The sequence below is a fragment of the Strongylocentrotus purpuratus genome, unplaced genomic scaffold (genome assembly GCF_000002235.5).
Source record: "Strongylocentrotus purpuratus isolate Spur 01 unplaced genomic scaffold, Spur_5.0 spur5_scaffold_6, whole genome shotgun sequence".
NCBI classification, from domain to species: domain Eukaryota; kingdom Metazoa; phylum Echinodermata; class Echinoidea; order Camarodonta; family Strongylocentrotidae; genus Strongylocentrotus; species Strongylocentrotus purpuratus.
The window spans coordinates 57,366,013-57,510,191 of record NW_022145612.1 but is presented as its reverse complement, the minus strand read 5'-3'; the positions used below and the strand labels follow the sequence as shown (position 1 = coordinate 57,510,191).

At 36.0% G+C, this 144,179-nt stretch overlaps 3 protein-coding genes across 3 annotated transcripts; 1 reads left to right on the top strand and 2 right to left on the bottom strand.

Annotated features, from left to right (window-relative positions):
* The first annotated feature begins 35,095 nt into the window (after window positions 1-35,095).
* Window positions 35,096-52,154, top strand: LOC575611 (synapsin-3). The gene is made up of 6 exons (XM_031000085.1): window positions 35,096-36,516; window positions 38,335-38,615; window positions 41,375-41,432; window positions 49,957-50,048; window positions 51,126-51,282; window positions 52,026-52,154. Exons 2-6 carry the CDS (start codon window positions 38,374-38,376, stop codon window positions 52,152-52,154), a joined length of 678 nt encoding a protein of 225 aa, XP_030855945.1. The 5' UTR covers window positions 35,096-36,516; window positions 38,335-38,373.
* A 4,898-nt stretch (window positions 52,155-57,052) lies between these two features.
* On the bottom strand, window positions 57,053-74,048 carry LOC115919162 (metalloproteinase inhibitor 3-like). The gene is made up of 4 exons (XM_030972206.1): window positions 73,557-74,048; window positions 62,188-62,445; window positions 61,531-61,652; window positions 57,053-59,544 (listed from the first exon to the last, which is right to left on the bottom strand). The coding sequence occupies exons 1-4, from the start codon at window positions 73,711-73,713 to the stop codon at window positions 59,362-59,364; spliced, it is 720 nt and encodes a 239-aa protein (XP_030828066.1). The 5' UTR covers window positions 73,714-74,048; the 3' UTR covers window positions 57,053-59,361.
* Window positions 74,049-76,879: 2,831 nt separating this feature from the next.
* LOC753842 lies at window positions 76,880-123,125 on the bottom strand. The gene is made up of 5 exons (XM_001177881.4): window positions 122,517-123,125; window positions 88,746-88,945; window positions 88,062-88,266; window positions 81,379-81,503; window positions 76,880-79,590 (listed from the first exon to the last, which is right to left on the bottom strand). The coding sequence occupies exons 1-5, from the start codon at window positions 122,635-122,637 to the stop codon at window positions 79,372-79,374; spliced, it is 870 nt and encodes a 289-aa protein (XP_001177881.4). The 5' UTR covers window positions 122,638-123,125; the 3' UTR covers window positions 76,880-79,371.
* Between the last annotated feature and the right edge of the window lie 21,054 nt (window positions 123,126-144,179).

The following is a 144,179-nucleotide window of genomic DNA, read 5'->3' as shown; positions in this document are numbered from 1 at the left end:
GTAATTTGCTTCTTTGTTGTGGTCATGGCTATGCTCTCTCATGTCTCATATGTTGTCACTTCAGAGCCAGAAGGGCATTAACTCTATATAATGAAGGATATGACTAACGACCTTCTAGCTCTCAGCAGACAATCAATCTTTATCACTATGATGATATCAAACCATAATGAGATTGCCAGCCTGAGGTGAAGGCAAGAATAATCGTCTTTTGTTGTCATCCCTGTGTTTCTTATGCACCAATGCTAACTGTCAGACTTTTTCTAAGAAATGAGAATGTGGAATTCATCTCGTATCTTCAAAGACATTATGAAGTTTCAATCGTAGGCTCAATTCTAAGCTGCTGTATGACCTTTTTTCTCACAAAGTGAAATTTAAAGCGAATGTGACAGACATATGTATGATTTTCTTTTTTTTGTAAGCCATATATCTTTACATTGTTCCAAATTGCATAAATTGCAAAATCTGCATATTTGGAGATTTTGAAAGATAACTCTGAACAAAATGTTGTACTTCGTTACTATCATGACTCTTTTTATTACTGTATATTGGATTTGATTGCTTAATGACTTAATATGTTGAAGATATTTTGTCTCATATATCCAGTTTGTAAAAGATAATATGGAGACATTGTGAATAACTATTGTGCACCCCTATCTATATACAGGGAACAATCATCTTCACAATCCTCACATCATAAACCTCATATTCAAGAAAATAATTGTAACTCCTTGAGATGGCATTCCTGTATAAGCTGGAAATTTCTAACTTCTAATTTCTAATTTCTATCCTATATTAATTGTAAGAGATTTCTTCTGAAAATGACAGAAGGAAAAAACCTCCCATAATCAGCTGATTCACTGCATGAGAATGTTTCTCAAACCTGCAGAAGTCTTGTCCAAATTAGGTTAACAAATTGTGGGCAAACAATGGCTGAATTTTAAGTTACCATGCTGCATATCTAAGGTACTGAAATGGAATTTATGCTCTGTGGTAGCATGTCAGGCAAGATTGGCTAAGCATATATGAAGCATCATGCCTGGATTAACGACTGTTGAAAAGGCACAAGCAATCAATGGATGTTGGTATGTTCAAAACTTATGCACTGAAAAGTACAAAAAACTGTAAATTAACTTTTGCTATAAGCCAAAGACATGATATACACGTGTCTACCTATTATCGTGAACACAGCTAATTATCTGTTGACCAGATCAAGACAATTCTGAAGTCCCATTTATTTTACGAGAGAACACTCGATTGTATTGGCTCATCTAGTCTTTTTTAGTGATATTGTTGTTGAATTGGCTCAAACATGTGGACGATATGTGCAGTGGATTGTAACTGCAAGGAAAAGGCACTATATCATATACCGTTTCCATTAGATTAAGGGGATTGGATTGGATACTATATATTTTTCATTAAGTAGCCTGCATAACGATGATATCCATTAATATTGATTGCTGTCGGATTAATATTTCATGATTGCTGGATTTAACAGTGATAATGGGATAATTCATACGTAGGACAATGAACTAGCAGTGTGATACATTTCAGCTTGTGCTCACATAAAATATTTGATGCATTCAAAAGATTTATCCTAAAGGCAACATGCCACAAATGGAACTATTCTCTATGATACAGACAAAATGGTGGAAGCTTTGGTAGTCTGCAGTCACAGGCCTTTTACGGTCACAGACCTTTTACAATTGACATGCTTGTCAGTGTTTGAACTGTGAGACTACTGCTTGTAGACTGCTGATCTTCTGCACTGCATAGGCCCTGTACTATCGCTGCACATGACACAGCGAGAGACTGACCAACTCGGGAGTTAGGCTAAGCTCTAAGCTATATAGGTTTTTTTTAGATGTAAAACAGAGTCTTTGCCAGCAGCCTAGAGGTTTAGGGGCTTGGATATCAGATGATACCTTATTGCATGCCTCCTCTGCTGTAGATTTAGGAGAAGGAATGTAATATCATTAGTATCGTTGTGTATCAATATTCATGTCTGTGCTTCCAATAATGGTATATTGATTATATTCTCTAACTAGACCATGAAGTCATATTACACACTGTAATGCTTGTAATGTTTTCCCTTCTCTTACTGACACAATTCCTGACACAATTCCTGATACAGTTCCTGATACAATTTCTGACACAGTTCCTGAAACATATATTTGTGCCTCAAACGAGACACTTAGCATTTTGACATTTTCTTGATATTACTGGTTCTTTATACAAGTTGGGGGGCATGCATTACTTCTTCTTGTTTTATGATGGGCCGTCTAAATAACAGTTTTAAAAGTTCTGTGTATTTTTGCATGATCTCATATTTTTCATTGCAAGAATCCATAAATACCACAAGTAGTTGCCATGGTAGCTCACTGTTGGCAATTAAGATGCATAACGTAGGATGGAAAGTAGGATGGCTATTGGGCCCCAAAGACCAATAGACACATGAGTGATCTCTTCTTGTAAAAATTAGGAAGGTATAGGATTCTTAGTATAGAAATGTCTTCTTGGAGTGATGTAGTATCTGACAGTAAAATTGAATACAATTCTGCTTCATCTCTTTAGGGTCATTAGAAGATATCTGAGATGTAGTTAAAAAGTTTAAGAGGTTACACCTTGAAAATTTCATAGTATCAAAATGGTTATCTAATACTTAGCTCTTTCACTCCCTGTGTCTGTCATGACCGAGGGAGGAGGGGGACTTTTAGAGTACTAGTACCAGTACCAAACTAATTTGTATATCATATATTGGATGTTATAGTTTAAAGTTAGCATGATGTATATTGCCTTATTGCATGAGGATTTATTACAATATTCATGTAATCATCGCCAATCATAATGTTTTAGGCCCCCAGTTAGTGAAGATATGAATGATACAGTATTCTTAAAAGCAGATTGCTTTTTTGGATTCAGCCAGAAATGGTGGAAGAAAGAGGGATAATGAAAGTAAACAGAAGATTGGGAGCTGAAAGTGATGCTTGGGGCGGGGGAGTTTGGTGTTGATTGCTTTAAATGTAAACTTTCATGAGGCAGAATCAACAGGTTGTTACAGATTCTCTAAATTAGCCTATGAGGAGGAAAGTATACAGACAATCTTCCCAGTCAAACATAGATCTAAAAACTAATAAGCTTGAGGATTCTAGAACATTCTCCTCACACTTGAATACATAGCTAGATTAACACTAATCTGCAATCAGGTCTTGATGCAAACCTGATGCATCCAGAGCCCATATTTACCCAGTAATCTATACATGCTCTTTTCAGTAGCACCGATTCCTCATTGAGATATAACCACTGCTTCATTGTGCCGTCAGTTGATAAGAGCAAGACAATTATCTGCAGGAAGTCGGCCAGGAAATTGGATTGCAACGGAGTGAAAATCAGATATGATTTCAAGCCAGAAGCCTACTAGAATGGTATATACCATGAAATATTCAAGAAGGTTGTGTGGCCTGTATATCGCCCCCTGAGAGGTAGAAAGGTGTTATCTCCAATCCCTCAATAGACAGTTATGTCCTTTTAGCTTTTAACATGTGATATGAAGTTTGCACAAATTGTAACTGGTGTATGAGATCGTGCCAGTAATATAAGCTATATCCGTATCAATATAAAGGTTTCCTTGTGGAAAATTGACAGTTGTACATAGGTGGCCATGCAGTGAGCTGTTTTGAGTGTATGCTTTTCAAGAAGGTACCGTCTCTAGAAATGAAGAAGGATCATGAAGATGATAATAATTTAACATGGAATTCATACATTAGACAACTTTCCAAATTACTTACATAACCTTTTTTTTTTACAAATTTTGAATGTTTCTTTGTTTAATACTCTTTGTTAAAGATAAAGATCGGTAGTGGTAAAATTGCGGTTCAAGGGTTTGGGGTGCAAAATATCTGTTCGATTTTGTTTAAATATTGCCTTCAGAGGTTTAGATGGCAATACTTCAACCTAAATTTGCAAAAAAGCAGAAATATATGCCCAAATGTTCAACGTTGAAGTGCATTTGCGATATCTATCCAGGCCGGATTGATATGATAATTTACCAAATATATTAATTTGTAGGCGGTTTCCCGGCAAAATTTGCATCATCACATATTAGTCAAATCATATTCTTTCACATGATTGTAATAAAAGCTTCCATTTCATTTTTTGAGAGGGGGGCGTTTCCAAAATTGGTCTATACCTTTCAACTAACATTCTTCCATGTAGAGATTATCTTACGGTATCTCAATTTGGAGAAATTGCATTGGTGTCCGAGCAATATCACCAGGGCCCTGTTGCACAAAAATTACCATTGATGGTAACTTTGCCCTCAATGATAACTACCATGGAAACCTTGATTTTGATTGGCTGTTGAGCCCTGTTACCATGGTAGTTACAAAGGGATGGCAAGGTTACTATCAATGGTAAGTTTTATGCAACAGGGAGTAGATTATAAAAATGAGCTACATGCTATGTTACTGGTAACTTTGAATTTGAGGGGAGGGGGAGGGGGAGGGGGAGGATGTTGTTAATGATGGTGGGGATGATGTAGTTGTTATGTGATGCAGGAAATCCATTATAATGAATGTCATTTTAACCTTATAATATTTCTGTGTAGGAAGATTACAAATAACGAAATTATCAAATTCAGAATGGATATATTACTTTGGTTTGTGTGTTCCTTTCCCTATGAACAACTTTGTTATCCTGAGTGTTCAGACATGTATAATTTAATCATTATAGTTGGCCTACCAGAGTCCAAAGTGGCACATAATTCAATACAGAAAGTCCAGCTATTGCATTTTGCATGTAACAAGGGGAGCTAATGTACTAGAAATACTCATTTGATCATTTTCTGCCTGGCTTGTGAATGGATGCAACTTTTTCCTGCATGGAGAGGTATTCGATATCAATCCATTAAAACCGCAGTCGGAGAGGTGGATCGGTTAAGTGGAGGGGAGGAGAAATAGAGGGGAGGATACATAAGGGGTTGGTTAAAATGGGGGAGGGGGGGGGGTGGAGTGGGGTTGGTAGGGTAGAAGGGGGCATGTAGAGGTATTTAATATCAATCAATTAAAATAGCAGTTAGTGAGATGGAGGCCAGGAGAAGTGAAGGGGGTGGGTTGAAATGTTGATGGGGTAGGGGATTGAGCAGACTTCAGGGTTTATGGAGAGGTATTCAGTATCACTTTATTACAACAACAAAAAACAGAGAGAGAGAGAGAGAGAGAGAGAGAGAGAGAGATTGCTAGAAAGGTGCTGATTCAAACTCCAAATTGAATTATAGTATACCAATTATAATTCAGTCAAAATGACAATAATCAGAAATAAGAAGAATTACGTACTTACCTATGCTTTTTGGGGAATAATACAGAGATGAAAATAAATTACATTTCTTGTAATACAAGAAATGGTTTGGTTTTGAACAGGGTGTTAAATGAATTAGAAAGGGGGTATGGAGAGAGAATGGAGTCCTTCTTCAGTATTTTGCAGTACAGTTTATATATTGAGTTGTGGAGGTAGATAGGGCATGGAGAGGTATTCAATACCAATCAATTAAGAAAGCAGTAAGAAAGGCTAGTGGATCGACAGGAGAGGTGGAAGGGGTTGGGCTGAAGTGGATGGGGTGGGGGATTGTAGAAGGGGGTATGGCGAATCAATATTAATCCATTAAAATAGCAGTCAGAGAGCTGGGGGTACAGGAGAGAAGAAGGTGATTTGTGTGAAGTGCATGGATGGAGTGGGTTGGGGGATGATAGAAAGGGGTTTGGAGAGGAACCAGTTAAAGAGCAGCCAAAGAGATGGAGATCTAGAGAAGTGGAGGGGGAGGAGTTGAAGTGGGTGGGGTGTTGGGGGTATGGAGTGTTTTATTTCAACATCAATCAAAATCGTTCAATATACTCTAGCTCTACATATACACCAGGTATAAACAGAGTGAAGCTAGGAGAGATGGAAGGGGTTGGGTCGAAGTGGGTGGGAGATATAGGGGATCTAAGAAGGTTTAGAAGGTTTGAGGGGGTAAGGAGAGGTACTTAATATCAATCAATGTAAAAAGTAGTCAGAGAGTTGGTGGAGGGGAGGGGTAGGAGAAGTGGAGGGTTTGGGTTGAAGTGTTTGGGATGGGGGGCAATCGCATGGGTAGGGGTTCTTTGAAGGGGGGGGGGGGGGTATGTAGAGGTATTTAGCATCAATTCATGCAAATTGCAGTGTCTGGAAGGGAATATCCCATGATAATAGGAGAGATGGTTGGGTTGAATTGGTTGGGCTGCAGGAGGGAGGGGGATTGTGAGATTAGAGGATCGCAGGGAGGTATTCAATATCAGTCAATTAAACAGGAATCACAGAGATGGATGGAGAGAAGTTGGGAGAGTTGGAGGGGGTAGGTTGTATTAGATGTGGAGGGGAGGGGTATTGAGGAGGTTATAGAGTGAATGGAGAGGTATCAATAAAGAAAGCAGAATAACTAGAGGACAGGGTATGAGGGACCAATGAGATGGAGGGGATGTAACTGATTGGGATACCAGCGGATTGACAGGTTGGGGGGGGGGGGGGGGGGGGCAGCGGCTAGGAAGGAAAGACATATGATACAGACACATGTACGAAAGCTCTCTGCTGCCTCAATTTAGCGTGGATGTGCTCCAATGGGAGATGAGACAGCCAGACAGTATTCAATCAATGTTGAGATGGATTGAGGCTGTCTGAAAATGTGTTTAACAGATGAATACACTGGATGTGGAGATTTCTGCGTTGAATACATCCAATAATTATCTTTGTGAATGGGTCACAGTCTCATATGAATGATTTTATTCAGGCTGACAATGAAAAATCACAACTGGTATGCAACAATAGCCCAAATTCACAAAAGAAATTAATCTTAAGCCATCATTCAAATCACAGTTTAAATATACGTAACTGTATGTTCTCATGTCTAACGTGAAATAATACTCTTTGTCTATATGCTTTTTGTCCCCACTGGAGGTTCATACAATAAATTAGATCTTTGGTTAAATTACTCCTCCTTGACTTCTGTACTTTGAGTGTGTTTATCTCTTTGGATAGCAAAATTTATTGCATGTTGCATAATATTCATATTGTCAAATACATTTGAATTAGAGAATTTATATCAGAATGTATGTTAACAATCGTCTAACATAATTATGCTCTGGTCTCTATTGGCCTGCGGTCATTTCATAACACTTTCCATTCTTCTAGCTTACACCAAGGGCCTAACACTATAATTTATCTAAACCTAAACTTAACCCAAAAAGAGAATCATAACGTTAATCTTAATCCTTATCCTGTAATTTGGACCCCCCCCCCCCCCCCCCCCCCCCCGAGTGGATCCTGAATTAACGGGTTAAGATGCAATAAAGCAGGAGAGATTATGTGTTAGAATGATATCTCAAGTATAAAGCTTGGGAGACCTGTCTCATTATTCTCTGCAGTATTCAAGAATTTTCTCTCGTGTCACTCGTCAACCACCTTTCTTCTGCACTGCACTGCTCTGATGAAATATGATATAAGGAACCTCTAATGATATATCTTCTGTTCCGTTGATAGAAGTCTTGCAGAACGTATTTCATATGAAATGTATTGTCTGTTTAAAGTCAGAAGGAGGTTAAATCTGTAAAAGAATATAAGTTATTGCCCTTCTGACTCTACACAGATGGTATGATGATCATATTACATTTCATTTCAGTCTTTGTCTGGATGAGGCAGCAAGTCATACTTATTCTGAGTGCTTGGAGAAAGAGCAATCATTCAATGATATATACAATCATTAGAATAGGGAATGGCTATATGACGAATGGCTTTATATAGAAAATCATGAACAGAATATCCTCTTTATATACATGTATTGTCTGCTGAGAGCTAGATGAGCATTAACTCAGTGTAAAGATGTACATGGGTTAATGCCTTTTAGGCTCTTAACAGACGATATATCTCTTTCCTTTTATCTATACATGCTTCTCTTTGTGGCATTTTATGGAAAATATGATATGAAACTTATTGTTTGTATGAGTTTTCAACAATAAAGTCAGAGGCGCTTTGGTTGAAAAAAAAAGGTTGTCTTACAGAATTGCTGCATCATGCAAGGCACACTGCAGTTATAAATGAAGGGAGGTGAGTTATGAATGTAAATATAGAGAAAACAGAGAGTTATGTTAAGATATATATATATATATATATATATATAAAGAGAGATAGAGCGGAAGAGAGAGGGAGAATAAGAGAGAAAGAGAGAGAGAGAGAGAGAGAGAGAGAGAGAGAGGGGGAGAGTAAGAAAGTTCTGAAGGTGCAGTGGAAATTCAATGAAAGAACATACAAAGTCTCTGATGAAAGATCCTTTGCACATTAATACAGCCTATAATACAATTAAGAGCCAATTATTTCTTATAATGTTGAATTTTTTGCTTCTTACATGTTCATAATTACATATGTTTTATAATTGGGGAATATGTAGGATTCTAAAAGAAAGCAAGTACATTAGATAAGAAAGTGTAATGATCATAATGAACCATCTCCAGTAAGTTAGTTTTATATGTCAAAGTTGCTGGCATCTTCCCTCATATCATACTCCATTAGTATACATCTTCTACAATACTTAATTTTTAATTTTGACATGGCCAGCTCTATTATGAATGCCTTAACCTTGAGTGCTTTAATTACAATTCGGAAATTAGAATGATATTTCATCTATCCATCCGTGTATCTGATGAAAATTGCCTGATTAATAATGGTTTGAAGTGTATTGCTCGTTACACTGCCATACTATTCACTTATTGCCAACATTGCCATCTTTACTGATTACATTTTTTATCTGTACACTTCTTGTAGGGATATATCCCCAAATATAGACAATCCTTAAAACTGAAGGCCAACAAGATTGGTGGACCATGAGACCATGTGCTGTCAGTGTCTCGACTGCAACCATAATTTGTACTTTACATGTTTGCATTTATTAAGATTACACTCCTTTTTTGTACACTGTTGCACATTGAGTTGAAATAATCCTGACATAATGATTTATTCTTAATAGAAAAGTTTATATCTTTTCAGAAATTTATTGATCAATCTTTATAGATCATTAAAGTTCACAGGAGATATAAACTTTATATATCAAGAAAATCTTATAGTCACAATCATTTCATGAAAAGAGGTGAGGAAAATTAATTACAATATAATGGGCATTAGTGTATTTGTCAGTGGGAACACCATTTATTTCTTTGTTATATTGATGTCCTTGGTAGGTATTAATTATTTCAAATTGAATGAAAGTGAATATGTTGGAATCAAACTTCATATTCCTTAATGCAACAAGCATTTGATAGACAGGCACACAGCTTTTAATTATCATTACGCTAATGCTTTCTGATTTAAGAAGGCCCTAATCTAATGAGTGGGGGAGGGGTGGAGATCGAGTTATGATCGATGCTCATAACCTACTAATGACTCCCTGAAGTAATCTCTCCCCTGCTAATTTAGGTCATCATGATGATATTGGAATAGTCCATTAAGCACTCTAGATTCATTTTGGAATCACTCAATTATGGCAATCTTTATAATGAAAGCTTATGCCTGGATTACATTTGGCCTGCGATTAGTCTACGGAGCCCGTATCCTGCTCGTATCCCCTTTTCCGTGCGGCCTCTGTGCGGAGGCAGGAGGCGGCCGTGAGATTTTCGTATGGATTCATGGGCTCCGCAGCCTTTACGATTTTGTTTCGCGAGAAGTTAAACAAATTTGAAAAATCGTAAGCCCGTAGCCCGTATTCATGTCGTAGGTGGCATTGCACAATCCCTGCACGGGCATCGCCGGGAGGCCTCGCACTGATTGTGCAGCAAACGTACAATTTTTCGGTGAAAATGGGGGCAAAAAAAATCATACGGAGATTGTAGACTCATGGGGCATTCGCACTGCAATTGCACAGCTATCGCAAGGTTGCTGTATGGTCACCGGGCCTTCTCCGCGCAACCTTTGCACGGAAGCTGCACGGGCTCCGTACGATTTCCGTGCGGAGACTGCACGGCTACTGCATGCAAATTGCACGATTTCTGTACAATCTCCGAGCAGCCTCTGTATGGATTTGCCCCGGCCTGCCCCCGTGGGCCAATTAATAAATTGCACGATGCTCGTAGATAATGTAAACACAAACACCGTAGCACGTAGCCTTCTACGATGTCTACGAAAAATCGTAGATTAATTTATCGTACGGCGCCTGGGGCAAATGTAATCCAGGCATAAATAAATGAAATGACATTTCTAAATAGACCATCAATATCACAGATAATAACCAGCTTTATTGAATAGTAGACTAGTTCTATGCTGTAAAATTATTTCAAAAATACATTCATATAATAAAAGTAATAGTTTTCTTTTAAATGGATTTTACCCTTGCACACATGATTCAATGCTATCAATGGTACAGTTGTGGGGAGCAAGACCGGCGTACCAGTCGAGTTGAACTGGTTGCAGTTGACAGTTCCTTGTAGTAACATTTTGATGTGTTTTAAAGACCCCAAGGAATTTTTGTGTCTGGAAAACCCAAGAAAGCTATTGGTATCTGGACCTACCTAATTACCAATTCACTCATCAGCCTCAGGTTGTAAATTTGTAATTTAGGCTTTACAAGTCTTGTGAAGTGGAGCAAGACCGGCATACTAGACAAGTAAAACTGGTTTCGGTTGACCAACCAAGGCCTCAGCTGGAAAAACATCTTCTTATTAAGGTGCAGTCTTGTCATGTTTATCATGGAAGATACACGTAGCTTGAATCAGCAATGACTCTGACACAGGAGTTTTAGGAGTGGGCTGTAAATGTTGACATATTTTATGTTTTGTTCCTTACTAGGAATCCATGGACTGACCAAATTAGGGCTGAAATAATAATGTAAGTGCTTCTTTTCATGTCAAGAGGAATTAGGCTTGTCCCAGAGGTCATTCCAGAAATAGCAATTTGGCAGTTATGAAAAGGTCAAGTTTTTTCTGACTCACACTGTACTGCGACGTGATTATGCGTCCACAATATTGTAGGGGCATGGAGGTAGTGGCTATTTCATTTCATTTGTATTTGAATTTTTTTTTTATTTGTATGTTGCAGAAGAAATAAATTCAATTCTATTCAATTTGTTTCCTACAGGGAGATTAACATCATAGTGAAGTGTTGCATGCATGGGTGATCATCCTGTTCTCTTTTTTTAGGATGCTTTTAATTTGATGTTCATTCATTTAAGAAAGGGTCTAGCATGTTGATACAGTCAAACCTATAATGCCCCAGGGAGACACCAATACTTCTAGACCTTTTTCTTGAATCTTATTATACAGTGGATGAGGTACAATTGTGTTATTTTATAGTTCCAAATTCCAAATATCATTATTAATTATTTTCAAATTTCAATGGAAAGTAAATGTTGATACATCTGAATGGTTCCTTCCTAAAATTCTTCAAAAGGCACAGCATCAACGTCTGAAGATAACACCAAGCTTAACACACCTCTTGCTCTCCGGTAGGTCACTGGTAAACATTTATCCACACCATCACAGGATAATGTATATTACACATGGAGTTCAAATTGACCAATACCTCTTTATATCACCTTTGAAATTAGCTAGCTCACACAGATAAGTCCAAATTTGCCAATGAATTGCAACATTTCCAGTAAGAGAGAGAGAGATGGAAAAGGTACTCAGGGACCAGATAGTAGAGACTGTTTATATATGTGCACTAAAATGTTCCAAAATTAACTGCTTATTTCATACACACTTTCTTATTGACAGGCATAGAGTAATCATTATTGGTACAAGTACAACCCCTCCCTATTTCCCATTATCTCTTTCCAGAGATTTAAGTTGACCCTGTTTCTTAACAAAAATTAAGCACATAAAATCCAGCCTAACCCCCGATTAACCCACTGGTACTCGGTAACGCAAAATGTTATAAACCTTCACTGTATTAATATTGATTTCACGATCATTGTTCATTTCAAAATTTGATTGATGGTATGGATATTAATAATAAATCTGGTTCACCTATTTCATTTAATCAAAAAGTGCAATACCTAATATTTGATTGAGGGAGAGCAAGAGAAAGATAGAGAGAGAGAGAGAGAGAGAGAGAGAGAGAGAGAGAGAGAGAGAGAGAGAGAGTGGGAGGGGAGAAGCCAATTGTAACAATTGGCATATTGTCATGTTTCCTGTTTTTTGTCAGAATGCCATAATATCAGGGCATCTTTAAGTTTTTTAATCACAGTGAGCCTATTTTACACAATAACCTTGGCCATGTTTTCAAATGTCCGTTACTCAAACTAACTATGCCAGTCAGCAATATAAATCAAGCCCTCATTTTTTTCATTATTCAAGCACAGCATTCTACAACTATAAAATCCATATTTGAGCCCTCTTAATTAGTATGCATTAAAGGCTACGGGTAAAGAGTGCCCTAGCTATTCTAATTGAGCAGAAATTATCAAGCAAATACTGGCGGCTCATGTCTGCCAATCTGTACCAATTAAGCAGCTTGAACATGCAGGATTTGGGAAGACTAATCAAAAGTCTGCTACTAGGTTAAATCCAGGATTGGTGGATGCAAATTTTAAAGTAGGATATTTTTTTTATTTTTTTTAATTTACTAATCAACTATAATATGTTGGCTCTTGTAAGCTTTGTATTGGATTCAGAGATTATACATAGCAATGGCAGATCTAAGATTCTTTGGTCAGGTTGGGGGAGGGGGAGGGGGTACAAACATGAGAAATCTCTGACCAGCAAAGCAGTTATTGCATGATCAGGTGCCTTTGTTTGAAAATGAGACGTTGGAACAATGTGACTTGCTATGTTCATATCTAATGTAGATGTATATAATTGAGTCATGAAATCTGCAGTTGCATTTTGGCTATTCTTTAAGAAATGATACAGTTTTCTAGCTATGTGTGCTTGCATGAGGTTCACTAGGCCTATCTACATGATTAAAGACTTAGAAAAAAAGAGCAAAAATAAAACTGATGGATGCCAATTTAAAGAAAGGAAGCTCATACCTGCCAAACCTTACAAATAATCCGGAATATTCTGTTTTTCTGGATTTTTAGGACCCCAAAATCCAGAATATTCTGTATTTTTTAGAGTTTCAATTTTTTTGTTTTTGTTTTGTTGTTGTTGCTTAAGCCAAATTAAGCTTGTTTTATCATGTGCCATGATGTGAGAGTTTATGTATTGCGTGCGTTGAAGGGCTACATGATTGAGCAGCAAATTTGTATTTGCATTTTTTTGTACAGATTTATCGCGTATTGCCAGTTACACTGCCGCTGCATGTGCGAAAGGCTGTTAAGGGTACAAATTGCTTCTTTTCGAAGGCATACCGTGCTAAAGATTCCTAATCCTCATTTTCAAATGTTGGCAGTAACTCATGGCCTCCTAGATTCTAATATATGATTGGATGTTTGAATGCTGTGACTCAGTACATTCAGATCTAATGTAGATGTTGAAATGAGTTGTGATACCAGCAGGTGCTCTGAAGCTACTCTGTGTGAGGAATGATAGGGTTCACCACACATGTGCACTTTCATGAGATTCAATGGATATATGCATAGTCGAATAGCATCAACCCGCTAACTGCTAGGTTCTCATGCTTCTATCTTGAAACTGACTCTCACAAAGTGTTGGAGCATGGACTATCGCCACTAAACTTAGTGAGATGTCATACATTTATATGAGTCATATGAGTTAAGCAGGTGTTTTTTGGCTACTTTCATGCAGTGAATTGAGTTAGCCACCCATGTGTTTTTATGAGGTTCAATAGATATGTATAGCTATCAGATTAAACCATTGATTGCTAGCTTTTCTCATACGTTTAGTGTGATTCTCATAAGGAACAGAAATTTAATCACCAGAGATTCTATACAACATTTGATTTATTTTACCCCCCCCCCCCGATAGTATACCGCATCTTCTGCCATCTTGGCTTAAGACATACATAGTAAACCTGCCCTCTAAGGGTTCAGATGTGTTTATTAGGCAAAGTAGTTTGTGGTTTTGAATTCATTTGACCATTGACTAATGTGATAATGCAGGAATTGACTGGAGGCTTCTTTCTATTTAAACACATTTATCTGAAGATGCACCAACTGTGTAGTAAGTGAGAATGCATCTCTCTGTCTTCATCCCACCCGTTTTTGTGATGTTTTGATCGTAAGCAGCTGCAAACACACCGTTTTATTTCCTTCTCACCCTGTGGCAGTGGTTTAAAAGAATATAGAATGCTTAGCCTTGGGGATCTCCAGGTCTGTAGATGTCTTCTTGGAAGCTTTGTTCACACATGATGATATCAACTGGTCAAAACACTGGTTGATGGGCACGTGATTCGGCGGCAAGTGCTCCGCAGTGATTTCCTACACTATTACCAAATTCAGAACTGCAACCGTTGAACAAACATGAAACCTAACTCTTATCCTAATCATAAACTAATTCTCAAATGTTTACACTGTCCTTCTACTTTTGACAAAACAAACCCTGGAGTAATAGACCAGTTCACGGTTAGCACATTACTGCAATGACCCTGAATATCCACAGATCTTCAAAACATGAAGAGGTCCCACTTTGTACATTGTGAAATAATCATTCCTACAGCGATGAAGGTGCTATATAACATAGCCTTTGTTTTCCCCTTTGAAAGAATACTTCCACCTGTGTATCATGGATTGCACTGAATGTGCAAGAATGAATAACGATTACATAACTTTCATGAGCACGTATCCAGTATTTCGTCTCCGTGTATTTCACAATTTGTTCTGCAATGACCTTGATCTGCTCATGCTCAGACTGCAACCGTGAACTCGCTTATTGGTGCTGGAGAATGTGTCAGATCATCAAAACACCACCATGGTTAAAGGAGGGGGCAGGGGGGAGTCATGTAACTAAAAAGCAAATGGATATGAAGAAAGTATCAAAGTAGAACAAGAGCCCCAACTCTTACTGACATATTTGCATGCTTTAAGATAACAAAATATGAATGCTACTTCACCGACATGTAAACTTATTTTACTTAAGTTACTGTAGTATTTTGAGAGCTTTGAGAGGTTTATTTCTGTTGTATGTGAACATGGATTTAGCTTGTTGAACATGATGATGGTCTAGTAATCAGTGTAACTGGGGCAGCTCTAATGTGAATGGAAACAAGTGAATAGTCGAGGGATTAAGGTGTTGGGAGAGCATACGTTGAGGATGGGGGAGGGGAAAGGGATGAGGGCATTGGAAGAGTTTATGGTGTGGACGGGAGAGGGATGAGGGATTAGTAGGAGAGTTTTTTGTGGGATACTGGGGAGGGATGAGGGTATTGGGAGAGCTTATTGTGGGGTTAGTGAGAGGCTTAGATGTTTGATGGCTCAAGATGAGAATAGTTAAACCTTTACTCATGAAAATCTAGGTGGTTCCTGTGTTAAGCCTATGTTCTTAGGAAAGTTTGGTAGTCAACAGGTTTATATGAATTAAGATTACTTTACAATGGCATTAAATATTGATTTTGGGGTAGTAATAACCCAGGTGTAATTTAAAATGGGAATAGAAGATGGCAGGTGAAAGTGAGGGCAGAAGATTATAAATTAAAACAGAATATGATAGGATATACAGAGAAAGCCTGGGGCTGAAGAGGAGGGAAGGACTGACGCTTAGAATTATTTTTATTGATAGAAAAATAGTTATTTCTAATTAATATGGAGTAAGATATTGTTGTACATTTATATTGAGCAGCCGTTGATATTCCCATCCACTGTAAATTTAAATTTTAGGTGAAAGTATTTCAACATGAAGATAATGTGTGATCTACCCTTGGAAAAACACATGCCCAACTTATTAAAATATGATTATGATTTGGTAAACCATCATTCAAATTGGGTATAAAATTGTTTTAAAGTTGGTCAGACAAACACTATACTCTCATTTTCTGCATTTTTATACCCAACACTTTTTCCCCCGACAATCCAGTCATTAAGGAAACACTATATACGAACATAGTTGACTAGTATGTAATGAATGAGGCTGGATGGCACTCCATCACAGAATGGTGCGAGACAAGAGGGAGGCGATGTCTTTCACCCTTTCAGTTCAAGCTCCAAGGGCTGTCTAGGGAGGGATACGGGCCATATAAAGTGAGTGAGGCACGTTGCATACTCACACTGCTCCATCCTGGGCGCCAGCTATCGCCTCAGGCTTAGATCATGACCTGACATATCAAAACCTTGCCTCGGAATGTGAGTAGCATTGATTCAGATTCGTAGAAAAAAAAGTCAAAGTTGAACATGTCTTGTAGCATGAAGATTGTGTATTGTTTGCTGAGAGCCAGAAGGGTGTTAGCTCTTATCATTGATGCAGCATTAATGCCCTTCTTGCTCTAAACAAAGTTGTCTTCTGAGAACCAGATAGGCATATACTCATATATCCTAACATAGAGTTTATGCCCTTCTGGCTCTCAACAGATGATGATCTGCCTGAAGCTACAAGGTATTAACTCTTATCCTTTAAAGTAGACATTCTATGAAAATCACAAATATGGCCAATAATGTATCACTAGAAACCAGGAAAGCTTACAGATGAAAATTGTAAAAAACTTAACACAAATGAAAGCAACCCTCAGTATCTGGATTTCTCAATAATAAGAATGAGATTGATTTTAAACATGAACATATTTTTCTAAACATGAACATATTTTACACTGATCTAAAAGGGAAGTGATGCTGATATTTATAATCCTTTCTGGCTCTGAACTGATGATCTGCTGGAAGTCAAAGTAGTGTTAGCTTATATCACCTTTAACACAGAGCTAACACCCCCTTCTGGTGCTCATCAGGTGAATTCTTCTCACAATGTCAGGTTGATACCTTTTCACACCAACAGGACCGACACCAGACCGACAACACACAAAATAAAAATATTACATAACGTCTATGGCCAATAATCGGTCGGTTTGGAGTTGGTGTGAAGTCGGTGTGACTGAGATATTGGTGATTCATTACATGTAGGGATAAATGTAGAGAGTGACTACATAACTCTTTCCTTTTGGGAATGTAAAAGCATGTTCCTAGATTTCTATCTTTGTCCTTATACAATGCATTTGAAATGTAGCTTTTTCAAATGATTTTGATACCTTTCCTTCTTTTAAAGCTGCCAACAAATTGGATCAAGAACAATAAAAATTCTGTGTTGATTTATTCATGAAATGCAGCAGACCCCCTCTGATATGTGTTCATAGTGATTGTACTATTTTTTTAAACTAGGAAATAGATCCATTTGGGGATTAGAATTTAAGTCTCCATTTATTCATTTATTCCATAGGGTGTTTTTCAAAGCAAGCATCAATTTCAAATTGTAAGGTTACAGAAACGCTATAATATTGCTGCCTTGAGCATGCCATTTGTATGCGGATTCTATACCAGTAGTGCCAATGGCAAGGAATTTAAGAAGTATGCATAACGAGAGAGGTAGAGCAAGATATAAGTTAGAGAATCCTAGATTTGTAAAGAGTGGCAGTGTGCATGCGTAGATGTGTTTTATTGTTCGTGTATTAGAATCAAAATGAACTGTCTGTAAAACGTAAACGAGAAGACAGAGAGAGAAAGAAGTAGAGAAGATAGAGAGAAAGAAGGAGAGAAGACAGAGAGAGAAAGAAGTAGAGAAGACAGAGAAAGAAGGAGAGAAGACAGAGAGAGAAAGAAGTAGAGAAGACAGAGAGAAAGAAGGAGAGAAGACAGAGAGAGAAAGAAGTAGAGAAGACAGAGAAAGAAGGAGAGAAGACAGAGAAAGAAGGAGAGAAGACAGAGAGAGAAAGAAGGAGAGATAGAAGAAGAAAGAATAGAGAAGAAAGATATACTCACACTCACACCCACCCACTCACATACACTCACACCATGCACAGAGAGAGATAGAGAGAGGAGGAATTGAGATAGAAAAAGAGAAGTATTTTCATTTTAGAGTTGAGAATAGCAAGATGAGAGGGGGAAAGCAAAATAATTGGAAAGAGAGAAAGTGAACGTGGAGATGAAGAAGAGAACGAGGAGACGGATCAGGAGGGACTGGGAGGGAAAGAGAGGATTAAGGCACCGGAGAGGACGATCAAGGAAATGCCCCCTTTTAGAAAAGCAGAGGCCTTTTCCATTGTGTGTTCTGCATGCTGATGATGTTTTGCAGGTGGGTCGATACCATGTGCCCTTGTTTTTATTCTCTAACGGTGCGTCCGCTCCTGGGTGTTTGGTAAGTAAATGCCTCTCTGGACCGACGATAAGTAGGAAATCAATGCTGATTATCATGTCAGTCACCCTACCAAAGGCTTGCCACGAGATAACCACGCCATCCGAGATACTGCCCTAGCTAGCTTCCAATTTGCAGCTTTTCTCTTCTTCTTTTTCCTCAAACAATCAAATCATGCGAGGTAAAAGAAGAAGAGAAAAGCTGCAAGGATCTATTTACAATGTATACTGCCTAATGCATCATTTTAGTATACTCCACCATGCAAAATTGGGCTTAAATTCAGTTTCAATAGTGATAATTTCTCTGCAATTCACTCAAGAGCAAGTTAACCATCTCATGTGGAATTGGCATTTGTTTTAACTTGAAGAAGTTGTTACAAGGTAATGTGTGGGTTGAGAGATTATTAACTTGTACTTACAGTTGTTTTGTTCTACTGCTTCAATTGATATAATTTGGCCTTGCAATGGAAACATTTCAACAGCGATAATTGCATTTTGATTCGCTGGACAGTTTAACCTTTTCATGTAGAATTGGCTTATGTTATAACATTAAGAACTTGATTTGAGGTAAATGATTGAGTTTATAAAGTATCAATATCTATCTACATTGAGATGCTTTGTTCTACTTCATCGACTGATTGAAATCTACCATGTGATATCAACATTTCATCAAAAATAACTGCATTGCAATTCACTTATGAGACCATTTGCCTGTATCATGTAGAATCGTTGATAACTTGAAGGACTTATTTATTGGTAAAATGTAGGTGAAGAAAGTATTGATTTCTATGAAAATAGCATTTTTTTGGACTCTTGCACCAACTTATTGAATTTTCCAAGCAATGTCTACACTTAAATAGCAGTAACTACACAGTAATTCACTCAAGATACCATTAGCGTGCATCGTGTAGAATCGTTGATACCATCAAGGACATCACATGCAAACAATCTTTTTGTTTTGTACTCTTGTATCAATTTATTGAATTCTCCAAGCAATATATACACTTAAACAACCCTGATTCCATTTGATTGCATTCATGAAACTATTTACCTGTATCATGCGGAATCGTTTCACATTAAGGACTTATTTTGAGATAAAATGTAAGGTTAGAAAGTGTCAATTCCTACTAAGATTGTGACGTTTTGTTCTTATTGCATCAATCTTTTGAATTTGGACATGCAATCTTTTGAACTTGGTGATGCAGTTCTGGGGGATCCACAAACTACAAGCACTGCTTTTTAGTGGATACCCCCCCCCCCCAATTTCCTCAGAAATCAATATTTCTTGTAATAATTTTATTATGTGTAAAGCGTATTTGTATACTTGTCAAGATGAAAAATAAATACGTACATACATTTTTTTCATACTTTCTGTAATAATATCTGTAATACCTTGGTTTATCTTTCTGTTGGAAAGGAAATAAATATGTATTGAATTGAACTGGATACCACCATTTCAACAGCTATACTTGCATTTAAGTTCACTTACGAGATATTTACCCATATCATGGAAAATTGACTCGTGCTATAATGTTAAGAACTTGTTGGAGATAAAAGGAAAGGTTTACAAAGTTTCATTTTTAATGAGGTATGGTTGAATTCAGCCATGACATACCTTTCCATTACATTTATTTGCATCTTGAGCCATTTTTACTCAAGAAAAAGTTTAAACTTATGCATAATTAGTTTATGTTATAGATAGATAGATCTATCAAATATCATATCCAGAAATATGAATTGCGATGATTTTACAATGATAGAGTGCATACCAACAAGGTTTATCAGCATTGACAGAAAATAACATATAAATTATGACAATATTTGGTATTACATGTCAACTTGTTTTGTCTAAACTAATATGAATTTTTATTCGCTTTTCTATATGATAATGTAAAAAATGAAATAAGGATTTATTTTGGGTTAAAATATAGGTTGTTAAAATGTCTATTTCTACCCATGGTCATTTTATTCTGCTACTATCTATTGTAGACATGTGTATTTGTCATCGCTATTCATGATGTCATGTTCTGCTTTCAAAAGATTTTTATACTATCGATGGAGAAAATAGTTGTGATACATCAAATATGGGACTTTCTCCTCGCTGCATAGCTCACCATTGTGTTTGGCCTTGCTATTGATGTTTTCACCTTGCTGCTTTTGAGGTTTGCGAAATCAAGATGGGACAAGGCAAGCTTTATAACGTCTGTTTGGAGCAGAAAGGGCTTTAACTCATATACTTCAACACAGAGCGAATGCCCTTCTCGCTCTAAACAGATGACGAATACAACCAGTGTTCATTAAGGACACCTTATGTATGTATATTCCTGAGTGCCTGTAACATCAATACCTGCTCAAGGTAATTTAATTTCCAGTCTTGTCATTTGATATTTAATCCCTTTCCTTTGGGAAGGTTATAGATCTTGTACTGTACCAAGGTAAATTAGAGACATAGGTTGTCAAAGGGTTAAGGGTAGTGCCACTGATTTGAGATCCATGCACAAAGCTAGCACTAGCATGCTACGAATGTTGAGAGTGTAGCAAGGTTACGGATACATATTCCAATTCCTCAAGATATTTGTATTATTGAACCTCGTTCAGATAAACAGCGGCAATCTGCTACATTAAACAAAAGAATTATGATCATGTGAAGTGTAATATGCTTCATAATTCCTGTCTTATAACACAGAGCATAGTGAATACACATATGACCATCTTTGATTTTGTTTTTTGTTGGTACATATTTGATTATTCCTTTAAGCTAGATTTTGAGGATTACTTGCTGAGAACAATTTTACTTTTTTATGATGATTTAAACATGTTATGCCATTTTCAACTTTCAAAGTTTGTTTTTAAGAAACAGAAAATCCAGACAAAGAATTTTGATATATCTGATATGCGCAATATACTTAAATCTGTTGAAAAATCTGTTGAAAAATCTGTTGAAATCGCTATCTTTAATAACAATAATTTCTGTTTCAATCTATTCACATTGGTGCCTAGGAAATATTTGTTGGGGTGGGGTCTATAAAAGTGTGTGCAATATACAATTAAATTCTCATTTGGAGGTCTAAAATGATGAAGCCAGACAGCTTTCCAGCTTTTTGAAATGTGGTATTTTCAGTGTGATGGCTCTCGCTATATAGCTGACCATGGAGCTCCATTACGTTGACTACTAAACAACCAGATTAACCTAAACGAGTTTGTCCACATGCTAATGAAATAGGAATTAATGGAAGTGTATTAGGCATTTGACAGGTAGCTGTGAAAAAAGGGATAGGATTGTTGTCTGGCAATTGTGACGTCTGTAATTCTAAGATGCATGCTCCAGGGACAATTGCTTTTGGGTCAATAATGGCCCGGTCCCACTGGCCGACGGACACAAAATGTATGCATAAAGAACACAGCGGACGAGCAAAATTTCGGGGGTGGCTCCATCTGTTTTCATTTGCTCCAGAAATGGACAAAAATTGCGAAAACAGAACGAAAAATAACGGACGTGGGTAGTATGTAGCGGGGATGTTAAACGGATGTTCATCGGAAGCCTAGCGGATGGGAGTGGATGACAGCTTTGAATACTTTATATACGAGATGCATACGCTTACATCCTTTCTATGTCCGTGCTACTAACGATGTATAGACGTTCCATGTACCTTATCTTTCCTCCCTCTTTCCGTTTTCAGCTGCAGCGGATGTGAGTTTCGATGGTGCCCAGAGGATGCAGAGAGGATACAGCGGACGTTTAACGGATGATAACGGACATAGAACGTTTGTTGCTCGTATTTGTCGCGGATTTACGTCGTACACGTTCTAAAAGTTTTTATGCAGCTCAAAACTTTTTGCGCGGATGAAATCACAGTGGACGGATGCTCGATGGATAGAGCGTATGAAACACGTATGCAATGAGTACACAACGGATGGCAAGATTTTTTTACGTTTTACATCCTCTTTGCATCCGTACGTGCAGTGGGACCGGGCCTTAACTTACACTAAATGAATTCTTAACTTCAACCATGGGCAAACTAATCACTAACCTCGCCATAAAGCCAAACCTTACCTATAATGCAGTGGCAAACATTACCCCTATACCTTGTCAAAAATAAAGTAAAGTCTAGATTTTACTAGAGCACATGATGGGTCTCCGGCATAGGTATGTCATTGATTTAGGCCATTTTTACATGACCCCCCCCCCAATAAAAATTGAAACATTGAATCTCCTTTAAAGTATTTGATTTTTCAAATTTGATGTAACATATATGTGCTAACCACTGTCACTACATGAGAGAATTTCCCTTTCAGAATTAGCAGCTAGAGTAGACATATTTTCACCATGCCCAGATGTGGTATTTGCGTATGAAGGCCGGCTCTAGCTAGCATGTGGTTGTCCATGAAGCTCCATCATGTATTGACCGAGTAAACTAGGGTATCCTATATGAGGCCGCCTACAAGCTACATGCTAATGAGATTATGATTATTGGAAGCCCATGTCCCATTCATCACAGAGCTGTGAGAGGAGAGATAGAACAGTCTGATGATAGTGGCACTATTAGGTTATTCATGAAGGCCAATTCCCCCCCCCCCACCCCACCCCACCCATAAAAAAAAAAGGACTTTGAAATGTTTTTGAATCGATCTCTATGAAACTCTTAAGTCTTTTAATACCGTAGTTCTTTTACAGTCAATGATGATACCTTCAAAGATTTCCGTAATAGAGATATACCAAATTTGTTCTTCTTCAATGTGGTATATTACCGTATAAAAGGCCTTAGGGTGTGGTAGAACATGGAGTTTAATGGGTTGAATTTGCAAACCAGGGAATCCTAAATGTGGCTGCTTTATACATACTATAAATTGTGATTATTGAAGGCATGTAAAGCTTTCACCATTTAGTTGTGAGAAGAGAGATAGGGTAGTCTTTTTTTAATGGCGACCTAATTAGGACATTAATGAGGGCATGTTCCATTTAGGACAAATCCCCCCCCCCCCCTCCCCCAGAAAAAAAAATTGAATTGAATATCTATGACATTTTTTGGTATTAGTTTTTAAGCTCTAATCTAGGCAATGACCCTACATTGGAGCATTTCCCTTTAAAAGATCAAATAAATATGTTTTCACAATGTTGATAATGTGGTAATACTCTATAGGAAGGCTCTAGCTTGTGGCTTACCATGCATGGAGCTACTTGTATTGATTTATCAAACTAGGGTAACCTAAATGAGGCCAGCCATATGTTAATGTGCTTATTTACCATGTTGATATAGCTGTGAGAGGAGGGATGGGATGGTTTGGTCACTGTGACATAATGAAGCCATTGATGAAGATGCCACTCATATCAGGCTTTTGTTAGTTAAAACTGTAAACTCATTACATTTGAGCTTAGATAAATTTCTGCTGAAAACTCTTAAATATCATCTTCTCCAACCTGTGCATAATTTCAAACCCTTATGTATTTGAATTCCATAATTGTAAAGAAATGATAAGCTACTAAGATTATTAGAATCTGCAATGGTTATAGTACTGAAACTAAAAGATTGTACTACGAGTAACAAATTTTTTAATTTTCCAAATTTCATTTTTTCCCCCTCTTACATAACTCCTACATAAAAAAAATCAATGTACATTCTATCAAGAACATTTTACACATCCCCCCTCATTAAATACTAGAAATTACATATCATGTCTGTTAAGCATAGGTTTGCCTACGACATTTACCCATTGGAGATGATATGCTCCTTGGGCTTAGTATTCAATCAGATAAGCATTCAAAGTGGTGATCTGTGTTCCTCATTTTTTGTTCATAAATCCATTTTATTTCCAAGGACACTTTACAATATCAATCAGACTTTTACATGGCACTTTACAAATCCCAGACGTCCCATTGCTCTGCCTGCAAACTGACCACACGAACCTGCATGCTCGGCAATCTCGACAAAAGGCCAGAGCGTTTTGTAGATATGAGAGTGAAGTGCGTTCAAGATCTGAATCAATATTTGCTTATCCCCAAATGAGGGAGCCATATCTTTAATGTGGCCAAGCCGACACATGGGAGACATTCTTTCAGTGCTGTTTATGAGGTTGTCAAATAGCAGATTTGACTGAAGAGGAATCTGTATTTTAGATCATGAGAAGCGCACTTTTATACTACAGCTATTGCGTTCCCTAGGTATTTTATTCAGTGTTTTCTTTTTTGCCTGTTTTCTTAGTTTTAGTTGATGAAGAGTTGACATGTATGGAACATCTTTTCCCACTGCAATCAGTACACTTAATCAAGGATTAATGCTGTCTATTTGGAGCCAGAAGGGCATTGACTCATATATTCACAGAGTTAACACCCTTAAGACTCTAAACCAATGATAAGCATACATGAAGATTAAAAGTAAACAAACTAGTATGGTGGATTAGGTTAAAGAACTTCTTTTTCACACATTTAGGTAACAGTGAAAAGATTTTTTAACCCTTACTGTACTGGGGGGGGGGCCTGGGAGGCCCCCCCCCCTCGACATTTTCGGAGTTTGCGCCGCAACCGCTTGGAATTTTGAATTGTCGTTTCATGACTTTTTTCCCTCAAGACTCACGCACATTTTGATACCATTTTCGTCGAAATCGGATATACCTGTAAGGCGTAACATAACAATTAGTATGCGCATGTCATCAAAAAAAAAAAAAAAAAAAAAAATTTGCATCAAAATTTGCATAAATTATCATTATTAATTACATTAAATTAACTTTTTTGAGTTAAAAAAGAAGTTTCATATGAATAATGAGTTTCAACATTCAAAAAGTGGAGTTTGAAACGTTTTCTGTAAAATGCATAAAATTAGCATTTTTGCATAATTAATTAGGCTAACGACAAAAATTTGCATATTCGGAAAAAACTAATTATACCATCTTGTTCCTTACGTAAATATCTACAAACGTGCAAATTTTCGTGTTCATCGGACAATCGACGGCCGAGATCTTAGGGGGGGCCTCCCAGGCCCCCCCCAGTCAGTGGGTGCTCAAAATAGCCCAGTACAGTAAGGGTTAACTCATTTTAGACAATGTATACTGCAGAAATACATAATCTGAAAGATGTTCCTAGTTTGTGGCTTTAGATTGTGAACCGTATCTGGTTTGAGTTTTTGTTTCTTGTGCTTAGGGATCCTGTTACTAATTGCCTCTGATGTCTAACAGTTGATTGCATTTTTTCAAGTTAAGTCAGTTTTATGAAGTATTAGCCACTTTTCTGTCTTCTTAAATCCTCCAAATAAGCTATTTAATTTGATTGAATCATACACACACATATATATATATATATATATATATATATATATATATATCATGTCCATGGTAAGTGAAAATATACGTGTGTCTATTCTGATATTCACACAACCCCCCTTCCAGTTTGCAATGGAGGTATGTCCATATCTTACATAGATAGAATGAGGTAACCTGCACATATTATATGTTAACTTTAGTTTTGTAATATCTCTAATGTTTTGTTAATCAAAGCTTCACATTCCCCTTTGTTCCATTCTAAATCCCAGCTTGATATTACACCCAATATTTCCCTCTAGTTTTTGAAGTATTTTCAAAGTATGTTAACATCTCATATAGAAAGCATTCACATAGTATGTGAACTTCAATATTGTGAGATGATTAATGCTTGGGATTATCAGAAAGCTGACATAACCCTTTTAAAAGGCTGCAATGCATTGATTCTTAATTTATTTACTATTCATCAAGGACTGGGTACATAGTTCTAGTAGATCTATTTTTATCTAAATGCAGTTTTTGGTTGAGAGAAATGTATAATTTAGATTCAGGTATGCATTTTTCCTTGTTTTTTTGCAAATACATTCATTTCCATTTAGCTTAATCTTAATACAAAATCTCTGAGCAATGAAAAACAAAATTCACTAACCCGCTAAATACTAATTTAGTGATAACTTACAGTAAGAGTACATGATTAAAGTACATGATGAAACTCATTTCCGTTAACTCAATATCACTTTTTCTTTTTGTAGAAAACTAAGCCTTGAAAGATCCTTCAAAGAAACAGTTTGATTTCAATGTAATTTGTATATGATGTATACATCAATAAACTTGTAGGTAAAAGAGCTAAGGATTTCTCATTTGAACTTTGGAAAAATGAATGTTATGAAAGGGCAATATATGTCTCTAAGGTTGAGTTTTGTGACCACCTGCGTGAAGTTATTGATTGAGAATCTCCGCTCAAGGCTCATTTCATTCTGCTAGACTAGAGTGGTGTTTTTGTTTCATGCTGATGTTCTATGTTCAGGTTTCTCATGTCCTTGTGTTGATGTACCTGTCCAAGCTGTGTTATAGTAATATTTATGTGTGTGTCAAATAAAGTGACATTTACTTTGTGAGTTCACTGTATGTAGGGGAAAATTGAACATTGTTTGAATTTCAGTTGGAACTGCCTGTAGAAATTTATTGATTTCAAGGTTAAGCGTATGGGTTTGGCAACATATACTCTTCAACAATTGCTCTGTGTTCAGTGACCTTCATCCATTGAATTCCTAACGCCAACTCTGAACCAAACACTATACCTTACTCTAACCCTAAACCTACACATAATGAACCTAATCACAGCTCTAAACCTTTATCTATGATGATACAAAGCAGAGGGTAGTTCTTGCCAATTCAAATGTCAGACACCAGCATTCTTCCACTGTCTGGACAAGCTTTTCTATTTCAAAATTCTAAGGTAGCCCACCAAAATGTAGCGGCACACAAAAAACACATCAGAAACACAAAAAGGGACAGATGCTCCCCTTTTTTATATTCTGAATTTGTAATCATTGTGTAGGTACCCACATCATGCTTGCTTTTAACAAACAAGGCGGTAAATGATCAATCACAATAATGCTGAAACAATGATAGATTTCACCCTTAATAGAAATGGTTTTGTTTTGATAGACGACTGTTTCTGATTGTTCTACTGGTATCAGCTGAGTCCTATCTGTCACACTCTATCCTGTCATATCATCCACACAGCAAGCAGGATGTACACCTCTTATATAGTCGTCTACAATGAGTTTCTCAAGTTTAGGTAGATTCACACTTGTTTAGGATGTGTCATTTTAGATTTTTTTTTTAAAGAGTGAATTGATGAGAATTTATCAAGCACCTACAATATCGTCCAAATATACACATGTATACACTCTATATATTTAATCTTGTCCAATGTGCAAAGCAGTTATTAATACATTTTTATTGTTCTAAAGAACCACTTTACTAGATCTTGGCTGTGTTTAAGTGTGATGTGAATTTTCTAACAAAGTAACCTTAAATATGATAGATGATATAATAGATTGCTTTGCTAGTATCCGGATGAAGTAGTTGCCCAGCCCTTACGGAAATCTGAAGTGTCATCTTCTCTTGGTATTTGTCTAAGGGCTCCTGATGTGCCTACTACAATATAATTCAAGTATATACATCTTGGATAACAGTGTATACGTTATGTGAAATATGCATAACAGTTACTGATAATTGTAGTGCTTTTGGTTGTGTTGGGATGTTGTGTGAGTTGTCAAACAGAAAAGCCATGTATTTGACAGATATAAACACAGTATTCAGATGAGAAGACTAGTTGTCGAGCCTGTTTGAAATTTGAAACATCATATCCCCCTGGTATTTGCCTTAGGTGCTCCTGATGTGACTACAACATCATCCAAATATATAAATCATGGATAAAACTGTGTACATTATGTGTTATATAGCATATAATGATAACTTTGTATAGTTCTCTAGCCATGAATTCAGTATATAGATTATATGAATGGTATTTGGATGAGTAGATTAGTTGCTCCGCCTGCATGGACATCTGAAATGTCATCTACTATTGGTATTAGCCCAAGGTGTTTTTATTAAAGGGCACAGGAGGTGAGCTGGGTGAGCTTAGCTCAACCAATCGGCTCATATTGATCACCTGGTCAACCACAGTGCATCGTATATAACCTCTTCAGAGCTAAACATAACATCATTTTTAAAGTCCATGTTGCTTTCAACAGACAATCAGAAATCTTGATGAGATATCTTTCCAATGAAGACCTTTCCCCTGTCCCCCGGCCACTTCTTATGACGGTGCAGAAAAGTTGTATGTGGGATGATCATTTTGTATGTCTTAGACCTAATATTCTTTACAGTCTTTGTATAAATGATAACAATGAGAGCAACAATATTAAAGATAATGTCAGTTAACTATAAACTATCTTGATAATGGTCATAATGATAATGATTATTATGATGATAATGATTATGATGGTATCTTATTTACCCATAGAAGCCTCTTCCTTAGGGCCCTGCAATCACTTAAACTGGTCAAAACAGTAAACCTCTGAAGAATAGCACTAATAGGGTTAAGTTGAAAGATAGATGCACAGTGATTGATAGATAGCTCAGGACAGAAAAGACCAACTCACTTAGATACCTGGGTATGACAGGCCTGGCACTGTGGCAGTGTTTCACTTTCAACTAAGTAATCCTAGCGACTCTAATGCCTTGTCCTCAAACCATGAGATGGATGGCCATCTTTGTGTTCTGTTCTTAGAAACCAGCTCAAGGTTCTTCTTGATATAGCTTCTCCAATGAACCCACTGTTGACTTTGACGCATACGATCATACTTTCAATGGTTTTTCCGACTTCATTTGTATATATGTGTTGCTGTATATTGAGCTTGCAAGAGGGTAATTCTGGATTATTAGTGAGGAATGTATATATATGTCAATAATGAGATGATTTTCAGATTTGAATCTATTTTTCTATTTTGTTATATCGACACTTTCAATGAAACTGTCGATAGAGTCACAGTTCATTGATGATAAAGAAAAAACCTGTATATAAAGACTGCTCAAGGTAGACAAGAAAACTGATCTTTATAGGCAATATTATATATTTCAATATGTAGAGGTTTTTATGGGAAACTAGTGTGTAAGGGAGATTAATGCGATCTTGTGGTCTGTCTGTACTGATGGTCACTAAAACAGTTTTGACTGAATGTTATTTTAAATGGCCAAACTTGCTTTATACTTCTTTAAATCTTGAATGATTTAATTACCTTAATGATGGCATTTACGTGGTTAAACAGAAAGGCTAGATCTACCATGATGGATAGCTGTGGACGAAAAAACAAAGATGGTTAGAGTAGTGGGTACGAAAGGTAGTTTACGTCCATCTCTTAGATCGGCCGGATGCCCTCCTCCTCAACTCTGTGATGAATGACCATCTTCCTGTCCTGTTCTTAAAGATCATCTCTAGAGTCTCTCTTAAAATGCTTTTAGCTAGGTCCTGTGCAGAGCTAATTTCATTTGTCTTGCTTTATTTGCCCAACAATGCAGAGGCTGGTTCTGATTTTTAGAGTGAGATTCACTCTCGAAAGTAGAAGGCAGCCTGACTAACATAAATTTCTTTGCTGGATATGATTTTGCCACTACAGTTTAAAAAGAAAAGGACAAAAGTTACTAAGTGCAATTCTCATTATCAATATAGGCAAACACTTAGATTACACGACCCCCTTCAGCCCCAGCCCCAGCCCCTCAAAAAATAGGTGGAAATGCATGAATGGCTATGGGGTGATTGCTTTGTATGTTAAATTGCTCTCCTGAGTTTTAGGAAAATGGTAGATTTTTTCAAAAAACAACTGAAAACTTACCTGTACCACTCTTCTTAAATTGTTGACAGTCTAAAAGACAGCGCCTTGTATCCTTTGGAAAAGACGCCATATAAATCCAATTATTATTATTATAAATACTATATTTGATATAAAATTAAATAAATTTGATTCAAAACCACTTACATTTTATTAGTCACCCATTATTGTATTGTTGTATATAAAGGGGGATGTATGTCATCAGGGTAACCAGGATTCCTACTTGTGAGAGCCGTAATGTTTGTCCACACACTTTATCTTGCATTATGGATGCAGAGGTAATGTGGTCTTGCGTAAAATCATTCTGATTAGATTTCTTTTTTTATGTCTTCTTACATGGAATTATCTTGAAGCATGATTCAAATTCTGAGAGCTACCCTACTAAGTATACTTTAAGGCATTAGGAGATTCTAAGTAATGTATCTTAAATATTAAGGAATCCTTCCAACAATCCTTGACACATTTCTTACAGGTTCATGCAAGCTGAATACTAATGCATCAGAATTAAAAGAGGTGCACTAGAAAATTTCTTATAGATTATTCACACAAGAACGCCCAAAGGGACCTAATTGCTCGGTCAAGTTTGTGGTCTCAATATAGCACCCCAGACCCTGTTAGGATACAAATTGTATCCAGTGATTGATGCATAGACAAACGTTGACAGAACCTACTATACCTATGTATAGTATGTCAGTCTTTGTTTAACCTATGTATACCTTGTATACCAAAAACAGAGATGATTATGGTGATCATAGATTGGGTTAGGCTTGCATTTTAAGGACTTGTCCAGAAAATGAGGTGCTCTAATAAGACATTTTATATGTGTACATGTATAAGTTACGACAGGCTAGGAATTACTTTTTTTTATGGGGGCGACTTTTCAAAAAACCAAGGGGCTACTTTAAGAAATGTGGGGGCTACTCTTGACAAAAAGGGGGCTACTTTCTTAAAGCCATATTGTAAGCTGTAACAAATTTTACAATAAGTTGTGTTTTTCCTTAGCCATCATACCACTATAGCGACTAAATTGGTACTTAATATGTTATTTAGTATTTTTTCTGTTCCAAATTTTAATCAAGAACAATGCAATCCCATCAAAAAGAAATATCTAATTCTGTTTAAAATTGTGTAATTTACAACTTAAAACCATTAAATGTGAGTGATTATTTTTTACTGTTGTCTCACATACCAATTATATTTGTTATAACAAACAATAAAATTGAAGAACAATAATAGAAATAGAAATATATATATTTTTTTTGTTAATTGAAGAAGAGATTTTAAGTCATTAACCACCTCCATGTGAATTTTTAGAGGAGCTAGTGGGGATTGGACAAACACTTTGATCCCCCCTTATACATTTTTCATATGTTGAAAGTCAGAAGAGCTTTGACTCTTAGACTTAAACAAAAATTAAAAGCATATCATGCTCACAGCTGACATTTCATGAACTTAGTGGCGCCATAGGGTCATACACAGACTAGCCTCAGACAGAATCAACACTATTTATCTTCTTGAACATGGGAGAAAACTTTTATTGATCCCCCTAAATAGATGCAGAAACCAATAAATATTTAGAGGCATATAATTGGAAGACGCAAAGAGAAAGTTTAACAAGCCCCTGTCCATTGATGTAGCAGAGCACCCAAAGGGGCGCCCTATCTACATGATGCATTGCCGGTTGAAGCATTGATTAAAAATTGACAGAAGGGCATGGACTGAGATAGACAGATTGCGTCTACTTCGTCAGACGGTAATGAGATGATGGCTTTTCGGATGAAACTCATTTGCGATCAGTCTTAATAAAAACCGGTGTGGAATCCCAGAAGAGTGTAGCTTCACACCATACATGAGTACATTTGATGAGGTACTTTTTGAAATGTCTCGACAGTTTACTTGCGTAATGTCTGAAGCAAGCCTCACTTTCGTTATGTCCTGCTGTTGTATTTTATCTTTTTAATAAATCTTTTAATTTCAAATTTCTTACTTTAATCATTTAGAGCATATTGCATTAGGTAGCTTGGTAAGAACCAGTCATGAGTTAGGAAGTTAACAACATTTGTATTGTTTTTTACGTAAAGAAAACAACAAGTGTGCAGTGGTTTGATCGCTCAACTACTCATGCACAATTTCTGAAATTTGATAGTTTTTTCATATGATGTCAGACAACTATATAATCAAAGATTTGAAGGACATCAAAAATTATATCAAGTCATAAGGCACGTTTCAATTATTATAACGTATCGCAAGACAGACTGTCTCGGGATATGTTATGGTAATTGAAATGTGTCTTATAAAGTGTTGATGCGAAGTATAAGCTGAGAAAGAAATTCTCAGCAAATACAAATCATGAGTTTCTTGGTGAAAGTTATGGAGTATATGGTTTAATTAGTATACTTAAGAGGGGAATAATGAATCATATGCCTTCAATCGTCAATCATTCTTTGATCACCATTTTCTCTGTGAAATTTTACAAGGTATGCGAAGGTATCGGTCTTTGTTAGTGAGCAATGCTGGATCATATGACTTTCTTGGTGAAATTCATGAGGTGTGGGGATCCATACATATACATGTTTTTTATTGAGAGGAACATATAAATAATTGGCCTTCAATCATTCCTTAATCATGTTTCGTGTGTGAATTTGAGCTATTAGGGGTCGATTTATCCAATTCAGAGAGATATGATAGATCGTTCACCTTCAATCATTCATGCCTTCATCAACATAGTGTTTATCTTCTCAACATTCCTGTGAACAAACATTGTTGATTAAAAGCACACTTGAACAACTTCACCAGGGAAGTCACCGTGAAGAAGAAAACGGCCAGCTGAGAAAACCTGCAATAATCACACCTCTTTTTATTTGACAGTCTCCAGAGGGAGCCGGTCTTTGGGATCCCGCTGGCTCTTGAATTATAAAATGTGGTTGCTGGAGTTGTGTCATAGAGGTGTTGGATGAATATTTCTCCTTGATTTTCATTTTTTTCTTCTTTCTGTTACTGTGCTTTACTTGTGATGAAGCTGATATTGTTTTAAAACAGGACTGTACAACTTTTGCAGCTTAAAACCGTCATAAATTGTTAAATGTCAGCTATGGCAAGGAACTGCCTAAACTTTCAAAAGTTCTGTGTGAATAAAGATTTATGGTTTAGCAGTTGTCTCATTGATTTGCAGATTTGTTGTTGTTGTTGCACTTGGGATTTAGGACATGGAAATTTAACTTGTTTGACTACATAAGATGAAAATGTTGATAACTATATGGAACTTAGATAGCTGTCTGTTAAAAGCCAGAAGGTCCTCACCTTGTTTACCTCAACACAGAGTTAAAGTCTTTCCAGCTCTGAAGATGTAATATATTCATTTGAAAATTGCATAAATGTCAATTTGTATAAAGGCAGAGAAAAGTCTTTGGTGGAAGAGGTTAACATCTCAGTTAGATAACACCAATGTATGTATGGTTCACCTGGTGCAGACTGTCATGTCTCTACAGTCCATTGCTTCATCTTAATGCCCATTCACACCTGACACTGTAAACTCACTTTGGCTAATCCTGCAGCAGAATAAAATGATGTAAGCATCGTTGGTTATTCATGTCGTGAAGTTGTTGTCACATGGTATCTCCTGACTATGGATCACAAGGCACTGGGTTGAAGCGAGGCACTGACATCCTTTGGCGAGACATTATCTACATTTGCCTGTTTTCACCAAGGTGATGTAAATGGGTACCCCCTAGGAAGAAATTCCTTGAATGCCAGAGGATTATATCTTGATAGCGTTGTTGGTATATACAGCTAGGGGTAGTAGCAGTAGTACTAGACTTAGAAACATTAGAATTAATCGCTATATAAATTTTACTATTGTAATTGGTGTCAAAAAAATGTATATTGAAGCACACCACATACATATCACAAAATAGGTGTAGGTGCCTTTATTGTGTAAATCTATGTTCTTTTAATATCCACTTACCATTCATTTACATATAAAGTGGTTTTCAATTTCTTGCGCAAAGTTTTTCCATTGGTTTCCTGCACCAAGTCTGAATAGGGCCATAGTGCTGGTAATTGTGAGGAACCCATAGGTGACAAATTACCGCATGCCTTATTGGTTGGAGAGACAAAAACCAATGGTCCATGGCAAGTTACGTGTCATATAAACATTCCAAGGCTGTAATGCGCTGGTATATGGACACTATCACACTATGTCAGCTCGTTACTTTGTACAACAAAACATGAACCGTGAGGTGAAAGAGTGAGGAGTCCTGAAGAAGAGCATGTTCTCTCTCGCCATTAAGATGTACACTGTGTATTGTTAAAAACATTGGAAGGGGGACTTGCTTTAAGACTCTTGATGACTGCATATTGGGCCTTTAATATATATATTTTTAAAATAAATTTTGGTACTTCCTAGATATATTCCAAAGAAAACAAAAATGTAGCAAATATGGAAGGTATAAAAAGAATTTAGAATCTATTTGTATAGATGTAATTTGCAATGTGATTTGCTATAGAATTTAGTTTAAGTACATGTGAGGAGACAGTGAGCTTAAGACTTAGAGAAAAGACACAAGGCGAGGATAAGTAAAAACTTGTGTAATCCATCTCCTTTTTAAAAGGAGAAAATGGGCTAAAGGCAATTTGTTGTGGATGCATTGCGCAATTATTGTGTCATTTGAGAGGCTGTAGAGAAGGAGAGTGTATTGGTCAAGTGGGAAAGTGAGATGCATGCTACATGGTTTTGTATTTTACAAACCAAACTCACAAGGTAATCTGTGAGGATTTGATTATATTCTTGGTTTGTGGTTATGCCATAAAAAGGTAAAAGGCAAAAGGTAAAAGAGAGTACTGAATCATCTACCTCATCACCTGACCAGTTCTTATATGTCTTCAGAGAAGTGTGCTTATTTAATTCACTCTCTTTAAGCCAAATCAAGATTCTGTCTTGTGAGATTCACATGACTGTATAGTCTGTACAAAATCATAAAATGGTATTAGGAGGGTTTACAACTAATGGTTTCTTATATTGAACTCTTTTTGTTCAAAATTCTTTCATTACATTTCATAATAAAATGTCTTATCATTGTAAAAGGTAATTACAGTTTAACCCATCATGCTTGTAGTGATAATCTATGTATATTTTGTGCCTTCTCAATATCAATATTCAATATTTGAAAATTCATAGCACCTGAAGAAACACATATGTATTATATTCATTTCTATACCATTTCATTCTTTTACCTACAGGTATCTTAGCACCTTTAGGAAGGACAACATCAATGTGATACTTCCCCAGGGTAATAATCACCAGACAACACTAAATTGGCAACACGTCTGACTTATGTTTCTACTAGAGCTCATCTAGGAGACACATTCTATGGCATAACATAGCTAGGCGATGAACTGGCGATGACACACCTGTATACAACCTAAATGCAGCGATATTGAATGATCCAGCACCTCTCAAACAGAACTCTACTGTGCAGGTTGGGTCTTAATTTGATCTGAATACACCCAGATTTGTGGATTTATTGATGAGCGTTTCATCTTACAAAGAATCCAGATATTTGATTTTACCGTCTGATGAATCAGTGTTGATTTCTTGCTCAGTGAAATCGCTCTAGCCTCACTGCAAGTCAATAGTACACTCACATCTGAGATGAGAGGAGGACAAGGAACATATTCCTCTTGAATTGAGCTGAAAACCTTGAGAGAGTCTGACTGCAAGCTGTCTCCAGGGACCAAAACGTCACAGACAGACAGACAGAGAGAGATCATTGTATGTCTACCAAGTACTTTGGATGGGAATACTTACTGTGCAGTAAAGCACTTCAGTCAGTACGTCCCAAAGAGAATTCTCTATTTTAGCTGAAAAACCTTGACATGTACTCGAGGGGGCCTACTTCATGTTTGTTTCTGTTTTAACAGCAACAATAGGATCACATGTTTGAAATCGATACTTCTTTGTTACATGCCACATTTTAAATGGATTAGTTACGTAAAGAGCCAAACCTTAATACGTTTGCAAAATTCATGAAAACATCTCAGTGATACAATCAGATAATTTTACGTCGGAGACAAAGCTAATTGCCACTGTCTTGCTTTACAATGAAAACAGTCTGCGCAACAACGAATTGTATGTTGAGCCATTAGCATCTTTAAGATTCAAGTGTCTCTCCGATTGATTGGAAATAAACCCGTTCGTCTCGTCGCTCTCCCACGCCTTACCCATTCCCCAAAGGATCTTTTGGATTTACCAGGATCTATAATTTGGATATATCACAAATTTTACACCACAGCTGCGAGACAATCAATACCTGTTTTCTTTTGAGGTGCAGACAGTGATAAGTTATCACTTATATCAAGTTAGAGGAGAAAAAGCGTTATCTTACTGTTCGTGACCAACAATCGCATTTGAAAACCTTCTGATTGATGTTTTCGTTGCTGGAAGGTGATTAGGAATAAACGTAGGTGAGCTTGGATTTAGTTGTCTATTTGATTGATTCAAAGAGAACTCTTTACGTCGTAGGGTTCTGATCATTGTATACATCAGACCCCTGGCATCAGTTGTAAGGAAGCCTCCGACAACGATCCCGAGCAGTGCATTGTGGGATCAAGTTTCTTGATTGACATCTTGCAGTTTAAATCACAGAGGTGAGTTTTGGCCATTGCTTTTTTGCTTTTGTAGGTAATGAGTCATTGTCTAGAGGATCGGAATATTAAGTGCTCCTCAGAATATTTCTCTAGATAAATGGCACACAAAACATGCTGTTTATTTAAGTATTTAATGACAATAAATATTGAACTATTTTAATGCATTTTTCCATTTGAGTTGGATTTTACAAATATTAATGGAAGGTACATTCTTGTGATATATATGTTTATGACTAAATGTCAAGCAGAAGAGAGAGAGGGAGGGAGAGAGAGAGAGAGAGAGAGAGAGAGAGAGAGAGAGAGAGAGAGAGATAGAGAGAGAGTGACGAAGGGAGAGAGAGAGAGAGAGAGAGTACGGAGGGAGAGATAGGGAGAAAGAGAGAGGAAGAGAGATAGAGAGAGAGAGAGAGAGAGAGAGAGAGATGGGAGGGAGAGTAGATGACAGAGGAAATAAAAGATATAACAGAAAATTATAGAAAGAAGAGGTGGAATCAAAAGTGAGGAATAGATACAGCTTTAAGAAGAAATAAGAAAATTGATTGTAGAAACTCGAGAAAAATGAAAAAAGGGGAAGAGAGATTATTGGAGACCTAAGATTATGGTGAAAAGAGGGAGAAAGGGAGGTATGTAGAAATATACTAGAAAAATAATGTAGAGAATGATAATAGCATGTGCTTAAAGGGTACTGGAGAACATTGACACTTTTTCACATTCTAAAAGGTGGGAGTGAGCCAGAAATGCATCATGAGATATGTGTTTATTGATCAAGCACTAGATTTTGGACAAAAATAGAACCCCTCCCTTGAGGCATTTATCCAGTAAGTTCACATCTTCCCCTGAAGTACAGTGTACTATATGTGTTTTTCAGATCACCGTCCATTAAACATGTCATTGCTTAGTTGATAGCTTTACATGTTCATATTTTATTGAACGGTTTAGCTCTGACTTTTTATAGAAATTTGAAATTGTTTGAAGGTGTTGGAATTATTAGCTCAGTGGCATAAGTGTGTTTGGCTTCTATTGAATGACTACAATTTTATTTCTGAATTGAATCAATTTGCTTCACGATAAATGTGATGATATTCTTTCATCATAAAATTTGGATCAATGATTTTAGCGGGGTTCTTTTAAAGAAAAGAAATATGTATAAATATTCCTATATTGCCGGTTATGATTATATGTTTAGATAACAATTAGATCACATTTTGGATTGACATATAGCATGCATGAACAACAAATTCTGATTGTTTAAACATATTTGTTGTTGGAGATGAGAAAGGTGCTTGCTTTGGTACATGGCCTGTGATAAGCTTTGATAACAGGCTATAAGCTAGATTAACACCAGCATCCTATGTTACTAAATACTTCTGTCTGTACAGATTGGAATCTGTGATCTGTGCATATGTAGCTTTACCATTAGTAGGTAGAATATAGGAAGTTTGTTAAATGCCGAGGACCTAATACCATGATGTGCAGTATTGTTTTGAGCATGCACAGTTTAGTTTGATTTTTTGTTAATTTCAAGTGACTGCAGTATATTTTCCTTCACACTTCTTTTTGCATTTTGTAGTTTTAATAAATACCTCTCTTAATTGTCAATGTAAGATAAAGGAAAACTTCATTAAGTCTTTGTATATTTTTCAATTCTTCTATGCTTGCCATAGATATACATACAACTTGAGGTATTTTAAAGAACTTGTTGAACGAATCCTTCTTTGATACTTTATGATAGGATGTGAACATTTCTAATCATGCTCAAGACAAACATTAGGCTCTCTATAATATGCTTCACTTCAACTCTGACCTTACACTTTACAGACCCCATTTTGAGACAAGCCTAGTAACAGCCAGACAACAATGATGAATTACCTTCGCCGAAGATTCTCTGATCCCAACGCGATGACCGGCCTGCCCGACGGCTACTTCCAGAACATTGGCCAGGAGGAGGTTGTTGAGAAGCGGACAGCCATCAGCACCTCCAACAGCCCCACCATGCCAAGGAGAGACAACAGCATGGGGTTCCTGAGCTCCTTGGCTCCACGTCAAGAGAAGGGCAACCAGAAGACATTGTTGGTTATCGATGACCTCCACACAGACTGGTGAGTAACCTGATCTTAGGTGCAGTGCAGCCTTGAGAATGTGCAGTTTTAGCAGTGAAGAAGTCACTTCATTCTTTGTATATTAAAAAAAGAAGAAATTGAGCAATAAGATCAGATAAACCACCCAGCCCCCAGAAAACAAGAATGTCTTTTATAAACAGTATGATTAGAAGTAGCTGAGACTGTTACCTTTCAAAATATCATTCCAGTCCTCTCTTCCAAAAACAGAGACTGATAAAAAAAAAAGTATTATATACTTGCATTGTTCAAAATCAAATGTTAGATTCCAATAAATTCAGCAAATTGACCCTCCCCAACCCCCCCCCCCAAAAAAAAACAAAAAAACAAAACAAAACAAAAACAACAACAACAACAGAGGGATATGTTGAGAAAATGCAAGGAATAAGAGTGTAATTTTAATTCTAGAAAAGACTTGCTAATTAGTGTTGTATTATTGGGTACTTTAATTGCAATCTATCTATGTGTATTGTCACTCAAAAATGCCCGAGCTAGGTTGCATGTTTCTAACCTAAGATTTTCACCTAGAATTTCATAGTGATAATGCTTGTTCATGTGTAGGCAGACTAGTGTTTTGAAAAGAGGTGTTTCCAAAAGCATTCAATATTTTCTTTTGTGATATACATTTTAAGGTTTTGTAAAAGTGTTAAGTGATTTCTTATAAAGACATTAACTTTTAGGTAAAAGTGACATGAATTAAGAACACATATTTTTGTACAACACACTATATATTAGATGACTTCCATTTGTCAGTGTAGCTTGCAACAGGTAACAAAATCCAACAACAAAAAAAGAAGAAGAAAGAACAATGCTTAAAATCTTTGTAATCGTCTTTAGGGAGATTACACAGAAACTCTGCAGAATCATCAAATTGATCAAATTGCTCTAAACCACCGTAAGCACTTTAGTTTCTCCTGAATGTATTAAAGATCATCCCCCAAAATACACATCATGAGCTATTCTTGTGATGAAAAGCTGAAGATTAAATCCTTGGGCAGTGTTTTTGAAAATTCTGTTCACATATGCCGTAGAAACAATGTTGTTTTTGTAGGATTTCTGTGTACTAAATGGATGGCAAGTGAGGATGAAAACGGAGCTCTGTCGCTACATACCGTAGGTTCTATGCGTACTCACTCATCTGTAGGTTACACAATATAAAAATGTGAAGCGCTGTACAAGGTGTAGGCTTTAAAAATTCATGGTAAACCACAGAATATGTGAACAAGCCTTAAGGTGGTCTCAATTTCTTGTTTTCCAAAGCCTACAGCATGTTCTATTTTAAAAACGTATTATGAGAATATTGATGATAGAAGGATCATATGTCTGTTTTCGTAATATAAATAGCCATGAGCTGGTTAATTCCATTGCATGTCAACCATCTTTTACGCAATCATTATGGCCAACTGATTGCTTTGTACAGCTAAAAGGGAATGACAATCATTTTTGAGTGGAGTAATATGTTGGTGTTTTTTGTTTTGTTAAACAATTGTATTAGTCCTTCTCCACATGTATTGTGACCTGTCACATATATATATATATAACAAGAATGAAAACTTGTATAAAATTGTGACATATTACTCATTTCATAATCATACTGAATAATAGTTGCCAAAGAAAGTATATATGACTTGAGGGCTATTCCATATATCCTTGAAAACGAAATAAAAATGCTGCAAGCTTTGCTTTATTAGATGTTTGACTATTTTAATGGGGACATCGCTTTTTATATCAGTGCTGCACAATTATTTTAAAACTAGATATTGAACTAATAATAGATACAAAGTTTTGTGATAAATAAAATAAAAAGTGGACCATTTTCTCATTTTGAAAATGATGTTCCCTAAAGTAGGTAAGCATTTCACTGAATAAACCTAAATAATGAAATGTGCCGACCAAATCAGATTTAAACAATGTTTTAGGTCTAGTTTGTGCAGATTAGGGTCACATGATCCGCAAATCCCTTTACATAAGACATTTGGGGTTCCATCACAAGTTGTGTTTTATGCATTGGATCGTGTAACACGATCGACTACGCTTGTTTTCCTTCCCAAAAGCCCACTCCGTAATGTGATTTAGGCCAGAAAGTAGGGTAAAGGGTAAACAAGAATGGAAAGGAGAGAAGCAGCAAAAAGAAGAGAATCTACAGGAACAGAAAGTGATTTAGTTTGGAAAATTTCAAAAAGAGTGCACCAAAACTAGAAGCTTTAAGCGTATGTGTCAAAAATTGCAGACAAGTGCCATTTTAATTGAAATAAAGACACCTTATCTAATTTTGTTTCAGGGGCACACAAACATATTTTAAATCTACTGTGTATTTTACAGGTAAAGCAACCCCCCCTCCTATTCTGCCAATACAGCTCCCAACTATAAGAAGGTAAACATTACTTTCTGAAGGGAAAGAAAAACTACTTGATGCCAAAATAAAGTTCTACCTCAAGAAGCAGAAACAAAATCTTCTTGTGTAATAAGTAATTCTTCTAGATATTTGAGCCAAGATTCCATGATATCACAATGCAGACATTCCACATAAGATAAGCTAAGAAATGTTCAATACTTTGAACAAACAAAATGTAGATATTTCTGTCCAAATATCTTCAGGTTACACTTTTTTCTTCCTATTTTTGTGATAAGATGGTATAGGCTTGAGGGAAGATATCTGAGAATGATATTGAATTTCCTAACATTGCTTGAACCTGATTTCCAATGTAACTTCTTCATATTGACTTTTCTCTTTGCTACAGGGCCAAATATTTCAGGGGGAAACTAATCCATGGAGAATATGAGATAAGAGTTGAACAGGTAAGAAGATTTTGATTTCATCTGCAGGTCAAAGGTCAGAGGGATGGTAACCCTTTGCCTATGGGTACTGGGTGGATTCTCTATTGAATATATAGGAATGAGAGAATTCACTATTCAGTGGCTTAAATATCAAAACAAAAATTGTACTAGTCCTGTGATTGCATTGTGAAAGGAGTTGTCTATAAGTTTCTTGGGAAAGGGTGATTATGTAGTGCATGAACATGATTGTATATTTGGTTTTAGTATGATCAAAATTACAAATTGAGCTGATCTTGCTGAAAATTGCATGCAGTGAAAAGCACTGCACACGTAATGTGGGATCTTATAGGACATCAAGCATATTCAGCATCAAAATCAGGTCCAAATTATAAAAAATCAATTATTATTAGTTTTATGTGAAATATATTTGGGATATTAAAACCTGTTAAGAGCATTCTCTGCTACTATGATGTTCATCTATTCAGGAATCACAAGAATTAGTAAACCCACAACTCATTTCCCAGCTCCACCAGAACTCAACTTATGTAATTTATCAGAGTGAACCACCCTTCTGCCTGCTATTAGGCAATTTCTTGGTATTTTAAATATATTCTAATTATTGATGCACTCTTTCAGTTTTTGCCCTTGACCCAAGTCTTGCCGTCCATTGGGGCTCAATCCTTAACTAGGTGAATCGGCTCTTTGTGAAGCAAAGGTCATGTCTTTAAAGAGTTGCGATTGATGTGGATTGATCACAAGTTCTCTAATCAATCACAAACATTCAAACTCCTGTCTCTTTAGTACAGAATTGTGATTGATATTGAGTTGTGATCAATTTAAGATGGGGCCCACAATATGTCACACTCGATGAATATGGCATCTAATCTAAAGAGCTTTTAGATAAACAGGTTGTCAGCATTGGAAAGCTTTGCATCAGTTTCCTTTTGAAGTATGGTGCTAAAAAATTGTCCTTATTTGATGCTTTAAGCTCACACCTGCAATAAGCCAGCATTGTCTGCTTATGCAAGTGCAATACATTTTCCAGTTCATCTTTCCCCTTACTGGAGCCTCTGTATCGATGAGTATTGATCACTAGTCTTGATGCAATGGATGAATTGCCTTGGTGGATCTGTGCAAAAACTTATGAATCATAGATTACTTGGGACTAAATATAGAAGATCATATTACTCTGTATGTTAATTCACTAGTTCTTGTTCCATATATCTATAAACACATTTTGTTTTATTGTACATTTTATAAGAAACCAAATTTAGAAAATCCTCTATTAATAATGATGACAATGATTTTGGTGATGATGATTGTAATTTTGATGAAGGTGATGATGCTGATGATATTGATGATGATGATACCGATGATGACAGCGCGGATGATGATGATGATGATGGTAATTGTGATGATGGCGTTATGATGATAATGATGATGATGATGATAATGATGATGATGATGATGATGCTGATGGTAATGTTGATGATGATAAAGATGATTAAGATAATCCATTCCGGTATACCACATGGAACATTAACAATTCCTAATCATTTCCCAAGAGCTTTTAAATTTTTACCCCAGTTGTAGCTCCTGTAACCATTATCAGTGCACAGTGCATTTAAAGGAATAATCCTACCAGGTGCCCACTTGCCTCACCTGCACGGCTCAACTATAGCAAATGTAGATTAATGTCTTGTCAAAGACAGAGATCTTTTTATATCTATAGGGTTGGACAGAAGAAAGATACTCTGTTAGTATTACTGTTCTTACTTAGATTGATGTTGTTGACGGTTACCACACAGTCTTTGTACACCATGGATCTTGGAATTAGAAGTGACTGGTTGACATTTATTTTAGATGACAATAAGATTTCTGTGCTGGGATGTTGTGACAAATTGTCAGAACAACATGCTAATAAAAATTATAAATGAGGTAAACAGATTTTATTCAATGTTCTGAACACTCAGAAAGATATTTATTATTCATCATGAATCTATCATTTTGATTTAATTCCAATACTTCTGTGATTGGAAGAATATTTTAGTCACCCATTCCGTATTCTTCTATTTGAAAAAAGAAGGGGAGAAAAGCAGACATGGTATTGAAAAAATAAAAATTTGTAATAGTTTACAGGCTTGAATGAAGCCTTTAAGTACATGTAAAATGGAGAAAAGTTCTGAGCTTTTTAAATCATAAGATTAATTGATTCTAGACAACATGAGGTGTCACTCTCTAAAAGCAGATGATATATCTTTTCAGCAGATATGTAATTTTTCTCTTTTTCAAATAGCTATTTTGAGCGATTATTTCCTCCAAAAAAATGAAGAAAAAAATATAATAAAATCAATGAAATTTCATGCCATTTTAAGATGGATTTCTGATCTATCAGTTTCTGATAAAAACAGGTGATGAAAAGATTCAGTCAGTTGAATGATTCTACACCTTTGAAAGTCCCTGTCTATCTTTCAATGAAAGTGATTTGTAAAGGCCCCAAGGATCATTGCACTAAATGCATCTGTGCCCCCATCTGGGTTATAGAAGCATTCTCATTGGAAGAACCTGTATGAGAAATGGTACATTGACCATTCCAAGAAAATATCTATCTTCACACATTTCTAACTTCTATTTCAAGTGAAGCACTCTGACTTGTCAGTGGGTATAGAGATAAAAGTACAGTACCTGTGAGTGTGAACATTTCTTCGTATGTCATATTTGGTGGAATTGGTGTGTGACTGATTTAACCTAGCTCTTACCTATTGATTTCTTTTTGATAATATTAAATAATTCAGAATGAAACCGTACCTGGTTCGTTAATCCTCATTAGCATAATTGAAAATCAGTGCTAAGTGTTGGGAATCAGCAGAACGGGCCTTAGCAGATCAGGTGCTGTTTTGATGACATTCTGGAGATTGGTGCAGGGACACGTAAATCACCTCCTCATTTGTTTATTCAGGGACATTCAAGATGAGGAACCGTTGGATGGGACAGCCTAATGAAAATTCAACACAAGCTTAACCGGATCATGTTTAGGATAATTTACCAACTTATCAGCAAGCATGTTATTCTCTGTTTACTGTCTTGATGGGACAGTAGTAGAGGTGTCAGAAGATAGGAGTCAGCAAGGGGGGGGGGGGGGGGGGGGACTTGGGGAACGACAGGTAGATTGGTAGAGTAGACACTGATTGCATCTATTTGACAAAGTAATGTACTTTATCCACTTCTGGATTTAGGTAAGAGCCTCATGGCCAGTGTAGTGGTTTGTTCACTTGATTCTCAGTCAGGAGATTAAGGGTTCAAATCTCTGCCTGCTTCATATTTCTTTGGTCAATGAATTTTAACTGCAATTGACTGTCTTCACCCAGATATGAATCGAGTACCTGACAGTTTTATTTCTTGAAAGTGGCTGCTGGTGCGAAATCTAGTGTAAGAGTAATAAATTCCCCCTAGAAATTCCTAGGAATTCCTAGGAAATCATGTCATTATGTGATATTCAATGTACAAAACATTTTTGATCATCATCGTGTTATCTTAGGGAGAAGAAGAGATGGTAGATAAGAGCAAATCAAAGTTTGAGTTAATAGCGCCCCTTTTGACTCTCAACGGATGATCTTGTATAAGTTATATGAGACAGATAGAAGGCAAGATGATTGGAATAGGAGAACTGGGATTCCTTTTAGGATTATGCTTCAGATGATTTAATGGCTTATTGGAGAATATCATGTACTCATTATCCAGGGTACTATGCTAGCAGAAATGGTAGGATATAGGAGAGAGAGGAGGATAGAGACTGGAAGAAGTAGGCAAGGTTGAAGAGTATTAGTGACTACTTGTCTGCATTTCCCTTCAGATAATCTACCTATTTAATGGAACAAGTTGGTGAACTTCATTTGGAGACCTGATTGGGTTTTAATAGAGACAGAAGAAAAGGAGAGTATTATGTTTAATAAGAACAACAGAAGAAGTCAAGGTAGAACAGATACAAGAGTGAAAGTGATAGTCTTTTGGATTTTATTTGGATATCATCTTGTTCAAGATTTATTACAGTGTCTCGGTAAGTGTGGAGTGGAATAAGAGAAAGTAGAGCAGATATTCAACTTTGTCTTGTCCATGCCCCCCCCCCCCCTCCTCATATAATGGCTTGTTCAATTATGACTAGAACCAGAAGTGTCAAGCAAATGGCACATGAATGAACAAACAATTAGCTAATACATGTGCAATATTGGTCCTACATATGCTCACTGTCTGTGTATGTGTTTAAGATACTGAAATAAAATAAAAAGCGTGTTGTATTATCATATCGTTAAAATATGATGCTGTTTACCGTGTTGTATATAAACAAATCTTGATAGTTAGAAGGAAGAGAGAGAGACGGGGGAGGAGCAGAGAGGGAGAGAGAAAATACATGCTGTAGACAGAGACAAATACAGGAAGAAACTAAGGCAAACATGCAGACAAAAAGCAAGAAAGAGGAAATTATGAGTGATAAGTGGTCAACCAATAAATTGATCATGATTAATAACCTGAAAGCTTTTTTTGATGAAAGCTTTCCCATGATAGCAATTCCTTGATACTTCCTGCCATTCCGTTTTCTCTTTTCCCAACGAAACGTGGGTGCCTCTCTCCTTTATAAGTTCTGCCATATACTATCACGATGACTTGTGGCATGTCGCACAGTTTTATCTGGCAAAGTGATTCATATGATATTGATTGAAGAGTAATTAAGTCTTCTTATTGAGAACTTTCAGAATTTAAGGCTGGTAATCATATTTTTGTATATTAAAGTATCAGTGGATTAATGTTGTCATATTTTTTTAAAATTGAATATAAAAAATGGTTTTGATTGCTACAGATGGAACTATTCTTTGTTTGTGGATCAAATAACCTACCGGTAAATTCATTTCTCCATATATAGGAGAAGAAAAAAAAAATCAAGATTTACAGGTATGATTGTTTTTTAAAGAAGACACGAAAATGTTAAAGCAAGTGCAGATTTTATATATAGATTGGAATGAAAATGATATTTAAACTTACCAAGACCTCTTACTGAGGGAAGTAGAATCAATAGGGTGGACTTTCAATTAACACAGGCAAGCCAGGTCAGGTCAATTTTTTCAGCTCTCGATCAGGTCGACATCTTTTAACCAGTGCAACACGGCAAAATGCTAGCCACTGTCACTGATTGAAATGACCAAAGTGGTCTGAACTGTGTAAATTCACTAAATGAGATTGATTGTTCTGATATCTGCGCACAATTTTTATATCAAATTTGGATGTCAAACCCACCCATCAATTGATTTTGTCTGCAAATATGGCTGTCTAATTTTGGACAAAATCAATAGAAATTGTCATTTTGGGGCCAAAAAGTGGTCATAAAGTGGCCAAAATAACCAAAACATCATAACTAGGGTCAATCAGGATTCAGCACAAAAAAGTGGGTGAAACATGATATCAACTAAACCCTGGTGTTGCTTTATGGCACTGGATTGTGAATCTGCCATTACAAATCTGTTTGAACAACATGCTAGTGAGCTAACACAGTGATGAGGTAGGTCTCCTTTCTTCCCAGGAGCTTGTGCTAAATCATATTAATATCTCATATTTCATGTTTTCTGAATCTGCCAGCACTCCCTATATCTTACCTACTGTCATATTAAGACTCTCCTCTTGGTTGGTATAAAAAGGTCTAGAGTTAAAAAACCAAGACCCCAAGCTGTCGCGAGTAGATATCACTTTGTGAAAAGTAATCCCCAGATCGTGCTATATAGCTGTGCTTGAGAATACTCTCTGTTCATAATGGATGTTAATTCAATGTGATTTAATCCTTTGGAAATGGCTGAGCTGACATCAAGCCCATTCTCTTGATGCATGATGGAAAGATATCTGGTTGTGCATCAATCATGTTAAGGATATTTTAAGAATGATTGCAATGAGTCTTTGTCTGGTTTCGTAAAATGAGAATCATTCTGAACAGGATCATAAAGACTTTCTAAAGGGACATTAAAATATAATTACATTAGCCTCGTGTATCATATTTTGATATGTAAGAACATTAGAATGACATTTGATGACAAACCCAAGCAGGATCTCTGTTGGCATTACAAAAGCATATTGAGATTGCCCTTCTGCTAATTTCTTGAAAGCATTGTTGTTCATGTTTCCAGTTTAGTAATCTTTAAAATATTTAGTTTGCACAAGATTTTGTTTTTTATGCCTCCGCCACCGAAGGTGGTGCCGGAGGCATCATGTTTTCGGGTTGTCCGTCCGTACGTCCGTACGTCCGTCCGTCCGTCCCGTTTGACCGTTATCACAATATCTCAAGAACCATTTAAGATTTAAACTTAAGACTCGGGAATAGTATTTATCACCATAGGAAGACGATCTGATTAGATTTTGGAGTACGTAGGTCAAAGGTCACAGGTCACAGAGGTCAACTTATGAAATTCCTTGTATTGAGTTTGTTAGCGCGATATCTCAAGAACCATTTGAGATTTAAACTTAAAACTTAAGGATAGTATGTATCACCATAGGAAGACGATCTGATTAGATTTTGGAGCACGTATGTCAAAGGTCAAGGGTCACAGAGGTCAACTTATGAAATTCCATACATTGAGATTGTTATCATGATATCTCAAGAACCACTGGAGATTTAAACTTCAAACTTAGTGATAGTGTGTATCACTATAGGAAAACAATCTGATTACATTTTGGAGCACGTAGGTCAAAGGTCAAAGGTCACAGGGCTCATTATGTATGCAAAAACAGCTTGTGATCGCGTTATCTGAACAACCGATTGATGGATTCCTGCCAAACTTTGGTCATGTATGTATCTTGCAGAGCTGATGAACTGATTAGATTTTGGGGTCACGAGGTCAAAGGTCAAAGGTCACAGGGCTCATTATGTATGCAAAAACAGCTTGTGATCGCGTTATCTGAAGAACCGATTGATGGATTCCTGCCAAACTTTGGTCATGTATGTATCTTGCAAAGCCAATGAACTGATTAGATTTTGGGGTCACGAGGTCAAAGGTCACAGCGCACATTATGTATGCAAAAATAGCTTGTGATCGTATTATCATTAGAACAGATTGATGGATTCCTGCCAAACTTTGGTCATGTATGTTACTTGCAGAGCTGATGAACTGATTAGATTTTGGGGTCATGAGGTAAAGGTCAAGGTCATGCGGCTCATTATGTATGCAAAAATAGCTTGTGATCGTATTATCATTAGAACAGATTGATGGATTCCTGCCAAACTTAGATCATTTATGTATCTTGCAGAGCCAATGAATGGTTCATAAGATCAAAGGTCATGGGCTCATTATGTATGCAAAAATAGCTTGTGGACGCATTCTCATTAGAACTGACAGATGGATTACTATTTAACTCAGGAAATCTTGCAGAGCCAATGAACTGAGTAGATTTTAGGGTCATGAGGTCAAAGATCAAAGGGTCATATATGTTTATGAGAAATTGCTTGTAATCACGATATTCTGAGAACATGTTGGATTACAATAATGGATTACAATTGAACTTGAATTTGAAAAATTTCTTCCGTTTCGGTTTGTAAAATTGCTCTATGACGGAGGCATCATTTTCGACTGCGCGCAGTCGAATTCCATCTAGTTTCTGATTTAACACTCTTATAAAACATTAAAAAAAAGATTTAGCTAAAAATTGCTGTACGTGTCATATTAAAAAAAACAGTTATCATGTGTTATGTTGTAGTCTGATAAAAATGATTGAGCTTCTTTTTATATCTTTATGAAATTGAAAATGTAGATGTGAATTGTAGTGAATTATCTCTTGGAGTATACTTACTTTACTATAGGTGATTGGAAATTTGGGGAAAACTGATTGAAAATTCTGGATAAGTGATTGAGGGTTTGGAACAGTACTAAAAACAATGATCTCATCAAATCTTTTTCAATTTATGTTTGATTACCAATTGGTGTTCAATGTGTTTGTCATCAATGAGAAGTTATATAATATTGGATGGCTTTGAGTGTGATACAAGAATATATTGCTCGAGCTATATAACAATATTGAACGAGTCAGAGACGAGTCCAATATATTCTTGTATCACACAAAACAAAGCCACACAATATTAATAATATTATTATCTATATCATGTTGAAAAGCAAAATTACAAAATTTGAATTACCTTGGCAAATATGGCTTTGTTTTCGTGTGATATCGATAGTTAAAGTTTCCGGATATGACTGAGCAATGCGAAAACAATATTGGTCCGTCATCTGGGTACTGTGCTAAAAATACACTGATTTATTGTACTACTTGTAAGCCTTGTATAGATAATAATTGACTATATTCTGCCGAGGTCCATACTAGTGCTAATACATATCCTTTAACATAGAATTATTTTCCTTATGGCTCTGAACATCTGAACATAATTTGTTGTGATCCTTTTATCGGCTGTCAGATGTATCCCTATTGAATCAAATTTAAAATATGGGAATGGGAAATGTATACCTTTGCTTAATTGTCACTCATTTCTTCCCCTCTCCTTTACATTTCTATACAGTGTGAGTTTTCTGAGTTGAACCTTGCCTCCTACAGCGATGCTGGGGTGACCGTAGACATGCGTGGCATCAGACAAGGACAAAGAGTTGTCAGGTAACCATAGCAACCAATTCAATTATAATCACGACTTCTGAGTTCAACAACCTCATAAAAATGAAAGAATCTTGCAATCACTGCCTTTAACATGTCAGCAGTAAATTAAGGTGAAAAGGAGATTTGAGTAAGAGGAAAACACTTCTTTCGCTTGATTAATTGACAATCAAAAATCTGCCGTCTAGGTTCATAATCAAGTCCTAGATTACGTCCATCTTGTATTTGCATGCCAGGTAAATGTGCCAATGTTTTGAAATGGCACGTACTCTCTCTGCCCAAGGCCAGAGGTATTTCTGAAGAAAGCGATTAATCTTCAAATGCCATTATGCATTCACCAGTCTGCAGGGGAGAAAACAATTATGGGAGAATTCCCACTTGTTTATTTCTATAAATACAGGAGGACTTCAGAAAGTATGCTGAAGCATTAAGGAGAAATGGATTGTGGTTGGCAAGAGAGGGCAGTATATTACCATTGAGGGTGTCAATCATTGAATGTACTCTAATACTATATAGCTTCTGTTTTTGTACATTTATGGAGGTTGCAGCCAAAATGTGCATGTCTTCATTAGAAATTCAGTAATTCATATTCTATATTTTAAAATATTTAGATGACATATTTGGGATTATGTTACTCAATATTGGTTAAGTTTTCTCTCTCTGTTTCTCTATCTCATGCTCTTTTTCTATCTATTTTTCCCTGTCTGTGTATATATCGAACTGTCAATCAATCTATCATTCTTTCAGTCTATCTCTCTCTCCCTCTTTCTCTGTTGTTAACATTCTTATTTTGTTCTATTCTTTTTACTGAAAAGTGTGGCAGTATCAATAATTCTTAAATAACTTCACTTTTTGATAATTAAAATGATTTTGCTTTTCCCACATTCATTTCATTTCATTTCTTATATTGGAATTCAGGAATTTCACAGTATATCAACTCATTTCCAGTATTTTGACATTATTTTGGAATGATTACATACCATCATAAGGTGGTTCATTAAAAGGTTAAACATTTGTATGTAAGAGCAAAACAAAATCAAAGCGCAGGCAAAAACCATATTTATTTTTTTGCTCTTTCAGAACATTCAAGCCTGATTACGTGTTGGTACGCCAGCATGCACGCAGTATGGAGGTACAGGAGGATTGGCGTAACCTTGTCATAGGGTTCCAGTACGGTAATGTACCGAGCTTGAACTCCTGGCAAGTAGTCTACAACTTCATGGACAAACCATGGGTGGTAAGTTTTATGGATACAGAGAGAAGATTGTAGCCAACTTATGATTTTTTTAAATTTTGTAATTGAATAAAAAGGGATTACATTCTGCCTTCTAAAGTCTTGGATAATTGTGTAAAAATTATGGCAAGTAATTGTTTTCTTTTCCTTCATTTTTTAGTAAAACTTAAAATTGTTTTAGCTACCATCTGGATAAAAAAAACATATCAATTTCACCCTTGATAAGTTTTCATTGCAATGTATCATGAAGGAATGGGTATATAAGGGAAACCTGCTTATCAAGACCACTTTTCTTGTCTCCATTGACTAGCCGTTATAGACAGGTCTCACTTTATTCTCTAAAGGCCTTTTTTTTTGGTTCTTACTATTTCAGCAGAGGATTGCGTAAACTGATAGTGGTCTATAATTTCCTTTTTTTTTCTGATACTTTATATAAAATAATTTGGATATAAAGACTACCTGCCTGAAAAAGGTTGCTTTTCTTGTCTCCCTTGAGTGGTCTTTATAGACAGGCTTCACTCTCTTATCAAAACTCTTTCCTTTTGTTGTACAGTGTTCTTATGCATTTGCATTTGTCAAATCGAAGTACTCGTCCGAAAGGAGAATGGCAAGGAGAAATTTCCTCTCATTTACCAAATCTGTATATTAAGATAACCTGACTGTAGAGACAGAATTTCTTGTCCCTCTTGAGTGGTCTTCGTTAAAAAAAAATACACTTAAAACCCTTCCTTTTCTTTCTTGCACAGTTTTCACAGCTGACTACTCGCCAGGAGAAGTTGGGCAAGGAGAAGTTCCCCCTCGTTGACCAAGCTTTCTTTCCTAATCATCGGGAAATGGTAAGTGATGACACTGTCATGGAGGAGAGATATATATAATGAGAAGATGGAAATGATGAAGAAAGAGGAATAGATAGTAGTTAGGAATGGGGTCAAGAGTCTGGTTCACAGAGAGAGAGAGAGACAGAGAGAGACAGAGAGAGACAGAGAGAGAGAGAGAGAGAGAGAGATTGTGAAAAATGAGAGATATAACAAATAGATGTATTAAGAAGGGAGAAATATATGTAGAGAGGTCCGACTTAAACTTTTTTAGATATGATCATTTACAGTATTAAGATGGTCATTACTTATTATCATAGTTAGCAACATGATGCAAACAGACAACACAGGTTTTCTACTCATCTTGGAGATGTTTTGTTGCCATGAAAAATGTGACCGTCAACAGAGGGCGATCTGTAGCAAGCCAGAATGGTAGCGTGAGGTGCGTGCATCCCGACAACACGCTCTCCTTGAAACGCCGGCAAAGCAGGAGCTGGCCATCCATTATCTTGCTTTACTCTTTGACATTACTTGCCAATTATGAGGGGTTGATGACAAGGCCTGGTGCAGAGGGCCGTGGCATCACGTCACTGTCATGCCATGCCCTGCTACGCCAGCCAGCCAATCAATGAACGGACGGACATTGCTTCCCGGCCCTCTGCTTGATGGAATGAGGTCAGGAGATTGCTCTTTGCTGATTGGTTGGATTTCCTAACTAGGACTCTGATTGGTCTGTGAGGCTGTAAGGGAAGTTCATAATGATAGAACCTTCATTCATGCCAATTTCCTCCATTTCTTTCCTTCAGTCTACCTTCTTTACGTTTGTGCATGTGCTCCTTAGTTTTGTCTATCTCTCTATTTTTCTAACATCCAGGCTTATGCCAACCTCTGTTTAGTTAAAATAAGCTTACCGGTACTTTCTTTATATTGTCAATTTCATTTATCACAGTTTTCTTTGTTTTTTCCTTTCCTGGATCTTATACCTCTTACACCTTACATCTTTTTTTATTTTCATACATTTGTTAGTTCTCCCTCGTCTCCCTTTCTTGCTCTCTGTTTCTCTGTCTGTATGTTTGTCTGTGTATGTTTGTCTTTTTTTTTCTCTCTCTCTATCTTTCTCTTTCTCTATCTCTCATTATACAATCTTGCTGTTGCTGTGTATTCTTCATGATCAGAACCATCTCAGTTTTTCTCTTGTGCTTTTATCTTTCTCTTTCTCCCTCTCTCTCTCTCTTTCTCTCTCTCTCTCTCTCTCCCTCTGTCTCTCTGTCTCACTCTATGTTTCTCTCTGCCTTGCTCTCCCCCTCGTATTCAACCTGCATCCTTAGAGCCTTTGTTTCTCTGTTAGGTTAGCTGCATTCATTGCCTTGTGCCAGACCATATGCAGTCAGCCAACCAATTCCTTATTACCACACTCCATTGCACCCACTTCCTCAAACACCACAGCCATGCTTTCATCATATCCAATCGCTATTTCTGTTTCATTTATCCCTCATTAAATCTACGTGCCCACATATGAATTTTTCTATAAATATATCCTTATTCATCTCTTGTAATATTTTGTTAATACCATGCGAGAAATGGTAGGCTTATATGTTTCTGGTACTGCCCTTTCCAAATGTCCGTATCCCCCTTGACAAAGGTCTTTGATTAATTGCCACCAAATGTTTCACAATATATTATTTTGTTTCAGTCCCATTCTTATCAAGGAAAAATCCAGCTTTAGTTATTAGTTAATCATTAATCATCGTAATCTATTTACAGTGTTCATTTAAAGCTCATATGATTTAAAAAGTAAAAAAAAACTAGTTACCATTTTGTTGTGGTGCAAATACCTCTAATGATGTTTCATGATTTTCACCATAATTAAGCTTTTATGCTCAGTACTTTTTGAGCTTTTAAATTGATGCTTCCAGTTTCTATTAATGAAATTAGAACAATTGATATTTGTACTGGTATCAATTTTTCTGTTTATAATTTGTTTCCATCTCATTGACTTCTAATGAAAGCTTCATACCCAAGCTAATATAATAATGATACTCATATTAATCTAAAAATATTCAAATAGCTTTGCTAGTATACCCCTATCTTTTGCAATCTTAAAACCAATTGTGCTCTCCCCATATTACCAATTATTGCGACACAATAACAGATTTGCAATATTTACCTTTTTCTCTGCCTCATTTAAGCTTCATGCCCAACTTATTTCTGAGTTAATATAATATTTCTATTTATATTAATCTACTAATGATGAATAAGCCCCAATTTTTGCTATATTTTGCTGGTTTACCCCTTCTGTTATCTTTTTCTGATATCCCCTTTGCTTTACCCTCCAACATCTTTTGTTGGACCCATTGAATAAAGAAGCCCAAAGTAACTGGCGAAGAGTCTGCAAAAACCATGTTATACTAAAATCAGATCCAATGGATTAATATTAATAGCAAAAAAGTAATGATATATTGACAATGATTTTGGTATAATATTATATTGCTGATCTACCCTTGAATATGCAAGTGGTGGGTTTGCATGGAGATTAATTAGTTATTGTGGGAGGGAAGGAAAGTGCTTCAGAGCTGTTGAGGTAGCGTTAGTAGCCCATCAATCAACGGAAGAAGCACTTGGTCGTCTTTAAGCACTAACCAACACATGCTCAGATCACCAGAGTTGATAATTAATCTAGTGTCGTTAATCATTGAAGAGACGGCAAGTGTCACTGACATTCAATATGAGAATGAGAGATGCGGAGATGGAGATTGAGAGGGGAAGGGGAGGGGAGGTAAAGAAAGAGGTGGAGAAAATCGGGTGGAGGGAAAGAGAGATGGGGATGTGGGTGAGTGGGAGAGTGAGAGAGAGAGAGAGAGAGAGATATGACTGATGGTGACGAGGAGGAGATGGACGAGGAGAAAGAGAAGAGAGGAATGGGTAAGAGAGAGATAATGTAAGGGAGGGAATGAAATAAATATAAAAATTCAAGATGGAGGGGAGGGAGAGAGAGAGAGAGAGAGAGAGAGACATAAGGAGAGCTGCATGCAGATGCAGACAAAGAGGTAGAGATGGAAGAGCATGAGAAAATGCTAGACACATAATGTAATTTTCTAGTTATGTGAACAAATGGTTATTGTATGTATGTGCAAAAAGGTTGATAGTGAGAAGGAACTATATGTATTTTGTGTTCTTTTCTTTTACAGAAAATAGAAGGAAAAATGAATTTTGAGTGATACAAGGGAAAGAGAAATCAAAAGAAAGGGAGGGAAAATAGGAGGCATATTAGGCACAATCAGACAAAGACCAGTGTACCTCAAATACAATTAGGAAAATAAATGCAACAATGTTATAGTATTACTTCTGTGATGGGTACAAGTACATTGGCATTTTCTTAAATCCACTTTTGTGTAAGATATATACATTATTCCCACATTATTAATCCAGCATTCAGTTTAGTGATTCTATCTTTAAAACTCTCCATTTTCGATGTAGAGCCTCTTAAGAATAAGGAGCACATTAATGTCCACAGCACCCTTTTAATTAATTACATAGCACTGTAGTCCCTCGCTGAAAATGGGCTGCTTTTTAGGACTCCTAATAGTTGGTGAGTCATTCTTCACCATTGATTTATGTTAGGCTGTCAGCTTTGTTCTTCAGTCTCATTCAGTTTGTTAGTGATTTATACTCATGGTTAGATATTAGCTTGATCCAATCAGAAAAGAGCAGCCTATTCTCACCCCTCCCCCTCAAACACTGGGATGCCAGAACCAGATGATAACAGAGTAATGATGTATGTTGCTAATGTGAAAATTACTTCCTATTTTCTGATATTCACATATATGCAGTGTCCCTATTATAGTGTTACACTGTAGATATATGATACAGTGGATGTGTTTTTTGCACATGTGTTCAAACCAGGAGGTTTCACTATTTATCTTCTTTGCTCTCTGAGAATTTTATGTTAGACATCGGCATTGTATATTATTGTATAGTATTAATGACTGCTTTGAGAGAAATAGTTGTTTTTATACGCTCAAGGGAAGGTTAGAATTGTGCTGTTCCCCGAGGCGTGCCGAGGGCAATAGCCCAATTGTAACCTTACCGAGAGCGTATAAAAACAACTATTTCTCGAATATTAAAGCAGTCATTAATACTTTTATATGCAAAAAAAAAAAAAAAAAACTTTTGTCGAAGATGGGATTTGATCTCTTGCGTACAAAAGGTGATGTAACTAAAATCATCGCCTTAAACCGCTCGGCTATCGCGCTCTGTTACCATACACAGCAGTTTTTTCTTTTATATACATTAAAATGGATTGAAAACGGCCTCGCGTGGTGGATGCTTCGCGGCTGCTCCATTAAACAGGCCCTTCTTTTACTTTTGCAATGCATATTGGCACGAATTTAGATCAAGATCTATCGGCAGATGTTGTTTTTTTGTTTTTGGAAGTTTATTTTCGTCTTCATGTCAACAATGCAAGATAAAATTGTCGGTAAGATCGATCGAGATTCAATTGTATTGAAATTACCGACCAATTCTTCGCACACGTACGGTATCCTCGATCGCTCAGACCATTTTTTAACATGTAAACCTATGGGGTGACCATGGAGACTGAACTATTTTCCCAATAACCATGGTTACTGGGATTATAGAACTGTTTTAACCATGGTTACTGGGAATTTTACAGAAATAGTTGAAGTTTATGAATGCAATTTCGACCAATCAGATGGCTGGATTTCTTAAGTGAGGTATATAATGTAATATATTGTACAATATAACTTGACACTTTAAAAATTAATTTGATTAAGTTACTTTGTCTTGCTATGTGTGCCTATGTGTGTTGGGAGTACTTTCCTGTGAGCCAATAAGCAAAGACACACACCCCCACACACACATCTTTCTTACATACCCCAAATCAAAATATCTGCAAAATTTCTCATGAGACAAAAACAAACATCAACACAAGAATATAGTTACTTTTACAAAACGTTTATTTCTTTAGAAAAGAAGAAGGCTTCTTATAGTGACACACTCATATACGGTGTGAAAGACAAAATTAATGTTACAGATAAGTGCATAAAGCAAACTATACAACATATAGAAATCATTGATGAATGAAAATACATACATTGACTTAGTTCAAGCGTGTAAATTCACCGTTAGAAATATTTCTTTTGTCCTTCAACTTACAGACCAAACTTTCTCATCACAATGTCATTATCTTTCAAAGCAAATTTGTATGTATGCTTCTATGTAGTAGAGCATGTTACATACCATTCTACACAAGATTCTTACTTTACCTATCCCTTGCACTTTTCAAGAAATCACAGTTGGAAAAAAATAGCTCTATGAAACATTGTATACTTTTGTATATTTTAGTATGATTACCACATGGTTAAACATATTTCTTATAATCTTTTGATTCTCATCGTGCATTATTGTAGAAGAGTAATTTCATGCAGGCAATAGATTCAAGAATAAATCATAAATGATGAGCCTTGAATCAATGTCACAGAGAGGGAGAGAGACACTCAGACTTTATAAAGCTACTAATTGTAGTTCCCTTCTTGCACTTAAGTAGTGAAATTATGAAATGATAATGATTTTGTGTCTGGAATACAATAATTTTGTTATGTATGATAGAGCTATTCTTAACTAAAGTAGTAGATATGGTATGTTACTGTTAATTCTACCGTTTACATTCATGATTTACTTTGTTACCATACAAAATGTATAATTAGAAATAACTTGCAAGTGACAGGTTTGTACACCATCAATCTTTCTTTCCCTGTTGATTTGTGTCTATAATGCTATTTTCATAATTCCTTCTTCCTTCCTTCCTTCTTTCATTCATTTATTCATAAACATAGACATTCATCAAGTAAAATACAACAAACATAACACTGCAAAATAATGATGATACAATATTTAGCACATTGCACAAGGTAACATTAAAAATAAGAAGAATCAGAAATGAAAGAAACATGAAGAATATTATTTGACTATTATACAGACTATTGTTAGTTCTGTCTCGTAAGTGTTATTACTGTTGATTCTTGTTTCAGTCCCCTAAAAATCCAGTTTTACATTCAAAGAATGCAATCAGGGACAGAAATAAAAAGCCGTTTGTTGCAAAGATCGTGTTATAATGTACTGAAAGTATTTCAATTTAGTTGAATAAGATTATTCATAACAAGTGCTATTAACATATTCTATATGGAAAACATGTGATAGATGAGCAAAGAGTTCACAAGAAAAGATGCTAAAATGGATGGAGAAAGTTTATAGACATATAGACAGCAGATCATTTTAAACAAACATTTTAAATTATACGTGTATATATAAAAAGACAAGCACATAACATATTTTTTGCATTTCTTATGTACAAATTTTTATACAAAATTTAAAGATTCAATCAAGGCATGTTCACATTTTCATATATTTTCAAACATATCTAAATTCAAATCTTGACCATTCATGCATATGATTATAATTATTTGTAGCAAATATTGATAATTTCTTGATAAGCTACAATGGTGGATATTTTTATTTATAATGCTGATTTTGATTTCAAGTACTTGTAATTCTTAAATCTGAAACTTAAACAAATATTGGAATTACAGTCTTATTCTTTATTATTATTTTATGTTTATAAATGCTACATTTGTAATGCATTATTAGGATGACTGGTGACTTCTTTAAGTGAGATATTAATAATTTAAACAGAAATTCGAGTCAAGAAATCACTTTCTGTCATATAAAAGTAAATAAACATAAAGGCTTCTATTGGAATGGTGTTGTAGAGCCTAAAATGATTGAGTATAAAAATTATTAAAATGCACTGCTTTGAGCCAATACTGATTTAGGAAAAAATACTCCTTTTTAAAAATTTCATTTGTTCATGTCATTTTTGGCAACATCCTGCAAAAAGATCACCCTTAACACTTACAGTGCTAGTTGCGAAAAAAAACTTGCACACTTTGACACTTTCAGTGCTCTCGTTGAAAAACTTCGGCTTAATATTGCCGGTGCTGTGTGTGAAAACTAGCACCCTTTAACACCGTGAGTGCTATGGGTGCAAACTAGCACCCTTTAACACTGTGAGTGTTATGGGTGCCAACTAGCACCCTTTAACACTTTCAGTGCTACCGGTGAAACCCAGCACCACAAAGTGTTCATAGTTGCACAAGGAGCTCAGCAAGCTGCACTGTGAGTGGCAGTAAAGATGTTATTAAAGGCAAAACTTGATCTTGAAGTGCTCTGTTCAATCTCTAGATCCATATCAGGGTGCTTTCAAACATTGCTTCAAGTCCTTTGATTGGTGCCATTGGCAGCCCTGTGCCGTCATCACACACGCTGTGTGCTGATTGGTGCATCTACTGTGCCATGCGTCCCACTCACAACCCGTCGGTGAAGCCTCTGGTTGTGCCTCCCCGCATGGATGCCGCAATCCACATGTATCAATCTGAGAAAAAGGAACAAAAAAAAGAATGAAATGTTATTATTTATTTGTTGAGTGTATTTTTACCTTATTTTCATATATTTATGTTGTACCGATTTAGATAGTAATATCATTATAGCTCATTAAGTCAGAGGAACCAGGGAGCTGATGAAAATATGCATCGGTCATTAAACGAAACACAGAGGATAGTGCATTATTGTAAACTAGAATACCAAGTAATTGGGAAGTTGTCTTTTGCCAACTCAAGGAAGCTTTTTTCCCATGGTCTGTGCATTAATATCTGTCAATACATTTGACAAATGCATGTCACCACACCTCTTTATCTCTCTTTTTAAACAAACAATTCTTCCCTGCCCAAACATTCTAGATATGATATCTCCTCTCAATAGTACAGATGTCTTACATTCTCATGAACCATACAGTCTAGCCTTGCTGCAAGGCAGAATCAGTCCTCTTTTCCCTCTCAAAGAAGATGGTTCAAATCGAGTATGAAATACAAAGACTATCTTTCCTCCCTGCTGCGAGAGCAAGAGGGAGAGGGAATAGTCTACATGTATAATATTTCAGTCTCCAGTGAACTTAAGTTTATAGATAGCAGAGTAAAGACTACTTCAGCCTGAGATATAAGCTACTTGTGAGTCAAGTAACCCTCTATAAATGCCATCTAGGAATGTCCATCAATGGAGTTTAGGGTTTCTATGATATTAAAACTGGTGATGAAAGTGGAGCAGAGGAATGGTATGAGAAATATGGTCCTGATACCCATCCAGAACTCAATAATGTCAATATTACAAATCATGCTAGCCCAAACACTTAAACTTTGGTTCAGTACAAGTTTCTTAATAAGATAGCATATAGCAAACATTTCAGCTTACAGATGAGAAAATGTATTATATTCTCTATCACCCAGTCACAATGCAACTTCATAATGTTACAAAAGAAATGAATAATTTTTTGAAACATAGCAAATTGTCTGTTTGGAGTCAGAAGGGAGAGAACTCATATACTTTCATACAGAGTTAATATCTTTCTGGCTCCAAACATACAAAATTGTTTTATTTCTTTCAGCTTACAGATGATATAAAATGAATTCTACGAGACAGAAATTTCTGTGTACTTTTTAAATCCTGGCAGTGTAATTGAAACAATGATGGGAGAAATATGGTAAGATATTTTGACATCTCAAGTGACGAAGTCTCATTCCATAGTACTCTCAATGGAAATTGGTTTATCATTCCCTGAGAGCCAAAAGGGCAGCAACATTATAACACCCCTCCAGCTCTCAGTATGACGGTATAAACTTGGTGAGTCTGGTCAAGTTATTTTCTTTGAGACTCATGATCAAGCTGTCACGATGATGATATAGGCAGATGTTATGCCATTATCCAATCAAGTTTTGAGACGAGTTGACCTCACTGTCAACTATTTGACATTCTGCCTTATACTTTGTAGCAAATGGAAACATTATTCTATAGCCAAGTCGGCTCCACATTTTGTGGAATTTTGTCTATAACATATGTGTTCATTTTACTTTTTTTTAAGAGACGGTAGAGGGGAAATATTTGTTTTATCTGCATCTGACAATGCAGTAGCTGATCACTATTGTGAAAATTCTAAAGTTTGTTGTAAAAGTAGTTGATGATTTAGTTCAGCCCAGTTGCATTTATCAGTGGTAGATGTAGAAATAGTAGTGCAATTTTGTAATAAATACAATATCAGTCTTTTGCAAAATAAAAAAATATGAAAGACTAGGGAAGAACAAAGAGTAGTTGACATATAAAACCCCCCAAATGTATGCAATATAGGCCAACAGCATGACAGGAATCAGGGTGTTTCAATACGCAGATGCAGTACATCTGCTGTGTCATATCTTAGGCAGGGAAAGCTGCTGAAACTTTGATGTAACTACCAGACATGGTAACTACCAGATTTGAAAAATTATAATATTAAAAGAAAAAGCAAGACAATTTAAACAAAGTAGAAACTCACCTGACAACTGCAGTTTTCAGCATACCAGTATTTGAGACCTCTCCTCTGCTTTGATGTAACTGTTTTCCATGAATGATGCCAATCACAGAAATCAAAGTTAAGTCCTCCATGGCCAAATGTACCTGTGAACAAGAAATGGACATGTTTGATATTGTATTTCACGTTGAGAGATGTAAAGGATATACATGAACATTGAAAAGATGATGTTTTTTTCTTGATACAGGTATTTTTGGGAGAATTTTCTTGCTAGTGAGAAGAGGCAGTTGTGAAGTACTATAATATCTACTTCTGATTTGCTGAGTACATACATGCACAGTTTTGTGGAGGAATAAAAAAAAAAACAATAAAGATTTTGTTGTATGTTTTTTTTTTTTTTTTTTTTTTGGGGGGGGGGGGAAATTAATGCTCTCATTTGAAATATAAATTCACAGCTATTCTATTGTTATATAACTCATATTTTTGATAGATATAGATCTTTAAAAGATTTGGTAGTAGATAAGTTTATATCATTTTGTTAAGTGCTCTCATCTGCTCAGAGTCAGAAGTGTATTAACTCTGTTTGAAAGTAAATGTGATAATGCTCTTCAGGCTCCAAACAGATGAAAACTTGACATAAATAAAATATTCTTCATTGCATATTTTAGAAGAACTTCTTACCCATGATAACATAGCTTTCATCATTCATCAGTGTTCCTACTCCACACATTGAATCATAGAATGGTGAGTAGATGTTAACGGTTGTAGTGTGTTTGAGTTTCTCAAATCCCTTGTAGACTTTCTGAATCACCCCAGACCATTCCCTGTGTGACTGGCTGAGCACTTCGATGGGTAGGTCAGGTATCTCGGGGTCGTTTATCTCGTAGCGTTGTCCATTGGGCAGCTTCAGCTTTTGCTTGAAGATTTTAACTCGGATTGCTATTTAAAAAAAGAGAAAATTGAAACCAAAAGGAAAATGGTTTAGTCATTGAGTCAACACTTTGAAAACTGCCATTAGGAATTTTGACTTTGATTGCTATTATAAAAAAAAGAGGAAGATGAAACCACAGGAAGAATGTTCAGTCATTAAAACTACACAAAGTAACACAACTATGGTTTTAATCAAGTCACATGAAAGTGTACTCAAGATTAAGAAAGGAACCCAAGGAAATTCTGTTAAATTCTTCATGCTTTCTTCTATCGATGCACTGCATTGATAGAAGAAAGCATGAAGAATCCCTTGACATATCCTGTTTTTATAAAATATCCATTTGTTGGTAGAAAAGCAAGGTTAAGTATTCATTTGAATATCAATTAAAAGTCTGTTCATATTTACTAGCATTACAAATGTTTGTCACCATCTTGTGTGTAAGAAAATAAAAAATGATAATATCAAAACACCACTAATAGTTTTTCAGACTTTGAAAACATGTTGCAGGAAATGAAACAAAAATAATGAGAATGACTTCTAGCCTCCCAATTAGAGTCCCACTAATTGTACGTAAGATCTTTGCCTCCAGGCATGCACACCCTTTAAAGCATTATTTTGGTCTCTTAATTGCCCTCCCATGCTGAGATTCGCTTCACCTGTCAAGAGCTTAAAGTCACACTGCATTCATATTTGTATCGCTGCCTTAGAGTTGCAGTAATCACAGCATGATGTAAATCTTAACACATGGGACTGTTATTATTCCCCACAGGGTCAGGTAGAGAAAATAGAGAATTGTTAAATAAAGGCTAATGAGGGGATATTTCTAGAAATTGCAAATGGACTTTTGTACTTGTAGCATCATGCAGTTTCCTAGAGCATTATGAATACTTATAAATCAAGATCTTATTTTCAAATCTTTACTTCCATATGCATGTATATTGAAATTTATAATAAGTTTGCTTATTTGTACTAAAAAAAAATTATTAGTTGTAGCAGAATAAACTGCTTACAGCCCTTTATGCGTGTGGCAGAAAAGAATGGAAATTGTTTATATGTTGCTGGGTGCTTGTGAATAAAGATATTAATTTATGAGTCTTTTGAGACTTATCACATATGTGGCTGTTAACTAACCTTTTCACAACATCTCTAATGAACAGGATCTTTTGTTTGAAAATTAAGATGTGTGAATTTGTAATTGGCCTGCTCATGAGTGCAGCTCATTCATATCCAACTTAAAAGTAATTTCCCTTGACCTTTTATAATATTTTGTCTACATAGGATTTGTCATTAGCTATTGCCATCTTCATTTTTTGCTACAAAAATATTTCCTGAAATGTGTTGACAACATGTCCATCAGGAATTGATAACACTGAAATTCAAGCTGGTAATTTTAATCATATAAAAGTATGTTATCTGTAGTAGTAAATTTTTGTTAAAACCTTGCCTCTATTTCTCTAAAGGGTTTGTGATCAGAAGAGAGAGAGAGAGAGAGAGAGAGAGAGCAATAGATATGCCAAAATGCCAAATTTGGTAGATAATATAGGACCCCTGTTCAGACCTTACACCTGACCATATATGGTATCACTCCTCGGTTTTCAGTGCAGTCTTTTGTCGGGACTCTTGTCTGTGACTCTAATAGTTCACCGACCCTCGAACTAGTCATATAAATACCTTTTTTTGCCTGAAGGTAGAAAGTATTTTGAGAGTTCTGAACGACCCTATCGTTATGTAGTTTTCTTTTTACCTTGCCCTAGTAGTGATATAAAGAACTGCATATCAACTGAAGTAGTATACTACATATCAAATAAGCTTAATGACTGAATTGTGACAGTTTTCAAATGTTAAAAATCGTACAAATATGCAATGTACACCTGTAAAGCTACAATTGATAGAACTTATAGAAAATAAATATATAGAATCATGTTAAAATGCAAATGACAAATGATTGTTTCTTGTGATTTACATTGTTCTTCATTGTTAATATATTATTCAGTTTCATGTGTTTTTTCCCTTTTTGTAACCCCCTCTACAAGTGAAGGACGCTATGTTCTGCTTTACGATGGTAATAGTGCCCTATCAGGTTTCATTTTTTGTATTTTCCTTTGTACCTCAATATGTACAGCTCTAACAAGCCAAAGTTGACAAATGTCATTGTTAGAAAGTCCAAAATCCATTTTTCATAGTCTCCCTCTGTTTACTTCTACCCAGATTTTCTCTTTCAACACTATTGACTCCCAAGTCTAATCCAACCAATAAATTCCTATCTACCAGGTGCACCCTTCTACTCCTATTGAATTCTTTTTGCCTCATGATTTTTTTTAAACACAAGGACATGAATCATTTAGCTCAATCTCCCAAAATCTGTCATCTGTGACAAGCTCCATGGAAGATAAATGAGATCAAAGCGGGCTCTATTCTCAGACCTGACAATAGTGAAAACGATTTTTCCTGCTTTTAATTGTTGAAATCAAAGTTATGATTTGATTTGTTATTGGGTCTTTATAGATTCAATGATGCTTGTGCCTTGAAGCGTTCTTAATTGATGATCGCATGCTGGAACTATATCCTGTCTTACTTGAATGTTCTTTGTATTCAAATAATTACTCTTTTTTGTGAAAAGATTTTTAGTCTAGTGGTAAGTCAGTTATATACAACGGAACATGAATCAACATTTCTAACTTTGAAAATTCTAAGTTAGATATTTTGAAAATTCAACTAAAACTAGCAAACAATTGTAGGGATTTCTCATACCAACTTTTACCCTTTAGAAATTACTTTGGTAACTTTTATATTTCCAACTCTCAGTCTTGGGAGCTCACATGCTTTTTTCTACCCTCTATATCTGTTTCTATGAGAAAAAAATTAAGTGTTGAACAAACATTCTTAGACGTAACTATTTTATGCTGAGCCCAGGATAACTTGGGCTAGAGTTTATAGAAGATGTGTGTTTTATCATGCAACTACGGGTACTACGAATTCAGATCGTATCCAGTGAGATACTATATTGAGCACGATTTCCTCACGACACTGGCACAGAGAAGATCAACTTGACAATGGCACGTTGGGTCAGGGGTCGTAGCGGTCAAGAGCACCCATGATGTCATGAGAGGGGTGGATTGTGGGTAAAGTATTACTGGAATGTAAGAGATAGCAACAATTGCCGCAGGTCACTCTGCCTGTTGATAGATCACTTGATTAAGAAAGAAATCGAGGATATGATGTTGCCTTCTCACTTTCTTCGAGATAATAATAATAATAAAATGGTGCTTATAAAGCATTTTCCACTGAAGTCTCTTAGTGTATGATCTAATTTATGCTTTTATTTTAAACTTTTAAATCCAATTTAAAGTACATTTGAATTGTGCAACACATTTCATAATTTGGGGGCCTTGTTCAGGCATTTCTCATTTATGAATGAGGGAATCTTGAAGTTTACAAGTTAAAACTATGTCTTTTGCAGATGATTTCATAATCTTTGCTTATGGTTTCAGTGATTAGTAAATTTTCACTACGTAAGTCAGTTTTAGGTTTCCTCGTTTTATTCTCTTTAACTTCTATTTCAGGGTACACTCACCAAATATTCCAAAAATATTTATATCTCCTTTGTAATATATCATTTAAAATCTATGGATCGTGACTTCAATCACTAGAAGGAATGGTCATCCCATCACTGCATTCTTGGATTTAGGATTGAGTGTCGCAAGGGAATCTTGCTGAGGTATGTGGACGTCACGGTACACCTTTAGGTCAGTGAGGGAGAGCCAGCCAAACTGCGCTAGCTCTTCCCTGATTGATGGTTTCAAACTCACGTGTATGATGAATCCCAATATTGCATTTCAATCGGCCGAGGCTTTGCAGGGGATTACTGGGAAATCAGTAGGATTGAAGTGTTAAAGGTGATAGGTTTTTCTGGGAAAGTTAGCAAAATTAAATGAAATGGCTATTTTGGTATTTATCTGACTGATTGAAACATTACCAGCAGGTTTCTGAAAACTTTAAAACTGACACTTCCCAAGAAATCATCAAACAAGATATTTTGTACTGATCAAATTTTTACAGACAAAGATTACACATCATTTTAGGAGGGATAATCGTGAAGCATTTAAAAAATTGATACCAAATTTGGTGCATAGAATCACTAGTTTCTCTCAAAAATTACTTTCTTCATACTAGTGCCCATGTTCCCATTGGTCTTTAAAACTAATAATAGTTACAACATAATGAGTGGTGGTTCAATGTTGAATGAAGGAACATAACTTGTGATGTTGATTTGAGATGATGAGGTGAGAATAGATGATTTAATAAAACCCTTCTTTACTAGAGTATCACATGGTATATTCTTTAAGAGTAACGTTTTGTTGTTCTGATCTGAATTGTGCATCATTTTTCAAGAAACCATCAATCGATAGAATCTTCACAGTCTAGTTATGCAAGGCATTATGTTTCTGGAATATTTTACATCAGATAGTTTAGATTCTATAAGCACCTGCACTGTACATGTACTAGTAACACTTTTCTACTCATCCTAATGGTTTCACTACAGGTTATGTGCATTAAAGTGTTTTATAGATGTTTTATAGATGTAAGCTATGTCTCATATATGATTCTTTAAGTACTACTTCTAAGACTTTTTCATTTATCTTCATCAAATACTTGATTCAGGATAATGTTCTCCAGACATGAATTCTGAAAGATCTCTTAACCCATTGAATACTATATTTTGATCAAACACATATCTACCATAGACTTTTACTCAAGATATCCAAGGCTTGATATTAAACAGATTAAAGCTCTGGTTTCAATTAGCAACAAAAATCCCCCCCCCCCCCCTCATCAGTAAACAACTCCAGCTGTTCATTCACTCTCATAGAGTATACCACCAATGATGGTCATACTAGCAGGCTGTAATTAGGAGATGGCAATTAGTTAGTTTACACCTTGGTGGTATCATCTGTTGCATGTTTGAAGACATAGACCAGGCCCTCCTCAATAGGACCAATTCACACCTCTTTGTGATGTCATCTATTGTGTCACAAACCTTTTCTTGAAGACTTTGACATTACCCAAGTACCCAAACCTCCCTTTTCATTCCAAAGCATCTTTGGTGTCATCTGTTGCTTCCCTAAGCTCTCTTTGAAGACTTAGCCCATGACCAATTCTCACCAAACCATTAGTTCACACCAACCTCACAAAGACCCCTAAGTCATCTTCTCTGAATGAGTCGATTCTTTAGTAGAAATACACAAAAGATGCTTCCTTCTTTGTTCCCGAATGTTAGCACAAAGTCCCTAGTGCCTTTATGTCATGTTTGCCCTCAGTAATTAGACTGTGTCAGTGGGAGAGTCCTATTATCATGGCAAGACACAAAGAGTGTGATACCAAGACTATTATACCAATTCTGCTTCCCATCCCTGAAATCCTCCTTAATCCTATATTTTATTGTCATTAATGACAAACATCAGTGCACTATTAGTTTCTGTCTGATAATAGGAATTGGGTAGGGTGGTTGTTAGTTATTAATATCTCCATTCAATAATCCCCCATCTGCAGTCTGTGATCATTCCTATTTCATCCAATTACATCCCTTTCTGTTCCACTCACCAAATACATCCAAGCTGCCCAACCTACCCTCACAATGTATTAGTCTTGATTGGGAAATTCATTTGGAAAATCATAGAAAATCATGTGATGGCTTAAATTTTTTATTCGAGTGCAAACTTTTAATTTGAGAGGGAATGAAGGCAAAGGATTAAAGCTTAAAAGCGATGAAACATCTGTCTGGACATTAGCAAATGAAAGAACTTATGAAAACAATATTTGTTTCAGCCTTAAAATGGAATTAAAAGAGACTGCAATAAAAATGTACCTAGGATGCAAAGATAATTTTTTGTACTTCAAAGTTATCGATGAAAATAAAGGGAAATTTTATTTTATTATGTGACTTATCAAAATCCAACGACATTCATATCTTGAAAGCTAAGTTGTGTATATTAAGGGGTTACTTTGTTCAGTACTTTAGATTTACCAAAATGAAAGCTTCATTTACTCTCATTATATATTCCTCTTTTAATTCAAAGCCCCTTAAACCAACAGTTGTTTTCTCAAGTCTCTGATTCCCTCCAAAATGATATTTACTCTCTCCATCTGGCCCTAGTCTTGTCAATAAGTCTTATTTGTCAAAGACACTTTATCCTCTTTACCCATCCCTTGGCTAAACAAACTCCAGCTGTCTACAGCAAACATAGTGCCATATACGCAGCCTTCAATTTTGTTTAGTTTAACACCAGAAGAACCAATATCAAGAAGCAATTTTGATATTCTTTAGTAGGATAGCAACAATAGGAAACCTGAAAGCTGTTCCAATTAGACCCAAAGTTTGCTTTGTGTATTCCATCAGAAACATTTAACATCTGACTACTGAATTCTCTTCCTTCTGTAGGTTTAATACATGGATCACCCGGTTTCGATAGTGCAAAGTAGTTATGATAATCAGAGTTGAATATGCTCAAATAGATTCTTTCTCTCCTCTTCCCATTTCTGGAGTAATTACTTAATTTCACCATTTGGTTTAGTCATATGAATCTTCTTCTTTTTAATTTATTAGAAATGGGCTTTTAATAAGTTTATATGAGAGGGAGCCAGTAGAATTGAGTTCATTATCTTCCTAGCCACCTTTGAGAGGCATCTTCCTATGGATGTGTGCGGTTAGATTGGTTTTAGATGGGACCTTTGTACTGTCTGCTTTCCTTTGTTTGGGATGATAGATAAAAGATGGGCTGTCACAACACCAGCGCACGACCGTCAACCGATGTGCGGATAGCATCAGGGTGAAATGAATAGATGCCCTCCTACCACCGCAGCATAGAAAATAATGATGTCCTATTTAGCCCGCCTTATAGATTCATTCATGGAAATTTGAGAGATGAGAGCCAGAAGGACCCAAAACATGTTTAGTATATTACTTTGAGCCCTTTTGACCCTTGACAGACTGTTCATGCTTTAGGAATGAACAGTGAAACATCCAACCTAGTTTTCATGAAGTTTGGGACAGAAGTCTATATCTTGAGTAGATGTGTCATATAGTCAGTGTTGATGAAGTATTTCACCTCAGAGAGACAATATGATTTTAGTACAACACTCAGTTTTCATAGATTCCATCCCAAGTTATCTTGGCTTCAGTATTCAAAGGGTTAATTGTAAAAGTGGATGTGGTCACAATATGAAGAAAATACCAGCTTTTGAATAAGTATATAATTAACCCCCTGCTGTTTTTCCATCCCACCAGCAAAAAAAGAAACTTGTACAAAGCCAAAAGAAATTGTGGTTTTATGCTCTACAAGAGTTGGGAGTAACCAAAAGGAACCAAAAGGAACCAAAAGGGGAAGTGAAATATCACTTTAAAGTGATTAACTCTTATCCTATATTCTGAAGCCATATAACCTAATATGATTATCCAACAAGGGTACTTGTTACACTCGATGACCGAAACAAATTTGCTACAATTTGGTGAAGCCTTACAAGCGTTCATTGAGTTAATAGGATAAAAGTACTTGTTGCAACCACAAGATGAATTCTGTTACACAGGCGAGGACCATCTGGGATGTCTTGGCTCAATAAATAGGTTAACTGCAACACAATTAAGACCATGCTGTGTGCTCAAATTGGCCACCAGTATGACATCACACCTTAGCCCACGTTTGAAATGCTTCACCTTCACTTCACCAGCTGCGTACTAACATTCTAATCCACTCCCAAATAGGACCTGAGTGAGTGAACATCTGCTTAGCAACCTAGCCCTAGCTATAATGAAATGGAGTGTCTTTTCACCAATCAACCTCTACACATCCCAGTTAGGAGAAGAATAGAAAAGAGAGAAAGAAAGATAGATTTCTCCCCTTCTAAGCTCCCAAACTTCTTTTCATTCCTCAGCACACTGTTTGTCATCTATTGTATTATGTTGGCTTTGGTAGAGGCGCGTGCCAAGCCCTGGCTGCATCCTGACACCCGCCCGCCCACCCCACGCTACCCCTAACAATAGCTCATGCCAAGCGACAATTGTTTGGCTTTGGTGACTCCTAAGCTCCGGATGAAGGGATGCAAAAAATCAATAAAAGACTGGTGTTAGAGGCGCATGCTGGCCACAAGACCAACTCACAATTTACAACAAATATATAATGATTGCATGGTTTTCCATGCCTTATTAGTGTCTGTAATTTACCTTAATGGAATTTTTTGTTTTTATAAGATCTGCATGATAATTATTGGTAATGAAGAAAAGGCTGCCGCTGTTTTGAGGGAACTCAGAAACTGATGCAAGTTGTTCTTACATGGTTTTACCAGGGGATTACTCTTGTACTCCTTAAGGCAAGATTGAGATGGAGAGAGAAAGGAAAAAGTGAGAGAGAGAGAGAGAGAGAGAGAGAGAAAGAAAGAACAATGGGAGAGAGGAATTGAAAATAAAGAGGTAGAAAGAGAGAGGTGTATATATTCAAAGATAGAAATATGAAAAGGGATAGATAAGAGACAGAAAGAGAGAGAGAGAGAGAGAGAGAGAGAGAGAGAGAGAGAGAGGGGGGGGGGGGGGGGGGCAAAAGGACAAACAAAATGGCTTTCAAATTGTTTTTCATATCCAGAATTTTGAACTGGTCCCATGCCTGAGGGCATCATAATAACTGAAAAGAACCTCATTATCACGGTTCAAGAAAAACCCTTAGAACCTGGCCAATGAAGGAAAAAGAGTTGCAAACAAGCGATCAGAAACCTGCAAAGTGTTTGTGAAAAAGCCAATTGTGCTGAAAATTCAGACATGTCAGATTATCCCAAGTCAGAGAACGAGAGAGAGAAAGGGAGAGGGAAAAAGGCATGAATCAGAGAATTTCCATACAGTAACTTATCTTTTATTTCATAACAAAACCTATAGCTGCCTGAAAATACTTATTGGGAGTTGCCTGCAGGGAATAATCACACTTTCAATCACTGATTGGCAAAGTTAGGAAATTGTAAAGTTTCACTCGTCACTTCATTGAAAACAGAAGTTTGACCACAAAGTTACAGCTGAGGTTCTGTGTTGTTTTGTAGTATGAAAATGGTCAAAGAAAATTCAGAAAGCTGGGGTTGTCCATGAAAGACACAAAGAGTTAAAAGTCTAACAAAGGCATCCTGACCATAGTCTTTTCTTACAACTAAATGGTCAGGTCAAGACATTATTTGAAATGGTCATTGAAACAAATTACTAGGTACTAAATATGGTAATTTTAAAAAATGAAAAAAGAGTCTTTTTGAGGCTGGAAGGGGCAATTGATTTGCAAATTATGTTTAATTTCGGCTACGTTAACTCATATTATATAGCACATGAAAATACCCTTCAATGTAATCTTATGCTTTTCGGCAGAAAGTCATTAAAATGGAAAATAATTCAAGATGGATAACCAATTCTTATTCCCAATCAGGCGATATATTGTATATGCAAACAATATCCCTCAATATTGCCCCACTCCCGAAGGCTCAAGCCCCAGGCGATTTATTGGATAATCTACCCTCAAGAAAAACTCCCCTAATTTGAGCAATTGTCCTGCGATATTCTTGTTTTAACAATAACTTCACCATAGGCATCCATCTGCCCAACTCCAGCTAATGACTCCATGTTTGTGTCAGAGGGATATGTGAAAGACACAGAGGGGAGGGAAACCTTTGTGAGTAAGACCATCAACTGAAACCTAAGCAGTGTTAAGAAGGGGTGAGGTGGAAGGATTTAAGAGACTCTGCAAACATAGTTGGGAAGGAATCACAAAATCAAACATCATTTTGAATAGTGGAAGTCTGAGGGTTGAGGACTGTGAAAGATTTTGAAGGATGGAAGTGTACAATGACCTTTGCTCTCCATGCAGATTGCTAGATTTTTACCTTAGTTAATTTATACTTTACTTGCAAATTAACTTTCATCAATAAAAAGTTGATGGTTCCTAACGGGATGTTGAGGAGTATTCCAGAAGAAGAAGATGATTGGTATTGTAACATTTTGATCTTCGAACAGAGCCATCTTTTACTTTAAATTTTAGAGAGCCAATTTTATGAGTCTTTCCATCTCCTCCTTTCATAATTTCTGACTTAAAATATATGTTTTGTATAACTAATTCAAAAATGACAATCCATGCTTGTTTTGTGATAACATTAGATTAATGTTTATAACCCATCCTAGAAAAATAAGCAGAAACAGAAACAAAACTAGACAAACTTAAACCTTTAGTTAAGAAATAAACACTGAAATTTAAGACACTGGGCCACTTTTAAACAGGAATCTTCAGCAACTTGGTGTAATTTCCCCACCTTTTATTTAAAAAGGATATGTACATGTAATTCATTTCATAATTTCAAGCTTACTTTTCTCCTAAAAATTGCAATTTTGATGTATAATCAAACTTTATTAAGCTAAGTTGACGAGGCAAAAACCTGATAACGATCAATATCCAGCAAGAATTGATGAGAAATTTACATGCATAATGACCTTCATAACTCTAGTTATCTATTTCAAATTCAATAATCAAGCCTGTTTTGCATAGCATAGGCGAACATTGTAGCGTGTTAGTATTGATTAAAGCCCACTGGTTTATGTTCTATTTGAAGCAGGTCAAGTACATTCAAATGTCAGATTGACAGAGATAACCTCCCATCTTTCAATTGAAATATGAAGTAAATCTACAAATTTAGTCAAACAAGAAGAAGATTAGATTTCAAGAAGAGGCAATCATATTCTTGATAATGCAATGAATACAGAACGTTTATGATCAAAGTTCATTAGCTTTGCAAAAAAGTAATTGGTTTGGTATTCATATAAATTTGTTGATATATTGTCAAAGTTTTAAAATATTTGTGATGAGAATGTATTGCTACAACAATATAAAATACAAGAAAGTTAGTTATCTTTAATCATAGTCAGACTCTTCTCAAATATTATTAATAAGTTAACATTATATACATTTTGAGAGGGATGTTTCTAAAATATAGTTTCTTTACACTTGAAAACATCATTATATTGTTGAAAATTGGTAGACCACTCAAAACACTACAATGGAATTGGAAGGAACTTTATACAAAGTTGAAGAGAAGATGTTTCACTCACCATAATCTGAGTCACAGTAATGCTGCTGAGGATGTTTAGGCAAGCAGGTACAGGCCTGGACAAAGTCAGCCTCCATCAGAAAACAGCTCAGGAGTAAGACCATGAACATCAGCATCATCATCATAGTCCTTCTCAATGCCTGACATAGCATCTCCATCTTCAATCAGACTTGTTGTTTACGAGTGAGAAGAGTCAGCTTGGATGCGGATAATGTAACTCTGGATATGCTCTTCAACGGAGTGTAACTTTAGGCGTGGAATTCCTCTGGCGTAAGACTACACCTGATTGGCATCTCATTCAAGATTGGATGAGAGAGAGAAGATCGTGCTACAACCTCCTTGGCTGACGTTTTCAAACCGTACTGAAGGAGGTGGAAGGGAGACAAGTGTTATGATTGTCCAAATGTTGATCCTAAATCCTGCTAACTTGGCTGGAGATGGCTTATTAGGGGATGAATGAAGCCAAAATACAAACAATGCACTGGATTCACTTCAGAAGTTCAGGATGAAGTCACAGCATGCATTCACCAACAAATAGGCAGGATGTTTGTGGCTGTTTTATAACAAAGTTTGGCTGTTCAGAATAACATGTAGCCTTTTGAGCTCTAAAGTTGTACTCCTGGTAGACTAATAGAGATGTTGACTGTATGAAGTTCAGACTTGCTCTGACTGACTGCTCAGAGTCCCTGAAAGCCAAAGTTGTTTTCCTTCATCTACTCCAGCCAGACTATGCCAATGAGAAGAAAAATAGAAGGATGATGGTAGCTTGGCTGAGTTCTGCCAGTCAAGACAATTAATTCGGCCGGCACGCGAGGGCACGTGGGACCTTTGATAGCTCTTGCATGAATAACTCTTCTACCACAGCTACACTTCAAACAAAAGTCTCGCCAACGCGTGGAAGTAGAGAAAAAAGAGGATAGAATCACTTGAATTGATGCTGCTGCACCCCCTGAAACAAGTTGTGGTACAGAGTGAGCCAGAGATAAAGAGAGAGAGAGAGAGAGATAGAGAGAGAGAGAATATAATGCTAGTACTTAGCACAAGAGCCAACCTGGTAAATAAGCACCCCGCTCCCAAAGTATGTGCTCTATACCAACCCCCATGAACACATGAGAACAAAAGAAGTCGCGTGGCTGCAAGAGCGAAGGGCACGCACTCATGCACCCATGCGATCAGACCCGGGCCTTAGCACAATGAACTTCCAGTCTCGCTTGGTTGGCTGGCTGGCTGGCTGGCTGGCTTGTGCTGTGGTAGTAGTCCATTAAACATTAAACCTTGCTGCTACTGCTACTATACCATGGTCTTTAGTATGCATTATCGATGCAGGGGGTGTATACATGCATATTTAGTAGAGTTTTAATAGGCTTTGGGCACGCGCCTATAGCACCTGGTGCTGGTCTTTGTTTACTCACGCACTCATGCCTGCCTGCTCAACCAAATAGACCCCCCCCCCTCCCTTCTCTCTTTATCGTTTTATGTCCACATAGACCCCATAAATGGAGATAACATAGGAGATGAAACCAACCAGATAGGGACCCTTTGAGTGAGATGCATAACTATAGTGTTGTGGCTGCAGGTGCAAGTTTCGATCTGTGATCGACAATTTCCTCTCTTTCACGGAACATGTTTGATTCGATTAAACTTGACATGTACTAGTATCTTGTCCTGTCCTTACAAATAATTATCATTATGATTAAATTACATTTATGGAAGGGTAATGGAGGTTGGGAAGAAATGACAGCTAGGAGAGTGGAGGTAGCACAAATATCTGTTTAAATGATAAAAAGAAGTGTATCAGAAAGTAAGAAATTATTCAGAAATACCCTTTTCCACTTGTTTAATATGGAACTATGTTTAAATTATTAACATTTGTTAACTCTACCAAAATATACTATTCTTGATTTCTTTGAATATAAAGTTAGGAAGGCAGTAGTAAAAACCTATTGCAATTTAAAAGAAAAATAGTCCCAATTTCAGAAGATTAATATGTTATTTTGGTAAATTGTTATTAATTTGTTAGAAAATCATGTTTCTTATCTCTACTTAGGAATTCTGTTTCTCTTTCATCTTCATTTGCCATCATTAGATTATTTCATTTTCATTTCTTTCCCTTTGTGCATTTTTTTGACATAGTTATTTAATCATCTATCTAGTTCTTTTATTATTGGGCTATTGTCATTATCTCCATATATTGTGAATTATGTTTAATTAATCATTCTGATACGATTATCCTTCATTTTCTGTTAGTCTATTTGTATCTAAATATTTTGTCTATTCCTTTTCTTTCAACATCCCGCATCTCCTCTTGCTCTCTATCTTTCCCTCCCCCTCCCCCCTCCCCCCCCCCCCCCCTCTCTCTCTCTCACTCTCTCTCTCCCTTTCTCCCCCTTTCCCTCCCTTTCCCCGTTCACCCTTTCTCTGTATTCCGATTCTCTTGCACTCTTTCTCTTACTCATCCCTCTCTCCTCTCTCTCTCTCTCTCTCTCTCTCTCTCCCCCTCCCTCCTCTCTCTGTCATTCTCTCTCTCTCTCTCTCTCTCTCCCCCTCTCTTGCTTAATATCTTTCCTTTTATCTCTATTTTTCTCCCTTCTGTTCTGCTCTCTCCTTCAGCGATGTGTTGAAACAATTTTTTGGTATTTATTTGTACTAATTTTCAGCTCATTTTAGCTAACATATTATCAACATTATTTAATTATGTACCATACCACTCCCTTCCTTTTCTCTCTGTATGTCTGCATCACTGTGCCCCCTTGCCCCCCCCCCCCCTCTCTCTCTCTCTCTCTACACCTCTATCCAGATCTTTAGACCTACTGTAGATATGAACTCATTAGCCTTCATCGGTAAACCCATTGAATAAACATTCTTATCTCCAGCTGTGAAATCTTCCCTACTTATCTACTTATCATTGGGTTTACTGGCTTAGCTTCATTGCAACTTGAGTCTACTTAGCAATTGATCTCTCTTATTATAACTGTGGCTGTTTAGCAAACAATTCTCTATGCTAGACACAATAGGAGTTAAAAGTACAGTGAGTCATTTATAAACGTTCCAAATCCAAATGTATATATCTTAACATTTGAGTGCAAAATATTATGATGAGATAGGATTTGTCATTTTAATGGTATTTAGCTTGAGGCACACCAGTTTGGGTGATTGTGATGATTTATAATCTATCACATTCTTAAAGCCAGTACACTATCACAAAATCCCCTCTATTAGGTCAGCTGTAGCAGTGTGGTCAATTTTAACTCAATGTTAACATTGTAGTTATGGTTATGGTTCTATAACTTTGAAAGAAAGAAACTCATGTATACTCTAAAGATGTATCAAAGAACATTTACTTTAATTGATTATTCTGAAAGCAAGCAAGACATTGACTAAAATGAATGAAACAAAAATAGACACATCAGTTATTCATTTGCAAACCTTCAGTAATCTTTCTTCTGTAGTCTATTGAAAGCCTGCAATTCTAGAGATGGAAGACAATTGGGAGATGTCCACTGGAGCTTATTAGAAATACATATTCACCTTCAAGTGTTTTCATTGATGTACCAACCAGATTTAAATTACTTTATTCTGCCAGCTTAAAATCGAATAGCAAATTAATATATTGTAGTAAAAATAAATGTAGGAGCAAAGGAAAGAGTAGCAGAGAAGCGGTTGTAGAAGAGGAAGGATGGTAATTGGAAGAAGTATGAGTCCTCATCATAGTAGTAGTAGTAGAAGCAGTAGCAGTAGCAGTAGTAGTAGAGGTAATAGCACTATTGGTGGTATAAGTAGTAGAAATAATGTGAGTTCATATAAAGAATGCAGGAGAAGCGACATGATTGAGGAACAACAAAAAACAAAAACAAAAGGATGCATTTTTTTTCTCACAAAGAGTGATATTATATAGAGGTAGGTATGAAGAAATGTTAGTATGATTTATACAAGATGAACCTTCAGCAAAACCATTTTGAGGAATTTTAGAATATAAGCATCAATTATTGTCTTTTATCAGCAGAACGAAGGTTATAGATATTTATCCTAACATTATATACAATTACACATGATACAAACAAGCACTGGTTTGTCAAAATATTGGTTATTCATCTGAAATATATGAATTACTATTAACATCACAAATGACTTAAAATATTTACATGTGCTACCTTTCATATAGTGCTCTTCAACCTCACTTGTATCATTTTTCTTTTCTCACTCTCAATCTTTTATAAATTGGTGACAGAACAAAGTTATAGTTATGGAAGACAAAAGATGATAATGTAGACTAATTATAAGTAATAGATTAACAAAACACACTGAATTTGTTCAAAGAATATTAAATAAACATACCGAGGGAATTAAGTCAGCAATATTTACAAAAAATAGAAGACTTGCAGAAAAAAAAGGGAAAAAAAGTCAAGTACTAGATGCAGACCAACCAAAATCCAATTCAATTTGGCTGGTTTTTATGAAATGGCCTCAGCTTAAAGCTACTAATTTTAATAGGGAGTGGAAATTAATGCTGCTCTTTCAATGAATATAATAAGAATTAATTTTGTAATTTGGTATCTATGACTTTAAAGTCATACATACCATGATAACATTTTCAGTAATTTCAAAGAAATTCCTTGATTTTCATCATCTATATAATCATTTTGTAAAACCAGCAAGATATTGCTTTACAATTAATCCTCATCTAGAATCTTGTTTTTGTGGACCTTGTTTAGAAAATAGGGATTTAACAGTATACGATATATCTACATAATTATACCTTTATACACTGTTTGAATAATGACCCTTAAAAGTTCTTAAACATTAGTTAAAAGACTCTTTGTCAAGTTCAAACATATCAATGTGTCTGCATCTTTGCATTTTTTGAAGTTTTTAGAAATTGTCATGATCCTATATTTTGCACATGTTTTGCGTATTTGTGCGGAGACTGAGGGCAATAAATAAGAATTTTAAAACAGGATAGAGTGATATCCTTAGGATATCAATACAGAAAATGGATTTTATTTCATGTTGAAACAAAACTTTATCTTGAGATATGTGATGTGGCAATTTCTTTCTGAAGGTAAACACTTTTACATTGTAAAATAGCAGTAAGAATTATCGATGCAATATTTAACGTAATTTAAACGGACAAATTATGAATGCATGGATAAGCTCTACTAAGTATTACATTGAGCTGAATATTTCATCAAATCTAATGAACTTCTTTGTTTGTTTTGCTTGTTCTTCTTAAAGTCTGTACAAATTAAATTAAATCAATAAAATATCAAATAACAATTACTTATGAAATCTATACATTAAAATCTAATAATACCTTTACACAAAATATACAGTACCTTTAATAATTAAAATAACTAATCGCATTCCAATGATTCCCTGTAAATGTGGTCTTGAAGATGTAAATACGATGTAGAGTTATATCAGTTTATCTGTTTAGAGGCAAAGGGTGTTAACGCTGAATATTCTTAAGTATAAGAGTTAACACCCTTCGAGCTCCAGACAGACGATTTATCCATTTCCTTTTTTTTTTTTTAATCATTTAAAGTTGTTTGATTTCATCTTTTACTAAATTTTTGTCTCCTGGTGGCCCTCCTTCTTTCTTGTTTAGAAATAAAGTGGGTATTTTGAATGTTTGGTAATTATTCAGAAAATGATAGATTAGTTTGATAGATTATGGATGATGTCAAACACTGAAGTCTTCAAAGGAGAGTGTCCATGATTAGTAAGTTATGTACATTGTACACAAAGAGCACTTCACTCCAACAGGAAGAAGAGAATCAGGCATGATGGGTAAAGGGAGGACACCCTCTGTTGGTGGCTCATGGCATGAAGCCTCCTCGGCTCTGTGTCCTTCCCTTAGCTCGTCTGCGGATGCACCGGCGCATGTCCGTCTTTCCGTTCCAGAAGCACTGTCCGCTACCGTCTCTGGAGCAGTAGGCATATTGGCTCTCACAGTCATCCCTCAAGTGAGAGAGGTCCCACATGCAGACATCAGGCACGGGTTCCGTTGGGCAGTAGCGCCCGTAGCAGGGGGAGATCTGACCAAAGAAACAAAATGAATATCATAAGAAGGCATTTCAATGATGAGATGAAGATTAGAAGTCAAAATATATGTATCTCAAACTTGGTAAATCAATTTGAGTCATTGATTTAATTCTTTACTTTAAAAAACAGACAAATAGAGTAATGATGGATTGGTGCACTATTCAGCAAGGTAGTCACAAGACGTTGTTGCATGCTATTTTTTGAGGGACTTGACCAGTTACAACTTTGCTTGCCTCAATCTTGACATTAATAATGCTTTGCAAGGTCAACCTTGGCAAGCATGACATTAATTAACTTGTCTTTCAGCAAGAATCAATTGCTTGATGAAATTTTTGATGTAGCAACCTGTTTCAAGCATATCTAAGAAATCTCCCTGTAGGAGATGAATGAATAAAGAAGGAGAGGGGCGGGGGCTAAGAGGATCTGGCAACAAATGTGGTGAAGAAGATATCATTTCTTGAGGGCCAGAAGGCATTAACTCCTATAGTTCAACAGAAAACTAACGCCCTTCTAGGGATGATGCCATGTCAAAGATTTTGTCAAAGATTTATCAAAGATTAATAAAAAATGTCTATTTCAGTCAGCTGAATGTATCTTTCATTTCCTTCTCACCCCCCACCCACCGCATGACATCTTGATGATCTAAGATGAGAGATAGGGTTCCAGAGTAGACTCCCTCAGGATTCAGGTCAGGATATAATTAGTGTATCATTAATAATGACTTCCTTAAGATCAAGTCTCTGGACAACCTGTCCTTGACACAGAGTTCTATGACATCTCTACCTACCGAAGATAGCCCACATAGGATCAAGACCATCATTTGATGTGCCATATTTAGCTACCTGTACTTATTCCTTTTAGAGGCCTTTACGCCAAGCTGATCTTACCGAGTCAAATTTTCATGAAAATTCTGAAGGTCCTTACAAAGGAATTACTCATCAATGTATTCTAAGATGATTTGGGTCATTTGAAAAGGAGAATTTAGAGATCCAGAAATTATGTATTTAGTTGATTTTGTTTCCCTTTTTGTTTCCTTCTGAATGGTATTTGTTTACTGTTTCAAACTGTATAACATTCTCAAAATACCAACAACTTGGTTCAATTTCAAATATCTCATAAGATTATGTGTCACCGATATTTTTGAATATTTATTTCCTTACAGTGTGCTCTATTGAGTATTTGCTTTCATTATGCTACTATAATCTGTTTCAAGAGAAGGAGAGCTATGGTGAATGAGTGACAGCAATGCTTTGTGTGTGTGTAACTATCAGTCGATAGAATAGGTTAGCTCAATGAGGGCCACTCAGAGAGAGGGCATACTCCCTCTTGTGGTGGAGTCAGTACATTGTCGTTTCTTTCATTCTAACACAACGAGGCCTGTCATAGAATAGTTCATGGAAACTGTCAGCCAATATTGAAAGTTTTGTTGGTATTTATGTATTGTTATGATACTCAAACCAACATATGGACAAGTCATATAACTCATGATATAATGTTGAATAATGTGAAATAAATGTGTCAGCAATTATTTCTGATATGATAAAGATGGTGGGGATGATGATGATGAATAATGCGATGAATATGGTGATGATTGATATGCCACCCTGAAGATCATGATGATTGTTGAATGTGGTAGAGATGGTGATACATTTAATGAACCAAGAAAATAGCGACATATGTAATAGTTTATCAGAATTGATTGAATGGTCAAATTAATGAAGAATAGACCGTGTAATTGACACTGAAAACTGGGATTTAGAATTGAAAGGAATAGTACTTACTTCACATTTTCCACACTGTAATTTGTAGGTATGCTTGATGCCTTGTCTTTGTCTCTTAGTGATGTTCTTGTATCCCTCCTTCCAGTTACAAGATGAAATCCTCAGCTCAGCATTGTAAAATGTTCCTGCAAGGAGTGATAAAGAGAAGTAAGGGTAATAGTGGATCAATTAAATAATCATAATATGATTGTCATAAAGAAATTAATGTTAACACTTGTAAAACTCTTCTTTTTTTTATCGCATTGTTGAGGATGCTGGCCATCTGTTCATGGCAAGAAAATTTGCCAATTGCAAATATTTAGTGTTTTGTCAATTGGGATTCAATTATTTCAAGGCATGAATCTGTTGAAAATCTGAACTTCTTGGATATTCTTGAACATTTCATGCATATGGAAGTCTCTAGTTATACAGTATCATTTAGCATCAAACAATTATTCCATCTTATTGTCTGCTGGGAGCCAGAAGGGCATTAATTCATTCATATCGTTTTGCTTGGAGTTAATGCACTCTTTCCTTTCAGCAGATGATATCTATCCACATTCATATTCTACTTTTTGTGTAGCCGGGCTTGATCAGACCAGCTGACATTTTGAGGGTTATTATTTTTAGGTAACGGAGGATCTGGAGTTTTCTGGCTCCGTGCCTGAAGAGTGTGTCCCAGTGCATGACGCAAGTTGCGCTTTACGGCCAGGTATGCCGATGGCCGACGCCCTTTCTAGTAAAGGTGAATCGAACTTGTTAATATGCGAAACTAACAGCATAGAAGGCATTTCATGAAAGTCATCAATTGTCAATTGCAATAGAGTGTATTGACATCAACATTCAAGGTCTTCATGGGAACATGGTATATTCATTATTCCCTGATGTCAATAGACACTGTATATGATAATTTCCTGTTTCTATTGGTTTAAATCAATTGTCAATATGCATTGATAATTAAAATGTTGGTAATTGAAACTCTCAGTTCTTTGTAATCAGATCATATTTTCTGGAGGCAATAATAACAGTATAGACAGGATTTATCAGAAGATAGTTTTTTGTAAGTTTTTGCAACCACCTAAAGTATTAGTTTAGTTTTATAACAAAAAAGGGGCTTCTTTAAGTGTAATTGCTTCTTTGTAATGAGGTATTTTTTAGACTATTAAATATAATTGAGATTGATATCCAGACTAGACCAACATAGTCCCAGTGCTCAGGGTTAGTTTGAATCTTTGACTGAATCTTCAGACTTTAATCTACTATTTCATAATGGGATTGGTATGCACATTGTACATATGTGGAGAGCCAGAAGGGCATTAGGTCTCATTAAATGAACTTAATACCCTCTGGCTCTCAGCAGACAGTGTCCTTTCTCTACTTATAGAGGTTGGATGTCATTAATTCTCATCTATGGTATAATATGCCTCGTCATTGTCTGATGTTATCTCCTCCATTCTGCCATTGATTTGAACTTTGATGAAGGTCTTGTAACCATGTTTCTTGAGGTGGTTCAATCTCAGGTCGCTCTTCCTCCTCCATGTGCCCCTCTTTGCTTAACAACTAACCTGTTTAAGTTTTAAAGGTTGCTGTTCGATCTTATCAGCTGAGACTTTTCTTTTTTACAGCAATCTCCTATTCATTTATTTGTAGAATTTGTGGAGATTGATTGATTCCAACATGAATTTGATGTTGTTGTTTTTCTTTTTGAAATTTAACAATCTCCTGATAGGGCAATTGTAATATACACAAGGCCTAAAATAACCCTTGCCCCTATGGAGAGAAGGGTAAAGGTGTTTTTTTAGAAAATGTTGATAAACTGATGAAAATCGCAGTAGATTTATAAATGTTTGTTCTTCAGTATTAGGAGGCATGATGGCTCAGTAGTAGTGCAGTGATCATGTAACTAAAGGTCCGGAGTTTGAAACCTTGTCAGCACATTTTTGCCCTTTGGTAACTAAGGTATTAATCCCCAATCATCAAATCTTTGGCGTACCATGATTGTTTATGTGCAAGCTTATACTTGCTTTTAATTTGGTAAAAATGAAAATATCATTATGATTATCATAGTATACAAGTATTTATGTCTATGTTTCTTATTATCTTTCAGACATATAATTTATCTGACAAGTATCAGAAAAAACCTTTAATTTTTCTTTCTTTCCTTTATTCGAGGGGGGGGGGGTATTCATAAGAGCTGCACACCTGACAAGCGTTCATTTCAAATTCCATTTCTTCTCTCCGTTCTCTTGATAGTCTATCAGCAAATGTCAGAATGACAAATTGGCAGACCGTAATGCCAATCTCTCTCTCTATCTCTCTTCCTCTCTCCCTTGGCTGAGATCTTTTGAGAGGTGTAACCATCTGTTTATGATATGAATATGATCCAATCAAGAGCAGCTGGCCATGATGATGAAATGACCATCCCTCCTGCTTGAGATAGTGTTCAATGTGGAGAGATGAAGGGAGAGGGGGGGGGGGGGGGGTTGGAGGGGGAAGGGGAAAGGGGAAAAAGAGAGGGGAGAAAGAGGGGTAGACAGTCAGAGAAGTAGATGGAGAATGACAGAAAATATGATACAGGGGAGAATAATTAAAGGAAATGTAGGTAGGTCAGGAGAATTAGAATGGGGGTTTGGAGGGGAAATCAGGGACCCAGAGTTTTTTCCTTGTTTTCCCATTTTCTTTAGGAAGTTGAAAACAAAAATATATAAATATTTTATACCTTATAAGTATTCATGAACCTTTTAAGAAATCTCTTTGCCTCTGAAATCATCTTCATATTCTTTCAAACATGAAATGAAACTTGATATTAAATTCATAGTCAAATGCAAATTCCATATCAAATATTTAATCTCAAATATGCTGAGGTCACTAATGTTATTTCTTCAACTCTTCTGCATTTTCTTTAGTGAAACATTTTGGGTAAAAACATTCTTGATTTATCGGGCATCAGATTCTGTATCAAGCAAAGGTGACACCACAAGAGAGGAAATTTATGAGACATTGTGATTAGGAGGGTGCAGCTGGTTAACGAATAGGCTGGTGTCACATTATTCTATATGATAGCAGGCCTCCTGTTAAAGGTACATATCAATTGTTATGGGTGTAGTTGTTTTGTGCATTACCTTGACTCAGAAAGTAAAACACAGCAAACAAATATACTTGAAATTACTAAGAAAGATGATTAAAATTTGATGCAGGAAAAGATAGTGTTTCTTTTCAATTTCAATCAGAATATAATCTGCACCATGCTATTAATCACCCTGAATCCTAGATATCATCATGACTGCATGAGTAATTTCAAAGCATTTCCATACCACCTTGCTTTCCCATAAACTTTTAGACAGAATTTTATAAATCTTTTTATTGAACAAAACATGTGTAGTCATTGCAATCATATTTCAGCAGTAGACTGTTTAATCACCTGCTTAGGTCTACAGTAGATGGTCATCAGGTTTTTTTTCTCTGGAATTGAACATTAAATCACTCCTCTCCAACGATCATTGCTTTGCTAGAGGATAAAAAGGAAGTGTTTTTGATTTGATGATGTTTTCAACCAAATCTCCTACTTAGTACTTAGTGATGATGTTTCCATGTAAAAGGACTGATAAAAACCCTATCCTGTCTAGCCAGTGTCCAGCCATGGTCCAGCCATGCTTGTGTTGTCTCAGAAATACTGTTCCCTTTCTCAAAATAATAGTTCAGCACTTATATGGAGAGGGGTATGTATGGTCGGTGCAACAGTAGTTGGAATATTTCAGTCCTTCCATTAGTTCCAAACCTGTACATTTTGCATGTGTATTACCTTATTCACCTTTTGTGCCCCAATGTGCAAAATTTTGATTGACACTGCTCTGTTTTATTCATAAAATATCTTTCATTGATAGAAATTGTATGATTAAGTTAAACTTATCATGTTTCTGCAAGAAAAGATATGCACCCTCTAAGTCCAAACACTGTTCAACTTTCAAGCTCTTTGAAGGGATTTGCAACCCATTGCATAAAGAGATTTCTTCTGTAAGAAAACTTTAGAATGTAGCTCCATAGATTCCCTCAGACACTTCACTTTTATCAAAATCATAGTTTCATTATATTCAGATGAGAATTTCATCCTATGCTAAGGAATTAATTAGATATCATTGGACAGACATCCACCTTTTTTTGGTGCAACTTCACTATCGGGACAGATATGTCCACACCAACCACAAGAAGGTCAAACGAAGGAAGTTTCTACGCTTCTCTGACCGGCAGTCGCCGATGAAGTAGGACACTGAGCATGATGGGTAGATGACGGATTAGGAATCTTATTTAAAAGAATATCCCCGGTCAGATGATTGATAAAGGAAGAACCGTGTACCAGCTAGCTAGAAATGTTCATGTCTTTTCAACATGTCTTACTCAACCTTTAGCCGGGGGAAGAGACATGCAAGGATAAGGTGCAGGTAAAAGGGTCAGTGGAGTTCCAAACTGACCTCAGATGCACTTGTCATCTTACAGAACTGAGAGTGATTTAAACGTCGGAGAGTTTGGTAGCAAGTTATGGCCTACTTTGATTTGTTCTACTTTTTTATTTATAGTTTCAACCTAAAAATAATCAAAAATATATGACAGTATTTGCAACAGGAGAGGTTATTGTGGAAACAGTAACACCAGCACCATACCACTGCTATCACTATTCTACTGCTCCCGGTTATTTGCTATGGAAGTATTTACTGTGGTTTTACCGGAAATGCTTTGAATACCAATACCACTTCTATTACTACCCCTATTTGTAATAACAGTAATGGCTCTAATGTCTGAATGATAATATTTGACATACTTGGTATGATTTGATTGCTGCATGACATCCTTTTTTTAATAGTCTCTAGTCTGAGTTATTTTGGTCTTTATTTACCATGCTATCTGTTAAATGGCCAAACTATTTGGTAAAGATTGATGAGAAAATTAAAAAGTAGAAGAAAAAAAATAACATATCTTGCTGAGGGACAGTAGCACAGCATAGAAGAGAGAGAGAGAGAGAGAGAGAGAGAGAGAGAGATAGCGAGAGAGATAGAGATAGAAAGAGAAAGACAGACAGACAAACAGAGAGAGAGAGAGAGAGAGAGAGAGAGACAGGGAGAGAGAGACTGAGAGTAGGAGAGAAAAATAAAAGCAAAAAAAATATGGGGAGAGAGAAAGAGAGATTGACAAAAGGAGAGAGGAGAGAAAGAGAGAGAGAAAGACAGAAAGAGATGGACGTAGTAAGGGTTCATGCACTTTCAGACCGATACACCATCGTCATCTGCAAATGCCATATTTACATTTCAGAAATGCATACGGTCTGACTGTACTGGTATGTGCCCCTCAGCCATGCGCATCACTCTAACCATACTCTATGTGTTACGTTGTACTTCATTAATACCAGATTAAAGGAAGGCGCATGATGTTGATCTTCTGCACTGAAATTTGAACTTTATAAATGTTTGTGTATTCAATGATGGTACATATCTCATATTAAACCACTTCATTTTTTAAATGGAGAGGGGAGTTTGCGGAGAACCGAGTTTGCGGAGAACCATTTCCATGATTTCACTACCCAATCCTTTGTTCTCTTAACTAATCTAATCGAGCAAATGGTGTCCATTCCATATCTAAATTAGGGGTTTGAACTTAATTTGCTTTCACCAGGAATCACATAGAGTTTATACATTCATGTATCAACATTCTTTGAATTTCCTGCTTAGATGCATGTCTTAATAATCATGGAGATTAAAATATCATTGCACCTCCCACTGATTCCACCTCCCTCTTACCCCCACTCCTATTCCGACACCACTGGTGTCACTGTACATCTCATGTGGTCCACCAATCCTTCCATCACCATCCCCACCCCCAACCCTTCCCCGTTCTCCCCCTCCCTTCCCCACTCTCCCCCTCCCCACCAACCCCCACTCCAAAATAGACTTGGACGTAACACCTCAGAAAGTTGGTCTTGCTTAACTAGGTTTAAATGTCAGGGACATGCCAGTGAAGAGCCCCCATCCATCATCTCAGGGATAACTGGTCTGGACTCAACATCACCATCACCCCAGCCCAGCTCATATAGGCTGTATGCCAGCTCCAAGCTAGCCTTGCTTGGCAGCGGGAAAAGCAATGACCAAGAACAATAGAATTCTTACCCCACTTTTTCCGGTGTATATTTAGTGCCGGGTTTTAAAGCATAAGGTGTTACTGGAATGGGTGTCAATGATCTCTCTATGCATGAACTCAGCTTGTGCAGAGGCCCACAACTTTTTTTGATGTAGGATGAGAGTGAGTAGGAGTTGCAAGGTTTGATTAAAGAGTTAAGCCGATTTGACTTTGTCACTCTATTTGATTTGATTTTCAGTTGCTTCAAACATCTTGATTAAATAATAATGTTCCGTAAAACGGTCATACTAAAACAGATGGAACTTATAAGAAGTTGATTCAAGGATATATTGATGTTGTAAACCCTATGGCAACTCTCCATTACTGTTTTGACTGAGCTGAGAAACAAACTCATTTTTAGATTGAATTTGATTTGATTTGATTATTTTTTTAAATCAAAGAAAGACAAAACTATTAGGCCTATAAAACTTTTTAAACCATTTGTCATGAAACCAAACACAAAAATCACATTTTCAATGTTTGTAATGAACCGACAGTTTGATATCTTATGTAGATATGAGCTCATTAACGAAACATACCTGCTAGAACATAGACCTGTCCCACTTCTAAGTCAGTGACTCCGCACGCTGCATCAATGGCTGCTGTGGCGATCTTGGCGGTAGACTTAGGCATCAAGAGATCATCTCCCTTATAGATCTTCTCAACCTTGACGGTATATTCCAGTTTGATTGGGCGGTTCTCCTCCATGTACTGAGGTGCCTGAAGACCAGCGGGTACCCTCACCTAAGAAAATGGGTTTTTAGTAGAAATAAGGGATTATTATGAGACAAACAAATTCTTGACGTCAAGAAGTACTTTCTCTTATTGAAGTATTGATTTGCAAAATTGTAAGATTAGTCAATGTACGGTATTGCCCAAGGGTGTACAAATGGGTATTATTTTGGGATTAAGAGAAGCTACTTTCTTTTGAATCTTCATAACCTAGACATACCAACAAACTGACACCAGACCAAATGAAAAGGTAACATTACCCCTAATGATTCGGAGTCAATTTGGAGTTGGTTTGGTGCTGTGAATAAAGGTATCATTGACCGAAGTGTAACCTACCAATTCTCAGAAAATAGTGTTCAGGCTTGTATGTAACATTGTTTGCAAGGTAAGGCTATTTCTCAAAAGTCAAAACCAAAAACAACTCCCTCCCTCAGAACCCAAATAAAAACAAGAAATTCTAAGACAATCTGGGGAATGCTGGCGGTGTTTACCTGAGGTAATCTTGGCATAGCAGCAAGATTCATTGAAGCAGCCAATAATCCTTCACTCTGGTCCATGATCGGTCCCTCGTTATCTATACCCCAGTCAGAATCTGAGAATGAGACTTCACTGAATGAGGAGGACTCTGCCATTGGCTCAGGTTGTGGCTCTGGATATATCAGCTCCTTTGTTGTAACTCTTGCTCTGATCACTGTAAGATAATAGAAAAATAGATGCTTCATGAAAATCTTGAAATTTAAATGTGAAATTCAAATTTCACAGTGATAAACTAGATATATAGTGAATGTTAAGATTAAGGTCCTGAGTAAATCAGCTCCTTAATAGTTTGTGGTAACTCTCGCTCTGACCACTGTCAAACAATGAAGAAAAGAGTTGCTCCATTAAAATATATAGTATCTAAAAGTAAGATGAAAAAGCAAACGTGTAACATCTATAACAAGATTGATGCATTTAGTAATGACCTGTTATTGTAACTATAAAATAGTTGAGAAAAGATATACTTTTATCGAAACAAACAATAATAGAGTTTAGATAAAAGTGAAGAGACTCTGAGAAATGTAAATTGAGATATGTTACAATTTAAATAAATAACATATGTTAAAATATAAGTTAAGAACAGAAAATCAAAACGTTTAAACATTTCTTCATTATTACTTAAGAGTCAAGAAGGATAGAGCATTACCGAGGTACTACAGACTTATAGGTTTAGCCAGCTCTCAAGATCGTCATTAAACTCTGAAATTTTATAGAAAGAAGCTTTTGACCTGGAGAGGTATGAGGTCCTGGAAACAGTTGCTGAATACGATGCCTTAAAAAAATACTTTTTTCGTTAAACATAAGAAAAATGTAACACAGGCTTGATCAAGAGTTTGATGAACTTGCCCCATGAGATGATGAGAAATGATGTGTTGTGTATAGATATCATCTTTATAACATGATAAATGAGAAGCATGTGGTTTTTATTCTCTCTCTCTTTCTCTCTCTCTTTCTCTCTCTTTTTTTCTCTCTCTCTCTCTCTCTCTGTCTTTTTCTTTGTATTGGTATGTGTCTTTCTCTCTCTTTGTCTCAGTATTTCTCACTATCTCTTTTCCTCTTTGTCTGTCCATCTCTCTTTTTCTTTCCCTGATGAGCTTTACTACTCTAGAAGAGCAATCTTTATGAGCTTCCTACAGTGTAATTGCAAGACAAAGTAGTGATAAAACAATACAGGAAAAATTACTCACGAGCTCATATATCTATCAATCCAACATCTTTTAAGATTTCAGCATTGAGCCTTTTTGTGGCTTAATCATTCATTTCAGTCTGTTTCCTTAATGGCCATTCATATGTCACAAATGAAAATTACACTGGTCAGTTTAGAAATCATTTCATATGTTCCTAATAAGGGTTTTATAATTTTTAAGGGAAAATGCCCAATCTGGTTTCCTTGTTTGTGATGATATTGCCCCCATTGTAGTTTGATAAGCCTCAATGAATGTCCACTGACTTCTTCTCAATGATTACTTACTCATTTCAGTGTCAAAAGTTTTAATATTCTCTATTTTTGTAGATGAAGAACAGATTTTCCTCCTTGAAATTTGGAATAGTGTCATGTATTGAAATGATGGATATCATTGCGTTATTTTTTCTATATCCACAGGAAAAGTGAAAAACTCCTCCCTAGGTTCTTATGACACATGTTTTGGCCATGACTGCCCCAGGATTGATTTCTATACTAAACAAACTCCCAACTTCATTCAACCCAGGAGCCGACATTTAACCCAACCCTAGCCCTAAAGCTTTGACACCTAAAACACATTTGCAGCACTATTCTCACCCTTTACATTAAACAAAGTAAAGCCCAAAGCAAAATGTTGCTGGAGCAAATGCAACAATTAGAAACCATAAATAATATGATCCCAAAGACTTTAAAACATCAATATACGGCAATTGTCCAGCGCCTTTTGGGATAAACAGTAAGGTGTTTAAATGGTCGATGACTTGATTCTCCATGACTTGATCCTCTAAAATCCTGGCAATTGTGTTGAGTAAAGACTTGTCTCATAAAATTTATTTTGTGCTTGAACTTGGTGGCACTCTTAGGGTTAATGTGTGAATGAGACTTGAAATTATTTTTGTTTTTTTATCATTTTTAGTACTTTACACATGTCAACTCTATAAAGCACCCTGTTCGTTCGCATCGGACATACCAATGCTTTAGTTGTGGATGCCATGGGCATAATTCACAAATTATATTAGCCCCATTAAAAACTGAACGATCAGGGGAAAAGCTGTCAAAATTTGTATCCTTTGGAAAGTGCTTTGCACCTCTTAAAGGATGTATAGATTACAGAATTAAGCACTGATTCATTTACTATTTCCATGCCTTATTGTTATCAGGACCTTGACTGTGCTGTGAATAGCCAAGACAATTCCTCTTTCAAGTGAGATTCCATCTTTCTAAATCTGACATTCATCATACAAGTTCATTTCTTACTTTTTATGAAGTGTGACAAATCTGTTCTTATGTACTTTACAACAAAACACTTTCACATGCATGATATGGTTTGGACATTTAATGAGTGATTTAGATTCATGAAAGTTTCATGCCAGAAAATAATTGAATCACAGCTGACACAACCCAAAATTTCTGTAATTTGATAAAGTTTCTTGTTCCAGAAGTTTCTAGTATTAATAAGAATAATAATGATAATGAAAACTGCAAAACAACATCAACAAAACTGGTAATGGTGGTGGTGATGGTGATGGTGATGATGTCTTGTTTACCCATTATTACAGGTATTACCCCTCCCCCTCCACACAAATTTATTATCTCATTACAGTAATTAATGATGTATGAAGCATCAGCTAGGTGCCTTAACATCTATGAAAAGGCAAATTTAATGACAAACGAGACAAAAACAATGGCAAATACTTTTCAATTTCCTTTTATGACGTCAATGGTGACATCAGAACTATAACTCTCATTCCGCTTGACCAAACTGATTGATTTAAAGTGATGATTAATTTAAAGAACTGTGTTTGTCTCCCTCCCATCAACACTTTTCCTATTACAATAATTGAATTGCTTTGAAATCACGTTATAAATAGGTCTTCTATTGGAACTGAAATTCAGTGCTATTTTGAGTGAGAGTCTGCATGCTTATAGAAAAGCCTGTTCACATTCTGACAGATTTTTTAAACAACAAAAGAACAACATTAAACCTTTGTTCACACAACAGATACATGAATCAAGACCATAACCCCTTTTAAAAGTTTTGTTAAAACCTTACAACACTTGTTGTTTTGTGCTAATTTTATTGTGGAGAGTGATAAAGAGAATACCTTTCCAAACTTGCATATGAATATATCTCTGATACATTTTCCCATTGGATGATGCTATATCATATTAGTATGCATTTTCCACAAATTGATTTGAAGATTACCTTTAGAATTTATGTCACTTTGATCTATTTATCTTCAAATTTCTTTTTTTAAGCTCACAAAATTATCAATAGTTTTTTAAAAATTAATTTGCTATTGTATCAGAAATCATAATGCATCTTTTCTAGCTGTCATGTTCCACATGCTTGAAGTTAATATCAGGAAACAAGCTCTCCATTTGTGAACAGGTCTATTGACAGGATTATGACGATGTGGGTGTTGGAGCGGTCCTCCCCTCTCTCATCGCATGGCAATAAACCCAAATGTCAGGTTAAAAATACCCGCCACAACCCACCACCAGCACTACCACCAGTTCCTCATCAAACTTCTATTCTTGGACTCTTCATCCTCAAACTTAGAGAAATTCAGTCATTTTAGGTTTACCAACAAATAACAGAGACCAAAAAGTTTGAATCAAAGTTTTTTTTTGAGTCTCTCTTCAATTTCAATTTCTATTTATTTCTGTTTCCAACAAAACATTAGAAATCAATTATTATCATTAACAACAATTTAGGAATACATATTGGAAACAGAGGGGTCCACTAAAAAGCAATGGTTGTGCAATTGAGGACCCCTCAAATGATACTTAGGAATAATGAGTAATTAAATTAACACGTTTGTAACTACAAAAGAAACTAGATATAGGAAAAAGAAACAAAATGGGCTTGTGAATTAAGTGATAATGCAGTAGATTTCAGTTGAAATCAGAGATAGCTCTCTAATTTTGTAGTTCAATATAAGAGAACAATTATTCAATTTATTTACACAAAACAGAAAAGACAAATTGTTTGAAAATATAGAAAACAGGTTGTTCTTTGGCATCTATAACATTTAAAGTGTTTGCAAAACATTGTTGATAATGCTCTCATGTAGGTTCTCTTCCTTTGCCAAAAAATAGAATCACATCTCGTCACAGGAACAACGAAAGTGAAGAGAAATTAGAACATTGAAGAGATTAAAATCTAACATGATTTTCATGCTTCCTTTTAGAATCCATAGGTAGCCAAGATAGCAGTTGAAAGTGTTTGTGCAAATTTCCTGCTTATCCTACCTCAAAAGTTTCTTTGTTTATCCTACACAAGCAAAAATATACTGCCCAAGTGCACCTATGACAGGTTTAAAACATGATCATGACATGGTGATAACACACGTTGATATCAATTCAATATTTTTGACATGATGATAAATAAACAAAGATGTTGTTGATTTATGTAAAGTTTTCAAATGTCTGTATATCTCTACATTTTAGATATTTGTTTTCCTTCTATACAAATATATACTTCTTTTTCTCTCATGTTGACCTGTAAATTGTTTTTATGTCATCTGATCCTTTAAAAACTATGCACCAAGGACATAGAGTGTTTCAGATATTTTTTCCACTACCAACAGAGTTATGGAAATAGATGGATACTTAAAAGAAATTGATACCAAAACAATAGCCTAATTTATAGAGAGAGCGTTTCTGCACGTTTCTCATCTACAAGATAATATGTACCTCTCCCAATGAGTAATTTGCTTTGGAATTTTGTTCCCATTAATATAGTTGCATTTACACTTCAATAAAAAAAAACATTGGTTTTTCTCACATTCCGGTGTTTCGTCGGAAGAGGTAACTACCAATACACACCTCTGGAGTGTGGTCTTTTTAAACGCTGGCAGAAGCTTCACCGGGTTCGCAGTGTAAATGCTCGCTCACAAAACACCAGTGAATCATTCCTTTTTTTAATAATGTGACTTCCGTGCTAGGGCGACGACAATTGCCTCATGCACACCAAAAACAACCAGAATTTTCAAAAAACATGGTTTTTCAAAATATTTTTGGGGCTGTGTAAATGGACCTAAAATGAAAGAAATATTTGATATTTGTTTTTAGCCTGCAGCCATGAAAGGAAATAAGGCCATTACATCCCAAATTGGGTAAATATTTGTTGGTGTTTGAGGTGTATGATCGGAGTTGCTTGAGGAGTAGAATGCATGCATGCCAAGTTTTTATCCTCCCCAACGGAACTCCCGTTTCTCAATGTGCAGATTGTCAGATCTGATTACAGATCACAAATATGATGACTTTGGGTTGAAAAGAGAAGTTTGCTGTCAGAAATCTTGACTCTCTAAGTTTTCAGAAAGATAAAAGTCTTTTTCACAACTTTGTGAGGTTTTTGAAACCAAGGTGTGAAATCATGAACACTTTATAGCAGGTCTTCAATCATTTTGATAAATTATGTCATGAAAGAATTCAGACATCTCTAGATTACATGATGAGGTCTATACATTCAAGATACCGCCAAGAAATACATACTTTTTGGAGATATCAACCATTCTACAATCATCTTTGTGGAGTATATCACATAGGGGGACTGTATTTATTGTTAGATCTACAAGCTTGCAACAGAACTCCAAATATAAAAACTAAGAAAGAAAATGCATTACTTATTTTACCCTTTTTATGCGTGAGCATTACAATGAAGTGAATGTTACTGCTCTCTCCTTGAAATTGATGAAGTTGTGTAAAGATTTCATTTTGGGGAGAAGTGTCATGCATATATAATATATAAAATATCGTAGCTCATGACATTAATTTACCGAATCCACACTCTAATTCAAAACATTTGGCTTAACTACGTGTATGTTTTGCCATTCAATTTATGTATGTTTTTCTGTAAGGTTCTCAGATAATGAAAGTATTTCATGAGTTATTATATAGCTCTAATGAATTCTTAAGAAACTGCATACAATGATGTACCTCCCCCTCCCTATTTTTGTCAAGCAATAGCCTAATAGTCTCATACCATAGCATTTCCTCTGCATTCTAAGAGAGGTGCCCCTCCCAATATCACCAGAGCCCCTCACAGAGTGGATACACAGTTTCCCTTGTCTTAATTGTGATGTGAGGGTGGGGGGGGGGGGGTCGTAATAGAAGCTTAGTGGGCTTCTACCACTCTTTCATCTTCCTCCATCATCATGAGATAACTCTGGCCTCATATTGATTTCCTCCTCTACGTTCAGCACAGTTGATAATGTCTTCACACCATGATTGCATCCTCTTGGGCCCTTCAAGCAATGCAATTCAGTGCGGTACAGTGTTTAGGATTCCCTCTCTACAATCTTGAGATTAACTATTATTAATTTACAAACTGCTTTCATATTGATAATAGCTGTTCAAAAATATCTTGCCCATTGCTCATAACAATAGAAAATTGAACATATTTTGTGTTATCATTGTTACAAATACATTTTCACAACTTTGGTTAAATTATCTTAAAAGAAGTTTGGTTTTAAAGTTTCATATCATGAAAGTGAGGGGGAGGGTTAACAAATATAAACAATATATAAAATTGAAAGATCTTGGAGTGATCCATCAAAAATTTGTTTGCCACATTTGTCTGTCTAAATTTTGTGTCTGAAATTATTTAATTGCTTAGTGTAGCATAACAAATGCAATACAAACATTAATCAGATTTCTAAAACCTTCTACTGTATACATTTGATTGTATCTAGATGTCTTTTCTACATGATACCTGGTGTAGTATCTGTACCATGGTAGTTAAAGAGGAAATACCAGAGAGCCAATTTTTGATATTTACAAACAGATTTTAACAAAATTGAATTTCTTAAAAGCAGAAACTTCAGCAATATCGTTAGTGACCCTCGTTTTTCAGCAAGAAAACTTGCTTAATGCAATCATTTAGTGTTGTGATTCGTTTATTCTGCTGTATGCAGTTTTTGCAATTCTCGACCCCTTCCAAATTTTCGAAAGTGTCGGCTTTGACAGATTTTTCTTCTTCAAACTTCATGGTCAGTGATTGATCCAGGGGGCACAGGGGCACATGCCCCAACCCCCTCCTTAGCTGTTTTACTTTTATGCATAATTATTTATATTGTATCCCCCCCCCAGCAAATGACAAAAAATCATGTTTTTTGTCAGTGAACATTGTTCTATTGAATCAATACAACTTGATGCAAAAAAGTGAGGAATGCATTGGGCATGTGCCCCCCCCCACCCCCACATCTGCTCCAGAGCTTCTACCCATCTATACCCACTTTGTCACTGTGTGTCTCCCCTAAACTTAATGGCTAACAATCCTGTACCTGCCATTGATTGTTGTAATATTGAATCAATCCGGCGAGACAAATGTGTTCACTTATCCAAGACATTTTTGTCATTCCTCTTATCCTTGATAACTTTTGTGAAAAGCCAAAATAAACAGAAAACACATTTTAAACAACTTTTTGACAATTCTTTTGTCACTCTTGTATGGTCTGCTATCTGTCAATCAAACTCTGCTGTCAGAATGTCATTGTCTTCTTTACCTTCTGATGTTTTTTCTGACATCTTTCTCGTCATATGAAGGCCTGTCTATCATCAAAATTGAAACTACTACAAATAGAAATATTCACATTTTACTCGTAGTCCTAAGACTCATGTGTTAAGCATTTGAGTTCAATTTTCAATGTCAGAGAAGCGTCTCCATTAGCTTGAATAATCTTGAGATATAAGGCTGTTAAGTGGCTCCTTGAGAACAACAAAATTAAAACTGAGTTTTATAAAAAGCTCTTTGTTTCTATTAGCCAAATCAAGTCATTTCTGCTTGCTTGAGGAATTAGCCGGTGTTTAATTCAAAAGCTTATCATAGTTTGAGTGCATAGAATGGGCTATTTCATGAACAAGCCCTAGAATCTCAAATGTATTGGTGCTAGCCCACTGTTTGCATCTCTAGTGTGATTAGCTTGATTAAGATGTAGTTGGGCTAATTAATACCCTGGATCAGAATAAGTTAGATTTGTTGAAAACTTTGGCTAATGGCAACAGCTCTCTGATCAGGAGGAGTTAATGGTGGTGGTGGTGGTGGTGGTGGTAAAGAGGATTGGAAAGGGGAGCTAGGAGGGAGCTTCCTACATCACGCCTGGCCTGCCTGCAGCATTCCTTCATGTTTCTTACGGATTAACCTGGTATGCAATAACATAAACCACATGCAGATTTGAAAGGTGTTATCTTTTACCATCTTGTTTCATTTAAGATTTGGATTATTTCATTTTTAGGGCACCAGTGTTTGAACCCTTCAAGTCACCCCCTTCCACACCTCCCCCTCCCATCATCACTTTCTTTATCCTATCTCCCTCCTCCCTCCTCTTATTTGTAAGCATTGGATATGATTTAGTTTTGAGTGTGATATACATTTTCCATTGACTTTTAGCCTGAGTGGCCACATCTAAGTATTCAACATCTAAGTGTCCAACAGGTTAAATTTCACCGGCATCATTTTACACATTGAATTTGGATTAATTCATCATAATTTTGGAGGTTATGATGATTGAGTCAAAACTATCATCCCTCTTTCCATCTCCCTCGATCCTTCAGCACCTTTTCTCCCCCTTCTACAGCTCCCCTCTTCTATACCCCTTTCAAAGGATTACCAGCTATACTAAAAACCGGGGGGGGGGGGGGGTTGCGGGGCACCTGGAGAAATAAGTACCCTTCTTCCAGTTGTGAAAAAGTCATGAAATATGGGAAAAATCACACAAATTAGGAAAAATATGATTTTTCTTGGCCCCGGCCAAAGAAGGTCATCAGTCTCTTAGATATACGCTGGATGATTTGCTAGTATGCTGCCAGCCTGATCTCACTGTTTAGATACCGTTACACACATCTGCCGACAATGGTTTGTTCCTGCAAACTAATTCTTGGCTTTCATTCAAACTGATAATAATGATTAATGAATTTTGAAACCCCATCAGAGAAAATTCAGGGAATTTCATTTCCATGAACCAGAAACCATGTTACATTCTAAATCAAGATAACAAAAAGTGTGCACTGAAGTAGCGTGAAAATCACATTCTAACTTGTTAAATACTAAATCTGAATTAAATTAAATCAACAAATTCTAAAGGAAGTATTTGTTACACCAAAATTAAACTGCAACTTCACGAAGTACAAGTAAAATGGAAATGCACATTTAAACGCCCTCCTATAATTTATCTTGTATGTGCATACTTCATTGTACAAAAGAGAATATCATAACCTTGAACATAATCATGCATAATATCATTATTCACTTTTAAATAAATATTAACACAGGCTTAAAATTATAATTTTTTATTTCAGAAGAAAAATGTCCCAATGGCCTTGAAATATACACATCATTCTGAATCGCCTGATGGCCACATAACTTGTCATTGTATGTATGTCACTTTGGTGAAAGAACTAGAACATCATAACCGTCAAAAAATGACATGTGTATTGTCCTTGGAGAAAATCTAGTTAGTTATCAGAAAATAGATTGGATCATTAAATGGGAGTAACTGTTTGAGTTATGAAGTTGCCTCTTAGTTTTGAAACACAGTATAAAGAAAGGGTGAAATGAGCCATTGTGGTGCACCCATGAGAGGGTGTGTCAAAAGTAATTCCTTCGCAATTTAACTTGGGGGATATTGAAAACAATCAAGATCAAAATTTCTTCTTAGACAACGTTTATCATGTCAGTCTCCCTAGATGACGACAATTGCCTGAAACGATTTTGACCAAATAAAACCTGTGATTTAGGGAGCAATCCATAAAATTCAGGTGCCAATAAAGGTATTAGAATTTTTTTGCAAACTTGTACCTAATTGTGAACTTAAGTACGGAGGAATAATTGTATACCCTAAAGGTTGGTTCAGGTATGACACGGCAAAACCGCAACAGTTATTTTCTGTGAAATAAAGTGTAATTTGTAATCAGCGTCACATTTCTCTATCTAATTCAATTCAAAACTTTTTCCTAATATATTCTGCTGTGTATATATAATTCATTTTGTATAAATGCAAAAGTTGTACCGCCTTTAATAGTTGAAGCCATGACACTGGACTGCACTCACCTACTTGCAAAACTCTGTAATTTGATACTTTTTGTTACATCATAAATATTATGTTTTTAGCTATTTCCAAAGAGGTAGTTGTATTTCATGACTGGCAGCTGTTCTTTATGATGTTTTAATACCTTCTGCAATATGAATTGGATTTTTTAGAGGACTTCTGACCTTAAAGTTGGCCTCCAGCAGACTCTTAATGTCCCAAATTCACTGTTATATCTCAAAATCTGCTTTGCAGAAAGGAGATACCAGGTGCTGACCTTCATGACATTCTCAAATGCAAATAGTGTGTTGGCATTCATCGATCATCGAGGGAGGAATAGGAACTCTTAAACACTCACATTAAATGTAGAGAAAGGGAAAGATGAAATATTCATTTGGATTGTAGTAATGATAGTTTTCATTAATGTTTATATTCAGTATTGTATTTCTGTTCGATTCTATGAATATAATGCATATAAAGATAACATCAGTAAATACAAAAAAAATTGTTCTATGTTGATTTTTCTTGGCAATCAACCTCATGAATTACATTTAAACATCTGCTGACTTGATGCTCATATATCTCTCATAGGAATACTGCAAGAAATCTATCATGTGCCAGCAATGGCTGTTTGTGTGTGGCCTAGAAGTCAGAAGATTGACCTAAAAAAAGGGTCCTTCAATAGACCAGGGAGCAACATGGGTATCTTTTAGGAACTGAACTCCAACAACATTTAACCTTCCTCATCTTTCAAAACCAATAGATCCCTGACAAATTGCCGTCCTCTCCTCTCACTCCTACCTCATCGCTTCTAAGCCTCTTCTCTTTACATCAATTTGGAGCAATTTGCTGCGGTCAATGGCGCTGAATGGCGAGGAGCTGGGAGTTCAGTGGCGGTGCGCGTGGCCCCCAATTACAGGAGTCTTGAACCCTATCACAGAGCCGAGCATTCCACCCCTCTCATGGGGGATGGTAGGGGTGTGACATAGTGCCCTAGCTAACAGCTCGATCCTTCCCTAGTTGCAACTCGGTTAATGTGCTTAGAGATTTGTAACGAGGAGGAGGAGAATTAAGGCATTGATATTTTGAACGTGTATTGACAATTACTTTTATGGCTGGCGTTCAACATGATGATTGTAATGAGGATAGACTAATGAGGATAAGGCAAGTGTATAGTTTATATGAGATTGAAAGTCTACATGAAAAGATTAATTAGAAAAGATAGTCCATAGTACTAGTAGGAGTAATAGTATATTGTTGAAGGAGAAATTGTCCATATATAGTGGTAGAAGAAATAGTCTACAGACTACTTAGTAGAAAAAATTGCCTGTATTGGTTGAAAATATAGTGTCTTGATGATAGCAATATAAGAAATAGTCTGTGGTAGTTGGAGATTTAGTCTGCAATAAAAGAAGCAATAGTCTATAGTAATAGAAGATAATCAAATACTCTTTTCACACTGGTTTTGCTTAACCCCGTACTTTGCTTAGCCCCGTACTATCCTTAACCCCGGACTATTTTTTTGGCTTTTCACACTCGCTGTTTTTAGTCCCGTACTAGCGCCTATTCCGGAATAAGAAAATTCCCGCTGTTCTCACTGCATTTCGTTAACCCCGGATATCGTGTATGTTATGATAGGACATACTTCGCATCTGGCCAGCTGCGATATGCTCCATTGCGTAGTACCGGACTATTTTTCATTTCTGTTCTCATTCACTTGCTTAGCACCGCAATTGCGGGGTTAGCAGGAGTTAGCACCACAATTGCGGAGTTGCCCTGCTATTTTGCAGGGTTTGTTAACCCCGTACTATAGGTGGGGTTAGCCAACTTTAGCCCACTTTGGTAAAAACCAGTCTGAACAGAAAGTGAAATAGGCTTAACCCCGTACTATAGGTGGGGTTAAGACCCCCTAACCCCACCTATAGTACGGGGTTAAGGAAAATATTGCCAGTGTGAAAAGCATATATGTTTAGTAGAAGAAATAGTCTACTATAATGTCATTAATAGTTAAAAATGGAAGAAGAAATAATCTATAGTAGTGTAAGAAAAAGGCTTTAGCTATAGTAGATGTGGAAGTAGTCTTATCAACAGACTTGGCTGTAAAATTGAATATGTTTGATATCATTTAAATTTCATCTAAAATCCATGAAGTTCAGTTATCTGTGGGTGTTCCTTGCTACATTAAATGTCTCATCTCTTGAGCTTTTCTGTCACGTTTCAAATCCCGATGGGAACTCAACGTTCCTGGTAGCGATAGGTCAATGTGCCCGTAAAACCATTGCTTCCATTTCACAAAGCAGCTCAACAGAAGGAAAAATTATCTGAATGGTATCAGACAATTTGAAACTAATCCTGGAAAGTTGTTCTTCTCTCATTTTACCAAGCATGACACTTCCTCGTGGGAGTCAGTAAGGCAGAGCTAAACATGCCATGTTTCCTATAACCATATGTTACAGGATGATGCGGTTCAATGTTGTGTTTACATTGTCACATTCTATATACTTTGTACACATCCCGAGGCAGGTTCAGTGAGGCTCGTTCACATCTGGTAAATCGCAGAAATTTTCTGCAGCAGTTTTTGTAAAAACATGAAATTAGATGGCAAGTGGGGATTTTGGCCCAAACTAGCCACTACCCCAGTCTTTCCCAGGTGAATTATGAATGGCATATTCCATAGTTACAAATTCTTAAACTCACTTATCTGTGCGTTATAACAAAGAAATGTGAAGCCCACTTCACTAATTGTTGCCCTGGCTTTACCGGAGCATAGATGTGAACAAGGTTTGGTACCTCAAGACTCGACCAGCTTGGTCTAATCCTCACCGACTACGCCAAGATGCGTGTCCGTGAAGAACTCACTCCACACCAACCTATTTCTCCCTCTACCTATACCATGACCCTCTTTCGCCGCTCGCGCTCTCGCCGAAGATTGGTGCTGGAGAGCGTATTTTGGCTGCCCACGGTATTTAGGGATACAGAACTACAGCAATTAAAAATGTGATATGACCTAAATATCAGACAACCTGTAAAATTATTAGCAGAGCTAGTAAATATATTTGATGCTTGTTTTTATAACTTGATTCGACAGGGGAAGGAGATATAAATAGAATTGAAGAAGTAGCAGTTATGTCTTCACTGAAAACAAAGTAAACTTACCAGACATGTCGGTATTTTGCATTTGTATAAGATTGATAACAGGACAAAGCAAGTAGAAATTACTGCCAGACATGTTTATCATATCAATATTTTTGTATTAGTTTTGCTTGAAGTATCATCATAATACATTTTTATTTATTGTTTGTTTGGATAGTAAAATACCCCTAATATTATTAATTTTCGATTCATTTTTTTTCTCTCTCAAAAGAGATAACTCTTTTTTTAATGACATCTTCTCATCTGGTATTTTCACATGCCCCAGTATAGTATTTTTGCTACACATACTGATAAGGTTGAACTATGGGAAACTTCACAAACTACAGCTTCCCCATAGCCTCTTATAGCTTAAACTTTCCAATCTACCTCTTGAAATTTCCTGATAACCAGGTTTATTTTTAGGCTTTTTCCAACCTTGTGACTATATTAAAGGATACTTGGTGAATTCATAATGAGGTAAAAGATAATTGAAGGAAGTTTTGAGTTTAAACACTCTTAAAATGAAACATGTTAGAGGGAGTACATATTCTTCAACTTCTCTAATTTCACAGAAATTATGTATGATTTCATCCCAAGAAGTTCGGATGGGAGAAATGCACAGGGCATAATAACGCAACAGATGTTCAGTGAGAAAAGTATGTTAGATCATGGATCTCCGTGGTTAAGAGCAAGGGTGTGGAAACTACTCAGTAATATAAGGGCTAGACAGGGAACATTTTTTGGTAACATGTACAGGGATTGTTTATTGAGGTGGTGCACCTTTGGAACATTTATGGCCTCTCGAAACTGAAACAGGGAAGCAATCATTTTACGAGACTAAAACATAACATACAAGGAAGAGAGAAAACATACAATGAAAATATGAAAAGGATGGAAAGAGATAAATAGAGAGAAAGAGAGAGAGAGAGAGAGAGAGAGAGAGGGATGGAGAGGGAGAGGGAGAGGGTGGGTGGGTGGGGCAAAGAGATTAAAACAAAATAGAGAGTATCGAAAGTAAACAGGCCAACTGAAGGAGAAAAACAGAGGTCTAATATTGATGTACTGTACAACCAATTTTTTAATTTCATCTTTCTCCGAAGTCATAACATTTAAAATAACACTACTAGAAAGAGGGGCAATGACATGTCTTATATACGCATTTACCGAAATGGAACTTGATATTATTGGTTTCATATGATGAAAGGAAAACAATTTAAATGCTTAACGTCAACATTAAAGCCTCTCTGAAGTGTTGGAAGCACAAAATTGGCTCAAAATTTCAATTAAGTTGTACCATAATATGAATGTTGATGTCATTAATCTACACTTCTGGAAAGTTTCTTCAAAATTGTGTTTGTTTGATAAAAGAAGACATAATTTGGTTTTTCTGTTGTATGCAGAAAAAGTAAAATATGTATTCTTTCATCAATATTCGACTTAAAACACATTTGTTTTGAAAATCCTTGCAGAAATGTACATCCCCTTTCACATTATGATACAATTTAAGTGAAATTTTGCTATCAAATTTTCGGGGCTCCCATCACTTTAGAGGGAGGGGCTTTAGATAAACTCTGCATACTAGCATTCCTTTTTTCTTATGCAATTTGTAAGAGTGTTAAACACACTTATATTAATAAGCAGGTAAAACTAGAAATGGCAAGCTAATTTGACCAGTGGGTTGTAAAAAAAACAACTTTCTGGATTTTTATTTTTTATTTTTGTTATGGCGGGGGGGGGGGGGGGGGGGGGGCTTAGGCATACATGTTTATAATTGCTACAGTCTTTAGTCTGCTTTCAATTGTTGTAATTTATCTTAATATGTTATCACTTTGTGTCATTGTCGTTCTCAATCCAGTAACTGGACATACTCAAAAATCTGTCATTGAAATACCAGCTCCAGGCATCCAAGCTTGGACTAACTGTAAAAATGTGTCAAACATGTGTTGCATGAAATTCAAAACATAGAGCCCCTTTGGGAAAAACAAATTTTGTTAATTGTAACAGGATGCCCTATAAATGGATATGTCATAAAAAAATAGGAATACCATAATTTCTTTATAGCCTTGAGGGTCATATGTTACAGGTGCTCAGGTGTTTTGTGGAAAGCTCACACTACATTCTCCAGGAAAAGCATTGACATTTACAACAAAATGTTTGTACTGTAAGTGGAACATGAAGGACTTTGCTCATCATAAATCTGCGGTGAATTGTGTATCAATTGATGAAACTACAGGTTTGGGTTTGATTTTTATTTTTAAGATCGAATGTTGGTAAAACCTAGAAGTGGACTAGAATTGGGATATATCCCATTCCTTGAAAGGATCGAAGCTGACTATGCTAAATACAGTAAATACCTTTCCTGTTAGGACACTAGAGCTGTTGGAAAGTTGCAATAAAGACCTTCTGCCCCTAAACACTCTTTCTGACTATGGTTTCATTTATAACAGTTGGTCAGTCCTGGAAATGAGGCATGTCATCATTCCTTGCATTGCGAGGTACCCAATACACCTGGGTTCAGAGAGACAAATGTGGGCAAAATACTTTGTCCAAGGATATAAACACTGAGTGAGGGTTGAACTGGAGAACTCTTGTATGATAGTCAAGAGCCTTCTCCAATAGACCACAGAGCCTCCACTGAAGGCAACGGGAATGATGCGAATCATCTGTTGAGAGCCAGAAGGATGTTAACCCTGTGTTAAAGTATTTGACTTAACATCCTTCTGGCTCCAAACAGTCACAATGTTGTTGCATGGTGCCAAATAGAAACGGGTGAAAGAGCGCCCCTTACCATGTCATCGTAAAGTAAAAAGGCAATAAATAATGAGAAATTGATAGAAAAATAACATTAGGTTTCAGCGAAATCAGGAACCAGTTAACACTTGACCCCAATTTTTACAAGCTGTCAGATATACAAGACCTCTTATTCCTGGTATGCTTGACCTACATGTTTCTAGAATGCTATATTCTACACCCAGTGCACTTTATATCGTAATAGCTTGTAGAAGTAGTGTTTCAATGTTGTTATTCTGTAAGAACTTTTTATTTCAAATTACTTTCAAACATGTCACAGGTCATATCACAAATTAAATTAATTTTATATAGGTCACAATTGGATGTTTGTCATCAATTTTCATCATCCATTGAAAACAATTAGAGCTGGGATTTCTTTCCTCCAATCCCATTTTCTTTGGTGATCAAACTTTGAGGTAGCGTTGATTAATTTGCTCTTTCTTTTTTATAGAGATTCATGTAGATCAAATGGAAAGTAAACAATCTGAATATATACCTTTGTAAATAACTTTGTAACATTCTCTTATTGCTGCAGCATATCCTCTCCAGTGCCCTCTAAGTTTTGCACTTTAGAGGTTCGTCAGTTGAAACCAACCATCAAATCGAGAAAATTGGGAGTAATTTGGCATTGTTTTCTTTAGGAAATTCACTAGGAAATGTTGTGGAAGCTATGAGGTTATTTTAACGAGTTTCAATGTCAAGATTTCCAAGTGTTTTGAAAGGGATGTTGAGTTTCCTTTATGGTTTAGGGTTCGTTGAAGCGTGACAAAATTTCACCTCATTCCCGGATATGGTGAAAGAAAGGGAAAAAAGAGAATGTGTGGAAGATATAAAGGACAAGAACGAACGTGGAAACGCAGTATTTTGAGTTGACTTTTGAGCAGTCGGATAGCACAGAAATGAACGACTTGTTATGATATGCCTGATCATGCTAACAAAACAGTTATAAATCTGCAATTTACATCATATTGTAGTTTTTTGGGGACCCCGAAGAAGAACAGATTAAATATTGGTTGATCTGAAGTGGGTTATCCCACAATCTTTACTTTCATTTTAATTTTCTTTGGTTCTTTGGTCCATGTAAAATACTTTAGTGCTCTGTTTCTTTATGTGTTTTTATATTTTTATTTCATATTTTATAATCATAAAAATGAACTACTAACCAACCAACCAACATCATATTCTTGTGAATCATCACTATCTAGTAGAATGGTCAAATTTTTGTTGGATTTTTATATACCTCACTTTAAAAGAGGAAAAGCAGCTCCATTTTGTCATTTTAAAATGAGAGTTGTATATTATTACGGTGGATTTGTGGAGGTATCCCTAGTACAGTTTTGCTTTTACAGAATGATGTCCTACTTATGTTATGAATGTATTTATTATGCAAGATAAGTTTAAATAGAATTTAATCTATGTTGGGAATTAACATGCTGGTAACATGGAATTATTGATATAAAGCCTTTGTGTTCCATATATGTCATATTACATCCAATAAGTAATGCATTCATTCTGTAATAATCATAGACAAAATTCATGTCAGAGAGAGAGAGAGAGAGAGAGAGAGAGGGAGAAAGAAAGAGAGAGATAAAGAATCCTGAACCCTGAAAAATGAAAATTTAAAAGCACCTTCTTGAAAACAACATGTTTTCTGACATCACACCTTGATGTGAAATCTGTTAATCTAGTCATGGTAGTCTCATCCAATGAGGAGCTACGCCCTTCCTGCCGGCCGGCCGTGGCCCCCTTCATCCTGTCTCATATACCAATAATGGCTTCTACAGCTAGCAGGATCATTCCAGAAACCAACCTCTCCCTTTATTTAAGTCATGGATATTATACACAAATTGTAAGTTTTACAGAAACACAAAAGCTGTTAATTATTATTTAGAGATTTCATTCATAATAAATATAATAATTCATCAATTCTGCCTGGAAGTGATAATTGCTCCTCCTTTTTTATTAATTTCTAAGAAAGTTGTCAGTTTTAGGAGCAGTTACAATTGCCTTTAAGAATACAGCACATACATTTGGATTCATCTACCTGTATCTCTCCCCCCCCCCCTCCCCTCCCCTCCCCCTCAATTTGTCCTGCTGTCCTGCTTTCCATTAGTCATTCTCTAAACCAACTTTCATCTCCAAATTTCCTCTCCAAATTTCCTAAAATCAAAGACAAAAATCTTAAGTGACTTCACTGTTCAGATTTTATTAGCCAACCCAAGACAAATCTTAACATCACAAACCACCTTATCACAAATTGCAAATCATCTCATTACTTAAATAGATTACTTCTTATGATGCTTGCTGAAATCGTTTTCAAACAAAATTGGTAAGAAATGATATTTCCATGGAATAACTATGATTTGAACTTAAACTATGTTGCTCTCAAAGATTTCCTGACATAAGTGTGAAAAGTGTAGATAAGTTTATAGAATGACTGTGCATTCTGCTTCTACTTCTCGGCTTATCTTGCACAGAAAGATGCATCAGAAATCAGTCTATCTTTCTGTGCATAGAAAAGATCGTTGAAACATCCTTTCAACATATTGATCAAAACTTCCTAGATTATTTATATTCATTCATTCTTGATGCATTGAGATTTTTTTATCTTTAAGAAACTATTTTTTTCACTTTGATTTTTAAATTGTGTAATAAGATAGAAAGAGAAAGAGGGAAGAAGATATTGAAGTGAAAGAGGAGGGAAGGAGACTGGGGAGAGAGGAATAAATAAATAGAGATGAGAAGAGTAAAGGAAAAGAAAGTGAAAGAGAAGGACCAAGAGGGATATACTGCTGGTTGAGAGAGAGAGAGAGAGAGAGAGAGAGAGAGATAAAGAAGGAGAGAACCAAAACAAAAAATGAGAGAAAGGGAAGGGGGATGGGGAGGGGTATATTGTGAGGTTGTGAATTAGAGATATAGATGATATAAAGAGACACATATATCATAGACCTTTTGGAGACAGTCGCATATCAGGACAAAACAAAACTAATACCATTTATTCACCACCCCCATGAGGTTGTCAAGTCTTGGAGATTGATTCAGATTTGCTCTATGCTTACTTCATCCCAATAGCTGTTGGTTTTGTATTATAACACTCGCTATTGAAAGCAAATAATACTGGACAGAGATTTAGGGTATTGATACAAACGGATGGAAGAACAATAAAGATGACCACAGCAGTTCTATTCATTGCTTCAAACTTAAAATACCACTATTTAAAGAATAAAGATGGAAGATTTCATTCTATTTATACCAAGTCTGTTTTCTTTCCATATGTTTTTTTCTTTCTACATCAATGCAGGGGAAATAATAATGATAATACAGATTATTTTCATGTATACACCCCTTACTCCGATATTAATTAAAGCTAAACTTTAGTACTGGTAATGCGATTGCATTGTGAAAGAAAAGGTGTGAAAGGATCAGAAACAGTTGATCATGTAGCATGTAAGTATTGGTGTGCACTGCAAGGTTCTGGAGTCATCAAAATCATAATAAATTTGACCGAGTCTTGGTAAAGTAACAAACACTCACATAGAAAGCTATATATGGGACAACACACATCGTGTCGGGGATGGTACTACCTTGGTTTCCTTGTCTTTCTATGCTCATTACTCAGCCAGTATACATTTTCTTCCAAAATTGTTTGGCACATGTCATTTATTTGTAATCTTGAACATTCAGTGTAAGTTTCGTTTGATTCTGTGAGAATTAATTTTTTTTTTTTTACCAGTACTGGAGTTTATCTTTAATGTTCTCAAGGCAGGTAGAGAAGAAAATTAACAAACGCAACAATACACAAAATGAAATAACTTCCAACATAAAACTAATTCAACTGGAAAGCAAGTCTTAACAAACGAGTTTTGAGAGCATTTTTGAGTATCTACACATGAAGTAGTACTAATATCTTGTAGCAAAAATATCATCTATTTGGAGCCAGAAGAGCATTCACTTATAAATCACACAGAGTAAATGGCCTTCTGGCTCTCAATAAACCAGAAACGTTTTCTTTGAAACAGGGAATGCCATTTAATTTTGTCTTTCTCTTCATAATTTAAAAAAAACAACAGAATTTTGATATTCACAAAATAAGGACTGTGATTAAATGTTTTAAGTTAATCAAGAGTCTTTTTTGATTTTATAAGGGTATCTATTGAAAAACTTAGCATGGATGGTTTGTTTAAAATAAAATTCTACTTCTTCTTTTTTTCTAATTCATAAGAGGCAGGAAAATATGTAACCTTAAAAGTTTGATTTTCTGAGACCAGTCAGAAAGGAATCTGGTCAATTATGGCTAGAGCCTTCTGGAGCCTGCGGATTTGGATTGTTTCCGCAATAAAAGGGTTTTATCTTTTTTTATTGGATATTTTATGTCCTATGATGATGCATCACGGCCAACTGTGTGTTGCACACTTCCCCCCAAAAAACACAAGATGGGTTTATACCATTATATCAAAATCAAAGTAAACAGTGATTATATTCCAGCTAAGGGTTTTGAGGGTACTTGAAATCACCCCTTCCTGTTTCTCAGTAGTAAGACTAATTTTAATGGAGTCTTAAATCTTTTTGAATGTCTCTACAAATTTAATGACTGATGAATGTTTACACTTTATTTTAAATTCGACACCATTATACTGTAATAGATATTGTTAGGCATTCAATGTGACTTTGATTGTGTGATTGAAAGAACGCCTATGTATTTGTTTTTGACTACACATAACAGCATTAGGAAGTGTTATGCATGTTCAAGTTTTTGGCAGCGATATAAATGTATAGCACCACTGACGAGTAGCAATCATGCCAAAGGGATGTCAGCTTAGGCAGGCCAGGGGCGGGGGAGCATCTTCCAAAGTGGGGGGGGGGGGGGGGGGCACCAAAGCAAAACGGCAAAACTTGCTAGAAAAAAGGGGGCACCTATACAAATATATAACTTTAAGAAATTGCTACATACTCCTACATAGTGATTAATGCAATCTCAGGGATGATTTTTAAATATTTTTCTCTCCTTACATGGTCCAAGATATTGCTTAAGCATTATACTTTGCAGTTGGGTGAGATGGTCTGAATATTGATTTGCGAGCGTGCAATATTTGGGCTTAGCTCCCACATGGATAACTTGGAATAGATAGAAGGTGCGTGGGGGTATCTTCAAATTACTCCCATTTATTGCCAATTTGCTCTCATCATCTGCTGAAATACCTGTAATGACCTTGTCTTGACCATGTGCTTCAGTTTTGATAAAGAAGAAACGCACCCCAAACCACAGTCCAACGCTGACAAGATATATGTCAGGAGTAATGACCAATTTCCCCTCTAATTTATGGCTGCGTTCATATAACTTTTCAAAGGCAGAATCAGAACTTGAAACGAGCGTCACAATTTGCTGATTTGAAAAATACTTTGCACCCGTCAATTATCCATACAATAAGTTTGGGAAAATGATGTTTCAAAATGTACCCTATTCTATGTTTGATATTGCAGATCTTACATACATGTAAATTCAAGGCAGGTAAAAAAATATATATTTACACAAATTTGTGTTTAAAAGTAAGTGTTTTAAAAACTGTGATTCTGAGCTGAAAATATGCTTCTTTTATACAGACTTCTACTAAAATACCTCTCACCATTGTTTAGAGTGCCAATAAATACTCATTGGAATGAAATTAGGAAGGAATTACTGCTCTGAAGAGCCAATTGATGTGTCCATCAGACAAGTTTAAAATTGTTCAATTACATGAGTTAGGCTGATCAGGAAACGGACCAGGAAACAGATACATGAGATATTATGTAAGAGGCTGATTTGAGGATGTTTTTTCTTCTAGTATTCTTGTATTAAAATGGACAATGAAAATTCATTGCTGGAAAGAAATATGCCTATGCAGTGACTGACTGAGGTGCCTACAGTAAGTATTTGGGAATATTTTTTGATGCAAAATTATTACCCGGTTTCACTTTTAAATACTCTATAAAACAATTTTTTGAAATCTTATATTTCATATATCTATTTGAATCATGTGTATTAGAATTATGTTGAATACTAGATAGTTGAAAATAGAGTAATCTCCTATAAATCTGATATCTGATGAAATCCCCGATGAATTACTATTCTAAACTATGAGTGTGTTCACTGTTGCAGAAATGTAGTATTCTTTAGAAATCATAAATGGACATTCTCTGTAACATCCTGTTAGGTTAATGTGAAGGCTAAATTTTGCACTTTACTGACAAACATTGGTCTAATATTGATGAACAGATGAAGTGGAAAAAGTACACATCATAGTCTGTATATTCAATTGACACACAATTGGATTACATGGAACATTCTTTTTTAATGGATTCAATGAAATGTTTAGACAAATTAGATTACAGTTTGGCGACCTTGAACCCATATACAGATGTGTTCCTGCAATGACATTCAAAAGTAATGTTTTGCAATGCTCCCTGTGTTAGTTCCCTTGGAAATAAGGATGTGAGATATATTTACGGCGCCAGGTATTGGCCAGCTATAGCAGATAAATCAGTCATGTGACCACGTATCACATGACCACCATAAAAGGGATATGCTAATGAGTTGAGTTATGTAATGCCAATCAAGCCTAAGTAGCCAGAAATTATTAAGAAAGGTCTAGACCTTCCTCAGTAATCTTCTATATAATTATTTCAAAAGCAGAAGGATGTTAGTGCAAGGCCTTTGTGCTGGGGTTAACGGCTTTGTAGCAATCAACCGTGATAGATTTGGCTTGTAGCCTCGGCATCATTTGCACCGAAGGAAGCTTGCTAATTGTCAATCGCTACTCCAGCCCATGTCCATCAATCTGCTAATTACTCCCATGCGATTTCATATGACTATGTAAAGTCAGTTATATTCACAAGTACTTGTATCATAGAGGTCAAGACTAAAATACATTTGTTATTGTTTTGAAAGTAGTATATAAATATATTTATTGTTGCAAAACTTCATTTATACGAGACATATATAAAGTAAAGCGATGCATTGAATTATTAAAGATCATCATGAGGAAACGCAAGATAATAATTGATGTATTGAAATGGTTGTTTGACACTTGCTCCTATGACAATTGCTCTGCGGTAATTTCCTACACTAACCAAATTTTGGATTTCATGATCAGACTCAAAACCATGCCTAATCCTAATCCTAGAACTAACCTAAAACCTGCTTGCAACCCCAGCTTACCCTAACCCTAACCATATCATTATGACCCCTAAAAAGCCCTGAGCCATTGTCACCGTAGCTAATGTCAGATCACCAATGATGTATTGGAATTGCACTATTACAGGATGAGGTATATCAAAAAGAAATTAGACAATGTATTTGAAAATTACTTAAATGAGAGTCCCCCCATCCCACACAATGTGAGTATTTATATTTACATGTGTAAATTATTGTAGCAGTATGTAGAACTTGTTATGTATGCTTGTATTTGTGGTTGGGATGAATGTTTAACTTATTGCGGCAGTATGGAAATATTCCTATTTTATGTTTACTACTATTTTGTTTGAGGGAATATTGAAGTAAGGTCGAGTTTGGTAAATACTCCCGGAAAAGAGATTTTAATCGTAGAGTGCCTTTCCTGCGACAGGAAAACTATCTGCCATGATTGAGGTGATCTCACAGCGAGAAGCATTGGCAAAGGGCTTTCTCTTTTGGTTCACTAGCTCCCTTCCAATCTGTACTGAAGTGAACTTTTTTTTTGTAAGTCAGGGGTCTGTTGATGCATCGTCGGTGTGCCCAGCAAAATGGATACACGCCCAGTAATATTAATTTCTATAAATTTCTTCACAACACATTTTAGTCTGTTCATCAGTAACAGCAAAAATGTATTTCTCTAGCATTTTATTTTTTTTTTAATGTAAAAAAAGAATTGCAGATCTGACAACATTTGTGTGTTCATTTCCTGTTTCCTCCTGGCAAGCACACAGTGGTATTTATTTCTACTCAATGTATTTACTGTATGATTATTTTATTTTATTGTGGACTAATAGAGTTGATGATGCAGATCACATGAAGCTTAAAAACTAAAAAGGAAAAAAGGAATTTAGTAGGAGCAAAAACAAAATACTAAACTATGACTGAAACCAAATAAACAAGGAAATGAAGAAAAACAAACAGAGAGAGAGTGAAGGGAGAGATAAACAGAAAAAGGAAAGAATACATTTGAATGTTCCAATCTGAATTTGTTTTTGTTTAAAAATCCAATAAATTGTTTGTATGACAACAAGCATTTTTTGAAGCAAAAAGAAATCTTCTGTCTTTGAATTAAAAATTGGAGGCACCAGGAGTCTTGCTTGGGGACATCTTGTTAAAACACGTGTTGTTAAATTAACACTCTATGATATGTCCATGAATATTTTGATGGTTTACAGAAACTGACCACAGGTACCTACCATTAGGTAGCTCGTATGAAATTTGCTCTCTGTTTTGAGGTTGGAACTATAGTATTATTAGGCCACACTTATTGCTTTTATATTAGGTCAGTGAGATTAGCTAATAGTTTTTGTGGCGAAAAAGTTAAAGGACATATCTCAATGATAATTGCAAACTAAAATGACTTTGTCTTTTACTTTCCAATGGTTTTTCCTTGATTTGGGTAGCAATGTCATGTGATTATGATCACTTTGCAACCTTGCATTTACGTTTTTTCTCAGTTCTTCTGTGTTCAGCTTTAGGAGCCACCATTTCTTTCTTCTACATTCTTGTTCCTCCTTTTATTCCATGATAAAACAATTTGGGGAATAATGATTGCAATGATGAAAAACAAATAATGTACAAATTTGGAATTACTATGTAGCTGCATCTTTGGTGGGGTTGTTGTTGTTTTCTCATCTCAGAGAAAATCAAAGAGGGAGTTAGTTTTGCTTTCAGCCTTGGGGTGGATCAATCCTTCCCCATAAATAGATCAATACCCCTTCACACTCACAGGAAGGAACCTGCTGTTTGGGTCATATGACCATGTCTCTCTATACCCCCTCGATCCCCTTTCCCCCATCATCTCACTACATGCAATGTCCCCCTTGTTGACATCCTCCAGCCCCCTTATCCCACTCCTGACACCAATTTTAGGAGTGTTTCTCAATTTTTGGGATGTGAAGGGTTAATGCAAGAGACAGGATGATTTGCAGTATTGTGGATAGCCAGGTGGGTTCTAGGGGTGGAATTTAGGAATTGCAGTCTAAGATGAGATAATAGGATATAATATATCATATGATATATAATGTACCGGACCGGACATCAAAATTACAACCAAAATGTTATAGATCTTTGATTTTTCTGCATTGACTTCGCTTTACAGTTTCTTTGAAATGATTTTTACTGTGAGAATGTTCTATCTTGCTGCGTAATGCATTGAATTATACATTTTTCAATTTTGTTATAGTTCTTTCTTTTGGTGTCTGAAAATTGAAAGTAATACTATTCCAATGTATCATTATTCATTGTCAGAATCTTGTTGCCCTTGGATAGCCTGTCCCCTGTACATGGTTTACACAAAGTACAGTAACCTTTTCATTGCAAAATGTCAGATCTGTGCATGCATTGGCTCGTTAAAACTATTGCCATACAGATACCTGCATTGTGAATAATCTGATTGATACACATCTGCTCAATAATTAGCTCAAAACCACAGACATGCATCTTGTAGGTCAAAACCATTATGATTTTCACTGAAGGCTTTCAGCTTTGATCCATTTTTCAAAAATAGTACAAGTTTCAGCATTAATTTGCTGTGAATGGTGTAACAAATCCCTCATTTACTTTTATAATCCCTCATCTTTATAATCCTCTAACAAACCCACAACTCTGTTGTGCCACCTACACCTGGGTAGGGAATGGCAGCTGTAGAATAATGTCTTGCCAAAGGACCTTAGGGCCAGGCTGGGATTCGAACCCCCTATCTTGTGATCTTCGGTCCAGTAATAAAGTTTGATTATAAATTAGCCAGGAATTTTGTTTCTTCTGATAAAGTAAAACGGCAATAGCTAGGTCAGACTTTCATACTATTATAATTGCCTTTAGGATTCTTATTAAGATGAATATCATTTGAATACTTAGAAGGATAAGAATCGTACACTACCTTCAATCAATAAAGATAAGAGCTTGAATTTGGTGAGTAAAATGCAGAATTAGACCAATTAAGCATGCTAATTCATCTTTGGAGGAGCTATTAGGCTTGTTTATCTAGGAGAAACTTTAAGTGTTCAATTATATTTCCAACTAGCATTGGCAATCACTTTTTCCCGTTGCTAATAATTGCAGAAGGAAATATCAAAACATGCTCTACACAGACAGGGGGTGACTGAGACTTCATCAAGTTTTTGGTTTCTATTTTTATCGACCCAGACCAGTAAAGAATTATCAAGGGATGTATTACAATCCATGTCATCCAAGTCATGTCTGATGCTGGATTTGCTAGAATTTCCCTTCTGAAACAAATAGATTTTGTCCAGTCGACTTTGCCACTTGTAGAACTAGAATGCATCCTGGAAGACTAACAAATGTGACATATAAATGTTTTCAAGGATTTACATTTGTTTCAACATTTAGAGAGATCTGTTCAAAGTTTTGTCGTAGATTCTAGGTCAGCATCTCCCAAGACTGTCTGTGTTTTCTTGAAGTCATGTCAAGATATGAGGCATTGAACTAGATAGATAGTGATCATACATGGCTCAAATATATGCAGCTACTAAGATATGAATCTAGACATAGAGATTATATCCTACTTTAAAAGACAATAACATCTGGAATAATAACTTCTGGTATGATGAGGAAAGATTGAAAGTCAGTTTGCTTGATGGACAATATGAATATAATACATTGATAACATTTGAAATGCGAGTGCTAGCTGACTACTGGTTACATTTTCATCTCATGGTAAAAGGTAGAACAAGAAATATGAAGACTTTCATGTGAAGTTATATCTTGTATCATAATACTGTTGGAACTATTGGATTGTTTCATCTACATGCATTCTAAATCACATTCTGCATGACATATACCAATGGAGGATCAGTTCATTGAACTGTAAGCCCTGTATCTGTCCTTTTTACACAGTGTAAATTTAGGGTCTATTTTAAGACTCAAAAATGAAATAATGCACATAGTGCTTTATAGAAATTATGCAAACACAAATGGGTAATACATGTTTGTCAAAATAGAACTTAATCTATCAATCAGGAAGTAATTCTTATTTGGAAATATTAGTGTATTCATTTTATTGATACACATTGGGAGTTAAGTGTACCTTCCATGGAACCAATTTTACAATGCATAGTCCCATTTTTTGCAAAGGAAATAGTTGAATTTCCTAATTAAAACTAACATTGTAACATTATCAACGATCCAGTCATTGGGCTGAATTTGCCACTGGTAGCAAGCAAAGGGTTAAACTAAGGAATGTTTATGGGAATAATGGATGATTAGTGGGGAGCCCTACTGCGCTGAATGTAAATATAATATGATCATCCGCCTCTCATATGACATTAACCCAGCATAATTGGAGCATGGGATACATGAATGAAGGCCTAATGGTGATGTGACGTTGTTTGTGGAATGGTGTCAGAGCCAGTTGGAGGAGCAAAGTAAACCCATCATTTTGTTTGCCAAGTTCTAGTTTTGGTTATAAACATGATAATGCAATATGGAATGTCTGATTTTAGAATAATAACACTAACAAAATAATTTGTTTGTTTTCTTCTTTTTGCTTTTGTTTGAGTGTTTAGCTTGAAGTTGAGGATACTGATTTAACGAAATATAAAAGAGTTAAACATTATAATGATATTGTTTTGTAAGGAGTTAATTTGAGAGAAAATATAATACATGTGTGAACAAACTCTTTTGTAGTCCTCATGGCTATACAGAATGTTTCCTTTTTTAAACTCGTGAGTGTACTACAGTCTTGCTTTCAATTGCCAACAATTTAGAAATTCATCTTGACAAAATTAAAGGGATAAGTCTCAGTTCTGACAGCAGATGTGCATCAGCCCTCTCCTCTTTCTTGGACCACTCTTGAGTTTGGACCAGACTGTCCGCATGTAGACAGTCACGAAAAACTAATCAGTGTCGCTCCTTATCAGAATTCGGACAATGTCAGTCTAGAGTCAAGTCAAGTCCATATTAAATTTTTGTGAGACATGAATAACAAGTATTTATACGAAGTTTTTTCCGATCGCTGGATGTATCGCGTGACAGTTTTCCTCGTGCACGCTACAAGCATGTGTTTGGTATTACACAGGGAAAAGTTTCTTTTGTGCCACCAATGACTATCTAACAAGCCGATCAGGAATGACTAAGTCACGCTATTTCCACTTTATCCCACAATTTGTCACGTTTAAACATGACTAAAAAGAAACTAGCGTAATGTTCACTGTTAGGATAATGAGTTTTGATTGATAAGACAACTGACGAGAAATTGAAGTGGATCCTTTCCAGGTTTAAGGTAATAATGAAAGGCTTTACAGAGTCATGGGTAGGGAAGCTAGCCATGGATAAGAACAGGTGGAAAGGGGCAAAACTTGGTGAGTAACCATTCTAAAACCCTGTTTCCGGGAGCAGAGTCAAGAAGACTTGCACTGGCCAAGACCAAGGGGAGGCAAATAAAGTGCAAATGTGTCATTCATGAATTCAGCCAAACTGTTTTACATTGTTTTTTCATTGGGACTGTTATGTAGTTATTGGATTTTTAGACAATGACTTCACTTAATAGATATGAACTCTATTCAAAACAGTAGAGTCAACAGAGTCATCCTGACTGGAAACAAGTTAACCCATCCACTTTTGAATTCTCTCATTTCCCCAGGCTAATTAGAGGAACCACCCAGTTCCTAGGGGGCAATAAGTCATTCATTGAATGCAATATATGCTTGAATATTGTTATCTAGCAGTGTTTTAAATCTTGTTAAAATTCTGTTAAGATCAACAGCTTTTGGGATCTACAGGAACTGAAATAATTGCGGATGAGCTTTTGAAGTATTTCAGAGGTCTCTAGAGGTCACTAGGAGACACCCGTAGACACCAGCTAGAGGGTAAGGTGTCGCCCATTCTAGGTGGATTACAGGAAGGTATAACCACCAATTAGATAATGAGGACTCCTTTTACAACCACATGCAGCTATAATCTAGCTCTTAGAGCCAGAAGGGTGTTAACCCTGTTAAACTTATACAAGTTAAACACCTTCTGGCTTTGAGCAGAGGCTCTGTAATGTCCTATCTGCATCAATTGCTAAGAATATAGATCACATCGGCCAGGAAAGAGTGGATCCTGTTACTCTGGTTAATGACCCTTGCTCCAGGAAGTCATAGATACTCTGGATTTTCCTCCTGAAGATTGTCATCACAACGTTTTTAATCCCAAAAGGTGTTAAATCCTTCCCTGAAAAATATGGTATTATTTGGCATGATGCCTGGTCCTTGGATAGCTAGAAGAATTAATCAGAGAAATTACAAGAATGATTGATTATACTGATCTCCGTGTTCTAGGAACCCCTATAGAGAAGCAGGATGGGAAACCAAACAGGAATTAGAATCAATGTTAATTAAACTTTACCATAGTCAAATTTGTTGCCTTTTAGAATTGAAGTGATCATTTAATGAAAGGAAGAAGAAAAAAAGTGTGAGGGAAAGCACTCCTCCCAAAGTGCTTGGAGCCAAGCAAAATACTCCCTTCTCCTCCAAGAATTTCTGATACTTAGCTTCCTGCTTCTTGAAATTTCAACCCTGATTCAAAGGCCATCTTCTGAAAACTGGATTGATATTATTCATCAGTAATTTGTGGCAATTTTCATTGAATATTACTAGACAATTCACAGACTGAGTCAAAGTGCTGATATTACCAGATTACCAAGTAGAGTCATTTATGATGAAATAATTGAGTAATTTGGAGTTGTACTGTGGGGAGCTGACTAGTCGTTGCATGGTGAGGTTGTGTTTGTTGTCCTGAGGCGTTCTAAGTCTCACCACACTCACGCAACGCTTCGCTTGGACACTGGTGGTCATGTAGGTGCAGTTCAACGCTTCCCCCGGTCCTAACTAACTCTTTCCCCTCCCATCTCTCATCAGATTGGTCCAAGGGCAAAGGCAGTCGTAACTTCTTCTTTTTTCCCTGTCTAATTTCAAAGTTCATAGTTTTTACGCTACACGTTTTTCCCTGGAAACCTAATTTGAACCAAATCTTGGAGTTGAGAAGTAGTTCAGTCCATGCCAACGGCTCTCTGGGATTGCGTTTTACCATTAGTGAATGAACTTTGACAGTCAATTCACAACGGTGATGATCACAAAGCGTGTAAGACAGCAAGATTAACACAAGATTGATTGCGTTTCTAGGCAGGCAATAGGGGTCACGGGCACCTTTTTTTTGTATTGTAAAAAAAAAATTATATTTTAGTCACTACCACAAGAAAGAATTCAATCTCTGGCTTATTAAAGCAAAATATTTTGATACAAAATGAATGGCAATTGTATTTTAAGAATATATTTTCAACTTTTAAATGTAATTTTCAGGGTCATCTTTTGAGTTAAGAGTACAGCTTTATGAAAAGTGGAAAGTCAGTGCACTACACTACTATATTCATATTCATACTTATATTCATAAAGTTATAAATGCGGTAATTTCAATATTTTGACATGGAATGAAAGAAAATTATGTTTTAAAATGCAGTTTGGGGTCAGCTCTTTTAAGTGCTACACTCAGCTATTAAGCATTGGAATGTTGGTGTATTACTTTTAAGTTTGTTTTTAACAACACAAAGAATGAAATAAATCTATTCTGGTTCTTGTCAAATTAATGGGGTTTCTTTATAAACACAAGAATAGGGATAACAAAAGCTAGAGGGAAAGGGACAATTACATTGGCTATACCATGCATGGTCAAACAAACTATGTCAAGTCATTATGCAAGTAATTGAAATAATGGGCTTTCCAGGGTAATCTTTCCCTCTTCACTAAAATATAGCCTTTTCACTTAGTTTTCTTGTTGGAAAGTACGACAAAATAATGCATGGTCACCCCCCTTCCAACCCCATGAACAAAAAAGCAGAGCAGTGTTTCCAAGAACTTTCCCTCCTTGTGCACTGCAGGAATGCCAAACCTATTGTGAATAGATTACTGGTAATAAGTAGAAATTAGATGTAACACTCCCATTGCGTCCCTTAAAGTATGAACTCAGCAACAATTGTATCATCTTTCTTTCTTTTGTCTCTTCATCTCTCTTTAGTTTGTAATTTTTAAGCTGATGGGGCTCAGTACCAATTTGTGGTGGGTTGAATGGATGATAGCAAGGGGTGGTTATGGTCTAGGGCTGGTGTGGGCCTCCTGCCTGTGTTGGTAGGCCCCATACCAATTCATCACACACATGATGGTATTTCTTGGACCGCTGCTTGGATCATCTTCACGTGGGAGACTTCTTATAATGCATTTTACTATTCAACTGATATCATATAGCTGGACAGTTATGATTATCACAGTTAAGATTGAAATTGAAAAAGTATACAATAAAAGTGTAATAATTCAGTCTACAATACAGACCACATATAAAGAGAAAGTAGTTCTTTATTTTCAATTCATGATATACTTTCTTGAAAATTGCATTTCTGGTCTGTAACACTAACATTTTTTTTCCTTTTTTTTATCTTCTTCATATAACACATCCTATTTGGACATAAAGGCCTTTTGTGACATTTGATCTAAAGCTGGAAATGTACAGCTTTTGAAGATACATTGCTTAACACGTTATTAAAGGGTATAGTGTAAAAAAAAAAACAACGTTACAGATATCCAAACTGCTCCTCCAAACATGTGTAAACGGTGTCAAAATGTGTAGTTTTGGGATGCCAGACTCCCCTGTGGGTTTCTTTAGATTTACCAATACCCAAAAGAGTCAACTCTCGGATCCTCGCACATCAGTGATGAGTCCCAAATATCAAATCCATGGGGGTCACTTCTACACAACCAGCTTTCCTCCTAATCCTTTATAGAAGTCAACCAAAGGGACATGTGGTTTCGACCACCGAGGAATATGAAGAAAAAAGGAAAGAGGGATAGGAGGAATTGAGAGTTCTGCCAACCTCCTAAACTAATTTTGGAAAAGTGGTATCTATTTCAGAAACGATGAGGCGGGATACTATTTTCGATAGAAGATTGATGAAAAATGTTATATGTCGCCCAGGAACTAAATCTGTTCCGCATTGGCGGGGCTGTTTACTTGTTTGTGCACCCAAAAAAACTTTCGGAAATGATACAAATTGAGTTAGAAGCGTCCCAAACCCTCCGATGAAAAGAGAATCTCTTGATAGCGAGATGGATTTGTAGAAAATCAAAGACTTGTATTGATGATATGTGATCGTTTAGTAATTGGATTGGGATTAAGATTCATCTGATTGAATGATGAAATGAATAAAGCTATCTTTATGTAGGTTAATTGGATGTACAGGAGATGGATTGATAAGCATGAGAGGAACTAAAATGATCCATTTCACTTGACCTGCAATCATAAGGCTCATCATGTGAGGGATGGATGGATTAATATGGTTCTTATCTGTCTAATACTTGTGTGTCGTTTGATGAGTAGAAGAGACAATTATTTGTTCCTCTTCAACATAACTTCTGTATTTTCAGGATTAATTAGTATGCCTGTAGATAATGATGGGCTTCAGATCTTGTTTATAGGCAGCATTCAGGCTCTATATGTGATTTTTAATGAACCAACAAAATTATTATAAATCATCTCAAACTTGACTACAGATAGAGGCTTTTGTCTTTTGAGGATTTAACATAATATACTATTTTGAAATGAACCCTTTTGGTTCGCTGGTGGGATTGTACAACTGGTGTGAGCATATTATTGGCATTTATTTTGATATTTGAAAAACACTGATTTACAGACTACTAGATAATTTAAATTAAGTGACATCATTAAAATCTCTTATTGGGGAAAACAAAGATAATTCAGGATAATTGTGTATTTAAAAGTGGCATTCAAGATTTTACTTAGAGAAGCACAATGATATATAACAGAGCACTTCTGCATTGAGAAGTTTTCATTTTCTATCAGTTATATACCTCAGACATATAAAATCCTAATTCAATTGCTTATAATTTATTGCAGTGGTTGATGAGACAATGCAAATGATTTGCATTTTTGGCACAAAAGTTCTATTGTTACTAATTTACCCTTTTTCCCCTTTTTGTTCTTCTTTATAAAAAAAAAAATCTCTATCTTGCAAAGGTAAAGCATACTTTGTACCCTAACCTACGTAAGAGTTTAAGAGTTTGTACAAGTCTACACCTTCAAAAAGCCAAGTAGTAATTTATTCAAAGATATTCTTTTAACCCTTTTTCCCCTTTTTGTTCTTCTTTATAAACAAAAAATCTCTATCTTGCAAAGGAAAAGCATACTTTGTACCCTAACCTACATAAGAGTTTAAGAGTTTGTACAAGTCTACACCTTCAAAAAGCCAAGTAGTAATTTATTCAATGATATTCTTTTAACCATGTAAATACTTTCAACAGAATATATTGTATGAAATAGATATCAGATTATGTTTCTGGTAACAAGGGGGTTAAGAGGGATGGAAACTTACCATAGGCTGATCTACAGAAGTGATCCTGTGGATGTGAAGGTTGACAGCTACAGGAGATACTATCTTGAACCAAACAGACCAACATGGCTACCAGGAGGCACACCAATACTGAAAGATGCATCTTGAAGATTGTACAATTATCCACTCCAACAGAGATTAAATACTTCACCAACTCAATATCACTAACTTGTTCAAGTTGAGAACCACTTTACAATGCTCTGCTTCCTTGTTCTGTATCTCCTTTTCAAGGCAACACTCAAGAAAAGCTTCTCCCTCTTGAGTTAGAAAGAATCCTTAGAATCAGACCATAAACAAAAGAGTCTAAATCAGCTCTTCAATGGTAAAAAGCCTTTTTTTTCTCCTAAACCTGACAGGTTTTGATCCAACTTTTCAAAAGCACAGCCAATAAAGTATTCAGAAAAGAAGCCAGCAATGATACAAACAAATATCCTCTTCTTTTATATATTCACCTAACAGAGTGTGACAGAGAGAGAAAACACGTCCGAAGAGAGACAGTCAGTCGAGCAGTGGCATGTTCGCTGCTATTGTGATGCAACTGATACTAGTTGACTTGTAGCGGGGATGTCATATACACTTGTAAAGTTAGAGGGGAAAAAATAGGAGTGAGCTGGTTGACATGTATGAGTGACTCACACGTTTGGACGGAGAGGGGAAGCTAGCTTTGTATTGGTTGAAGTGAGACTAACCTCCGAGCTACCACTTGATGGCACTCTATAGGGTGTGATGATCGACCACCAGCTATGCATGTACACGATTATTTAATTGAGAGGTGATAGGCATGATTATATTAAAAAAATCAGGAATGTTTCATTAATAGTTTGGTGCCATTTTTGGCAATATAGGCTGATTGATTTATTGATTGGTTTTTATTTTACCTAACTGATATGAAGACAAGAGTATGCATGTAGACAAACATCTAGTGGAAATGGAACTTTTACAAATAAGGCCCCTTGAATATGACTTAAAATTAGTCCTCTTATCATTGGTAAGTGATGGTTGAAGGCTTACCAGATGACGTGACTTTTTAGGAGTGTTTCATGTATTGGAAATCATATAGTAATTATCTATTTTCATGAAAGCAAGGGTATGCTTGTAGATAAGCAGCCAATGGAGATGCACGTTTAAGTTCTATCGAGTAGACTTGGTTATTAAGGATGAATGCCTTACCAAAGGATAGTGCATCAATTTGGATTTGAACCTAAGACCTCCTCCCTACAAGACCACTGCTCTACCTTGTTAGCAATCATACATTTGTTGGTTTATAGTAATCAGACTAAAGCGCTTACTATTTTTCCTATGAAGGTGGTAGAAGAAAATTACCCTAGAATAAACTTTATTTTGCCATATTTCAGGTGATTTTAGAATAAATGTGGTTGACTTTGAAAGTAAATATCTTGTTTCCATATTGTTCATATGTCCCTTTTCCTTGTTTTTCTCTTCTGGTTGCCTGTTCACCTCTCTGTATCTCTCTATGTCTCAGTTGGGAATTATGTATGACTTTGAACCTGCACCCCACTTTCTTTGATGTTGCCCTCACTTTCTTTGATTTTGCCCTCTGTACCAAGTGTTTGATTTCAGAACACTTCAAAATATTTGTAGTTTATGGTGAATTATGGAGCTATTTCCCTTCCAGGCAGTCACACACGTAGGTAATAAAATATGACCTGCATTTTTTTGCTAGCTTTGATGGAAGCATTGCTATAAAAAGGCACAGAGACCCTGTAAGATGGGAGGTGGGGACAGAGAGGAAGAGAGAAGAGAGAGAGAGAGAGAGAGAGAGAGAGAGAGAGAGAGAGAAGGGATGGTGAAATCAACTTTGTTTTTTATGTCTCATTTATTGAGATAAAAATATTTTATTTTTTCTTAGTATAGTTTTGGTGATTTCAGACATTTAATCTGGGCGTAAAGTTGTCTGCATTCTTTGCATGCCAAATCCTAAATGAAATTCTAATTTTATGGTTACTCTCGAATTCCTAGCAAATTACTAAAAATGATGTTAATCTTTTTTTTTCTCTTGCTTTTTCATGGCTGAACTCTTCATGTTTGGTTCAAATCTCCCTGACAGTTTGCCAAATAGTAAAGTTAAAGTCTCTAAAAAAAATTCCAGACCAAGAAAATGTGTCAGCGTCAGTTTGGGAATATACTTGTAGATTCATGCCATTGCCGATGATTGCAAAAGCTGTGAAATTGTTATCAAAATAATTTTCTTGTTTTGTTCGTACATTAGCTGTATGGATTGACTGACATATAATCTGACAGGTTATATTGTCTCATTTTGGTTACCTTTTTTATCTACTTATGAAACATTTAAAAGGGGAAATAGGTTAAGACCTTATACTATAGTAACTAAAGATTTTGTTTATCACTGCAAATAAATATTATGATGTATCATCCTTTAATATCGTTCTTCACAGTCCCTCCAGTCAATTAAAAATAATAATAGAGTATTCTAAATCAGTATTAATGTATAATGAGATTCAGTAGAACTATACTTTATAAAATACAATCACAGGGTGGTCGACATTAATAATGTAAATATAAAACAACAAAGAATTCATTTGATTTATTTTTGAGAGTTATATTTGCTTTTTTGCTGTCGGAATAATCTTGATATAAATCTATTGACAATGTTTATCTTTTCTTTTTCTTTCCATGCATGGATGCCACTTCTTGACTCCTTCAACTTGCCCTACCTTCTGCAGGTGAGTTCATATACAGATTATATCTTTACTTTTCTCCAAGGTTATAAAATTTTGTCAAAATCCCATTTGTCACTGGATCTAACATACACGGAAAGGTGGGACATAGGTAGCGAACATAGGAAACATATTTTTATCAAACCTTCATCATTCTCACCTTCTACTTAAAGGGAATCGTGAGGCTACTTTAGTAGAGGTTTGAATTGTTTTATTGGGATTATGTGATTTTATATACAATGAATTAAACAGCATCATTTGTTCTCAAAAAGTACAACCTTTGTTCTTCTCGTGGTGCATAAATCAAGCCTTCTTGTAATTGTTTATTTTTGAAAGAAAATCTGGAAAGAAGATATTATCTTGCATACATCAAATGTGTGATATTTCTGCACATTATTCTGCTAACAATTTTTTACACTACCTCAAAGGCATGGTGAGAACAAAGATATGAATTAACTGGTAATGGGTGGTTACCACCAGTTTGAATAATATCTGTTTGGAACCAGAAGGATGTTAACTCTATGTAAGATGATAAGATTTAATGTACTTCTGGCTCCAAGCAGAGGGTATGGCTTTGGTGATATGGAAGAGCTTCAACGGCCGACTTTACTTTTGTGAGATCATCTTTTAGTATACCTTCATGGTATCTGATCTATTGGCTAAATCATGCTTGTTCTTGCATTCGTCTTTATGTTATCTTGGCAAAAGAACTATCTCTCACAGGATCTCATGTGATATATCCATGTGTTCAAGTTCATTTCTTTTAGATCATCACATTTTTTAGGAGTTTGATAATATTTTGGAATTGTGCTTCATATGTATGGCACTTCATATATGTATGGCACTGAAAGGGTTTGAGTTTAATGACCTTACCACATAGTCAGTATGAGTCATTCATAAAAAGATCATTTCACAATGTAAACATTTATGATTGTTGAATCCTGATGAGAATAATAGGATTTGGGGTTGTATTCACTGGGCTGACGTATTTAAATCCTCGTGGGCAGGTACTTTTTCAGAGAAAAGGTGCAGAGAGATAGAGAGAGAGGGGGGGGGGGATAGGGAACAATGAGATAAAGAAGAAAGAGAGAGATATTGTGAGAAAAGAAGAAGGGGAGTGAGAGAAAGATAGATTAATAGTAAGGGAACCTGAGATAGAGGGGGGGGGGGGGGCGAGAGAAAGAGAACAAATATTTTCCAGTTATGATTGTACTATTAAAGTAAAGTATGAGTTATCCAACATGATGTATTAACATAGCTGTCTGATTGATTAATGTAGAGTGGTGTGCATTCTGATTCTTCTTTATTTGTCTTTTGGGATGATCAATTCTATTTTGCTTCAACAAATAAACATATTTTCACATAAGTTGAACCTTACCCAGAACATAATTTTTGACATTTCCTAACACAGTGTCAACATGATCATTGGTTCTTGAAGTCAATTTCATGACACACTTGGCCAAAGTTCACTCTTTGTTTCATAACAAATATTTGCTTTCTTCAAAGGAAGTATGAAAGAATAGAGACTGGAGGGATGGTACCTAATATATGTTTGTCAAGGGGAAACATTAAGTGAAATTGTGTATTTCTTGGTGCATATAGCTGGTGTAAGAACAAAACAGTTATTTCCCAATGTTTTTTTAAATAGTCTTCTATATAATTTTTTTAAATTTGAAGTTGGGAAACAATGTCATTATTAAATAAGAAATTGATATTTTGAGTGAATAATTGGCTGTGAACACCAAGTACATGCATTTGTCAGGGGTGGATGAATGTTAAAAATCAACTCGGAACATGCCTGATTTCTATTTTTATTTAAATGCTATTATGCCATAACAATACAATCAGTTCTATCGACATAGGTGGAGAAATATTAGAAAATTAAGGAAGTCTTTGACCCTTTATGTATTGCCTTTAATATTTCCTTTTCAAAAACAAATGATTAGTCACTTTTAGCACATTCAGAAATGTTCTTCCAGACTCTCAAAAGACCTCAACAATCGAGTTTGTTTTCTTTCAGTGCCAACAACTTTATGGAAAAAATATATTTGCAAAGACACAAAACATGCATGACCTACCGAACAACAATTTATTGAGAAATTTTATCCCAAGGGCAAAATATTTCTGAGTAAAGAATTTTGTATGCATCACAAAAGAAGGAGGTCAATCCCCTTCATTTTTAAGCTATTTTTGTTATTCAAAATTTAGCATTTGAAAAAAACATAATCACAATAGATCTTTAAATCTAAGTTGATTTTGGAGGAATGTATTTCTTCAAATGAAGTACAGTGGTGAGTACACTGATTTCTCAAAATGTTTGATGTTTTTTCCTTCTTTCTTTTCTTCATTTTTTCATCATTACTGTTTTTACTTTTGAACCAACGTTTCCTATTTGAATACTGAGAAATTGACTTGAGATTTTTTTTTTTTTATTCATGTGACTTGAAAATACACTTAGTCATATTATGTTAGATATTAATGTGATGATGCAAGCTTAGGCTGAATTCCAAAGTGATGATCATAGTGTTGATGCATAAAAGTCATTGTGGAATGCAATCTTTGGAAATAATTGGAACAATTGGTAGATACTGTTATTATTTAGTTCTATCTTGAAAAAGATTTGTTTATATTCATTTATTTCTTATAAATGGTGTAATCATTTTTAGATAGGAATGAGTGTATTAAAACATAAATCATAAGACTAGGAGGCAAAAACTTGAACATAAAGCTTGTGTTGGGAGTGCCAAGAACAAATACAACCTAGCTGACTTCTAGCAAATATCCACAGTGACCGCAATAATCAAAAAATCTATAGATGTCTTTAAATGTATGCCATATTTGTGTGTTTTGATATAGAATTGAATACAATCATTTTGGCTAAATTTAACCAAAGAATGCCAAAGATAGAGTCACATACCAGGTATTTCAAAAATGAGAAAAACAAAACAAAGGATTTGACTTATGGCGTGCCGATACCAAAAGGAGGATTTTTTTTATACCGACCAAGAAATTAATTTTGGGGTTATAATGAGGTCATTTGAAGACAGGTATTCAGTTAATGGTGACCCCTTCTGTGCTGCAGTAGGGTAACTTACATTACCCCTGGTGAGATCTTACCACAGAAAATTATCCAGCTAACATGAAAATGTCAAAATAGCTTCATCCACATCAATTCAGATTATGCTGAAGACATTTTTTGCCAGGACTGTATCTTGTCAAAAAGTCTCGATACGTCACACATTTGAAAATTCCATGGTAATTTTCTTGAATATCAACATAATATAAATGTATTATTTGGCAGATGTTTTTTTTTTTTATCTACATGTGTACATGCGTGGTGATAGCTTTGACTCTGTTGGAGTTTATTTTTTATTGTTCCCAGAGCTCCAGCTTATCTTGAAGAAAAGTCTGAAGGCATACAAGGAGGTTTCTGATCAATGTTGCATGAAGGTTGAGAGAGTTCAAGTTTCCGTTGAATCACTCGATCGATCCCATAGCACCATGTTACCCTCCTCTGTCTATGATGTCATTTTGATCCGTCTCTCGAAAATTTGTGAAAATTAAATCATCCAACTTTCATGAGGTTGATGTGTGAAATGTCTGGTTAATTATTGATGCAGCATCCCAATAAGATATTCTTTTTTACAAATGCAGGGACACAAAAATGATAAGGAGTTGTCATTTTGGGGTATTAATGATACTAAGTGGAAGTATATTATTTCTTCAAATGTGATTGATGTTTGGAGTTCAAAGTCATTTTATTATTTATAAAGGTCAAACAAGTTCCATTTCTGTTACAAGGTATGTCATCATCAGCTCGAGATTGCCAAATAGCCCACTATTTCTGATTGGGAAATAAGCCAGAAGTTATAATCGCGCTTTCATTAGTTTGAAACTCGAGCTCGAGAAATTAGCTTGAGATATTTTGCTCAGCGTTCGTGCATAGTGCGAGTCTTTGGGCTGGTGAAGATGCACCAGGCAAATACCTGGATATTTTGCCAACTAGCCCAGGATATCTTGGGATGATTATCTCGACCAAATATCCCGCTAATTGCAACTGCGGGCTGATGAAGACGCAAATTAGCTGGTTACTTTGCGATCAAGATAGTTACAATAGCAGGTTATTTGGTAATATCAAGCTGATGAAGACAGGCCTATTGAGACTAGGGGCGAAGGGGTTTGAAGAAGTAGACCTATACATGTATAATAAATAGTTGGGGTATAAATATGATGTGTTCATGTAAAGGAGAAAGTCAAGATGAAATTGATGATCTGACATTTGCTCTAACTCTTGGCTTTATTTTGTCAAACATATAGAATTAGGTTTGGAGTTAGGGTTAAGTGTAATGTTTTGTCAAAGGTTAAAGTCACAGATTCAGTTGGTCCAGGAAACTGACCGTGGAGTAAAGTTTGTCATTGAAGCATGTGTTAGAAAACCTCTTTAAAGCTTTAACCATTAATATGAAGAGATACTTTGAATGCCTTCTTCTTTGGCTTTCTTCCATATTGTTTGAACTTTATAATCCCAGTCATAATTGAGAGACCAGTAGCAGACTGACAACAGACCTAACCAAAAATGGAATTACCCTAAAAGGCTGAGATTACAGTTATCAGTTGGTGTGGCAAAAGTTTGATTCACATGACAGTGTGTTAACTTGAAGGTTAGGTCATAGTTTTTCAACTTTGAAATTATCTTCTAGTTATGTGCCATGGGGACACAATTAACTTTGAGGTTATGAGAGCTTGTGGTTAAAATTACAGCGTGCAGCTTGTAGTTAAAGACTTTACATACGTTGTTTCGGTCCCATATGAACCCTTGTCACGGTTAGTGGTTTGTTGTTTAGAACTTTGAGGTTTCGCAAACTTAAAGTTGAAAACTACGACGGTACTTTGTGAACATAAATGTGACTGAGGATGAAGGTGTATTAACCAAATGTCATTAAAGTTTAGAAGAATCATTGCTCAATCTCCATCAACACCTTAATGCCAGTCCTTCATGATACACAAGGGATTTTGTTAAAGACATTCAAATTGAAACCAGCCAGTTATTAACATGACATGCATATTAGGCATGTCTTCACTATCTTGAGATTGCCAAATATCCAGCTATTTGAACTATCCTGATCGCAAACTATCCAGCTAATTTGCGTCTTCATTAGACCGAAGTAGCAAATTAGCTGGATAGTTGGTCGGGATAATATCCCAAGATATCTCGGTCCCACTATTTCCGAACTAGCGGGATAGTTTGCGGGATAGTTTGCGTCCGTTTTCATTAGACTGAAGTACGGAGTCAAATATCCCGATCCCATCATGCACAATGATTTCCGGTTTTCCGTGTTTACTAGTACTAGTAAACACGGAAAACCGGAAATCATTGTGCATGATGGGATCGGGATATTTGACTCCGTACTTCGGTCTAATGAAGACGCAAATTAGCTGGATAGTTTGCGATCGGGAAAGTTCAAATAGTTGGATATTTGGCAATCTCGAGATAGTGAAGGCAGGCCTATTGTCAGTTCATATATAATATGATCCAATTGTAAAACAAGAGAAATAAATTCTGAACATCCTCATCAAGCAAAAATGACTAATCGTCACATCTTCACAGCATTGTCACAAAACTGAAATGACATTCAACAGGTCCAAGCTCACATCAAGGTTCCAAGCTCGATACCCCTCCATATACCGCATCACTAATTTTCCATCACCACATGCGCATCATCATGAAGTATTGTTCTCAGAAATGAATTATCCAATGTGCATTGTCATGCTGTTACCCTGGTAACATCATTGTATGAAGCAGGGGATACTCCCTTGGTAGTAGGAGGAGAGGGAAGGGGTAAGAGGTAGACATAGAGGAGTTTAGGGGGTTCGACTCCATAGGTTATGTTACTGAATGCTTTGTGATCTATCATCCAAATGAATGTATTTTATGCAGCCATAACTCAACAAGTTAATTTTAATCTTCTTTTATCATAGTCTTCATTTTCATTCAACTGTTACTTTTAATAAGCCTTTGAAGAAATATGAGCAATGAATGGCTTTCACTAGCTGATTTTTTTTATTGGTACACTTTATATATCTACACAATTTATGAAGTCTGATCAATCAATCAGCCATCTTGCATTCTTTTTTCAAAACGTTCATGTTATGTTCTACAAAATTGTCAATATAGAAGAACCTCATAAACAAAACATCCATTTTTTAAACTATATTCCTTTATGACAAAGGCATTGAAGAATTGATAGAATGTTTTTAAATATTGTACAAGATTTGTTTCTGGTTATTGGGTTTACTCCTCTTTAAAAGTACATTCCTTTAAAGAGGAAATTTAAAAAAAGATTTCTCTCAAATGCTTTTTCAGTATGTTTACCTCATTACTTAATGAGCTAATTTTGACACAGTCCTTCAAAATGTCATGATTTTGTTGTTGCCTAATGATCTGGGACGAATTGGTGACTTCCAATTTCTCATCTGTTAGAGTCTTCAGTGCTCTGCGATTACAGAAATGCAAGCAGGTGGTTTTATTTTTATCCTGAATGCTTACTTAATCCAAAGAATATGCTTCCCTGCCCAAGTAATGAAGCAAATCTGGTTTTAAAGCACAATTTTATTAATTTTAGAATTTATTTTGAGTTTCCTTGTCTTCAATTAGCGTGTGGGTGTTTATGACAGTTGTGCTCCAATGGGCCTGTTGACTAATGCATTCACCATAACTCAGGATGTTTTTTGTTTCCATTCAGATGGAATAGTGATACTTCCTAAGAGGAAGTGGACGTGTGGAATTATATCAGGAAGTTGTTTGTATCCGTTTTGTATTTCCTGTAATACTTTTCTGAATATTCACAAGGAACAATAGCCTAGTGATTTGATAAGGATTGAAATTTCCTTAGAATTTCTCTTACCCCTTTCCTTGAAACATGAGTGATGATTTCATGAAATGAATATATTCAGGAGAGATGAAAAAAGGACAATTAGTCCAGCATGTTGTCCCACATATCCCATTGTGGTTCTGAGTATTCCATACTATAACTTTCATCCTTTATTTCTTAACTGATAGATTAATGATTTATGAGTGTGTGCAGTCATATCAGCTTTAGAATCTGTGCCAAGTAATCCTTTGTGATCACTGTTTTTTGTTAAAGACATTAATCCGGTGAATACATCCCCAATGTCAAAAAATAATAAGGTTTCTAGACCGCACCCCAAAATGATGAGTGAAAACTTGGATGAGGTTGAGGTTAATTTGATCAGTTCCCCTTTGGGAGGGATGGGGAGGATGTCTTTCAAAGCTCTTTCTCTTTGAAAGAGTTGTAAATTAGAAGAAAAAAACTAAATATGCTTGGTGTGCTATTATATCTTTTGGCTTTGGTTCATTATTTTCTTTTGTGAAAATCCCCAAGTGCATGAAATGACATCACTTTTCAAAAAGATGAAGTAGGGGAGCAACAAGGGAATTCAATTATGGACAAGGGGTACAGTATAGCAGATTGGGCAAAGAGGGGGTGGGGGCAGTGAGCATAGAATCGATATAGTGTCTATCAATATTCTTTTCTTTTTGATTGACAGGTATATCTACTAATATGTGTGTTACATCCTTTCTTTGTAAACTAAAAATGAAAATTATGAAAACAGGACGATGTGAAATCTCAAATGTGGTGGTTAAAAACAAGTAACCACCACATTAAAACAAAGATGAAACTTTCACATTAACCCTTTTAACACTGTCTTGGAATGTAATGCATAGCAAATACATACTTTATATAAGATTTTTGCCATCTTCTATGGGCAAAAAAAAAGAGTAAGCAGCCGACTGAGAGATAGAGAGAAAATCAGAAATGACTCTTGAGTTGACCCAAGACCAGAGGATCTTACCCATAGGATGTGGGGATGATCATCCCTCTCCAACCACTCTGGGATGAAACGTTATCCTCTAAGATGAGAGACTTAGTTTAGAGATGTACGCTTGATATTTCATTCTCCCATCTGCTACAGGGTTGTTTTAATAGCTAGGTTCACACGACAGTCCATAAACTTTAAGTTTAGCTCATGGTTTAAAACTTCAAGATTATCTTGTAGTTATGGACCATTGAGACAGACCTCAGCAACTGCTTGCTCAGCTCGTAGTTTAAAACTTCAGCAGTCATTATTATCCACATGAACATGTATTGTCAGTGGGACGTTCTTTAGATAATTCCATTATTTTTAAACTACCATAGGAACATAGCTGATATTATTACCTTAATATTACTAAAGAAATTGGAAGGTTACTTCATGATGTAAATAATATGCTTTGAATAGTTCTTCTCATAAACATCAAGTTTTGCCAACTCTTGTATTGTTTTTATGTGATGGTATTTGTTGTCAAATGGGGAAAGAAATTTGAAGACATGAGATATATACCTATATATACATTTACATATATATATATAGAGAGAGAGAGAGAGAGAGAGAGAGAGAGAGAGAGAGAGAGAGAGAGAGAGAGTAAAGAAAGATACAGACAGGCAGCTGGAGGGAGGAAGGAGGATGGGGAGTGAGAACTTTGATAAAAATGATAGAAAAAAGTCTCACCAAAAGAAAAGATGTATAAAATCTTGTTGCAAACAACAGACTGTTGAAATTCCTTGTTTCCAATGCATGCAAATGGTGTGTGTATTTTGATAACAAGTTTTATGATCTCAAACTTTTAGTTATTTTAGCTGTCGTTGTCATGTTATTTGATGATCAAGTTTTCATCTTTCTCGAAAGTAACCTATACAAAAATAATGAAGCACACGATTGGAATGTGCTCGGTTAGGTGAACATGATGTTATTAAAACAAGGGCCTGCACACATGTCTGACTTTCTCATGAAATCATTATTCATAAGTGCCAACAAAAAACAGTCAGGCGATCTTTCTTCATGAGCTTGTGCATATGTTGTCAATCCTCATACACAGAGTCAACAATATTTTTTAATGGTTTTGAAGTGAAAATACTTATTTTAGGATGACTAGTTTTTGTTTTAAATTGTGAAGCATTTTGAAATTTTACAAGGAAATTGTCTTCTGACATTAAACTCAATGAGAATTAACAAGTGAAAGTGCTGTTAAAGTCTAGACATTTGATTAAAATATCTCTGATATTACATCTAAATCAAAACACTGGTGCCCTTCTTTGAACCCAAAGTGACAAAGCCTGAACAAAACTGAAATACGACACAGTAAGCACCAAAACTTCATGAATGAAATCTTGATTTTCAATTTCTCCAATGCCCTGCTCTGTCATTATTTTCTGGCCGAGACGAATAAGATTTAAGGAGTTGGGGGGAGGGGGGTCTGCGTGGGTGTAATCCAAATTTGTTGGCCCTTGTGGTCTTTTTGATGTTCTATCTTGTCAGCCCTTATTATCCGCCAGACGCGTTCTTTCGAAATTCAATTTAGAATGTATTACCACCAGACAAGACTTGTATCACTGTCAAGACACACGTTATATCAGTGGCCAGACAGGGGTAAATTAAGGCTCTATTTGACCCCTCTAGGGGGGTAGTGGGGGAATTTGCAAATATTAGGGTTTCAATCAAATGTGGCATACATCTTAGCGATCCAACCTCCAGGTATGCTGAATAGATCCCTCTTTCCGGTTTAGAGGCATCTCATGGTCTGCATTCGTTGGGGGTAATTGCTCCATGCTTCTGTGACAAAACTCCTCATTTGGAAAATTTTGAAATATTTCTCTATATGCATGTTGTCTTTTGAGATACTTATAAACTGCTAACATGTATTGCAGTAACTTATGCCTGTCTGAAAAAGCTAATGGCATTAAGTGGAGGGATCTTGATAAGTTTTAATCTGTAAATAGTATGGAATTACCAAGTTTCATTGAGGTTTTAGAATAGTTCCTTTTGGGATTAGATCAGTTTCTTTGGGGGCTTATAGATAGGAAAGCAGCAAAATGTCAACCTTAATAAGAATCATTGTGGTTTCTATCACTGCTCAAATAAATCACAAAAAGCGGCAGTGAGCTAGATGACAGAGGAGGGAGAGAGAGAGGGAGAGATAGAGGGAGAGAGAGGGAGAGAGAGAGAGAGAGAGAGAGAGCAAGAATAAGAGGGAGGGGATTAAATAAAAAGGGGAACACATTTCAAAAGTGAAATAAGAAGAGGCTCCTGTAACGACAATATGTATCATGACAATGAGGAAATTAAAGATTATCTTTGACACAGTTACTATGATGAGCCAGGGACCTGCCATTTGCACAATAACCACATTTACTACCTAATTTAATCAAAAGAAAACCTGTACATGTCCTGTATTCCAATGGCTACACTGGTAAATTAATAATTCCCCTTTGTTCCACGTAGTTTCATAACTATAGGTTGGAAATAAGTTGAATGTATGATCTCAATATATCACCCTCTTTAAATGAAGTATAACATTTTAAACTATGTTGTAGGTTCAGTGTTGAACTATACTTAGGCTTGATGACTAGGTTGAAGATTCCCTCAAACATATTCAGGTTTTAATAAAAGAATCTACAGGAATGAGAAGTCATCTATTGAAAAGGAAAGAGCTTGAATTGAGCATTGTACTGGTTCACTTTGCCAGAACATGTCTGAGGAAAGTTGAAGTATTGCAGTTGATACATTTTAGCTGTGCCATAGACTAATCGCTAGTGATTTAAACCAATGAGATGAACTTGTTCTAAAACAATGCACAACATTTTGTTTTACCGGAGGCCTATAAAGATATTTTTAAAGCAACAGTTCATATTATTGTTGTTATGTGAATAAACTCTGAGGATGACGCATCCTCCCCTACAGATGACGTTTCAGGAAACCTGAGGCAATTGACCAGCCGACTGCCCATTTACCCTAAATCACTTTTGACACCTTCTTACTATTGTTCCGCTATGCCAGGTTTTTGTACTTTGGTCTTTGGGATGCTTTCCTTCAAATTCCTTGAGAAATTGGCTGTCAAGTTGGCACAAATAGGAACTACTAATTGTAGCCAGAGGAGTTGAGAGAAAAGAGAGAATGAGATATCTTTCGAGAATAGCTTCCTGTGGAACATTTGTCTGTATTTCTTTCATTTTGTGGCAGAATAATGGGGAATGTTTCTCTGAATGCAGGATTGGAATGTTTAAATGGCATATGTATAATCATCTCGTTTCAAAGTAAAGTTATGTCCTGAATCTTTGAACATTACATATAAAAAACTAGTCCTTGTTCTTCATTTAAAACAAGGCCTGTGTCACCGAACTTGGGAAGAGCAATATTTGATCATTAATACTTTTAAAGATGTAATTGCAGGGGACCATCTTAACAAAATGTTTCCACATGTATGTAATGACCTAATTTCAAAGAAATATTTGATCCTGAATCTTATAACATGAAGAAACCTGAATCACAAACTTTGGAAAGAGTAACATCATATCAGTAATGTCTTCAAATATGTAGTCACATGGTTCATATTGTACTGTGTTATACAGGTTAATCAATTTGAAAATGATTCATTGATTGCTTGATCCTAATACTTTCTCATACCATAGTTAACCTTTGACCCATAGCACGATCAAGATGATGAAGTCATTTCTACTTGGAAAGCTGCCGAAATTCTTACCACGTGAATCGTATTAATACGCTATTGAATTGATTAAGGGATCATTTCAGAGTCATTATCCTCTCTTGTTTTTCTTGTCTGTCACAGTTTATGCTTCTCGTTAAGAAGATGACTCTGCGCGGAATCCCAAAATCCGACCATTACATGCAGGCTCATCGTGTTCTTATTACATGAAATTGCATTATGAAGATTGACAGGTATGGCTTTCATTTTAGGCAGACACCTTACAAGCAGTATGATACTCAAGGGGTTGATGAGTCATGCATTTATTAAAATAAATAAAAGGACAACAAAAATGGAGTCTCATCAAAATTTAGTGACTATTCAGTTTGATGTGTATGATATTTGCAATATATTATGGTATTTTTTCATGAATGCCATCTTCATAGAAAAGATGCGCTGTTGAGGGAAGTTTTGTGTTGAGGCTAAACATTTCACTTCTGAGTTGTGTTTTCTGTTCATCCAAATCACTTAAGCCTCATTTTGATTTGATACATTTTTGAAAGATATAATATAATTAACATTTTATATCTAAAGAAAGAGAAAATTACTTTGAGGGATCTTAATAAATATATAGGGTAGCAAGGGTATTTTGGTTGAAAATTCTTAAAATGTACCATCTCAAAAGGAATGTGCTTTGCAGCATTTCTATTAAAACTGGGGACATCATTCATGTTACTTTAAGTTCTACATTTTTCCATATTTGTATTTCGCTTTAACAGTAATTGCGACAAAAGGCTCATAAGATCTCAACATGTACCTCATCATTGGATAACCCTAAGTTTCTTTCCAACTGTCTTTGAACTGTCCAAGAAAGAAGAAATAACAGCGATATGATGAGATGCTGGCCAGTTGTTTGAACTTGGCAAGTCATCCTGTTCCGGACAAGAAGATGAGACAACGGACGGACGGACGACAATGGAGAGTAGATGATTTCTCCACAGTAGACTTCCAAAGATTCCAAACATAATCAATCAATCTTTGTCAGGAAGCAGGAAAGGTCTTCCTGAGATAAAAATGTCAGATTCCTAACATTTTAATGAATTCCATCTTGATCCCCCACAGAAAATATGCCAATCCAGAGATATTTTTGGTGAATTTTGAGGTGTATCTCCTGAAGGGCGCTGAATGATATAATAGTTGGAGGGTGGCATCTTTGTCACTGTTTCTGGTATGCTGTGGTCAGATGTTGGAATTGAATGCAGGAGCATGAAGGTGTTGATGGGGAGAAGCATATGCCCATTCCTGTCAAAGGCTACATACAAAAATAGCATCATTTTATTATTATAATAAAGAAAGAAGTGATATATAATATGTATTATTGGAAAATTCAGTGTCATGGTTGGGGACAGGAAGGAGGTGAATGCATAGCTGGTTTGGATAACTTCAAAATTAATGAATTATTTGACTTTAGTATTTCAAAATTCTTAACACGTTAGCTAGTGTAACTCATATTTTTTCAGTGATTTACCTAAATTTTGGTGGAACTTATTTATCAGTGTCTCTCTTTTGTTTTAAATGACAATTCTGGAAACTAATTGCGTTTTATATGTGTCATTATCCCTGCTCTCTTGATCATCTTTTGAATCTTTCTTTTATTTCCTATTCGGAGTATTAAGTTGACACATGTTTTCTTTACTTTCTTACTTATGTTGAACTTTGTCTGCTAAGCATGTTTTCAACTGTTGTTTTCCTGCATTTTGACCATATCTGTCTGTATCTTACTACCTGTTTTTATTTTTATTTTCTCTTTTCCTTCCTATGTTGGTCTTTTGAAACTTCTTTGTACCTTGCTCTACCATTGTCTTTGTCTGCTCTCACTCTCTTTCCCCCTCCACCCTTCCACATCCCCTTCTGTCTGCCTATGTAGCTCAGTAGTGCACTCACTTCAAGAAAGATTATTTTCCTCATTGTTTGGGGTAAATAGAATGAGACATATCTCAGGAAGTTGTTTATTTCCTGAGGTGTTTCCACCGGTAAAAACAGGTAAACCAACATTTCCACTTCATTTGACCCATATCACCAAACAACAACTCCCCTGTGCATGTTTAAATATCTTATACATTGTCTGGATCGCTTTTCATTTCCCTCGATCCCCATGACCACAATTCAAACTACCTGTGCCCTACTTGTTACAATTCCCAAATTTTACAAAACAACTTCGCAAACTAAGACAACTTTGTGATTAAAAAAAGTGGTACACCGCCTTAATGAAGGATGTAGCGAGGGGTCTCCTGGGAAACGAAGGTCCGAGGGATAGGCAGACAGCATCCTGGTTGCCATGGTTTCCTGTAAACATAATCCCAGACAGGCAGGGGTTGAATCACTCATTGACTTGAAGGAGCTAGGTCCACATGAAGATGTAGTTGTTGTTTTCTTTCTTTCCTCTCATCGATGGCTGTAGACTCTCTCATCTTCATTGTCATTTTAAGAAGAGGAATGATCCAGAGAGAGTTTGGATCTGTCAGAGGAAGCAGGGTGTTGATTTGAAACATTTAGAAAGGGGTTATGAAAATCTAGAGAGGCAGCAACAAGAACCTTCTTTATCAAGTTATTGTATCTCTTACAAATATTCCCGATCGAATCTCTGATGATTTTCAATGGCGCCTGCAAGATTCCATTACAGTTATATGATTCATATTCATATTTTTATGATAAATCTAGACACTCAGTCAAACTATCTTCTTGAATATAATGTCTGAAGGAAAATGATTCTGCATTAGTCCAAAGGCCACATCCTCAAGTACAGAGGACACCAAGCTTGAACTCTGGTCTGCTTTCTCTTTTTAGATGCCTGAAGTTCATATCTAATGGGTGAAACCTAGCAACATACTTGAATTTCATGATACTCAGAATGAGCAACCGATAGTAAACATAGTAGAATGCCACCACCATGATGACAAACAAACGAGAGAGAACAGTGCTCATAAACATATTGGAAGCATTTTACGGTTAATTGTCTTGTCTCCTTCGTCTTCCTCGATGCTTCAATAGTGCATTGATATTTTATCAATGAAGGCAATCGATCATTACCAGATGGGATGACCAGTCATGGGCTACCTCTCAAGAAGCTGCTGCCAACTTCTCCATCTCACCAAGAGAGTGTCCCAGGGGAGGGCTCGGGGGAGGGAAGGGGTAGTGGACGCAGGAAGGTACCGATAAGAACCACCAGATTGAGCCGAAAATAATGTTAGGAGAGAGGGAGGAAGGGTTGGAGATTGTCTGGGGTAGGATGGTCGCCAGCCAACAAGTATCATTAGTATTCAACTTCAGGCAATATTTCTTTCATCCATTTTTTTAGAGGGGTGGGGTAGTGGAGTGAGGGTGGTCCTGGATATTGGAATGAGGAGAAAATAAGTTTGCCCTTTTTCCCTCTACTTTATATCTGTGAAGCACAAGGAAAACTAAAACCTTTTATTTAGGATATAACAAGTATAAAGAGTATTTATCTGATTAACTCCAGATAATAATCTTAGCATTTTTTCATTGCTTCATATGCCTCTACATATTTTTGTCCAAAAATAATCTACTCATGTCCGGTCTGTGTTTCAATGATTTACAGAACTGTGTATGAGTGGGTGTATAATCAGCCATTGGCGAGCCATAAATACCCTTTTTCTCTAATTCACTATTGATCTTTAATTATTTTGACTGAGATGGGGGTTCTGAACCGCAGACTATGGAAGCAAAGAGATGGTAATTGTGTGTTCCTTTTGTCCTGAAACATCGTTTCCTGCCCTGAGGAGTTGACTCATTGGGTATTGTGTGCAGTGTCCAAGACGGGTCATTCACACTTGAGGCCCTGGGGCCGGTCTGGATGTACTGTTATACTCCAATCACACCCTCTCGCAACTCCTCAACCACCCCCTGCCCACATCCCCACCCTAACCTCCTTACTTCAAGCAATTCAAAAGGGAGTTGACCTTAAGTTGCTATCAATAAAAGCACAGAAATTTGATGAACAGATCATTGAAAGTTGATAAAAATCCCATAATAATAATATTAATAATAATAATATTCCGCTTATATAGCGCTTAGTACAATGTCTCTAAGCGCTTTACAGATACACTGTTATTGTAATAATCAATTAAATGCTAAGTAGCATCTATTAAGTCATGTATCTTTTGAGCATCTCTGCTGTTTGTTTTCAACTGATTTTTTTTCTTCAAATTTAATTTTCTTGGTTTTTATTAAGGATTAGATATTTCATTTGTATGAATTTTTACATTACTATCACAAGCAACTTTAATTTTCAAAATGAAATGTACATGTGAGAACTTGAAATAGATATTACTGACAAGTGTTAGTTGTATACGTGTAGGGTAAAGTTTTGAGAAGTGATTTACTTGTCATTATATTTCAAAATGGTCAGTGATGAGCGTCTGTAGCACAACATTGCTCATCTTAGACTTTGGCAGCTAAAGAGCTTACTTAAAGCTGATATTAATCTTGCATTGCTTGAGTGACTTAAAATGACATAAAATGTTATCTCTAGAGCGCCAAATCAAAAAGAAATGTATGCCCTGGGCCAATGATAATAGTCCACACCCTCTTTTGGATATTGTCTGTAAAGACTTTAGGCAGATAACTTTAGCCATTTTTTAGTATACCATGTAACATTTTCATTGCTGCAAAGAAACATACTTTTTAATCCTCTTCATTTTCTTGATCTCTATGAGTATGTGATAGTAAGTGAAAGAAGTAATAGCATATATAAGTGTGTCTCAACTGCTTCAAAAAGCATGTTGGAAAATCACAGCAGAAAGGTATATTATTATTTTGTATGCAAAATATATATTTTTTTCCATTGGCATTTTTATGCTTCCGAAGTGTGTTTCATTAATGTACATTGAAAAATCAAAACAGTGATTAGAATGTGTAATTTCTTGAAAATTAAATTGAACTAAATTTGTTCACCACTTTCAATGAATACAACAAAAGAGTTCTTACAAATACGGATGTGCCAATGTAATGGAAAATATCCTAAAGGAAATTAGGAAGTGGTTGGATCATTATAAAGCTACAGAAACTTAAAGGTAGATGATCCTGTACAAAATACAAAAAACTAACACAAAAAAAAAAGACAAAGAAATAATACAACTGCAACTGCACAAGTAAATCAGCAGTTGTCAGATTAAAACTTCTTCATCAAATGAAATCTTAGTTTATGCCTAAAACTGTTTAATGATGGATACTGTTTACGTTTGTGATATTTTTTTGGTGTGTATTTTGATTAGTGATCTTGCTGTCTCAAGTTTTTGAATGTCCTGTCATAGAGCCTAAGAAAACTAATAGTGTGGTCTTACCTATCCAGGGTAGCCTGATCAGTATTAATACTGCTATTGCTAAGGGCCCTACAATTATGACCTTAATAGCATTGTCAGGTACCCATTTGATACACCTAGGTCGAGAGAGGCAAAGTTGCTAAAACACCTTGGTCTAGGATGTAAACACTGAGCTAGGATCGAACCCACAGGATCTCTTATATGAAAGTCAATGAAGAGCCTACACCGATCCTGGATATCATTTTTTTTTAGCCAGAAGTGCGTTAACTCTGTGATAAAGCACTTGAGGGAGCACTCTTTGGCTCCGAACAGACGGAAATACTTATTAAAGCAATACTTTGCAGAACCCATTTTCCTAAATTATGTTACATTTAAAAGATTTCCATTTTGGAAACCTTCCCATTGTATTATGAGGGTGAGTGTGAACAGATCCTTGAGCTGACTGTCTGTCAGTCATTGTAATGGGGATAGCTAGCTAGCTACCTGGAAAGATGCAATGAGCATGAGAGGAAGGGAGTAGGGCCAAGGATAACACACCTCCAGGCAGAGGAAGAGGGAAAGGGGAGGGAAGTTAGGTTCATACGACAGTCCATTAACTTTAAGTTTAGATTGTGGTTTTAAACTTCAAAATTATCTTGTAGTTAGGGACCGTGCGGATGGATGCACCCATTACAAAATTTCAAGTTTACTCTAAGTTACAAACCACCAGCGATCTCAGGGTTATTGCGATGACTACAAGCAATGGAGGTCCTAACTCAATGTTATGTGATGTGTAGACGCAATTAACTTTTAGATTACGCCAGCCTGTAGTTAAAATGAATGCTCCCCCCCCCCCCCTCCGGTTTGTGTTTTAAAACTTTAAATACTTGTTGTTTCAGTCCTGTGTGAAATGTCTATTAATGCTAACCCCAACAAAAGTGGTAATATCAATGTCTTTAATTTCCTCTCCAGCGATTTCCAGTTGAACCCTTGTTGTTGTTAGTGAATCTTTGTCTATAAGTTTAAGATACTGCCAATTTAAAGTTTAAAAATATGACCATACTGTGTGAACATTGCTGGAGAAAGGATGGGATCCGAGACGGTTGTACCCCTCATCTCCTACCAGGCCAGGCATCCAATGCATCCTGCATGTTTGTGTATTGTCACTCTGCAGCGTGCCAGAACTGGGCGATTTTAACCTTTCAATAATGACCCAATTTTCCTTTACTTCAACACTACCATACTTCCCCCTGCCCCCTCATTTTTTTTTTTTTTTTTTACTCTTTAGAGACTGAGCCAAAGAGTATTAAGTTACTAACTTACCAGAATCCAACGTTGTATAGAAACAGTTCATCCTCAACTATATTTCTCATTCTTTACCATTTTTGATAGCAATTTCGATCTCATTATTATATACTTTTGAAGGAGGGGCAAATGATTTTCTTTCTAAACCCAATGTTTTCAAGGTGCAATATTGAAATAAGAGCAAGAGAGAAAGAGAGAGAGAAAGAGAGGAGGGGAGAAGGGAGAGGAGGGGCAGGAGGAAAGGGGCAGGAGGCAGAGAGAGAGAGAGAGAGAGAGAGAGAGGGGGGGGAGTAGGGAGGGAGAGAAAGACAGAAAAAAGTATGTGAGACACATAATTTGGGTGTAGAAGAAAATGGGTTCAACCACGTACGTGAAAAGTGCATATTGATGATGAAGAGGTAGGAGGGAAAGAGAGAAGAAAAAGGGAAGAAAAGCGCGAAAAAATAATGATATTTTAGGATTTCTGAAGAAACACCAAAACATGAAATCTAGAGAGGTTGGACAAACAAATTTAATAAATCTGGGGGGGAGAGAGAGAGAGAGAGAGAGAGAGATAGGTGGGTAGGAACTCTGTATGGACACAATATCATTGGACATTGTCCAAAGAGGGCAGCATGACGCATTCAGTTCAATTGAGTTGTTTATACCTGTACCTTATTGAGATAACTAATTCCCACCCTCACCCCCTCCTTCCAGTACTTGTAATATGTGTAAATTATATATATATTGAACTTTCATGTGCCGACGTGTTTCCATAGAAAATTATTTCAAACATACT

Excerpts from the sequence above, each read along its gene's own strand:
- LOC575611 (XM_031000085.1), top strand. The coding sequence starts at position 38,374 with ATGATGAATTACCTTCGCCGAAGATTCTCTGATCCCAACGCGATGACC. Across the intron at positions 38,616-41,374 it reads GATGACCTCCACACAGACTG|GGCCAAATATTTCAGGGGGA; the intron begins GTGAGTAACCTG and ends TCTTTGCTACAG. Across the intron at positions 51,283-52,025 it reads TCATGGACAAACCATGGGTG|TTTTCACAGCTGACTACTCG; the intron begins GTAAGTTTTATG and ends TTTCTTGCACAG.
- LOC115919162 (XM_030972206.1), bottom strand. The coding sequence starts at position 73,713 with ATGGAGATGCTATGTCAGGCATTGAGAAGGACTATGATGATGATGCTG. Across the intron at positions 62,446-73,556 it reads TTACTGTGACTCAGATTATG|CAATCCGAGTTAAAATCTTC; the intron begins GTGAGTGAAACA and ends TTTTTTAAATAG. Across the intron at positions 61,653-62,187 it reads TGAAAGCTATGTTATCATGG|GTACATTTGGCCATGGAGGA; the intron begins GTAAGAAGTTCT and ends TCTTGTTCACAG.
- LOC753842 (XM_001177881.4), bottom strand. The coding sequence starts at position 122,637 with ATGCATCTTTCAGTATTGGTGTGCCTCCTGGTAGCCATGTTGGTCTGT. Across the intron at positions 81,504-88,061 it reads ACAGGTCTATGTTCTAGCAG|GAACATTTTACAATGCTGAG; the intron begins GTATGTTTCGTT and ends CACTCCTTGCAG. Across the intron at positions 79,591-81,378 it reads TACAGTGTGGAAAATGTGAA|ATCTCCCCCTGCTACGGGCG; the intron begins GTAAGTACTATT and ends TTCTTTGGTCAG.